General features: G+C 49.6%; 2 protein-coding genes across 2 annotated transcripts in view; both read left to right on the plus strand.

Annotated features, from left to right (window-relative positions):
- Positions 1-31,422, plus strand: part of washc2c (WASH complex subunit 2C) — a 135,114-nt gene extending 103,692 nt beyond the window's left edge. Inside the window, exons 21-33 of the mRNA XM_072491838.1 lie at positions 1,333-1,523; positions 3,653-3,743; positions 6,792-6,968; positions 10,146-10,316; positions 10,397-10,516; positions 19,806-19,922; positions 20,326-20,430; positions 20,766-20,876; positions 21,446-21,508; positions 23,275-23,484; positions 27,487-28,029; positions 28,848-29,019; positions 30,527-31,422. Coding sequence (XP_072347939.1) covers positions 1,333-1,523; positions 3,653-3,743; positions 6,792-6,968; positions 10,146-10,316; positions 10,397-10,516; positions 19,806-19,922; positions 20,326-20,430; positions 20,766-20,876; positions 21,446-21,508; positions 23,275-23,484; positions 27,487-28,029; positions 28,848-29,019; positions 30,527-30,678 — 2,223 coding nt within the window. The 3' untranslated portion in view covers positions 30,679-31,422. The remainder of the gene's footprint in view (positions 1-1,332; positions 1,524-3,652; positions 3,744-6,791; positions 6,969-10,145; positions 10,317-10,396; positions 10,517-19,805; positions 19,923-20,325; positions 20,431-20,765; positions 20,877-21,445; positions 21,509-23,274; positions 23,485-27,486; positions 28,030-28,847; positions 29,020-30,526) is intronic.
- Positions 31,423-37,634: 6,212 nt separating this feature from the next.
- zfand4 (zinc finger, AN1-type domain 4) lies at positions 37,635-99,537 on the plus strand. Its single transcript, XM_072491839.1, has 10 exons — positions 37,635-37,753; positions 47,407-47,731; positions 60,183-60,258; positions 60,722-60,789; positions 78,597-78,783; positions 80,262-80,409; positions 82,589-83,776; positions 93,222-93,276; positions 96,221-96,338; positions 98,412-99,537. The coding sequence occupies exons 2-10, from the start codon at positions 47,548-47,550 to the stop codon at positions 98,545-98,547; spliced, it is 2,160 nt and encodes a 719-aa protein (XP_072347940.1). The 5' UTR covers positions 37,635-37,753; positions 47,407-47,547; the 3' UTR covers positions 98,548-99,537.
- Positions 99,538-144,179: the final 44,642 nt, after the last annotated feature.

The raw sequence follows: 144,179 nt of genomic DNA on the forward strand, positions 1-144,179 counted from the left end.
CGTTTTTTGATGTTATTGTAAAGTAACTCTTATTTTCTTTGATTGTAAAAAGGAACTTTGATCTAAAACAGTCTAATCCAACGAAGTATTCATTTTGACATGACTTCATCTCATAGATCTGAATACATTGTGTCCTTTGTGGTGTTTAAAATGCTTTGGTTTCAAGAGGTGTTACTTTTAATTCCTGTCATTTCTATAGTTTTATTTTCCAATTGTGTCCTCAGCTCAAGTTTGACTTTGATTTTGGCTTTGAATTATGTTTCTCGTAGACTGATAAACCTGGTATTAGCAAATTTTCACACCTAAAATCTCATCCTTTCTTTTCCAGATCCTTACGAAGTTAGTTACTTTCAGTGAAGGTGTGAGCCATTGTCTTTGGCTTCATTCAAAATCCTGTTTGTCTTGTTTGCTAAGCCTGCTTGACCACGGATATCTGCATTTTACAATCCTTCCCTGGCAGCTGCTGTTAACCCTTTGTGGGATCTTTCCCTGTATTCTCTCATGTTTCTCTCAGACCAGATATTGCCAGATTTCCATGTTTCAAATTACACATCTTTCCATATTATCAATTACAGGGCGCTCGCTCTCTCTCGGGCGCTCGCTCTTTCTCTCTCTCGGGCGCTCGCTCTTTCTCTCTCTCGGGCGCTCGCTCTTTCACTCTCTCTTGGGCGCTCGCTCTTTCTCTCTCTCTTGGGCGCTCGCTCTTTCTCTCTCTCTCGGGCACTCGCACTTTCCCTCTCTCTTGGGCGCTCGCTCTTTCTCTCTCTCTCGGGCGCTCGCTCTTTCTCTCTCTCTCGGGCGCTCGCACTTTCCCTCTCTCTCGGGCGCTCGCTCTTTCTCTCTCTCTCTCGGGCGCTCGCTCTTTCTCTCTCTCGGGCGGTGCGCGTGCTCTTTCCCGTAAGGGGTGGGGTGGCGGCGGCGAGGCAGCGACTCTTTGTAATCTGTGAATCTTCTACGATTCTATTTAGTCAATTAAAACTGCTCAATAATTTCAAATGCATCCATCAAATCTCCCGTCAACCCTCTCTACTTTTTGGAGACCAACCTCTAGTCGCTCCACATAACTGAAATCCCTCACTCTTGCCACTGGTATTCCAATAAATCTTTGCACCTCCCCAGTTGGCTTTTCTGGATCAAAGGCACGGAGGATGATAATTGTTCCCCCCCCCCCCCCCCCCCCCCCCCCCAGGTTATCTTTTGGGCCAAATCACTTCCACGACCCCGTCTAGGCATAATCACTCGCTCTAATTCACGCTGACATTTTACAGCACTTCAGGACCTCTCGCTGTCCTGTCGAAAACTGCTGCTTCACTGCTGTTCCCTTTTTTTTAGGAAGTTTGGCAAAGTTTGGGACTGCAGACAGCTGTGGCGGAAGCAGCCGCGGATAGTGAGGGCTCGCCGCCCTCCCGGGCAAAACAAGCGACACCCAAGGGTGCTGCAGCCTCAACAACGCTGAGAAAGACCAGTCTGTTCGACGACTATAGCGAGGAGGATGACCTATTTGGTGTGACGCCGAAGGGGAGGTGAGACCAGAGGGGATGCGGAGCTCTGAAAGCACACTGCCGGCAGCGGAGCTGAACGAGACATGTTGCACGTGGCGGAGATGCGGGGCGCTTTCCCAAGTGCTGAGGAGCCGAGAATTGATACAGGGGCCAAAACCACAAAGGATCCCTGTCCAGGCCGAGAATTCGCCTGTGGTCATCTAATCTGGCTCGGGTGCAATAATGTTCGCCTTCCTTCCAAACTCAAGGTCACGAAACTGCAGAGAGAGCGGACATTGCTGCAAGCACAGACTGGTGGGATCTGGCGCACGGGATTGGGTTGGAGAACATACCTTTTGGAGGACTCCAGAAATGACCAATCCACCTAACCTGCACATCTTTGGGTTGTGGGGGGAAGACCCGCGCAGACACGGGCAGAATGTGCAAACTCCACACGGACAGTGGCCCAGGGCCAGGATCGAACCCTTGTCCGCAGTGCCAGGATGCAGCAGTGCTAGCCACTGCACCACCATGGGCAGCACGGTAGCATTGTGGTTGGCACAATTGCTTCACAGCTCCAGGGTCCCAGGTTCGATTCCGGCTTGGGTCACTGTCTGTGCGGAGTCTGCACATCCTCCCCGTGTGTGCGTGGGTTTCCTCCGGGTGCTCCGGTTTCCTCCCACAGTCCAAAGATGTGCAGGTTAGATGGATTGGCTGTGATAAATTGCCCCTTAGTGTCCAAAATTGCCCTTAGTGTTGGGTGGGGTTACTGGGTTATGGGGATCGGGTGGAGGTGTTGACCTTGGGTAGGGTGCTCTTCCCAAGAGCCGGTGCAGTCTCGATGGGCCGAATGGCCTCCTTCTGCACTGTAAATTCTATGTTTTAAAAAACAACCATGCCACCCCAAAGAGAGAGGTTTTAAGGGCCTTCTTTAAAGGAAGCGGCACAGTGGTTAGCACTGCTGCCTCACAGCGCCAGGGACCCGGGTTCGATTCCGGCCTCGGGTGACTGTGTGGAGTTTGCCCACTCCCCCTGTACCTGCGTGGGTTTCCTCCCACAGTCCAAAGATGTGTGGGTTGGCCATGCTAAATTGCCCCTTGGTGTCCAAAGATGTGGTCAGGTGGGGGTTACGGGAATAGGGTGGGGGAGCGGTCCTAGGTGGGGTGCTCTTTCGGTGCGGACTTTGCACTGCGGCTGCGGCGATTCTCGGAGTCTCTGAAGAGAGAGAGCGGGGGACTTTCTTAACGCCCAAGAGATGCCTTGGGTAAACAGCATGTATGCTTCCACCAGACTGGCTCAATGCTAACTTGTCCGCTTGGTGGATATCTGCAGTGATGAATTGATTGATTTGTTGTCACGTGTAACAAAGTACAGTGAAAAGTATTTTTCTGCAGCCGAGGGAACGTACACTGTACGTACACGGTAGACAAAAAGAATCATCGACAGAGTACATTGACAAATAGTGATTGGTTACAGTGCTTTCCAACAGGGCCCTGAGGTTCAGTTCAGACAAGGCGGTTGTCCGTTCTCCTTTACAACAAGTTGTCTCGGAGTGTAACCTAAAACAAGCCACACGCATGGCTTTCTTGTGCAAACTTAACCTGCAACGTTGAGGTGCACGGAAACATTGACCTGTGAGCATGACGAGTTAACCCTTCGTGTGCTGAACTTCGCTCCATCTCAGAAACTAGATTCTCTCATGAAATAAATGCCACCACGGTCCCAGATGACGATAGGTTGATTTCCCCTTCGAGGGGGGAGAGCTGATTGGTGGTGATTTAACCTGAGGGTCACCACACCTCGGGCCTTCACGAATAACCTCAGCCGGTACGGGAATCGAACCCACGTTGTTGGCCTCGCTCTGCATCACGGACCAGCTGTCCAGCCCACTGAGCTAAAACAACTTCGCTGATATCGGCAGCCTGGGTGTGACATGTTGAGAATGGGCAGAGCATACATTTTAACCGTTAAAGGTGCGTTACGTCCCTTTCACAACCCTTCCTCTCCCACAGTTTCTTCACCTCTCCTTAGTCTGTGCGCCGCGATTAATTGTGGTTGAGAAAGTGGGTGGAAGGTGAGATTTCAGAATCCGCTAAAGGGGCTGGAACAGGTATCCGACACACGTGTCAGTCTTGAAGTTTTTATTGTAACCTCTTCCCCTCTCTGTCCAGCCAGAAGAAATCCCAGAAAGTGTCCCTTTTGTTTGAAGATGATGAAGATCTCTTTGCATCGAAGCCAACAACCAACAAAGTTGCTCCTCAGGTATTAAGATCAAAGCGCTTTGCGGGACAATTGGCAAGTGTGCCATCAAGGGGAGCAGTGGTTAGCACAGCTGCCTCATGGCGCCGAGGTCCCAGGTCCGATCCCGGCTCTGGGTCACTGTCCGTGTGGAGTTTGCACATTCTCCCCGTGTCTGCGTGGGTTTCGTCCCCGCAACCCAAAGATGCGCAGGGTCGATGGATTGGCCACGCTAAATTGCCCCTTAATGGGAAAAAAATAATTGGGTACTCTTTTTAAAAAAAAAAAAAAAAAAAAAAAAAAAATTTTTTTAAGTAAAGTGCCGTCAATTGTGTTTACATTCGTTATGAATTACAAAAATTGACACTCGTTGCCTGCTGCGAAGCAGAATTGAACAGGCCGCCAAGGTCTGAGTGGGCCCTTAACCTTGCATTGATTTGACTGATCTCCGCTGGAGTTCCTTTAAACCCGCTAACGCTGGCTCCCAAATAAGGAGAGAACCTGGTGCCTGAGGAGCATTATCCCAGAGCTCTTGAGTGGACTCAAGGAATGGAATCTGTGCTGCCAGCACCTAGACAACCATTTTCCTACACTGTAAACAGTGACAACTCCTCCTCCATGTATCAGTCTCTAAGAGGGTGTTGGTGATCATGAACCGCCATTGGATTAGTTTGTGATTTGTGCCTGGCAAAATATTTCAGTGGCTGGCCGTTGCCTGCTGCAGGAAACTCTCCCAGAGCGACTTGGTGCATTGCACCACCTGCAACACGTGGGAATTCATAGACACTCCTTGCCGTCTAGGTGCCCACGTGTGCGGGAAATGCCAGCCGGTTTGACCAACTTGACCTCCCGGGTCTCGGAGCTTAGGCATCGGGTGGAGGCACTGAGATGCATCTGCGAGGCCGAGGTGTTTGTGCGTAACACGTTTTTAAACGTCATCCTGCAGCTTAAGGAAGTGCAGCCAGAGAGGGAATGGCCGAGGCAAGAATTAATCAATGATGGTCAGCGCGGCTTTGTCAAAAGGGAGATCCGGTCTTACAAACTTGATTGAATTTTTTGAGGAGGTGACCAGCTGTGTAGGATGAGGGTAGCGCAGTTAATGTAATCAACATGGAATTCAGGAAGGCTTTTGACAAGCTCTCACATGGGAGACTGGTCAAGAGCCCATGGGGTCCGTGGCAAATTGGATCCAAAATCGCCTGAGCTGGAGACAGTGGGTGATGGTCGAAGGTGATTGAAAGCCAGAGTCCAGTGGCGTACCGCAGGGATCGGGGCTGGGTCCCTTGCTGTTTGCCGTGTACATTAAAGATCCAGACGTGAATGTAGGGGGTGTGATCAGTAAGTTTGCAGATGACGCAAAAATTGGTGGTGTGGTAAATAGTGAGGAGGAAAGACTTTGATGACAGGACAGTTTAGACAGGCTAGTCAAATGGGCAGAACGATGGCAAATAGAATTTAATCTTGACAAGTGTGAGGCGATGCATTTTTAGAGGACTAACAAGGCAAGGGGATACACAATGAACGGTAGGACCAGAGGGTGCTTGGGGGGGCAAGTCCTTAGATCCCTGAAGGCAGCAGGACAGGTAGATAAGATGGTTAAGAAGGCCTCTGGGATACTTGCCTTTATGGACCGAGGCAGAGACTATAAGAGAAGGGAGGTTATGCTGGAGCTGCAGAAAACGCTCGTCAGGCCACAGCTAGAGTACTGAGTGCAGTGCCGTTCGCCACACTATAGGGAGGATGTGATTGCACTGGAGAGGGTGCAGAGGAGATTCACCAGGATGTTGCCTGGGATGGAGCGTTTCGGCTGTGAAAAGAGGCTGGTTAGGCTGGGGCTGAGAAGGCTGAAGGCCAACCTGATTGAGGTGTAGAAAATGGAGGTGTAAAGATAGGGTGGTTCGGGAAGGACCTGTTCCCTTTAACGGAGGGGTCGATAACCAGGGGGCACCCGGAGGGCGGTAGGAACCTGGAACTCGCTGCCTGAAAAGGGTGGTAGAGACGGGGCGGGATTCTCCGACCCCCCCCCCCCTGCCGGGTAGGGGACAATCCCGGCCACGATCCCTCGCAACATTTAAGCATTTGCATTTGCAACGCCGGAACCATTCAAAGCAATGGAGCAAGTGCTGGAAAATGGGATGAGAAAAGATAGGTGCTCGATGGCTGGTGCAGACAGGATGGGCCGAAGGGCCTCTTTCTGTGCTGCAAGACTCTCTGACCATCTGCCCGAAGGCATCTCAGAAGGACGCACCTTCCTCGGCCAATGAGTCCTGAAGTGGGACTTGAACCCAGAGCTTCTGGCCCAGAGTTCGGGGCACTACCCACTGCGACACAAGACCACCCCTCATAAGTGACTACACTTCAAAAACTACCTAACTGGCTGGGAAGCACTTTGGGATCTCCAGTGGCTGTGAATGACACAATGTCTGCTGTGGGGAGCAGGTGTTCTCTGGTGCTAATGGATGTGCGGACAGTGAACCGGGCATACATAATGAGGCTGGCTGGAGGTCAGTGACCTTGGTGACAGGCCGAGCAAAAAAAACGCAAGTTTGTTCATCGTACCGAGCCGTCCGTAGAATTTCCTGTCTCGGTTTATACAGAAGGAGTGGACGATTGGACAGTCCCCATCCAGAATGGCTGCAATTCTTCTGTTTCAAGGTGCTTCATAGGGCAAAGATGATCTTGCCACATGAGCTGAGGTGGCCCAAAGCTTGGGTGTTGAGGAGGGTTTGAGGTGGGGCTTAAAGGTTCCGGGTGGGAATTCCCGAGCTGGGTGTTCAACAGCCAGTGGTTGAGCCAAAGGGTGAGAGCTGGAGGAACACTGGGCCCTCTGGTGGTGGGAGGAATGGGGCCATGGAGGGACATGAAGAAAACAGTAAGATTTTTAAACGGCAGGTATTGGGGGCTGGGTGGGTCAGTGAGCAGAGCGGATGACGGGCAAATGGGACCGGCTGAGAGTTATTGTAGCTGGCGAAGAGATTCTTTCAGCGCACACGTTGCTCTGTGCAATGTTTTCTTCCTGGAACTGAAGCTGCTGTGTCCTCACCTTTTTTTTTTTAACTCCTGCTTTGACAGAAGCCGGCTGCTCCTCCCCATGGGTCGTCACTCTTTGGCAAAATGGACACAGTTGACGGGTTTGATAGCAAGAGGCAAGTGGGAGAAGGGATTGGTGCAAAACCTGTGCCAGTGAGGGCGACAGCTCACCTCTTCACTGGGATCGACGTTCCAGAGCAACAGAACGACTCAAAATTGGTGCGTTGAAGTCAGCAGAGAATTTAATACTCTCCTGTCAATTACTTTGTTGATGCGGGTGTCACCGGGACGGCTGGTGTTTTATCAGTCATGAGTCATTGAGATTTACAGCATGGAAACAGACCCTTCGGCCCAACTTGTCCATGTCGTCCAGTTTTTACCGCTAAGCTGGTCCCAAATGCCTGCATTTGCTCCATATCCCTCCCTATCAGCTTCCCCATATAACTGTCTAAATCCTTTTTAAGAAGTCTTACAACACCAGGTTAAAGTCCAACAGGTTTGTTTCAAATCACCAGCTTTCGGAGCACTGCTCCTTCCTCAGGTGGATGTCAGTCACATGGTGGTTAGCACAATTGCTTCACAGCTCCAGGGTCCCAGGTTCGATTCCCGGCTTGGGTCACTGTCTGAGCAGAGTCTGAAATGAAATGAAAATCGCTTATTGTCACAAGTAGGCTTCAAATGAAGTTACTGTGAAAAGCCCCTCGTCGCCACATTCCGGCGCCTGTTCGGGGAGGCTGGGACGGGAATTGAGCCGTGCTGCTGGCCTGCCATGGTCTGCTTTCAAAGCCAGCTATTTAGCCCTGTGCTAAACCAGTCATAGAACATAGAAAATACAGCACAGAACAGGCCCTTCGGCCCACGATGTTGTGCCGAACCTTTGTCCTAGATTAATCATAGATTATCATTGAATTTACAGTGCAGAAGGAGGCCATTCGGCCCTTTGAGTCTGCACCGGCTCTTGGAAAGAGCACCCTACCCAAACTCAACACCTTCACCCAACACCAAGGGCAATTTGGACATTAAGGGCAATTTATCATTGGCCAATTCACCTAACCCGCACATCTTTGGATTGTGGGAGGAAACCGGAGCACCCGGAGGAAACCCACGCAGACACTGGGAGGACGTGCAGACTCCGCACAGTCAGTGACCCAAGCCGGAATCGAACCTGGGACCCTGGAGCTGTGAAGCAATTGTGCTATCCACAATGCGACCGTGCTGCCCTTGAGAACAAATAAATCTACACTATATCATTTAACCGTAATCCATGTACCTATTCAATAGCTGCTTGAAGGTCCCTAATGTTTCCGACTCAACTACTTCCACAGGCAGTGCATTCCATGCCCCCACTACTCTCTGGGTAAAGAACCTACCTCTGATATCCCTCCTATATCTTCCACCTTTCACCTTAAATTTATGTCCCTACATGTTCTCCCCGTGTGTGCGTGGGTTTCCTCCGGGTGCTCCGGTTTCCTCCCACAGTCCAAAGATGTGCAGGTTAGGTGGATTGGCCATGATAAATTGTCCTTAGTGTTGGGTGGGGTTACTGGGTTATGGGGATAGGGTGGAGGTGTGGGCTTGGGTAGGGTGCTCTTTCCAAGAGCCGGTACAGACTCGGTGGGCCGAATGGCCTCCTTCTGCACTGTAAATTCTATGATACTGTGCTCATCCCAGTCCATCGCTGGCATCTCCACATAAATGCTTTTTAAAAGACAAAATTGCTCCCGCCTCTACTACTGCCTCTGGCAACTCGTTCCGGACACTCACCACCCTCTGTGAACAAAATTGCCACTCTGGACCCTTTTGTATCTCTCCCCTCTCTCACCTTAAACCTTTGCCCTCTACTTTTAGACTCCCCTACCTTTGGGAAAAGATGTTGATTATCTACCTTATCTATGCCCCTCGTTATTTTATAGACCTCTATTGCGTCGGCGGTGGAACAATTGCTCGAGCATCAGCTATTGCTCAGTTCATACCGCAGCGCTCGTCTCTGAGTCTCACAGTTGTGTGTTCAAGTCCCACCTCAGGACTTGAGCACAAGGAGAAGGTTTACACTCGAGTGCTGTACTGAGGTGCACTGTCGGAGTACCATCTTACAGAGACCTTGTCTTCTCCCGCAAGAGCTGGTGATTCTCTCTCTCTCCTTTCTCTCTCTCCTCTCTCTCTCCTCTCTCTCTCCTCCCTCCCGCCCTCCCGCGCCCGCCCTCGCGCGGAGTCCATCGCGCCCGCCCTCGCGCGGAGTCCATCGTGCTGGAGTGGGGGCCAGAATTACAGTCAGAGAAGGATGGCAGATTTCCTGCCCTGTAGGGTGCTTCTAGTTTAATGGTCCCCTGGGCAGGCGACATTCCAGATGGCTGAAATGGCCTGATCAAACTGAGAGTGCGTGGTAACTTGGATCTGCTTTCAATCAGAAATTCAATGGAAAAAAAACCCACGGGGGGCTGAGCACATCGGTGACCCCATCACCCGACGCTGCTTGACTCTGTTTGATCATGTTGTTTGCTTTCGGTTGCGATCGACTTGCCTGCATTCCTTACCGGGAATGGTTGAATTTAGACCGCGGAGGGTAAAGATAGCCAGGTACCCAGAGTAAGGGGTCACCAATTTACTCGTGTGTTACCGGATTGACGCAGGGGCGGAAAGGGTTAAATTAAGACCCGTTGTGTCGCCAATCCTAATGAACCCCGGAATATGGAAGGTTAAGGGGTAGTGTAATCGAGATTCATGCAATTAAGAAGTTGACATTTCTCAAACTGTGATTGATCTATTTTTGTTCGACCCCGTTGTGTTGAGAGTTACGGGCCCCAAGGTGGCTTTCCTCCGGGTGCTCCGGTTTCCTCCCACAGTCCAAAGATGTGCAGGTTAGGTGGATTGGCCGTGATCAATTGCCCCTAATTGTCCAAAAGGTTAGGTGGTGTTACAGGGAAAGGGCAGGAGATTGGGTTTCGGTAGGATGTTCTTTCGCAGAGTCGGTGCAGATTAGATGGGCCGAATGGCCTTTTTCTGCACAGTAGGGATTCTATGGGCTGTGTGTTTCTGGAACATACCTCTTCATTCACCTGAGGAAGGAGCTGCGCTCCGAAAGCGAGCGATTCGAAACAAACCTGTTGGACTTTAACCTGGTGTTGTAAGACTTCTTACTGTGCTCATCCCAGTCCAACGCCGGCATCTCCACATCAGGGATTCTATGAAGTTAAGATATGGGTCAACTTTGATCTACCTGAATGGCAGGATGGATTGAGGGGCTCTTTCTACCTACCGGGAGCTGGTAAATTTAAATTTTGTTAACTTAATCCAATTGAGTTTAGCACTGCAATGTATATTTAATATTGGTGGATTTCAGAACCTTGCTATTAACAAATTGCATGTGCCATTTGATTTTGTGTCCTAATATTTCAGCTGGCCTCTGACGGTGCCACCACCCAGGAAGGTGAAGGCCTGTGCAGACCGAGTGTCACTGGTTTGCAGAAAGAATTACCCAGTAATCTGAACTCTGCCGTGAGCCTGTTCGAGGACGATGAGAATCTGGAGGATGAGCTTGATCAGAGCAGCCTGGTTAACGATGATAAGGTAACGTGCAGTGCAGGAGATCTCTTGAGAATTTTGTGCCTAAAAACCGGCCACCTCAACGTCATTTTCTTCTTTTGCAGCTTCCCGAGGGTGGTGTAAGTACCAGAGTGTTCCAGGACGAGGAGTTGCTATTCAGTCAACACCAGCAGAAGGACAATGACCCTGATGTTGACCTCTTCGCTGATGCTCTGAAACCAGAGGTTAGACCTGGACTCTTGTTGTTAACTGGACAACCCTCGTGATAGATCATCTGCAGGTCTGCCAGCCTCGGGTTAATTACTTGTGGGCAGCTTTGGGCCCTGTATCTAAGGAAGGATGTGCTGGCCTTGGTGGGGGTCCAGAGGAGGTTCACAAGAATGACCCCCAAAAATGAACACAGTAAGAAGTCTTGGCAGGGGGATGGGAACCGATGCAGGAAGTTGGAAGGTAGTAAAACAGGGACAGAAATAAAAGGCAGTAAGGGGGAAAGTGTAAGGCAGAGAAGCCATAGTCAAAAATCAAAAAGGGCGACAGTACAAGGTACAGTGACTGAGGGGAGCTCAGTGAATAGGACCAGGAATACTAAAAGAAATAAAATGGGAAGTGAAAACATTAATGGTAAGCGATGCGGCAGGTTGTTACATGAAGATATGGGTTCGACGACAAGGAAAATTAGGAGAAAGGTTAAGAGGAAATATAACTTAGGAGAGGTTACTGATCGAGGTGTTAAGATTCAGAACAGGTAAAAAAGCCAACATAAGTGTACTTTACCTGAATGCTCGTAGTATTCGGAATAAGGTAAATGAGTTGATGGCGCAAATCATTGTGAATGACTATGATTTAGTGGCCATTACTGAAACATGGTTAAAGGATGGTCACGACTGGGAGTTAAATATCCGAGGATATCAAACTTTTCGGAAGGACAGAGTGGATGGTAAGGGAGGTGGTGTAGCTCTGTTATTTAAGGATGACATCCGGGCAACAGTAAGGGATAACATCGGTGCTATGGAGGATAAGGTTGAATCCATTTGGGTGGAAATCGGGAATAGTAAGGCGAAAAAGTCACTGATAGGAATAATCTATAGGCCACCAGATAGTAACATTATGGTGGGGCAGGCAATAAAAAAGAAATAACAGATGCATGTAGAAATGGTACAGCAGTTATCATGGGGGATTTTAATCTACATGTTGATTGGTTTAACCAGGTCGGTCAAGGCAGCCTTGAGGAGGAGTTCATAGAATGTATCCGCGATAGTTTCCTAGAACACTATGTAATGGAACCTACGAGGGAACAAGCGGTCCTAGATCTGGTCCTGTGTAATGAGACAGGATTGATTCAGGATCTCATAGTTAGGGATCCTCTCGGAAGGAGCGATCACAATATGGTGGAATTTAAAATACAGATGGAGGGTGAGAAGGTAAAATCAAGCACTAGTGTTTTGTGCTTAAACAAAGGAGATTACAATGGGATGAGAGAAGAACTAGCTAAGGTAGACTGGGAGCAAAGACTTTATGGTGAAACAGTTGAGGAACAGTGGAGAACCTTCCAAGTGATTTTTCACAGTGCTCAGCAAAGGTTTATACGAACAAAAAGGAAGGACGGTAAAAAGAGGGAAAATCGACCGTGGATATCTAAGGAAATAAGGGAGAGTATCAAATTGAAGGAAAAAACATACAAAGTAGCAAAGATTAGTGGGAGGCTAGAGGACTGGGAAATCTATAGGGGGCAACAGAAAGCTACTAAAAAAGCTATAAAGAAGAGTAAGATAGATTATGAGAGTAAACTTGCTCAGAATATATAAACAGATAGTAAAAGTTTCTACAAATACATAAAACAAAAAAGAGTGGCTAAGGTAAATATTGGTCCTTTAGAGGATGAGAAGGGAGATTTAATAATGGGAGATGAGGAAATGGCTGAGGAACTGAACAGGCTTTTTGGGTCGGTCTTCACAGTGGAAGACACAAATAACATGCCAGTGACTGATGGAAATGAGGCTATGACAGGTGAGGACCTTGAGAGGATTGTTATCACCAAGGAGGTAGTGATGGGCAAGCTAATGGGGCTAAAGGTAGACAAGTCTCCTGGACCTGATGGAATGCATCCCAGAGTGCTAAAAGAGATGGCTAGGGAAATTGCAAATGCACTAGTGATAATTTACCAAAATTCACTAGACTCTGGGGTGGTCCCGGCGGATTGGAAATTAGCAAACGTGACACCACTGTTTAAAAAAGGAGGTAGGCAGAAAGTGGGTAATTATAGGCCAGTGAGCTTAACTTCGGTAGCAGGGAAGATGCTGGAATCTATCATCAAGGAAGAAATAGCGAGGCATCTGGATGGAAATTGTCCCATTGGACAGACGCAGCATGGGTTCATAAAGGGCAGGTTGTGCCTAACTAATTTAGTGGAATTTTTTGAGGACATTAACAGTGCGGTAGATAACGGGGAGCCAATGGATGTGGTATATCTGGATTTCCAGAAAGCCTTTGACAAGGTGCCACACAAAAGGTTGTTGCATAAGATAAAGATGCATGGCATTAAGTGGAAAGTAGTAGCATGGATAGAGGATTGGTTAATTAATAGAGTGGGGATTAATGGGTGTTTCTCTGGTTGGCAATCAGTAGCTAGTGGTGTCCCTCAGGGATCAGTGTTGGGCCCACAACTGTTCACAATTTACATAGATGATTTGGAGTTGTGGACCAAGGGCAATGTGTCCAAGTTTGCAGACGACACTAAGATAAGTGGTAAAGCAAAAAGTGCAGAGGATACTGGAAGTCTGCAGAGGGATTTGGATAGGCTAAGTGAATGGGCTAGGGTCTGGCAGATGGAATACAATGTTGACAAATGTGAGGTTATCCATTTTGGTAGGAATAACAGCAAAAGGGATTATTATTTAAATGATAAAATATTAAAACATGCTGCTGTGCAGAGAGACCTGGGTGTGCTAGCGCATGAGTCGCAAAAAGTTGGTTTTCAGGTGCAACAGGTGATTAAGAAGGCAAATGGAATTTTGTCCTTCATTGCTAGAGGGATGGAGTTTAAGACAAGGGAGGTTCTGCTGCAATTGTATAAGGTGTTAGTGAGGCCACACCTGGAGTATTGTGTTCAGTTTTGGTCTCCTTACTTGAGAAAGGACGTACTGGCACTGGAGGGTGTGCAGAGGAGATTCACTAGGTTAATCCCAGAGCTGAAGGGGTTGGATTACGAGGAGAGGTTGAGTAGACTGGGACTGTACTCGTTGGAATTTAGAAGGATGAGGAGGGATCTTATAGAAACATAAGATTATGAAGGGAATAGATAGGATAGATGTGGGCAGGTTGTTTCCACTGGTGGGTGAAAGCAGAACTAGGGGTCATAGCCTCAAAATAAGGGGAAGTAGATTTAGGACTGAGTTTAGGAAACTTCTTCACCCAAAGGGTTGTGAATCTATGGACTCCTTGCCCAGTGTAGCAGTAGAGGCTCCTTCATTAAATGTTTTTAAGATAAAGATAGATAGTTTTTTGAAGAATAAAGGGATTAAGGGTTATGGTGTTCGGGCCGGAAAGTGGGAGCTGAGTCCACAAAAGATCAGCCATGATCTCATTGAATGGTGGAGCAGGCTCGAGGGGCCAGATGGCCTACTCCTGCTCCTAGTTCTTATGTTCTTATGTTCTTACAACACCAGGTTAAAGTCCAACAGATTTGTTTCGAATCACTGGCTTTCGGAGCACCGCTCCTTCCTCAGGTGAATGATGAGGTATGTTCCCGAAACATTTACATAGACAAATTCAAAAATGCCAGACAATGCTTGGAATGCGAGCATTAGCAGGTGATTAAATCTTTACAGGTCTAGAGATGGGGTAACCCCAGGTTAAAGAGGTGTGAATTGTATCAAGCCAGGACAGTTGGTAGGATTTCGCAGGCCAGATGGTGGGGGATGAATGTAATGCGACATGAATCCCAGGTCCCGGTTGAGGCCACACTCGTGTGCGGAACTTGGCTATGAGCTTCTGCTCGGCGATTCTGCGTTGTCGCGCGTCCTGAAGGCCACCTTGGAGAACGCTTACCCGGAGATCGGAGGCTGAATACCCTTGACTGCTGAAGTGTTCCCCGACTGGAAGGGAATATTCCTGCCTGGTGATTGTCACGCGATGTCCGTTCATTCGTTGTCGCAGCGTCTGCATGGTCTCGCCAATGTACCACGCTTCGGGACATCCTTTCCTGCAGCGTATGAGGTAGACAATGTTGGCCGAGTCGCACTAGTATGTACCACGTACCTGGTGGGTGGTGTTCTCACGTGTAATGGTGGTATCCATGTCGATGATCTGGCATGTCTTGCAGAGATTGCCATGGCAGGGTTGAGTGGTGTCGTGGTCGCTGTTCTGAAGGCAGGGTAGTTTGCTGCAAACAATGGTTTGTTTGAAGTTGCGCGGTTGTTTGAAGGCAAGTAGTGGGGGTGTGGGGATGACCTTGGCAAGATGTTCATCTTCATCGATGACGTGTTGAAGGCTGCGAAGAAGATGTCGTAATTTCTCCACTCCGGGGAAGTACTGGACGACTGAGGGTATTCCGTCGGTTGTGTCCCATGTTTTTCTTCTGAGGAGGTCGGTGCGGATTTTTGCTGTGGCGCGTTGGAACTGTCGATCGATGAGTCGAGCGCCATATCCCGTTCGTACGAGGGCATTTTTCAACGTCTGTCGATGTCTGTTATGCTCCTCCTCGTCTGAGCAGATCCTGTGTATACGGAGAGCTTGTCCATAGGGGATGGCTTCTTTAATGTGTTTAGTGTGGAAACTGGAGAAGTGGAGCATCGTGAGGTTATCCGTGGGCTTGCGGTAAAGCGAAGTGCTGAGGTAACCGTCCTTGATGGAGACCCATGGCTGTTCCGTGCGTCTGGATGAAGAACTTGTTGTCGAAGGTGAAGATGTTGTGATCCAGAATGAAGCGGATGAGTTGCAGAATTGCGTCTGGAGATTGGCAGTTGGCGGTGTTGAGTACTGAGGCTGTTGCAGCAATGCCGTCGTCATGGGGGATGCTGGTGTAGAGTGCCGAGACGTCCATTGTGACAAGGAATGTTCCTGGTTCAACTGGTCCATGGGTGCTGAGTTTCTGTAGGAAGTCCGTCATGTCGCGACAGAAGCTTGACGTACCTTGTACGATGGGTTTCAAGATGCCCTCGATGTAGCCAGAGAGGTTCTCACACAGGGTCCCATTGCCTGAAACGATAGGACAGCCTGGTGTGTTGGCCTTGTGTATTTTCGGGAGGCAGTAGAGATCTCCAATGCGGGGAGTATGTGGGATGAGAGCACGTAGGGTGCTCTGAAGATCTGGATCCAAGGTCTTGATCAGTCCGTTAAGTTGGCGGATGTGTTCCGTGGTCGGATCTGCGGGTAACTGTCTGTAGTGTTCCTGGTTGTTGAGTTGGCGGTACACTTCTTTGCAGTAGTCCGTTCTGTTCAGTATGACAGTGGCCCCTCCTTTGTCTGCTGGTTTGATGACGATGCTGCGGTTGGTCTCCGAAAGCTAGTGATATCGAAACAAACCTGTTGGACTTTAACCTGGTGTTGTAAGACTTCTTACTGTGCTCACCCCAGTCCAACGCCGGCATCTCCACATCATGGCTACCATCGACACCGCAAACTGCCGGCTCAAAGTGGAGAGGATCTCCAGCAAGATCGCGCATATAGACACTGACATTAAGTTTCTACAAAGATGCAAGAAAGCAGACAAGATCCCGAAAGTGCTACAGATCACAAATCCACTCAAGTCGACCTACAACACAGACTACGCTGAGAGACTCTGCCGTCACACCTCTCTCACACTCCTCAACCACCTTGTACGCCAGCTCTACAGCAGACGACGCAACCTGGAAACCAAGATAGAGGCCATATTCTCAAGTTGCGCTCAGGACGCAGCAGACCAGCTGCGGAACACCGCCAAACAGATGAGACAACAATACTATGCCACCTATATGCACACCAAGAACAGGAAGCTTGGGAAACTTGGAATCACCACCAGCAGCAACCAAGCTTCCCCCGGTACCACAGTAGAAAACAATACAGGGAAATCTATTGTCAACTTGTCAGACTACACCCTCAACCAGACGAAATCGAAGTCCTCAGCAGAGGGCTCAATTTCTGCACCACAACCAAAATGGACCCCATCAGTCTCGCGGCAGACACGGAGGAATTCATCAGGCGAATGAGGCTCCAGGAATTCTTCCACAGACCGCAAGAGGCCGACAGCGAACCCAAGGAGACTACCAATGAACCGGAACAGCATACCGAGAAATCTGCGGTGCGGCAGCCGAAGAGGAAAGAGTCGAATTGGACCCCTCTGGAAGGCCGCTGCCCTAGACTCAACATGTATGCTCAAGCCGTCAAGTGTCGCGCCAATGCCAGATTCATCAGTCGTATTCACTAGACAGCCCCGAACGTCACCCAAGCACAACGCAACACCATCCGCGCTCTCAAGACCAACCGCAGCATCGTCATCAAACCCGCAGACAAAGGAGGGGCCACCGACATACTGAACAGAACGGACTACTGCAAAGAAGTGTACCGCCAACTCAACAACCAAGACAGTTAGCCGCAGATCTGACCAAGGAACACATCCGCCAACTCAACAGACTGATCAAGACCTTGGATCCAGACATTCAAAGCACCCTACGTGCTCTCATCCCACGTACTCCCCGCATTGGAGATCTCTACTGCCTCCCGAAAATACACAAGGCCAACACATCAGGCTGTCGTATCGTTTCAGGCAATGGGACCCTGTGTGAGAACCTCTCTGGCTATATCGAGGGCATCTTGAAACCCATCGTACAAGGTACGCCCAGCTTCTGTCGCAACATGACGGACTTCCTACAGAAGCTCAGTACCCATGGACCAGTTGAACCAGGAACATTCCTCGTCACAATGGGCGTCTCAGCATTCTACACCAGCATCCCCCATGACGACGGCATTTCTGCAACAGCCTCAGTACTCAACACCGCCAACTGCCAATCTCCAGACGCAATTCTGCAACTCATCCGCTTCATTCTGGATCACAACGTCTTCACCTTCGACAACAAGTTCTTCATACAGATGCACGGAACACCCATGGAGACCGAATTCGCACCCCAATACGCCAACATCTTCATGCACAAGTTTGAACAGGACCTACTCACCGCACAGGACCTTCAACCGACGTTATACACCAGATACATCAATGACATTTTTTTCCTTTGGACCCACGGCGAAGAATCACTGAAAAGACTACACGATGACATCAATAAGTTGCATCCAACCATCAGACTCACCATGGACTGCTCTCCAAAATCAGTTGCATTCTTGGACACACTCTTCTCCATCAAGGACGGTCACCTCAGCACTTCGCTTTACCGCAAACCTACGGATAACCTCATGATGCTCCACTTCTCCAGCTTCCACCCTAAACACATTAAAGAAGCCATCCCCTATGGACAAGCTCTCCGTATACACACGATCTGCTCAGACGAGGAGGAGCGTAACAGACATCTACAGACGTTGAAAGATGCCCTCATACGAATGGGAAACGGCGCTCGACTCATCGATCGACAGTTCCAACGCACCACAGCAAAAAACCGCACCGACCTCCTCAGAAGACAAACATGGGACACAACCGACAGAATACCCTTCGTCATCCAGTACTTTCCCAGAGCGGAGAAACTACGACATCTTCTTCACAGCCTCCAACACGTCATTGATGACGCTGAACATCTTGCCAAGGTCATCCCCACACCCCCACTACTTGCCTTCAAACAACCGCGCAACCTCAAACAAATCATTGTTTGCAGCAAACTACCCAGCCTTCAGAACAGTGACCAAGACACCACACAGCCCTGCCATGGCAATCTCTGCAAGACGTGCCAGCTCATCGCCATGGATACCACCATTACACGTGGGAACACCACCCACCAGGTACGCGGTACATACTCGTGCGACTTGGCCAACGTTGTCTACCTCATACGCTGCAGGAAAGGATGTCCCGAAGCGTGGTACATTGGCGAGACCATGCAGACGCTGCGACAACGAATGAACGGACATCGCGCGACAATCACCAGGCAGGAATGTTCCCTTCCAGTCGGGGAACACTTCAGCAGTCAAGGGCATTCAGCCTCTGATCTCCGGGTAAGCGTTCTCCAAGGCGGCCTTCAGGACGCGCGACAACGCAGAATCGCCGAGCAGAAACTTATAGCCAAGTTCCGCGCACACGAGTGTGGCCTCAACTGGGACCTGGGATTCATGTCGCATTACATTCATCCCCCACCATCTGGCCTGCGAAATCCTACCAACTGTCCTGGCTTGACACAATTCACACCTCTTTAACCTGGAGTTACCCCATCTCTGGATCTGTAAAGATTTAATCACCTGCTAATGCTCGCATTGCAAGCATTGTCTTGCATCTTTGAATTTGTCTATATATGTGTTTCTGGAACAGACCTCTTCATTCACCTGAGGAAGGAGCAGCGCTCCGAAAGCTAGTGACATCGAAACAAACCTGTTGGACTTTAACCTGGTGTTGTAAGACTTCGTACTGTGCTCACCCCAGTCCAACACCGGCATCTCCACATCATGGCTACCCCCAAAGTGAAGGGCTTGTCGTATGAGGAACGGTGGAGCACTCTGTGTCTGTACTTGATGGAGTTTAGGAGGATCAGGGGGGATCTTACTGAAACGTACAAGATACTGCGAGGCCTGGATAGAGTGAATGTGGAGAGGATATTTCCACTTATAGGAAAAACTAGAACCCAAGGCCACAGCCTCAGACTGAAGGGACAATCCTTTAAAACAGAGATGAGGAGGAATTTCTTCAGCCAGAGGGTGGTGAATCTGTGGAACTCTTTGCCGCAGAAGGCTGTGGAGGCCAAATCACTGAGTGTCTTTAAGACAGAGATAGATAGGTTCTTGATTATAATATTTATCTCTATTATTATTGTCACAAGTAGGCATACATTAACACTGCAATGAAGTTACTGTGAAAAGCCCCTAGTCGCCACATTCCGGCGCCTGTTCGGGTACGCAGAGGGAGAATTCCAATTCACCTAACAAGCACGTCTTTCAGGAAATAAGGGGATCAGAGGCTACGGGCCGAAGGCAGGAGAATGGGGATGAGAAACCCATCAGCCAGGATCGAATGGCGGAGCAGGCTCGATGGGCCGAATGGCTTAATTCTGCTCCTATATTATATGGTCTTAAGTCCATTCTGCCTGCGGTTTAATGTGCCATATGTGGGAATCTAATATGATTGCACGCTGCAGCATAAGCCATGGCGATTGTAGAGCTGGGCGCCTCTTCCCTTGGCGCATCGCACCATGGGTGCGTTCGGGCCAAGGTGAGGTGGGTGGGCGTTGTTGGACTGATTCCTTTCTGCCCTGGAGCCCTTTAGGTTCTGGTTCACCTGCCTACCTCTTATTAGGAGGCAGCTTTGAAAGTATTCCGGTGTTAACGTGCAATGAAGTCAAACTTGGGATGAAGGAAAGCTCTGTTCCTGACCCTGGGATTATGTGGCAGGTTAATAAAACCGGGATGAAGCCTCCGGTTAACTCGACACCTGCATCTCAGACGAGACCCGTGGAGCTGCCGAGCGGCGACCTCTTCGAAGTCGACCATCTGTTCAGCGCCTCAAAGGTAATAAAAATGGAACTCCTGCAACGGGATGCTGGGAAGGCGTTGAATGATTCCCGGGATGAGGAACTTCCGTTGTGAGGAGAAGTTGGGATTGTTTACCCGGGGTTGCGGGGAGAATGGCACCAAGTTAATTTGCTCGCTCAGGGAGCTGGTGCAGACATGGGGGGGCAGAATGGCCCCCACCTGTACTGGAACATTTCTGAGATATTGGAATCTGTAGCCTTGAGCGATATTGGACCACTTACAGAAATGGGTGGCTGAGCTTTAACCTGCTGTTTAGTGTGGATTACACCCACACGAACCAGCTGAGAGTTAATTGGCATAACTTGGGTGTGTTGAATTAATTTTCTTTAATTCCCACGTTTCATTGTTAACACACATCTTTTAAATGTTGCATGTGAAGGCAGGATCTGCCAAGGGGCAATCATCTGCAGCGAGTATTTTTGAAGACCGTGTTGATGAAGATCTCTTCATGGTTGCTTCTAAGAAGCATCCAGTGCTGCAAAAGGTAATTCTACAAGCCTAAGGGGAGAGAGGGTTTGGTGACAGGCCATTGAACCTGCCCAGATAACAGGACTATCACATCCACTGATGATTCATCCCTTAACCGCACCTTCTCCCTGGAGACGATGAGCTGTAGCGGGCAGCTATTCCCGGGGGAAGGGGGGGTGCTGGGGGACATTCCTCCGTCTAAGACAATCATGCAAGGCTCTGGAGACCCATTAGTCTGGGGAGGGGGGGGTTGCTCGGTTGAACTGACCCTGCCACGTAGAAACTTAATGATCGCAAAGGGCAACCGTAATGACCCCCCTCCTCTCCCTCTCTTTTTCTCCCACTTGGAAGAAGCCAGTGCTCAAGGGACCGGGGATCACGCGGGCAGCTGCCTCAAAAACCAGTGAGCATCCCAAGGGAGCGGGCAGCAAAGTACTGAACCAACCGAGGCCGGAGAAGGAAGTAAGAAAGCTTCCTGTTTTGTTGAACGCTGGTGGACGCCACTTTGTGTGACTCGAGATAAACCTTTGTGTTCGCTGTCTCCCCTGGTGTTGTGCATTTACACTCTGGGTGATGTTCAGAGAACAAGCGCGCGACCGAACAGGCATAAGAGGCCACTCGGCCCACCCGGGTGCGCACCGACCCTCCGAAAGAGGACCTCGCCCCGGCCCAGGGTGATTTATCATGGCCAATCCACCAAACCTGCACATCTTTGGACTGTGGGAGGAAACCGGAGCACCCGGAGGAAACCCACGCAGACACGGGGAGAACGTGCAAACCCCACACACAGTCACACAAGGCCAGAATCAAAACCGGGCCCCTGGCGCTGAGAGGCAGCAGTGCTAACCACCCTGCGTTGAAATTGTGTATTCACAAAGTTACTCTTACGGCATTTAAAAATGCGCGCCATCGTGATACAGAACATTTTTGGTGTTTCAATGCTTGGTACTGAAACTGACTGATCTTCACCGCCCTGATATTGTTCTTTTTCTCCATTCCCCCACTCCCCCTCTCCGACCCTGGCCGTCCAGAAACCCACCAGCACCGGTCCCGTTAAAACGAAAGGACCTTCCTCTCGGATTGGAAAACTCCAAGTAACTGTTTTGTAACTTTTTTTTTCCTTAAATCTCAAGATTAATGAAACTCTTCCTTCCCACTGCTTGCTTTTTGATGTCGCGTCGACTCCAGCGACCTATCCTCCTCCTGCTGTCTCGTGTCGGCATTCCCGAGCAAACGGGAGGCGTTCCCGAGCAAACGTCTGCTCTCGCTATACTATCAGCTTCTTACAACTCTTGAGCCCGAGGCAAAGTCGGGGGAAAGCGGGTGCTCGGGGAGGTTTTGAAAGGGTTGATTTTTTTTTAAGGAATAAACCATATCCGACTCCCCAGCTTTTGGCAAGAGATGTTCACATTTGTATCGCGATTCACGTGACCACTGGGGGTTCTCCAGGCGCTTACAGAGAATGACGTCATTGCGAATTGCAGTCACTGAAACATCAGAAACAAGTGCACAGAGCAAAGTGATAATCGCTTATTGTCACAAGTAGGCTTCAATGAAGTTACTGTGAAAAGCCCCTCGTCACCACATTCCGGCGCCTGTTCAGGGAGGCTGGTACGGGAATTGAACCCGCGTCTGTTTGTTTATTTTTTTTAATGACTGATTTAAACGTTAACCTCTACACTAGCGGGCACTCGGTGCCGTGAGATCTTTTGCATCCACCCCCTGTTTAATGTCCCGTCTAAAGAATGACACCGCCAGCACTGGGGCTCACTGTCAGTGTAGCACCGAGTGTCGCACTAGATTTCTGTGCCCGAGCGCTGAAACCTGGCATCTTTCTGACTCTGCTGGCTAAGAGAGCCACGGCTGACTCGCTCTCTTGGGGGGGGTCGGGGGGGGGGGGTGATTGTTGGGGTGATCGTTGGGAATTCTGGCATCATTTGAGGGTTAGTCTTTTTTATTTATTTTTTATTTCAGCCTTTCCAAATCTGTTTGGGGTGCAGCTTAATGGCTGCTCCGATGCCCCACCCAAGGTGGGGTCCGGTTGTTTGGCGGCTGTTACAGCCGAGGCGGGTCCCATTCTTACCCAGCCAACCTGCGCCCACTTTCCGGTGGGGGGCACCAATTGCTCCCCGTTTCCCATTAGTCCCGGGGGGGCACCGAGGCTGATTGCAGCGCCCGAACGCTCGCCACGACTGAACCCAACTGTCCCGCCGCAAGTTGGGATTCGGGTCAGTACCCTCCCTGCTCTGTGCGGTTTAGTCTTGTCCTGCGTTGGGCCGTGTCTCTGCTGGGCGGGGGGTAGGGACTGGAATACCCTTTCCACACCGATAATTGATAGCTCCTCGCGTTGGCTTTCTTGAGCCTCGACCGGCCATTGTTTAGTTGGTGGTGGTCGCGAGGAGGAAGCGAGCTTAAGACGGGTGACCAGTGAGCCCGTGAATACCTGAGATTTGTCCATAGGCAGCAGATTCGTGACTTGGCCGTTTGGGTTTTACTTTACTTTACTTCTCTTCTGCAGCCTTTGCAGTATTACTGCTCCGTGTGTCACGCTCCTTCTTCTAGTTCAGTGAAGCAGCAAACGCTGAACTCTAACATCCTTTACAGTTGAGTATACTTGCATGCTTCAGAGTTGGGGCAGAATGGGATTTGTAAACAGTTGTAGATCTGTTATTAAATATTATTCAATGCTTAAAAACTAACCGGTCTTCAAGCAGCTTTTGACTATTCCAACAGTGGCAATGCGCACCTGCTTGTCTTGTTTCCTCCCATTCACTTCTCTACTTCGATTTGGGATTTGTCATTGTATATCTGGCCATGACCAACATTCCCTCGTTTTTTTTTTTCCCCCCCCCTCTTCTAGGCAAACTTGGCGATTAACCCAGCGAGCCTCCTCCCCGGAGCCTCGCCCAAGGTTGCTGTGGTTCGACCTGGGCCGGCGTCGCCTTTACCCCCACCGCCTGCGCGCGAGGTCACACCTCCAGCTTCAGGACCACTAGTGGCGGCGGGCGAGGGCGGCGGTGTGAGTTTTGAACAGCCGTTGCAGCCGGGCATTTTGCCCAGTGTTAATAAGGTAGGTTGTGGCAAAGGCTGAGCGTTCTGTTTTTAATTGTGCTGCCATGCATCCAAACGTGAACTTCGTTGACAGAAATTGTAGCTTGATCAAATAATGAGGGAGGCGTCAAGTCACTCTAGTCAAAGACAGTCAGGATGCTTAATTTGTTCAGTTGTTTCCTTGGCAGCTTTCTGAAGTAAATCTAGTTCACATAACATGATTCACAGTTCAAAGATGGGCAGGTTAAGTGGATTGGCCATACTAAATTGCCCCTTAGTCCAGGGATGTGCAGGTTATGGCGATAGGGGGGTGGTGAAGTAAAAAAACTCACCACTATTCTCAGAATTCCCCCTATACCAGAAAAGGGCCAAGATATTCTTAAGGTGAACAGGGATTCTCACTCCCTGACTCCTATGCAGACTTAGGTGGGCGCTATTCGGGTCAAACTAGTGTTTCAAGTTATCCCCTGGTATATCCCATATTTTCATAGAAGATTCTGTTTACTTACCACTCAGTAGCTTCACTCACGGGTCCGGCCTTTCTAAGTAGAGTAAAGTAAACTTTCTGCTAACCACTCTTTCTGGTTATCAATTCAAGTTAGGTTTATTTTCAAACTGAAAGATAAAATCACTGTTTTTACAGAAAAGTAAAAAGATCTTTTCTTTGGATCCTCCAGGGCAGCACAAGAGGGCAGCACGGTAGCACAAGTGGATAGCACTGTGGCTTCACAGCTCCAGGGTCCCAGGTTCGATTCCCCGCTGGGTCACTGTCTGTGCGGAGTCTGCACGTTCTCCCTGTGATCTGCGTGGGTTTCCTCCCACAGTCCAAAGACGTGCAGGTTAGGTGGATTGGCCACGATAAATTGCCCTTCGTGACCAAAACGATTAGGAGGGGTTATTGGGTTACGGGGATAGGGTGGAAGTGAGGGCTTAAGTGGGTCGGTGCAGACTCGATGGGCCGAATGGCCTCCTTCTGCACTATGTTCTGGTCAGTTGTTAGACCTTCAGGTCTGCCTTGACCATCTTTCTTAACTTTTGGTCTTCCTCAGATAGATTCGCTGTGATGCTCAGTTCATGAATGTGCTTCCCATGTAGCTAGGAGAGCTGGTTGCTGAATTATTAGGTTTTATATATCCCTTTGCGCAGCCTTCGTTTCTATATGACCTTTATTGAAATGTAACTGTCCCTTGCCGACTGTTGCTAATGCGAGCTCCCAGTCCTTGAACTATCTTATTCTGCTTGACAGGTAATACATTTGTTTGGCAGGTAATAAATTTATTGCTCCGTCAGCGACTTTTCTGATATCTGTCTCTAGTGATGTTCTTTAGTCTCAATACTGGTTATGAACTCGTCTTCATCGAAGCAGTTCGCCTCTGCTCTTTTAAGGATCAGCTGGTGTCAACGGCAGGTTGCCCCCTGGAACTCTAAACTTATCTGGCTTGGTTACTTACTAAAAAGGTTTTAACGTCAAAAATGTGTAAATTATGGTATAAACGTACCACCTTGTGTGTTTCTTTATCTGGAAAGCAGTTGTCTCATTTTAACTGATGTTATTCACGCCTAACATTTATGCCCCCAATTTAAACCTAAGATCCTGGCTGTTCCTTTTTTTAACTGTTCAGTAAAATAATGCACTTCTAAGGAAGTGTGAAATACTTAAGAATTTAAATTGATTGAATGTCTTTTTAACTTGAAAAACAGGATGAGTTGTCCCGAGCTGTGTTCTTTAATGCCTGTGAAGCTATCTGTATTTCAAACAAGCTGCTGCTGTTGACCCTTTGTGGGACTTATCCCTTACTTTTTAAAATCTCAAGTTTTTCTGGACTTCCATGGTTCAAATGACCCATTTCCCCATTTTAATTTACAGTGGACATGGGTCGGGTGCTCATTCGATGGGTCGGTGCAGACTCGATGGGCCTGCGTTGTAGGGATTCTATAATCCTGTGGAATCGATGTAGCCCCGTTTACCTTGCTGGAAATTTATCGCCCTGTTTTTCAAAGAATTGAATTTGATCTGGAGGCTTTGAAGAGCAACTGGAAAAAATATAGGATAAACCAGAAGACCGTAAGACACAGGAGCAGAATTAGGCCACTCGGCCCATCGAGTCTGCTCCGCCATTCAATCATTTAAAAAAAAATCTATTTTATTACAAACATGTATCAAAACAGGTTACAGCAAATAAACGCTCCGGGAAACATACTTCCCAGCAATCAACTATACAGTCTGTACAAATGTTTTCCCATTTGAAAATGAAAATCGCTTATTGTCACAAGTAGGCTGTCAAAAATGCAACGGCCGGTTGGCAGACAGCGAGCGATCTCCGAGAAACCGCAATCACATAGATTCATAGAACATAGTGCAGAAGGAGGCCATTCGGCCCATCGAGTCTGCACCGACCCACTTAATCCCTCACTTCCACCCTATCGCCCAACCCAATAACCTCTCCTAACCTTTTGTTTGGTCACTAAGGACAATTTATCACGGCCAATCCACCTAGCCTGCACGTCTTTGGACTGTGGGAGGAAACTGGAGCACCCGGAGGAAACCCACGCACACACTGGGAGAACGTGCAGACTCCGCACAGGCAGTGACCCAGCGGGGAATCGAATCTGGGACCCTGACGCTGTGAAGCCACAGTGCTGTCCACATTGACAACCGGGTGGTGTTTAAGGGATAAATGTTAGCCAGCTCACCGGGAACGACTTCCCTGCTCTTCTGAATAGCGGGTGGGATCTTTACATTGACCTGAGGGGGCCTGGTTTAATATCTCGCCCAAAAGACAGTTCCTCTGACAGTGCAGCATGCCCTCTATCTTGCACTGGAATGCCAACCTGGAAGATTGAGGGGTGAATCCAGTTGAGGTGTTTTAAAGGAATTGATAGAACTCGATGGGCCGAATGTTCTACAGGTATTAAGAGTTACTGACTCAAAGCAGGAGATAGAGTTGAGATGTAGAGCAACCAGTATCTAATTACATTCCAGAACAAGCTTGAAGGCTGAATGGCCTTCTGCTCCTCTGTTTAACAAGTAGAGTCAGTGCTTGCAAAAGGAGTGTTTTCAGTCCAGGCGTTCCATCAATTTCATTGCCATATCGGGGGTTATGTGGAGACTGAACGGTACTGGGGACGTGTACGCAAGCAGAACTTAAAAATAAAAAAACACTAAAATTGAGAACATGGCGCGAAATGTATCGTTGACTATGAAGTAAGGGGGCACAGTGCTTAGCACTGCTGCCTCTCATCGCCAGGGATCCAGGCTCAATTCTGGCTGAAAGCAAATTACTGCGGCTGCTGGAATCTGAAACGAAAGAGAAAATGCTGGAAAATCTCAGCAGGTCGGGCAGCATCTGTAGGGAGAGAAAAGAGCGAACGTTTCGAGTCCAGGTGACTCTTTGTCAAAGCTGGCCTCGGGTCACTGTCTGTGCGGAGCCTGCACGTTCTCCCCGTGTGTGCGTGGGTTTCCTCCGGGTGCTCCGGTTTCCTCCCACGGTCCAAAGACGTGCGCGTTAGGTGGATTGGCCGTGCTAAATTGCCCCTTCGTGTCCAAAAGGTTAGGTGGGGGGTGGGGGGAGCCGAGATAGAGGGCTCTTTCAGCGACTCGATGGGCCGAATGGCCCGTTCTCCACTGTAGTGATTCTAAGTTGGAAATTAAACGGTTCCCATTCGTAACGTATAGAGTGAGTATTGCGTTAGTGCTGTTATGTCTAATGCAGCACACGTGTTGAGTATATTTTTGCCAACCGCATGGCAATCGCGAAGGTTTAGCGAGGCCTTGCTTTGCCGTTGGCTTGCTTCCTTGCTCGGTGCCCTTTGGCCAGTTTGAAGGTGGCAAATGATTAAGCGTGCTGGGTTATTTTGTGAAGCACATGACATCTTGAGGGGTTGGGTGGGAGATTATGGACCAGGGAATACGAGGAGTTATGGCACTTAGATTGATGGGAGAGGGAGCCCGGGTGTTATTGGGATCCGGCGAGGCCTTTACTACTTCAAGATTACTCAAATTTACCCTGTTATCTTGCAGAGCCGTGCAAGGGTTGGGCAGAAGCGGCGACCTCCGACCAGGGTGGCGCGCAGGCTGGCAGCCCAGCAGTCCGACGAGACTGAAGACTTGGACCAGAGTTCGGCGGTCGATAGCGTCAGCGGCATTGCGGACCTCTCGCCGACGGCCCTGGTCCAAAAAACGAATCCGGACACGCCACCCCTGGCGAAGTGGGCACTGTCACCTGGGCCTTCGCCCGGTGACGCGGCTGGCTCGCCCTCTGCCACCGCCGCGAAACGGCCGGCACGTTCCGATCTCTTCGGCTCGGACGATCTGTTCAAGGCGAGCTCGGCGGAGGAGCCGCCTCGTGCGGTTGGGCAACGGGGGGACGCCTTGCCCAAGGAGGACCCAAGCCAATCCATATTTTCGCCCAGCGAGGATGACCTGTTCAGGTCGAGTAAACGGACCGCGAAGAAACCCAAACCCACAGCTTTCCTCGAAGAAGAAGGTGGCGATGATCTCTTTGGAATTGCAAAATCGGGGAAAACCAAACCAACCGCACAAAAGACACTAGATATCTTTGAGGTAATCATTTTGTCAATCAAATGTTAGATGCTTGGTGAAACCTTCCATGTTTAACGTCGAATAACACCTGGAGGTGACGGGCGATGTTCCTTTTTAGTTGGCTTGTAATTGTCCAGTGTCTTCCTCGCTGCCTCTCCTTTCCTGGAGAGGAGCAGGAACGGGTTGCCCACGGTTCCTGAACAACTGGTAGCTTCTCGGCCTCTGCCAAGTGTCCATTTGTCCTCTCGGTGGTACGTGGCCTGCTCCTGCTGCTACCACGAGAGCCTAAGCCAATCCTTGGCCTTTCCCATGGGCTGAAAGCAATGAAGATTAGCCAGGCCTCATGCACTGGTCATGCCTTTGGAGCTGGGGGGGTCGCAGTTGAGATAATTATGGTGCCAGAGCATTCTGAGAGAACCCTTCATCATTATAACACCTTTTGGGGCTGAGGTAGTTTGAATTTTCTGGGTTTAACCAGAAGGTTTAGTGGTGCTGAAAAAGGACACCCAACTTCCCGTCCTACACTCATCAGGGCAATTCGCAAGAATACCGAGCGTTGGGGCAACAACAATTTATGCCGCACGAGAAGAGAATGCTGATTGGTTGCCGAGTGTCCTCTGGTGGATCCGTTGCCACGGCAAACGCACCACTTAATGAACGTTAGTGAAGTTAGTCGGTGAACGCTGTTAAGCTTTCATAGAGGGCTGCCCCAACCCCCCTAGTGGGAAACTTGCAACATTTCACACATTGTGGGGGGGAATCGGGTCTCGGCAAATGTTGCCTTATCTTCCAGGAAAGCGTCTTTCAAATAATTACCTGCTGAAATGATCCTTTTCCAGGACGATTTGTTTTCCACGGAATCTGTTACCTTGACCAAGAAAAGCAATGAGGGAAGCATTGATGTCGACCTCTTCGATGATCATGTGGACATATTTGCTGATTTAAAAGCTGCACCGAAGGAGAGGAACAAAAAGAAAATCGAAACCAAGTCTATATTTGACGATGACATGGGTACGTGATTATTGGATTGAATGTTGTGGAATTCCCTCTCTAAACTCCGCCTCTTTCTCTCTCCTCCCTTAAGATACTCTTTGAAAACCTACCTCCTGACACCAGGCCTTTGGTCATCCGTCCTCAAGTGGCTCGGTCCTTTACTTTGTTAATGTTCCTGAAGCCCCTTGCGATGTTTTATTACATTAACGCTGCTATATTAGGGGAGATAGTGGTTCGCCGTGGGACTGGTAATCCAGTGGCCCCTGGCTAATGCTCTGGGGAGGCGGTGGGGTAGTGGTCATGTCACAGGACTAGTAAACTGGGGACCCGGGTTCAAATCCCACCACTGCAGATGAAATTTGAATTCAATATAAAAAATCTGGAACTAAAAGTCTAATGATGGCCATTGTCGTAAAAACCCATCTGCTTGACGAATGTCCTTCAGGGAGGGAAATCAGCAGACCGTACCTAGGTCTGTGCCCATCAAGCCAGACCCAGAGGAATTCTCCCGCCCATCCCAATACACCTCCCCGTGGTGAGCAGAAATAAAAGGGCAGGAGGCGTCCTGCTAATCGCCACCAGAGGGGCGGCAGAGTAACCAAACCTGCCTTTGGTCAGGATTAGGAAAAGTGCATTGGGGCCCAGTAACGTACCTGGTTTCAATTGTGAAATTCCTGCTTCAGTGTGCACTCTCTCTCGTGGCCTTTTGAAACCACCGGTTGTGTCGGACTCCTTCGCGTTCACCGTTATAGTTAGTAGTTCACCTGGACCGCCTGATAACCAGGTGAGAATACGCGGCCTCTGTCTCGGGTGCCGTTTCCGTGTATTGTGGGCAACAAATCAAATTGAGAATCTTTGAACCTGAGCTGGTTATTGGAAATACGTCGTGTATCGTTCCCTTGGAAGGTCAGCCTGCTCCAGACTGTCCACTTTATTAATAATAATCGCTTATTGTCACAAGTAGGCTTCAATGAAGTTACTGTGAAAAGCCCCTAGTCGCCACATTCCGGCGCCTGTTCGGGGAGGCTAATACGGGAATTGAACCCGCGCTGCTGGCGTTGTTGTGCATTGCAAGCCAGCTGTTTAGCGCACTGTGCTAAACCAGCCCCTATTAATAGAGCCAGTAGGACAATGCAAAGGAATTTATACAGCTGGAGCGATCTCCTTCACCCATCGCTTTATCTCTAGATGGTGGGGGTTTGAGTTGCTTTTGGTTAATCTTTATTAGTGTCACAAGTAGGCTTACATTAACACTGCGATGAAGTTACTGCGAAAAGCCCCTAGTCGCCTGTTCGGGTACACGGGGAGAATTCAGAATGTCCCATTCTCCTAACCAGCACGTCTTTTGGGACTTGTGGGAGGAAACCGGAGCGCCCGGAGGAAACCCACGCAGACACGGGGAGAGCGTGCAGACTCCGCACAGACTGTGACCCAAGCCGGGAATCGAACCGGGGACCCTGGCGCTGTGAAGCAGCTGTGCTACCGGGCCACCCCATCTAACGTGCCTTGATCTTTTTCTTTTCAGATGATATTTTTGCTCCTGCCAAGCCCGCAGCCAGCAGCAAGAAGCAATCGAAACCCAAGATCAAGTCAAAGCAGACTGCCCTTCCTGCCAGCACACCAGATAGCAAAGCTGCGGACATTTTTGATGACCCTTTGAATGCTTTTGGACCATGAGAATTGATGAAGTGCACTGTCATAGAATTATAGGAAGTGTGGGGTGGGTGAGATAGAGAACACCCTTTTTTAAAACTGTTTCAAACAGGAAGTATTGCATTGCCCCAGATAAGGAAATACTTGTCTGAGTAACATTGCAGCTAAACCATAAACAAGTGCGTTTCTTTAATCGGAAACACTACTCACTGCTAATGTGAACTTCACTACTTGCTTCCATGGAAGGGACGATGTGGGAATAACTGTCTTTTGCTTTTTAAGATAGGACGATACGTTCACACTAGTTCTGAACATTTCACACTAATTTGCTATGTTCCCTGGACTTGTGAAATGCTCTCTTTTTTTCTCTGTCTCCCCCTCTCTGTACCATTGTTGGCTCCTTAATCATTAAATTATGGTATCGTTCGCCCCAAGTTCTAATCATCCTCAAATCTTATAAAGGTGTGAATTCTTTCTCAACTCTGTTTACTTAACGTTGGGGCGGTTTTAACACTCGGCTTTGAGCACTTCTTGTAAACGCAGTCACTGGGGGTGTCATTCATCTGGCTGTGTTTGCTCATTGAATTTTATTAAGTTCACCTGTAAGTTTTTTGTTTTGTTGCAATATCAGGTTTGAGATCTCTCTCGTGAAGTATGCTCCAAGTTTCCGGATGGGGAGCATTAGTAAGATCCGTGCAATACAATGTAAATGCTTCTTCTGGAATTAAAAACTAGCGTCGCAAATAAATTCACTGCTGGTTTACTAAGGCAACGGAATGATAGACATTGATTGGGATCATTGTGTTGAGGTCATCAAACTGCTGTTGTATCTGTCCCCTTCGCACTGATGCCTTTTGGGGTTCTGTTGGATCCTGTTGAGTTTCGTTAAACGTCGAGAGCGACCAAGCTTTGTAATAAATGTAATTCGTGTCCAGCATCTTCTAGGAAGTGTTCGCTTGATCTTAGGGATTTATCATCATGCTGCGAGCGGAGTAATAACCAGCTGCCTCAGCGATCGCAAAACTGGCCATTTTGTAATGGGCCTTTGAGTACTTCTGGACCAGAAGATGCGGATAAGAGAACTATGGTAGAATAATGAAGGGGGTGAGTGCGAGATAGATGGTGTTTTTTTACTGTTTAACACCGGAAGCATTGCTTTGCACCAGATGATGAAATACTTTTTGTCTGAGTAACATTGTGGCTAAGCCGTAAACGAGCGTGTTTCTTTAATCGTAAGCACTGCCTGCTAATGTGGACGTTAGTAAGTCAATCGTGTGGACTGTGATTTGGTCTCTCTGGTGCAGAATTGTCGAGCTCAGTCCCCTGTCTGTGCTGCACTTCTTGATCGCAATCAGGCCACCTTTGTCTGATTGCTGCTTGTTAACCCTCTGCTGGAGGCCTACCTGTGAACGTTGGTTGAGGGCAGCTTGGTCAAGAAATGGAACTCCCCGACCCGAGAACGGGGGAAGTTGGTGACGGAGAAAGTGAGGAAAAGGGTACGGTGATGGGATCAGATCAAGTGGGCGTGCGTATAGATAGGCCAGCTGGGTCAAATGGTCTGCTTCTGAACTATTAGTTCCATGTCGATCGGGATTAGCTGTGGTTCTCCCATCTACCGGTTAGGAATGTATCAAAATGACTGCCTTCGAAATAAAAGCTGGGGAGTTTCAGAAATGGAGTTGGAATTAAGTTGCAGAGGTTTATTGGTTGACATAACAGCGTTTTCACATGGCGATTGAATGGAACAAGCTGGCCAACAACAATTCATTTATCTCCTGGTATTGGAACCAATAAACATTAGTCGTCCTCGTTCCCTGATTCATTGCCCAGCGCCATGGCTTCCCCCTTTCCCCCCCCCCCCCCCCCAGTGATGTCTATTAGTAGAGGGGAGAACTGGGTATTAACGTGGTCATGGACGAATAGACTGGTTGCATGTCGAGCAACAAGCTTCAGACCGAGGTAAAGGTGGAAAATGTTGGTGGGGATGGGGGAGACTCGAAAGGACTAATTGCCGGCAGTAGCCTTGTCACCAGCAAACGAACGGGTCGACAAGGGCAAGGCATACGAGCAGGATAGTCAGATTTAGGATGTTGAGTAAGTTTTGGGGGAGGTAGATTGTGGGGACGAAAGTTTGGGGGGGTGGAAACAATGAAATTTGGATATTAGAAATGAGAGCGTGATGGGGCTTGTTGAGAATTAAAATCTTGGATAGCAAGTGTTTTTTTTTCAAATGTTCCCTTTCTCCTTCCCCTCCCACTTCAATTCGCAACATTAGTTTTGTTTGAGATTCTGGATTGTGGTTCTTTTTTGGGGGGGGGGGGGGGAGATTTGTTGGACCAGGTGGGAGACCATTCAGCCCATCGAGCCTGTTCCTTCATTCAATTGGATGTTTGTTGATCTCAATCTTGAATCCATTTACCTGCCTTCGATCCAAGCTCCTTTTATATCCAAAATGTATCTACCTCATTGACAATTTCAATGGATCTCTTATCTAGTCTTGGGGAGGGAATTCCCCATTCCCACTGGAAAAGTCCGTCCCAATTTCATTCCAAAATAAATGGCCTAGTTCTAATGTTTGTTCTGGATTTCCCCAGTAGAGACAATAGCTTCTCTCTACTTAAAGATTACAGCTGGAATTCCTCGTTCATTCCGCCATGGGCCCTACACTGTTCTCTTCCCCCCCCCCCGAAATTGATAAAGAGAGTCAGACTAGAGTTCAAACCTCGGAACTGAAAGTTCCAGCTCTAGTCGGTTTGACTGACTTCATTGATCTGTAACCGTGGTAGCAGAGCAACACTATGAAATATTCATTGGCTTATCGTGGTCGATCATTCTCAAGAGTTTCTCAGCCACTGTGAAGACTTTCAACACCGCTCTCAATCGATGAAAGGGCCTCCCCTGGGGCAGTCTCCTGATCTTCTAAAGTGGCTTCACTTTCTTTGGCAAAGGTGCCTAATGGATACATTCAGGGATTATGTAACATTTGATTCTTGACACTCAGTTTTCCCCTTTAAAGTTGTTTACTTTTTAAGCAAAAAGTAGGATTGGCATTTATATAGCGTCTTCCGAGCTATGGGCTATCTTTATTGCAGAAAATACAAGCTCATGGCGGAGGAGGTAACAGGTTGGTATGGATAACCGACCTGCTTGGCTAACGGAAATCACGGTGGTGCAGTAGGTTTGCATTGCTGCCTTACAGCGCCAGGGACCCGAGTTTGATTTCAGCCTTGGCTTACTGTCTGTGCGGAGTCTGCACATTCTCCCCGTGTCTGCGTGGGTTTCCTCCAGTTGCTTCCTGCAGTCCGAAGTTGTGCAGGTTAGGTGGGTTGGCCATGATCAATGCGTGGGGTTACAGGGATAGGTTGGGGGAGTGGGCTGAGGTGGGGTTTAGAGGGTTGGTGCAGACTCGATGGGCCGCATGACCTGCACTGTAGGGATTCTGTGGACTGATCATGCAGAGAGTAGGCATAAATGGGTATTTTCCAGGTTGGCAAGATGTAACGGGTGTTGTGTCACAAACTTTTCAATTTATGTAAATGACTTGGATGGATGGTTGCCAAATTTGCTGACCTTTCAATGATAGGTAGGAAGGTAAGTTATGAAGACAATATAAGGAGGCGACAAAAAGACAGACAGGTTAAGTGAGTAGGCAAAGATCTGGCAAATGCAGTATAATGTGGGAAAATGAGAAGTTGTCCACTTTGGTAGAAAGGATAAAAATGAAGCAAAGTATGTGAATAGTCCGAGGTTGGAGAGGGATCTGGGTGTCCTAGTGCATGAATCACAAAAGGCTAATGCGCAGATACGGAAAGTTAATAGAAAGTTACTGATTACTGTGAGGGGATTTGAATATAAATGTAGGGAGGTTATGCTTCAGTTGTACTTGGCAATGGTGAGACATTTGCAGTACTGTATACAATATTGGTCACCTTGTACTCTATGGAGTATGTGGCCCGGATACTGGACAAACTGGTTGGAGGGGAAAGCTTCCCCAAACCCCCAGATGTGGATAGAGCCCCCAGGTCCTTCCGGCCCAGCCCCAAGGCTGGGGAACAGCCATGGGCCATCATCGCAAAACTGCACCGGTACCAAGAGTGGGGAAAGATCCTGAATTGGGCGAGGCATGCATGATTCTGTAAGTGGGAGGGACACTCGATCTGTACCAAGACATGAGGGCTGCACCCCGCCAAACTCTGGGCGACTTTCCAGGACACGGAATACTATTTCACCGCACCAACGGACGCAGCATAGGCTGGGAAGGCAATGAAAGCAGCAGTGAACCAGACACCTCAGTGTCAACAATAAAGGGTGGAGACTATTTTCATGGGACTGAACCGCCTTGTCTCCAAATCTGGGGGGCAGTATAGCTCGACGTGGGGGGGGGGGGGGGGCAACCACACTAGTGGGTGAGCTAGCACAAGAAAATACAATCAAAGGGGGGCTGGGGCATAGTTCCTGAAGGGGAGAGGGTGCATGGCGATTGAAGGGGGGGGGGCTCTGGAGGAACTTGTAAGGACGGGGAGGGGTAGGAGACAGACGCAGGGGGAAAGCTGAGGGTGGGGTTGGGGGGGGGGGGGGCATGTAACTGACTATGCCATTGCACGTGGCGGCAAGGAGAACAAAGGCACCACAAGCAGCCACTTTGGAAGGCCCTCAAACAAAGGGAAACCCCGGACTGCAGGGGCGCATCCACAGGCTGTACAGATAGATGGTGGCCATCTTGGGTGGCTCCTGGACCAAGAGAAACCCCAAAGCACAACCACAAGGTAAGTATGGTTGATCGAGGAGGAGGAGGGGGGAAACACAAACCCCATTCGTCAGAATAGTTACCTGGAGGGGGCACGGGGGCGCAGTTGTTAGCACTGCTGCCTCACAGCACCGAGGAGCCGGATTCGATCCCAGCCCTGGGTCACTGTCTGGAGTTTACACATCCCCCCCCCCCCCCCCCCCCCCCTGCCATGTCTGCGTGGGTCTCGCCCCTCCAACCCAAAGATTTGCAGGATAGGTGGATTGGCCTCGACTAATTGCCCCTTATAAGGGGCAAAGGAGTCATCACCTGGAACATGGAGATTTAATGGCCCAGAGAAAAGAAAAAAAGATAAAGAATCTTTATTGTCACAAGTAGGCTTACATTAACACTGAAGTTACTGTGAAAATCCCCGAGTTGCCACGTTCCGGCACCTGTTCGGGTACACGGAGGGAGAATTCAGAATTCTCAGCTGGTACAGGAATTGAACCCGCGCTGCTGGCCTTGCTCTGCATCACAAACCAGCTGTCTAGCCCACTGAGCTAAACCAGCCTCTCCGGAGGTTTCGCCCACCTGAAAAGAATGAAAGCAATCTTCCTCCAAGAGACGCACTCGAGGGAGAAGGACCGACTACGGGTGAATGAGCTGGGTGGGACACGCACACCATGCGTGATCTGGGACGAGGGCTAGGAGGGTGGCCATACTGCTCAATAAGAGGACAGAATTTACAGTGACGAGGGCGGTTATGGACCAAAGGGGATGGTACGTCATGGTTAGTGGTGTCCTGGGAGGAGCGGCAGTGGTCATTGTAAACAGGAACGCTCCCAACTTGGATGGCATGGAATTCATGAAGACCATGGCGGTAATCCCCGACATAGACACACTCCGATTCATCCTGGGTGGGAACTTTAACCGCGTACAGGACCCATGGGCAGACAGATCAAAGCTAAAATCGGGGGGGGGTAAAGTCAAACATGGTGAAGGAACTGGGCGTGTTCATGGAAGAGATGGGGGCAGTGGACCCAGGGACGTTCACACACCCAGGGGAAGGGGTTCTCTCAGGTACACAGGGTATATACCAGGATCGACTTCTTTGTGTTTGGAAAAGCCAGGGGCGGAAGGAGCGGAGCACTGCACAATTGTAATCTCCGACTACCCTCCACACTACCTGGATGTGAGGCTGGAGACGGGCCGGGCTCAAACCGCACCCCATGGAGGTTGGACATGGCCCTCTTTGCCGATAAGGCATTCTACGAACAGATGGGCAGCACGGTAGCATTGTGGTAGCACAATTGCTTCACGGCTCCAGGGTCCCAGGTTCAATTCCGGCTTGGGTCACTGCCTGTGCGGAGTCTGCACATCCTCCCCGTGTGTGCGTGGGTTTCCTCCGGGTGCTCCGGTTTCCTCCCACAGTCCAAAGATGTGCAGGTTAGGTGGATTGGCCGTGATAAATTGCCCTTCGTGTTGGGTGGGGTTACTGGGTTATGGGGATAGGGTGGAGGTGTTGACCTTGGGTAGGGTGCTCTTTCCAAGAGCCGGTGCAGACTCGATGGGCCGAATGGCCTCCTTCTGCACTGTAAATTCTATGATATCACAGGCCGCGGACGGCCACGTTACCAACAAGCAGAGAGGGAGGTCTCACCCTCCACGTTCGGGGACGCGTGATAAAAGGAGAAATTATTGCATACAAGGTGCGTAAAGGTAAGGAGAGCGGCTAAGCAACAACTGCTCGACTGTGTACAGGGAGTGGATGGCGGTTCGATCGGCCCCCACCATAGAGCTGCTGGCGGGGAGGGACAGCAGCTCCACCAGGCACGGCGACCTTCTAGGAACACGGAGACAAAGCCAGCGGCCTGCAGGCAGGTGGCCCAGGTTGGGCCGAGGCGGGTCAACAAGGCCTCCGCGACCTACGACCGGGGGCTGTACACCTGCGAAAGGTGCTGGGGAGTCACTGGGCTTCATGTTGCTGTGTGTGGGGGAAGGGGGAGGCGGGGCTGAGGAGGGGGCGGGGCTGAGGGGAGGAGGGGGCGGGGCCGGCCCCATGGTCACGTGCTGATTGTTGTTGGAGATGAGCGGCAACATCCGGGCCGCCTGCGCGCGGCGCCGGCCCCGCCCCCTCCCCCAGAGCCCCGCTCCCCGCCCCCTCCCCCAGAGCCCCGCTCCCCATTGGTCGGCGTCGACGCTGACGTTCCAGACGGAACGCACCCCGCTCCCTGATTGGCCGCGGCGGCCGTCAGTCACGCTGTCGTCACAAAGTCCCCCTCCCACCCCCACGGAGCAGGCTGAGATCCAGCGGCGCTGGAGAGAGGTCGGCCCGAGGATGTGAGAGGGAACGGCGGGCGGCGGAGCCCGGTGAGTGCGGGCCACAACAGGGGAGGGGAATTACACTGACCCCCTGGGGGAGGGTGTGTTACACTGATTCTGTCCCCTGGGGGAGTGTGTGTTACACTGATACTGATCCCCCTGGGGAGGGTGTGTTACACTGATTCTGTCCCCTGGGGGAGGGTGTGTTACACTGATACTTTCCCCCGGGGGAGGGTGTGTTACACTGATACTGTCCCCCCGGGGGAAGGGGAGGGTGTGTTACACTGATAATGTCCCCCTGGGGGAAGGGGAGGGTGTGTTACACTGACACTGATCCCCCTGGGGGAAGGGGAGGGTGTGTTACACTGACACTGATCCCCCTGGGGAGGGTGTGTTACACTGATTCTGTCCCCTGGGGGAGGGTGTGTTACACTGATACTGTCCCCCTGGGGGAAGGGGAGGGTGTGTTACACTGATACTGTCCCCTGGGGGAGGGTGTGTTACACTGATACTGTCCCCTGGGGGAGGGTGTGTTACACTGATACTGTCCCCCTGGGGGAAGGGGAGGGTGTGTTACACTGATACTGTCCCCTGGGGAGGGTGTGTTACACTGATACTGTCCCCTGGGGGAGGGTGTGTTACACTGATACTGTCCCCCCGGGGGAAGGGGAGGGTGTGTTACACTGATCTCCCTGGGGAGGGTGTGTTACACTGATACTTTCCCCCGGGGGAGGGTGTGTTACACTGATACTGTCCCCCCGGGGGAAGGGGAGGGTGTGTTACACTGATCTCCCTGGGGAGGGTGTGTTACACTGATACTTTCCCCCGGGGGAGGGTGTGTTACACTGATACTGTCCCCCCGGGGGAAGGGGAGGGTGTGTTACACTGATAATGTCCCCCTGGGGGAAGGGGAGGGTGTGTTACACTGACACTGATCCCCCTGGGGGAAGGGGAGGGTGTGTTACACTGACACTGATCCCCCTGGGGAGGGTGTGTTACACTGATTCTGTCCCCTGGGGGAGGGTGTGTTACACTGATACTGTCCCCCTGGGGGAAGGGGAGGGTGTGTTACACTGATACTGTCCCCTGGGGGAGTGTGTGTTACACTGATACTGTCCCCTGGGGGAGGGTGTGTTACACTGATAGTCCCCCTGGGGGAAGGGGAGGGTGTGTTACACTGATACTGATCCCCCTGGGGAGGGTGTGTTACACTGATACTGTCCCCTGGGGGAGTGTGTGTTACACTGATACTGTCCCCTGGGGGAGGGTGTGTTACACTGATACTGTCCCCTGGGGGAGGGTGTGTTACACTGATACTGTCCCCCTGGGGGAAGGGGAGGGTGTGTTACACTGATCCCCCTGGGGAGGGTGTGTTACACTGATACTTTCCCCCGGGGGAGGGTGTGTTACACTGATACTGTCCCCCTGGGGGAAGGGGAGGGTGTGTTACACTGATACTGTCCCCTGGGGGAGGGTGTGTTACACTGATACTGATCCGCCTGGGGGAGGTGAAGGTGTGTGTTACACTGATACTGATTCACGTTCTCCCCGTGTCTGCGTGGGTTTCCTCCGGGTGGTCCGGTTTCCTCCCACAGTCCAAAGACGTGCAGGTTAGGTGGATTGGCCGTGATAAATTGCCCTTAGTGACCAAAAAAGGTTAGGAGGGGTTATTGGGTTACGGGGATAGGGTGGAAGTGAGGGCTTAAGTGTGTCGGTGCAGACTTGATGGGCCGAATGGCCTCCTTCTGCACTGTATGTTCTATGTCTATGATTCATCTTGGGGGAGGGTGTGTGTTACACTGATATTGATCCCCCTGGGGGAGGGTGTCTGCTACACTGATACTGATCCGCCTGGGGGAGGTGAGGGTGTGTTAAAATGATACTGATTCATCTTGGGGGAGGGTGTGTGTTACACTGATACTGATCCCCCTGGGGGGGATGGTGTGTTACACTGATACTGTCCCCCTGGGGGAGGGGAGGGTGTATGTTACTTCGATACTGACCCCTGGGGGAGGGGAGCGTGTGTGTTACACTGATACTGACCCACCCCTGTGGGAGGGGAGGGTGTGTGTTATACTGATCTCCCTGGGGGAGGGTGTCTGCGACACTGATACTGACCCCCGGGGGAGGGTGTGTGTTACACTGATACTGACCCCTGGGGGAGGGTGTGTGTTACACTGATACTGATCCCCCTGGGGGAGGGTGTGTGTTTACACTGATACTGATCCCCTGGGAAGGTGATGGTATGTGTTACACTGATACTGATCCCCCTCGGGGAGGGTGGGTTGTGTGTTACACTCATACTGTCCCCCTTGGGGCGGCGGGGGGTGGTGGTGGGGAGGAGGGGGTGTGTGTTACACTGATACTGATCCCCCTGGGGGAGGAGAGGGTGTGTGTGTGGTATTATCAGGTATTGCTGTACCTAAGAGGCTGATGACCATTGGTTAAACCTAGGAGTTTACCATTGGCTGTTGATACGTAGCTCCGCCCTGACAGGCGCAGTATAAGAACCGGTGCCGTCCCAGCAGCCTTCACTTTCTGTACCGAAGCTGCTGGGGAACAAGTTCTAGTCCATTAAAACCCTCAGTTATGAAATCACTTCGTCTTGAGTGTGATTGATCGTGCATCCATTTAATCGACTAGACTTAAGCTGGAAGGATGGATCTCCGAATCAAATCGGAGTGCCTACAACTCAGCCCCCACGCGGAGAACTCGGCTGCGATATTTAAACACTGGCTGGCGTGTTTTAAAGGCTACCCTGAGACGGCCGGAGGCACCCCCTCAGAAGAACAGAAAATGCATCTCCTGTGCTCAAGGGTCAGCCCTGGGATCTACACCCTTATCGAGGAGGCGGAGGACTATGATGCCGCGATCAAACTGTTAAAAGGATATATCCGCCCTGTAAATCAGATCTACGCATGTCATCTGCTTGCAACTAGACGGCAAAGCCCCAGGGAATCGTTGGAGGATTTTGGAGGATTTCTACCGGGCGCTACTGGTGCTGGGCCGAAACTGTGGCTGCCCGCAAGTTTCGGGGAACGAGCACACGGAACTTTTAATCAGGGATGCCTTCGTAGCAGGTATGAGCTCAGAGATCCTCCAAAGACTCCTAGAAAAGGACACCCTGGGACTTAGAGAGGCACTGGCAGGGTCCATAGACGTAGCCTCCTAAAACGCGCAGTCCTATGCGCCCGACCGCGCGACGGCCCCCTGGGCTGCGTGGCACCCCGCAGCGGCAACCCCGCAGCGGCAGCCCCACTGACCTTCCCCCTGACCCCGCAGGGCTGCGCTGCGAGACGGCACGCTAATGCCGCCGGGCCCCGCTGTGTCTTCTGCGGGCAGGCGAATCATCCCCGCCCGCGCTGCCCGGCCCGCACCGCCACCTGCAAAGGGTGCGGCAAGAAGGGCCACGTTGTGGGGGTCTGCCGTGACCGCGCCGGTCTCCAGCAACTCCGGACCGCCGCGGCAACCCCCCCTTCAGGCCCCGACCGGCCAGTGCTCACCGCCACCCCCCCTATCCTAGGGCCACGGGCGTTGCCATCTTGCCCCCCGGACACTACGCTGGACGGGTGAGCACCGCCATTTTGTCCATCCCCGCCTCCATCTTGTCCATCCCCGGCCACCATGTGCGACCCATGGGAGACGCCATCTTGGATGCGGCCCCAGGCCCCCAGCACGGCCGACTACACGTTGCCCAATCAGAACTCGCATCTGCTTCATCTGGCCTCGGTGACACTGGACCAAAGTCGACCTCGGACACTCGCAACAGCAACAACGACGGTCTTCATCAACGGGCACGAGACGTCTTGCCTGATTGACTCTGGGAGCACGGAAAGCTTTGTTCACCCCGACACCATAAGGCACTGTTCACTTGTTACCCACCCTGTAAACCAAAGGATCTCCCTGGCCTCCGGGTCACACTCGGTGGAGATAAAGGGGTTCTGCCTAGCAAACCTCACTGTCCAAGGCAGAAGATTTAACAATTTCCACCTTTATGTCCTGCCTCACCTCTGCGCGACAACACTCCTGGGGTTGGACTTCCAGTGTAACTTGCAAAACCTGACCTTTAAATTCGGCGGCCCTATACCCCCCCTTACTGTCTGCGGCCTCGCGACTCTTAAGGTCGACCCGCCTTCCCTGTTTGCGAACCTCACCCCGGATTGCAAACCCGTCGCCACCAGGAGCAGACGGTACAGTGCCCAGGACCGGACCTTCATCAGGTCAGAGGTCCAAAGGCTGCTGAGGGAAGGGGTCATCGAAGCGAGCAACAGTCCCTGGAGAGCTCAAGCAGTGGTGGTAAAGACCGGGGAGAAACATAGGCTGGTCATTGACTAGTCAGACCATCAACAGATTTACGCAGCTGGACACGTACCCTCTCCCCTGTATAGCCGACTTGGTAAACAGGATCGCGCAATACAAGGTCTTCTCAACGGTGGATCTCAAGTCCGCCTACCACCTCCGTAATAGTGACCGCAAGTACACTGTCTTTGAAGCAGATGGACGGCTCTATCAATTTTTAAGAGTTCCCTTTGGTGTCACTAATGGGGTCTCGGTCTTCGAGAGATGGACCGAATGGTTGACCGGTACGGCTTACGCGCAACGTTCCCGTATCTGGATAACGTCACCATCTGCGGCCATGACCAGCAGGACCACGACACCAACCTCCGCAAATTTCTCCATACCGCGAAAATCCTTAACGTACAATAAGGATAAATGCGTATTTAGCACCGACCGTCTATCCATTCTAGGCGATGTAGTGCGAAATGCAGTATAGGCCCCGACCCTGAGCGCATGCACCCCCTTATGGAGTTCCCCCTCCCTCACCTGCCCCAAGGCCCTGAAGCGCTGTCTAGGGTTTTTCAGTTACTACGCCCAGTGGGTCCCTAACTACGCAGACAAAGCCCGACCCCTAATCCAGTCCACAACCTTCCCCCTGTGGATGGAGGCCCGCCAGGCCTTCTGCCGCATCAATGCAGACATTGCAAAGGCCACGATGCGCGCCATCGACGAGTCCCTCCCCTTCCAGGTCGAGAGCGATGCGTCCGACGTAGCTCTGGCGGCCACCCTCAACCAAGCGGGCAGTCCTGTGGCTTTCTTCTCCCGTACCCTCCATGCTTCCGAAATTCGCCATTCCTCGGTCGAAAAAGAGGCACAAGCCATAGTTGAAGCTGTGAGACATTGGAGGCATTACCTGGCCGGCAGGAGATTCACTCTCCTCACGGACCAACGGTTGGTTGCTTTCATGTTCGATAATGCACAGCAGGGCAAGATTAAAAACGACAAGATCTTGCGGTGGAGGATAGAACTCTCCACCTTCAACTACGAGATCTTGTACCGTCCGGGGAAGCGAAACGAGCCTCCTGATGCACTGTCCCGCGGCACTTGTGCCACTGCACAAGTGGACCGCCTCCGAGCCCTCCATGAGGACCTCTGCCACCCGGGGGGTCACTCGTTTCTTCCACTTCATCAAGACCCGCAACCTGCCCTACTCCACCGAGGAGGTCAGGACAGTCACCAGTGACTGCCGAATCTGCGCGGAGTGCAAACCGCACTTCTACCGGCCAGAGAGGGCGCACCTGATAAAGGCTTCCCGTCCCTTTGAGCGCCTCAGCATGGATTTCAAAGGCCCCCTCCCCTCCACCGACTGCAACACGTATTTCCTGAACGTGATCGACGAGTACTCCCGGTTCCCATTCGCCATCCCCTGCCCAGACATGACCGCAACCACCGTCATCAAGGCCCTCCAGGGTATCTTTACACTGTTCGGTTTCCCCGCGTACATACACAGTGATAGGGGGTCCTCCTTTATGAGCGACGAACTGTGTCAATTCCTGCTCAGCAGGGGCATTGCCTCAAGCCCCCCCCCCCCCCCCCCCCCGCGTCAATCGTTTGCCCCAACAGCGCCGCCTAGGGGTGAAGAAGCTGCCAGGGAGGCCAAAACCACGCTCCCGGAGTCGCAACCACCTGGATCACCACCGAAGCCCAGACGATCCAGAAGGTCGCCCAGGCCACCCGATCGACTGATTGCTTCGCTGTGACTTTACCGTGAACGAACACTTTGTAAATATTCTTGACAGCCCTGTAAGGAGGTATCACGGTACCTCCATATCTGATCATACCATGTTAAAGGCGACTGTTACCACAGGCCACCACCCCCGCCGGACTCTTTTTTTTTAACAGGGGGTGAATGTGGTATTATCAGGTATTGCTGTACCTAAGAGGCTGATGACCCTTGGTTAAACCTAGGAGTTTACCATTGGCTGTTGATACGTAGCTCCGCCCTGACAGGCGGAGTATAAGAACCGGTGCCGTCCCAGCAGCCTTCACTTTCTGTACCGAAGCTGCTGGGGAACAAGTTCTAGTCGATTAAAGCCTTCAGTTATGAAATCACTTCGTCTTGAGTGTAATTGATCGTGCATCAGTGTTACAATGATACTGATTCCATTGGGGGAGGGTGTGTTGCACTGATACTGTCCCCCTTTGGGGGGGGGGGGGAGGGAGAAGGGTGTGTGTTACACTGATACTGATCCCCTGGGGGAGTGGGGGTGTGTTACACTGATACAGATCCCCCGGGTGAGGATGTGTGTTACACTGATATTGATCCTGCTGGGGGAGGGGATGTTGTATGTGTTACACTGATACTGTCTGCCCTGGGGGAAGAGTAGGATGTGTGTTACATTGATACTGAACCTCCTGGGGAAGGGAGCGTGTGTGTTACTGTCCCCCCTGGGCGAGGGAATGTGGGGGGTTACACTGATGCTGTCCCCCCCTGGGGGAGGGTGTTGGTTACACTGATGCTGTTCCCCTGGGGGGAGGGTGTGTGTGTGTCACATTGATACTGTCCCCCTGGGGGAGGGTGTGTGTTACACTGATACTGACCCCTGGGGGAGGGTGTGTGTTACACTGATACTGATCCCCTGGGGGAGGGTGTGTGTTACACTGATACTGATCCCCTGGGGAGGTGAGGGTGTGTTACACATACTGATCCCCTGGGGGAGGGGAGGGTGTGTGTTACACTGATACTGATCCATCTGGGGGCGGGGAGGGGGTGTGTTCCACTGATACTGACCCCCTGGGGAGGGTGTGTGTTACACTGATACTGTCCCCCTGGGGGAGGGTGTATGTTGCATTGTAGCTGATCCCCCTGGGGGGAGGGGGGGGTGGGGGTTGTGTGTCACATACTGATCCCCCTGGGGGGGGGGGGGGGTTGTGTGTCACATACTGATCCCCCTGGGGGAAGGTGTGTGTTGCACTGATACCGATCCCCCTGGGGAGGGGGTGTGTTACACTGATACAGATCCCCCGGGTGAGGATGTGTGTTACACTGATATTGATCCTGCTGGGGGAGGAGGGGATGTTGTATGTGTTACACTGATACTGTCTGCCCTGGGGGAAGAGTAGGATGTGTGTTACATGGATACTGAACCTCCTGGGGAAGGGAGCGTGTGTGTTACTGTCCCCCCTGGGCGAGGGAATGTGGGGGGTTACACTGATGCTGTCCCCCCCGGGGGAGGGTGTTGGTTACACTGATGCTGTTCCCCTGGGGGGAGGGTGTGTATGTGTCACATTGATACTGTCCCCCTGGGGGAGGGTGTGTGTTACACTGATACTGACCCTGGGGGAGGGTGTGTGTTACACTGATACTGATCCCCTGGGGGAGGGTGTGTGTTACACTGATACTGATCCCCTGGGGGAGGGTGTGTGTTACACTGATACTGATCCCCTGGGGAGGTGAGGGTATGTTACACATACTGATCCCCTGGGGGAGGGGAGGGTGTGTGTTACACTGATACTGATCCATCTGGGGAAGGGGAGGGGGTGTGTTCCACTGATACTGACCCCCTGGGGAGGGTGTGTGTTACACTGATACTGTCCCCCTGGGGGAGGGTGTATGTTGCATTGTAGCTGATCCCCCTGGGGGGGGGGGGTTGTGTCACATACTGATCCCCCTGGGGGGGGGGGGTTGTGTGTCACATACTGATCCCCCTGGGGGGGGGGGTTGTGTGTCACATACTGATCCCCCTGGGGGGGGGGGGGGGGTGTGTGTCACATACTGATCCCCCTGGGGGAAGGTGTGTGTTGCACTGATACCGATCCCCCTGGGGAGGGGAGGGGGTGTGTTCCACTGATACTGACCCCCCTGGGGGAGGGTGTGTGTTACACTGATACTGACCCCCCTGGGGAGGGTGTGTGTTGCAGTGATACTGACCCCCGGGGGAGGGTGTGTGTTACACTGATACTGTCCGCCCTGATGGAGGATGTGTATTATACTGATACTGACCCCCGGGGGAGGGTGTGTGTTACAGTGACACTGATCCCCCTGGGTGAGGATACTGATATTGATCTTACTGGGGGAGGGGAGGTTGTATGTGTTACACTGATACTGTCTGCCCTGGGAGAGGGTGTGTATTATACTGATACTGACCCCCCTGGGGAAGGGAGCGTGTGTGTTACACTGATACTGATCCCCCTGGAGAAGGGGAAGGTCTGGCTGATGACCCCTTGCGGGTGCAATTTCAATTAAAAATTTGAGAACGGATGTACCGTCGAACCAGGAGCCAATATCAGCCAGTTAGAGCCTAGGAAGATGGCAAACGGGACTTTGTGTGTGGCCAGCACAGATTTGGATGAGTGGTTTTAAAGGGAGGTGGAACAATGGAGGCCACACAAAAGAGTTACAGTTGAGTGATGTTACGGAGGTGGAATAGATGGTCTTAGTGAGGACACGGGTGTGGTCAGAAGCTCTTCTGGAAGCCAGACATGATGCACAAGTGGAAAACGGTCTTATTTTAACAACAGGCAGCAGCCAGATAGAGGGATATAAGTGTCTGGCCAGGGATTTTGGTTAGTATCGTGGTCAGAAGGCAATAGTTTCACTTTTTTTGAATAGTTAGTTGGAAATTTCTGCTCCTCCTCCTTGGGCAGTCCCCTGGATTCGAGGATGACTTCTTTTCACAGTAAACTCAGGTGTCAGACCAGTCCAATGCGCGACCTGTATTCTCCGTCACATGTGGGTGGTTGGAGTAGCCGGGGGGGGCGGGGGGGGGTGGGAGACAAATGTTCCTTCCGCTGTCGACACTTTGCTTAAGCGTGCACTCAGCGAGGGAACCCGAGGTGTTCAGCTCCTTCCCAGATGCATTTCCCCCATTCCGGGTGGTCTTGGGTCCAATTTATGGATAATCTATTTGACTAATGAAAGTGAGTGTGTATGTTTCTGTCTGTGTGTGTGTGTCTCTCACGCTGACTGTGCCCATGCCTCCGTGTGTGCATCTTGCAGTGATGGCAGCTCTGGGTTAAGTCTGGGGAGTGCGCCTGTCAAATTATCTTACCCGTTATGTGTGTCCCTGTTGGTTATGGACATGGTGGAATTGTGCTACTGTTTACTGCTGCTTGTAAAATGCTCCATCCAGTCTTTAATACATTGCTCAGTAACTGTATATTCCATTGCAACCGTGTTCAGAGAAGTGTCTTTGTATCTATTAATTAGCTTTTGTGATAACGTTGCTGTTACACTTTGAGTTCAATAGTGTAGAACGGATCTAATGGCCAAGTTACAAATTTTTCTCCAGCATAGGATTTGGGAATTTGATTGTTGTCATATTAGATTATTGATTCTAGCTGAATGAGAAATGTGCGCTGTAACTCAGCAATGAAGATTAATGTTCTCCGTAAGTAATTGGGTTCTTGTTTTTTGCCACCAGACCGAGAGCTTGGTTATGATCATCATCCACCAGCCTCGGCTGCTGCTCGAATGCGATTCCCGTCGGCAGCTGTCGAGAGAGCAACTTTCATCATAAGCCCCCCCCTTTCCCTCCTCGTTTGAAGCTTCTGGATGTGTTAAAATGGAAAACAAAAAGGAACCTCCCTTCTTTAATGACGACAATTCTGGGCCGATAAGTTATAAACTCCCCTTTTATGAAACAATGGAACTTTTCATTGAAACACTCACGGGAACCTGTTTTGAACTCCGAGTGTCACCTTTCGAGACGGTCATTTCTGTGAAGGCGAAAATTCAAAGACTAGAAGGTGCAGATGATTTTTCTTTTCAATCCTCCGTTAATTTGATCAAATGCTCTCAGTTTCAATTGATGTATTTCACATGTTTGACTTTTCCAGCCTTTCCTGTGAGAGAGCGCGTTTTCTCCAGCTTATTTTCTGATTCCGAACCGGGTAACGCCTTAGATTGCCGTTTTGCATCCCTTTGGTTGTTTGGTAAAGGCTGGGTGGGTGATAAATTGCTACGTGCGCAGGTTCTGTTGCAAGGGAGACAAAAAGAGACATGTCCCAGTGTCGATAAGTGAAAAGTACTCTGGGGAAATTACTCCCTGGCCCCTTTTGACAATCATTCAGGACATCACGTTGACCAAATCTTTAAAAACCCTCGCCTCCCCAGCACCTGATGGCCTACATCGTAGTGTTTTAAAAGTGATGCCTGCAGAGATGTTGGATGCTCTGACTGTTTTTCCAAAATTCTCTAGATTTTGGAACAGTCCCAGCATGTTTGAGGTCAGCAAATGTAACACCGAGATTTAAAAAAAACAGAGCGAACATGGGGACCTAAAGGCCGGTCATCAGTCATTGGGAACATGCTGGAATTTATTTTTAAGGAAATCTGAACAATGCACTGAGAAAGACGTGAAATGAAATGAAATGAAAATCGCTTATTGTCACAAGTAGGCTTCAAATGAAGTTACTGTGAAAAGCCCCTAGTCGCCACATTCCAGCCCCTGCTCGGGGAGGCTGTTACGGGAATTGAACCGTGCTGCTGGCCTGCGTTGGTCTGCTTTCAAAGCCAGCGATTTAACCCTGTGCTAAACAGCCCCTATTGAACATATGATTAGAACAAGTCAAAATGGTTTTTGGAAAGGGAAATACTGTTTGACGAAAGTATTAGTTTTTTGAAGATGTAACTAGTAGGATGGATAAAGGGGCACCAGTAGATGTGGTATACCTGGATTTCCAAAATTTGGTAAGTGCCACACAGAAGGAGTTGGGGACAGGGTTCAAAATACAAGAGGGTGGCAGACAAATTCACCCTCAAGAGCCTGGCAAGAATCGATGGTCAGGGTGGCAAATAAGAGAGAGGTCGCTGTCCAACGTTTGAGGATCCGCTCGTCTAATCACAGATTATGTCTGTCCCATGCACACTACTGCTACTCCTCCAATCGCTGGGTTCCTCCGTGCTGCTCATGCCGTTCCTTGAGAGACTGAACCTGCGATTGGAGGAGCAGTGAGGAAGACCCTTTGGAGAAGCTGGAGCAGTTATCCTGGCCGGCCCCATAGTCATCAACTGGCTTCTTCGCGACTTGAGCTGCTGAGTAGCCCCCAAAACCCAGATTCGGACTTTGATCAGAGAATGATACAGGAGGCCATTCAGCCCATCGGGCCTGTGCCAGATCATGTGGAGAGGAAGTCCCGTTTTCGCACTCAGGATGTTCCCCCATCATGTTGAGTGGCACAACTGCTTCGTGAAACATTCCGGGCAGCTCGAAACTGGGCACCTAGGAGGCACTGTGGGCCATCAAAAACCAGTAGAGTTGTATTTCGCCACAACTTGTAACCCCATGTCCGGCATATTCCTCGCTCTCGTTGCCATCAGAGGACATCTCAACCCTGTGTGTAAGAGAGCCTGCCAGGAGCCGCACAGAGTGTACCTAAAAGAGGTGTCAATCCAATGAAGCTACAGCACAGCTCTGCATGCTAGAGAGACAGGGCGAAGCAACCCCATAACCAATAGATCAGATCAAAGCTCTGCAATGCTGCCATATCCAGATGTAAATGGTGGTGAAGAATTAAGCAACTGAAGGGAGAAGGATGTTCCATGAAAATCGTCAGCATATAAATGTGAAAGACAAAGCTTCAACACCTGCAACCAGCTCCAACCAGAAGTGCTGAGTGGATGTGTGTCCTGAGGCTCTTGTCATTCAAGCACCAGTCTTCAGCCAGTTCAATTCCACATGATGCGAAGTGCAGCGAGTACAGGAAAGGGTCCCAACCACCAGCCCAGCTCTGCTGCTGAAGACTTGTGCTACAGAACCAACCACATCTCTCGCCAAGCTGTTCCAGTACAGCTACAAGACTGATATCCCCCTGACCTGGGTACACGGAGGGAGAAGTCAGAATGTCCAAATTTCCTGACAGCACGTCTTTCGGGACTTGTGGGAGGAAACCGGAGCGCCCGGAGGAAACCCACGCAGACACTGGGAGAACGTGCAGACTCCGCACAGACAGTGACCCAAGCCGGGAATCGAACCTGGGACCCTGGAGCTGTGAAGCAACAGTGCTGCCCACTGTGCTACCGTGCTGCGCCACATACAGGAGTGTAGTATTAATCAGATCAGTCCATAAGAGGGCCGTTTAGGAGTCTATTAACAGCGGGGAAGAAGCTGTTTTTGAATCTGCTCGTGCGTGTTCTCAGACTTTTGTATCTCCTGCCCGAGGGAAAAAATGAAAATCGCTTATTGTCAAGAGTAGGCTTCAATGAGGTTACTGTGAAAAGCCCCTAGTCGCCACATTCCGGCGCCTGTTCGGGGAGGCTGGTACGGGAAGTTGGAAGAGTGAGTAAGCCGGGTGGGAGGGGTCTTTGATTATGCTGTCCGCTTTCCCAAGGCAGCAGGAGTTGTAGACAGTCGATGGATGGGAGGCGGGTCCGTGCGATGGTCTGGGTGGTGTTCACGACTCTCTGGAGTTTCTTGTGGTCTTGGGCCGAGCAGTTACCATACCAGGCTGTGATGCAGCCAGATAGGGTGAGCTCCCTTACTCTTCTACAAATCTACTGTGAGGTCTTTGGCATCTACCTGAGAGCTCATGGGATCTCTGGTTAAGGAGGCTGAAACCTGGAAGATGGGACTCCCTCCACATTGTCTTGCTCTCTCAGCCTGTGCTCAAGTCTCTGAAGCTGAACCTGAACCCCACAGCCTTCTAACTCAGGAGAGAGTGTTGCATACTGAACCATGGTGAATGGGATTACATTTCACCCCATTTTAGAATTTGCCTCTCAAATGATGAAACCTTACAAATCTTGCATTCAATGTTCCTACTTTGCCAAATACCTCCGAATCACTGTCGGAACCATAGTTGTAGATTCCCAGACAGATCATCTATTTCTGTTATATGGGTACTCGTGCCTTTTGCAGAATAAGAAGTGGGAAAGGCTAACTTTCATTGCTGTAGAAAAATAAATACATGGCTTTTAGATATTTTTGACAAAATTGCAAGGTTACCAAAAAAAAATTGCGTGGTTTTGTAATCGGAGCAAAATTAATAGTCACTTCAGCAAATGCAGGTTAACTTAGGAAAGCCAGGGAAAATGATGTTCGACTAACTTGCTTGAGTTTTTTTGAAGAGGTGGCTCACTGACACAGTGGTTAGCACTGCTGCCTCTCAGCGCCAGGGACCCGGGTTCGATTCCGACCTCGGGTGACTGTGTGGAGTTTGCACCTTCTCCCCGTGTCTCCGGTTTCCTCCCACAGTCCAAAAATGTGCAGGTTAGGGTGGATCGGCCGCGTTAATTGCTCCTTAGGGTAGGGTCGTTTGAATAGGTGGGGGGATTGGGCCGAGGGTAGGGTAGTCTTTCGAAGGATCGGTGCAGATTTTTTTTTTTTTTTTTTTTAAATACTTTTATTCAAACTTTCAATATTTTAGGGGGGGTGCAGATTTGATGGGCTGGATGGCCTTCTGCACTGTAAGGATTCTATTATTTTTTAAAAAGAGGATTGCTGAGGGTAATGCTGTTGATGTGGTGTACCTGCATTTGATAAAGTGTCACACGAGAGATTTGCGAGCAAAGTTACAGCAGGTAGAATAAAAAGTAGCAACATGGAAACTGGCGGAGTGACAGCAAATAGCATAGTAAATTTGGGGCAGCACGGTAGCTGTGGATAGCACTGTGTTTCACAGTGCCAGGGTCCCAGGTTCGATTCCCCGCTGGGTGACTGTCTCTGCGGAGTCTGCACGTTCTCCCCATGACTGCGTGGGTTTCATCCGGGCGCTCCGGTTTCCCACAGTCCAAAGATGTGCAGGTTAAGTGGATTGACCATGATAAATTGCCCTTAGTGACCAAAAAGGTTAGGAGGGGTTATTGGGTTACGGGGGTAGTGTAGCAGTGAGGGCTTAAGTGGGTCGGTGCAGACTCGATGGGTCGCAGGGTTCCTTCTGCACTGTATGTTCTATGTTCTAAATAACGGTTGTTTTTTGGACTGGAGGGAGGTTTATTGTGAGGTTCCTCAAGTGTTGGGTCCCCTTGCTTTCTGATATGAATGACCTAGATCATGGTGCACAAAACACAGTTTCAAAATTTGTGGACAATGCAAAACTTGGGAAGCGTAGTGAACTGTGAGGAGGATAGTGTAAAACTTCAAAATAACATAGGGAGTGGGATGGGCAGACAAGTGGCAGATCAAATTTTTAATGAAAAGTCTGAAGTGAATTTGTTTGCATAGAGACAATATAATATAAAGGATGCAATTCTAAAGAGGTTGCTGGAGATGGTATGCAAGTGCCGAACTCACTGAAGGTGCCACGGCAGCTTGAGAGCGCAGTTAATAAATCATCTAGGATCCATAAATAGGGGTATGGAGTACCAAAGCAAGGGAGTTATGTTAAATCTGCATAAAACACTGCTATGGTCCCATTGCGTCCAGTTCTGGGCACTATGTCTAGTGGGAGGATGTAAATACATTTGAAGGGTGCAGAATAGATGGACGAGGGTTGAGGGACTTCAGTTATCTGAAAGATTGGAGAAACTGGGACTGTTCTCCTTGGTGAAGAGAAGGTTGAGTGTGTTAATAGTACGCTAATTGTATGAAGGCTAGGACTCCAGATGAAGGGCACAAAGAAAGAGAGACCTCTGGGTGTTGGTTAGAGAGGAGGCAGACGTCTGTAATATTGCGTGCGGTAAATAAATCGAGCAGTAACTAAAAGATTGGCATCCGATTTCCGACTTCACCCTCTGACTTCAGAATGAATTAGCAGAGAGGAGATTTGGGTCGTGAGGAGTCTGGGTAGAGTAGATAGGGAGAAACTGAAGGATCAAGAACCAGGGGACACAGACTTGAGGTATTTGGCAAAAGAAGCCATGGCAACACGAGGAAAAACTTTTGTATGCAGCGAGTGGTTAGGATCTGGAATGCACTGGCACGGAGGCAGGGTCAATCGAGGGATTGAAAAGAGAATTGCAGGCTTCGCAACATGTGAAGACTTCACGCAACACTTCAGGAAGCAAAGTACTGTACACACCCCTGTCAGCATCAACGGGGCCGAGGTGGAGATGGTTAGCAGTTTCAAATTCCTAGGGGTGCACATCTCCAAAAATCTGTCCTGGTCCACCCACGTCGACGCTAACACCAAGAAAGCACAACAGCGCCGATACTTCCTCAGGAAACTAAGGAAATTCAGCATGTCCACATTAACTCTTACCAACCCAACCTTTACAGATGCACCATAGAAAGCATCCTATCAGGCTGCATCACAGCCTGGTATGGCAACTGCTCGGCCCAAGACCGCAGGAAACTTCAGAGAGTCGTGAACACCGCCCAGTCCATCACACGAACCTGCCTCCCATCCATTGACTCCATCTACACCTCCCGCTGCCTGGGGAAAGTGGGCAGCATAATCAAAGTACCCTCCCACCAGGCTTACCCACTCTTCCAACTTCTTCCATCGGGCAGGAGATACAAAAGTCTGAGAACACGCACCAACAGACTCAAAAACAGCTTCTTCCCCGCTGTTGCTAGACTCCTAAAGGACCCTCTTATGAACTGACCTCATTAACACTAAACCCCTGTATGTTTCACCCGATGCTGGTGTTATGCAGTTATATTGTGGACCTTGTGTTGCCCTGTTATGTATTTTCTTTTATTTCCTTTTCTTCTCATGTACTTAATGATCTGTTGAGCTGCTCGCAGAAAAATACTTTCCACTGTACCTCGGTACACGTGACAAAAAACAAATCCAATCCAACGCGGAGATAGTGGGAACATTTCCCCTTAAAATCAAAGACATGTACATAAAAATGTCCTTGAATTTCCAGTGTGTTGGATCCTCTCCAGAAATCTCTGCACTCTCACAACCAGGTGGCACTGCTTCTCTATCTATATGCATTGCCCTCCATCTCCCTAAGTCCTGGCTGCCTGTTGTCGCTCATGTTCTCCTACTGGCTTGTTGCTGGGGCTTTATTAATTTCATCTTCTGCAACTTACATCAGTCATCAACAAAAGCGCCAGCCCCCCCACTCTGCCTGACCATGGCATTGCAAGCGGCGATGGAGCGCGCCTCAGCAATTTTAAACATGTTTGCCTGTGGGGTGATCGCAGGCTTCTGTTTGCTGTCAGGGGATGGGACAATTGTTTTTTTATTTTGAAAGCTACGTCAAAGGCAGATGGGAAAGAGAGACCAAAGAGCACAGGTGTGACTAAAATAATTGACTTCAGATGATGTTGGTGAACTTTTAATTGTGTGATGAGTCATAATTACTGCCAAACACCCCCTCTGGCACTGAAAAGTATGCAATCTCACTCCTTCAGGTTTTAATTGTTGGTGGAGATTTTTTTGAAAAAAATAATTTCAACTTTCCATCTGTCTTTTACATTGAATTAAATGTTCCAGTTTACAGTTTCTGGATTTGACTGTATGTCTTAGTGGGGATTCGTCACTCTGGTTTAGGCACAGGCCGCAGATCCCCTGGAGTGGGCAGTACGCTAGATTCTGGCCTGCCCAATCTCTTGCAAAGTCAGTGTGTACCTGGAAGCAGAACAAAAATGGTGTGTGTCGTTTGATGACCACCAACCGCAAAGTCCGGGCCATAGCCTTTGGAACCTTGTCCTGCTTTTATTATTTATAGTTCACTCAGTATTCGCAAACACAATTTACATTCACTACAACCATGCTAAGATGCAGCGTGATCTCGGTGTTCTCATGCATGCATCCCAAAATGTTAGCATGTAGGTGTAGCATGTTGTAATCAGGGAAGTTAATGGAATGCTATCGTTTATTATGAGAGAAATTGAACATAAAATTAGAATGTTCTGCTTAAAGGACATGGTGAGACCACATCTTGGATACGGTGTGCAATTTTGGCCTCTTTAGTTGAGGAAAGATGTGAATGCATTGGAGGCGGTTCAGAGATTTACTAGATTGATACTTGGAATGAGTGGGTTGTCTTATGAGGAAAGGTTGACAAGACTGGGCCTGTCTCCACTGGAGTTTCGAAGAGGAGTGAAGGGTGACTTGATTGAAGTATGCAAGATCCTGAACAATCTCAACAAGGTAGACGCGGAACGGATGTTTCCTCTTGTTGGTGAGTCCAGAACTAGGGGACATTTTATAATTGAGGGTCGTCCGTTTTTGGACAGAGATGCGAAAGAATTTATCTGAGTGTTGTGTGACTTTGGAACTTCAGGAGGTGGTGGAAGTGGGGTCACTGAATATTTTTAAGGCAGAGTTTAATAGATTCTTGTTGGACAAGGGAGTCAAAGATTATCAGGGGTAAATGGGAATGTGGAAATCACCGCAAACAAAGCGGCCATGATCTTATTGAATTGTGGAGCAGGCACGAGGGGCCGAATGGCCTACTCCTATTTTGCACTTTCGGGTTGGATGTCAAGGTTGATTAATGGTTGGATTCTCATTAGAGATGATCATTGCTTGGCACTTGTGTGGTGCAACGGTTACATGCCCATCAGCCCACGCCTTGATGTTGTCCAACTCTTGTTGCATGTGGGGATGCACTGTTTCATTCTCTGAAGGGTAGCACAAGGCACTGAATCACAAGGCAAGCCCACTTCTGACCTTATAATGGAAGGAAGGTAATTGATGAAGCAAGTAAATATTATTGAACCTAGGACTCTGTCCCGAGGAACTCCTGCAGTTTGAGGTGATTAGCCTTCAAAAAATTGAAGAGCTTTCCCCAGTCCCCATGACTTCAGTTTTACTAAGGCACTTCGATTCTACTTTGATGCCAATGACAATCACTCTGGGCTCACTTCTGGAATTCATATCTTCTGTCCTTGTTCACACCATGGCTTTAATGATGTCTGGAGCTGAGTACCCTTCGTAGAAGCCAGCTTGAGTGTCTGAGCAGGCTATTGATAAGTAAGCATCCGTTAATAGAACTGTTGATGATTCCTTCCTCAATTTGCTGATAGAACCATGACTGGCCAGGTTAGGTGATCCCCTCCCTGCATTTTGTGGATAGGCTGTACTGCATTGTCAAAATATGGTTCAGGTTTCCCAGTGTTGTAGCTGTACTGGAACAACTTGGATAGAAATGTGGCTAGTTCTGGCGCACAGGTCTTCAGTACTCCAGCCATGGTGTTTTCAGGACCTGTAGCCTTTGTTATGTCCGATGCAATCAGCCGTTTCTTCAATCATGGCTTGAATCGAATTGACTCAAGATTGGCATCTGTGATGGTGGGCAAAGGATCAGTTATTCGGCACTTCTGGCTGAAGATGGTTGCGAACACTTCAGCTGCCTTGTCGTTTGCACGCAAATGATCAATTTGCACTCATCACTGGGGATGAGGAACACAAGAAATGGGAGCAGGATTAGACCACACGGTTCATCGAGCCTGGTCTGCCATTCGATATGATCATGGCTGATATTGGACTTCAACTCCATTTTCCCACCTGCCTCCAACGGATGACCTTAAATGTTCATCACAGTCTATGAAGGGATGTGGCAGGACTGCAGAGATGATCTGTTGGTTGTGGGGTCGCATGGTCCCATATTGTCCTGAATTGTAGCTTCATTGAATTGGCATCTTATTTTCAAGTAAAGCTGGCGTTGCTCCTGCTGCACTCTTCTACAGCGATGGAGGAATGAGGTATTCCTGTTGTTGGTGGCTCACAATACCTCCATGGCACTCGGTTTTGAACTGCTGTGTCTACTTTGAGTCCATCCAATTTTGCATGGGGTTGGTACAGCAGACACAATGAAAGATGCTCTCATTGTGAAGACTTGGGCTGCACGAGGATTGCGTCGTGGTCACTCTTGCCAATATCATCATGGATTGATGCTACTGGTGGACTGGCAAGGATGAGATGAAGCAAGTATTTCTCCCCTGGTGGTTGACTTACCATTTGCTGTCGACCCTGCAAGGGTGCTTTTCCCTTCATGATTTGACCACATCAGTCAGTCATGGAGCTACCGTGACACAGTCCCGGCGATGGACGCCGATGTCCCCGCTACTCAGAGCCCATTCCATTCACTTGGTGCTTCTTCCACGTTCAGCATAGAGGAGTACTGATTCATCAACTGCAGGAGGGTGGAAGGTGTTACTTAGCAGGATGTTTTCGTCTGCCCTATATTTTTTTTTTCCTGCATGGAATGATCTGCCTGGACTATACGCAGAACAGTACTTTTCACTGTAGCTCGGTACACGTGACAATAAATCTCAATCTAGTTGCCATGTCCGCAAGATATGAAAGAAATCATAAACCGTTTAAATTAAACCTTCCTTTCTGCTTGTTTAAAAATGGACTTTGTTGGACCGAAAACGTGGCTACGGTTCTGGAAACCTCCAACAGTAATTTCAAGATAAAGCTTAACCCGCATCCTTGTGGAATTTCACACTTATCATGGCGTGAACCCACAGTGAAACAAGGGAGCAACAGTTCTATCTCCCCACGGGCAAGCCACCAAAACTCATTATGCCTGCGCGGTTGCTAATAGCCGACATCTATCTCCTACGATGAGCAAGGGATTTTTTTTTTTAAATTTAGAGTTCCCAATTAACTTTTTCCAATTAAGGGGCAATTTAGCGTGGCCAATCCACCTAGCCTGTACATCTTTGGGTTGTGGGGGTGACCCACACAAACACTGGGAGAATGTGCAAACTCCACACGGACAGTGACCCAGAGCCGGGATCGAACCTGGCTACCGTGAGGTAGCAGGGCTAATCCACTGCGCCACCGTGCTGCCCGAGCAATGGATTTTGACCAGAGGCGCTCAAACTGATTGTTAACCTGAAACGGACTCATCATTGGGCAGCACGGTTGCACAAGTGGTTAGCACTGTGGCTTCACAGCGCCAGGGTCCCAGGTTCGATTCCCGGCTTGGGTCACTGTCTGTGCGGAGTCTGCATGTTCTCCCCGTGTATGCGTGGGTTTCCTCCGGGTGTTCCGGTTTCCTCCCACAGTCCAAAGACGTGCAGGTTAGGTGGATTGGCCATGATAAATTGCCCTTCATGTCCAAAAAGGTTAGATGGGGTTATGGGGCTAGGGTGGAAGTGAGGGCTTAAGTGGGTTGGTGCAGACTCGATGGGCTGAATGGCCTCCTTCTGCACTGTATGTTCTATGTATTTCTAACACCACATGACCTAAGCTCATTTGGAAAGTGTAATGCTGCGTTCCTGGACTCGCAGGGCAGCCTGTCAACGCAAAGCTGGAATCCAGGCTGACCAGTCTAAACCTCCTCAAAGCCTGGTTCTCTGGGAGATTCCAGCCATCACCTGTAGAGCGGACCAAGACTCCATATACCAACCTCTTGCTGTATCGTCACCAACTTTTTTTTTTAATAAACATTTTATTGATGTGTTTTTGGTTTTACAACAGCAAAATAAGCAATGTACATGAATCTATAAACATAGTGCAAAAGCCGTCTTCCTCCCTTACAGGTCCCACCTTTATTAACCCCCTACTCTAAGCTAAACTAACCCCCTCCACCTTCTGCTGATGATTAATGTTCCGCAAAGAAGTCGACGAACAGTTGCCACCTCCGGGCGAACCATCATCACCAACTTTAAAGGAATTTGGCAACTCCCACATTCAGCTAGCTTGGACTCTAACTCCTACGTGAAGGAACCTTCACTGGATTCCGGCATTGATGCGAATTAATATTCCTAGATTTGGTTATTTTTTGATCTAAGTTGTTCCTGTCTCCTCCTCATGTGCTGCTGTGTGTATGTAGTTACGACAACCATCCTTTAGGTTTGAATGTTCGAATAAACAATATTTCTGATTTAACCTGAATGAAAGTTTGCTGCAAGTCACTTTAAAATCGGCCTCATATACAGCGGGTTTGGGAAAACACGTCACGGTCTATTTCAAAAATTAAAACCGATGGACAGACGGCGAGGAAAAAGGAAGGAGTTCAGTTTGCCTGTCACCTGTCCTTAACATGGCTCTCCCTTGACCTGACCCGCAGATGATACAAATATCTGGCGAGGGACAGGTAGTATTAAGGAAGCAAGGGGGCTGCAGAAGGATTTGGACAGGCTAGGAGAGTGGGCAGTGAAGTGGCAAATGAAATACAGTGTGGAAAAGTGCGAGGTTATGCACTTAGAAGGAGGAATTTAGGCATAGACTATTTTCTAAATAGTCTATGGGGAAATGCTTAGGAAATCAGAAGCACAAAGGGACTTGGGAGTCCTTGTTCATGATTCTCTTAAGGTTAGATCATAGATCATAGAATTTACAGTGCAGAAGGAGGTCATTCGGCCCATCAAGTCTGCACCGGCTCTTGGAAAGAGCACCCTACCCAAGGTCAACACCTATCCCCATAACCCAGTAACCCCACCCAACACTCAGGGCAATTTTGGACACTAAGGGCAATTTAGCATGGCCAATCCACCTAACCTGCACATCTTTGGACTGTGGGAGGAAACCGGAGCACCCGCAGGAAACCCACGCACACACGGGGAAGATGTGCAGACTCCGCACAGACAGTGACCCAAGCCGGAATCGAACCTGGGACCCTGGAGCTGTGAAGCAATTGTGCTATCCACAATGCTACCGTGCTACCCCGTGTTAACGTGCAGGTTCAGTCGGCAGTTAAGAAGGCAAATGCAATGTTAGCATTCATGTCAAGAGGGCTAGAATACAAGAGCAGGGATGTACTTCTGAGGCTGTATAAGGCTCTGGTCAGACCCCATTTGGAGTATTGTGAGCAGTTTTGGGGCCCGTATCTAAGGAAGGATGTGCTGGCTTTGGAAAGGGTCCAGAGGAGGTTCACAAGAATGATACCTGGAATGAAGAACTTGGCGTATAAGGAACGGTTGAGGACCCTGGGTCTGTACTCGTTGGAGTTTAGAAGGATGAGGGGGATCTTATTGAAACTTACATGATACCGTGAGGCCTGGATAGAGTGGACGTGGAGAGAAAAACTAGAAGCAGAGGACACCATCTCCGACTAAAGGGACGATCCTTTAAAACCGAGATGAGGAGGAATTTCTTCAGCCAGAGGGTGGTGAATCTGTGGAACTCTTTGCCGCAGAAGGCTGTGGAGGCCAAATCACTGAGTGTCTTTAAGACAGAGATAGATAGGTTCTTCATTAATAAGGGGATCAGGGGTTACGGGGAGAAGGCAGGAGAATGGGGATGAGAAAATATCAGCCATGATTGAATGGCGGAGCAGACTCAACGGGCCGAGTGGCCTAATTCTGCTCCCATGTCGTGTAGTTTTGATGAATTAAATGAATTGTGAATGTTTTATGTTGACTTCTAATATACTTTGTGTTAATGGAACCTGTCTGTTCCCTAGGTATTCCCATAGTACAGCAACACCTGATCTGGAACAATCTGGAACTGGAGGATGAGTACTGTTTACACGACTACAAGTAAGTTGAGGTCATTTTAAAAACCTCTTCGCCACCTCATCCTGCCCCAATCCCGTTCCAGGTTTCTCTCCAACTTAACTCCCGACACAAGCAGAAGATTTTGAATTATTACTGAAGCTTTGCGAATGCTTTGTATTGTTGCAGCAGAAACCAAGATCAGCACAGCGGTTTTGTCGTTCCCCGGACCTTTTGAGCTGGTTGCATGGCTCTGATTTGCACAATGTTGTCGGAAGACCTGAGCTCTGGCGTAACAGCACAAACTATGCAAAATGCGGCAAAAGCGTAGCAATGTAAATGCAGCTGCAGATTGGGGGCAGGGCAGTGGGTTTTGAATATCTTCTTTTTTTTTTTTACAGATGCTACGTAAAACTTTAAGTCTTTAATTTGTAGTGTTACCTTCAAACAAACTACTGCGCCAGAAGTTCTAGTCAGTTTATCACAGTTTGCTGTCTTTTATTTGCAGTATATCTGAAGGTTGTACGCTTAAATTGGTGCTTGCCATGCGAGGGGGACCTATAAATACCAGAAGGGGTAAGTAAAGAAGATTCAATAGTTCTTCCTTTCCCTCTTTTTGTTTCTTTGCTCTGTCGCTTTTCCATCAACCAGCACAATGCCGACATATATGGTGAACTTTTCATAGTTTCATAGAATTTACAGTGCCGAAGGAGGCCATTCGACCCATTGAGTCGACACTGGCCCTTGGAAAGAGCACCCTACCCAAGCCCAGACCTCCACCCTATCCCGGTAACCCAGTAACCCCACCTAACCTTTTTTGGACATTAAGGGCAATTGATCATGGCCAATCCACCTAACCTACACATCTTTGGACTGTGGGAGGAAACCGGAGCACCCGGAGGAAACCCACGCAGACACTGGGAGAACGTGCAGACTCCGCACAGGCAGTGACCCAAGCCGGGAATCGAATCTGGGACCTTGGAGCTAGGACCCTGGAGCTGTGAAGCAACTGTACTATCCACTATGCTACGGTGCAGCCCTAGTTTTCTGTTTGTGGAATCCCGACAGTGCAGAAGGAGGCCATTCAACACATCGAGGCTGCACCGACCCTCCGAACGGACTCTCCACCCAGGCCTACTCTCCTGCCCTATCCCCGTAACCCCTCGCGCATTGATCATGGCCAGTCCCACGTTACCCGTGTAGCGCACAATGACTTACGAGAGAGACGAGTAGAGATGAAGTCGATGAGGCTTTATTAAGCGTGACTTGTTCCCAGCAGTTCAGCAACAGAATGGAGCTGCGAGGAGAAGCACGGGTTCTTATACTCCGCCTTCAGGGTGGAGCCAGGGGTCAACAGCCAACCAGGACCCGGGACCTGTCAGCCAATAGCATCACGGCTTCACAGTCCCACATGACCCCTAATACATACCACCACATTCACCCCTTGTTAAAAATGAACCCTCATTTTTACCTCACTGAAAACCGTTCCTTATACGCCAAGTTCTTCATTCCAGGTATCATTCTTGTGAACGTCCTCTGGACCCTTTCCAAAGCCAGCCTTCCTTAGATACGGGCCCCAAAACTGCTCACAATACTCCAAATGGGGTCTATTAGAGCCTAAAACAGCCTCAGAAGTACATCCCTGCTCTTGTATTCTAGCCTCACTGCCTCAGTGGGCAGCACGGTAGCATTGTGGATAGCACAATTGCTTCACAGCTCCAGGGTCCCAGGTTCGATTCCGGCTTGGGTCACTGTCTGTGCAGAGTCTGCACATCCTCCCAGTGTGTGCGTGGGTTTCCTCCGGGTGCTCCGGTTTCCTCCCACAGTCCAAAGATGTGCAGGTTAGGTGGATTGGCCATGATAAATTGCCCTTAGTGTCCAAAAATTGTCCTTAGTGTTGGGTGGGGTTGCTGGGTTATGGGGATAGGGTGGAGGTGTTGACCTTGGGTAGGTGCTCTTTCCAAGAGCCGGTGCAGACTCGATGGGCCGAATGGCCTCCTTCTGCACTGTAAATTCTATGATCTATGAAACCCGGCGGGGTGGTGGTTCGCATGGTGGTAGGGGTTTACAAGGCTGGTCCTGGGAGGAAAATTTTGGGCATGTTGTTACAATTTTAGCCCTACACTGGGCTATGTACAAGGTTTGTGAACTATTTACAATATTCGTAAGAGAAAAGAACATTTTCGTTACAGTCCCAACAACATTCTTGATGTCACACCGATGCCACGAGTCGAGCTTGCGGTCTGGTCTCCCTTGTCGATCGCCTCAGCCCCGGTGGTGGTGCAGGTGCTTGTTCCCGCGTTGTCGTCTCCGGGAGCGTTTCGTTGTTTGTTCCTGTTTCACTCCTGGTCGGACACGGGAGGAGGACCGATCCTCCCGGGAAGGGGGCGGTCGCGGGGTGCGCTGGTGGCAGGGAGGGGATGATCGGTGTCGGGGGGGGGGGGGGGGGCTGTGTGTGTTGCCGGCGGGCGCCAGGTCTCGCAGGGAGACCGTGTCCTGTCAGCCGTCGGGGTACGCCACGTAGGCGTACTGCGGGTTCGCGTGGAGGAGGTGAACTTTCTCGACCAACGGGTCTGACTTGTGCGCCCGCACATGTTTCCGGAGCAAGTTGGGTCCTGGGGCTGCCAGCCAGGTCGGCAGCGACGTTCCAGAGGAGGATTTCCTGGGGAAGACAAGGAGGCGCTCATGAGGCGTTTGGTTAGTGGTGGTACACAGCAGCGACCGGATGGAGTGGAGAGCGTCCGGGAGTACCTCCTGCCACCGGGAAACTTGGCGATCCCTGGACCGTAGGGCCAGTAGGACGGTTTTCCAGACCGTGCCGTTCTCCCTCTCTACTTGCCCGTTGCCCCGGGGGTTGTAGCTGGTCGTCCTGCTCGAGGCTATACCCTTGCTGAGCAGGAACTGACGCAGCTCGTCACTCATGAAGGAGGACCCCCTGTCGCTATGGATATATGCGGGGCAACCGAACAGTGTGAATATGGTGCTAAGGGCTTTGATGACTGTGGCCGCTGTCATATCGGGGCAGGGGATGGCGAAGGGGAAACGGGAGTACTTGTCCACCACGTTCAGGAAGTATGTGTTGCGGTCGGTGGAGGGGAGGGGCCCTTTGAAATCCAAACTGAGGCGTTCAAAGGAAGCCTTGATCAGGTGCGCTCTATCCGGCCTGAAAAAGTGCGGTTTGCACTCTGCGCAGATGTGGCAGTTCCTGGTGACTGTACGGACCTCTTCCACAGAGTAGGGGAGGTTGCGGGACTTTATAAAATGGCAGACCCGAGTGACCCCCGGGTGGCAGAGGTCCTCGTGGAGGGCTTGGAGACGGTCTATTTGTGCGTTGGCACATGTGCCGCGGGATAGGGCATCGGACGGCTCGTTCAGCTTTCCGGGACGGTACAAGATCTCGTAGTTGAAGGTGGAGAGCTCGATCCTCCACCTTAAGATCTTGTCATTTTAAATTTTGCCCCGCTGTGCATTATCGAACATGAAGGCTACCGACCGTTGGTCAGTGAGGAGAGTGAATCTCCTGCCGGCCAGGTAATGCCTCCAGTGTCGCACGGCTTCCACTATGGCTTGGGCTTCCTTTTCCACTGAGGAGTGGCGGATTTCTGAGACGTGGAGGGTTCGGGAGAAAAGGGCCACGGGTCTGCCCGCTTGGTTAAGGGTGGCCGCCAGAGCTACGTCGGATGCGTCGCTCTCGACCTGGAAGGGGAGGGACTCGTCGATAGCGCGCATCGTGGCCTTTGCGATATCCGCTTTGATGCGGCTGAAGGCCTGGCGAGCCTCTGTTGACAGGGGGAAGGTAGTGGTCTGTATTAGCGGGCGGGCCTTGTCCGCATACTGGGGGACCCACTGGGCGTAATATGAAAAGAACCCCAGGCAACGTTTCAGGGCTTTGGAGCAGTGGGGGAGGGGAAATTCCATAAGGGGGCGCATGCGTTCGGGGTTGGGGCCTATTATCCCATTGCGCACTACGTATCCCAGGATGGCCAGCCGGTTTGTGCTAAAAACGCACTTTTCCTCGTTGTATGTGAGGTTCAAGGCGTTTGCAGTCTGGAGGAATTTTTGGAGGTTGGCGTCGTGGTCCTGCTGATCATGGCCGCAGATGGTTACGTTGTCGAGATACGGGAACGTGGCCTGCAACCCGTGATGGTCAACATTCGGTCCATCTCCCGTTGGAAGACCGAGACCCCGTTCGTGACACCAATGGGACCCTTAGGAAGTGGTATAGACGCCTGTCTGCCTCGAAGGCTGTGTACTTGCGGTCACCTGGGCGGATGGGGAGCTGGTGGTAGGCGGACTTGAGGTCCACGGTGGAGAAGACCTTATACTGGGCAATCCGATTTACCATGTCGGATATGCGGGGGAGAGGGTACGCATCCAGCTGTGTGTACCTGTTGATGGTCTGGCTATGGTCTATGACCATCCTTTGCTTCTCCCCTGTCTTTACTACTACCACCTGTGCTCTCCAGGGACTATTGCTGGCCTGGGTTATGCCTTCCTTCAGCAACCGCTGGACTTCAGACCGAATAAATATCCGGTCCTGGGCGCTGTACCGTCTGCTCCTAGTGGCGATGGGTTTGCAATCCGGGGTGAGGTTTGCAAACAAGGACGGCGGTTCAACTTTGAGAGTTGCGAGGCCGCAGATAGTGAGTGGGGGTATTGGGCCGCCGAATTGAAACGTTAGGCTCTGCAGGTTGCACTGGAAATCTAATCCCAGTAATGTGGGCGCGCAGAGTTGGGGAAGGACGTAGAACCTGTAGTTTTTAAACTCCCTCCCTTGCACCGTTAGGTTCGCGATGCAGAACCCTTTGATCTCTACGGAGTGGGATCCTGCAGCTAGGGAAATCTTTTGCGTACTTGGATGGATGGTCAAAAAACAGCGTCTTACCGTGTCGGGGTGGATGAAACTTTCGGTGCTCCCGGAGTCGATCAGGCATGGTGTCTCGTGTCCGTTGATCAGCACCGTTGTTGTCGTCGTCTGGAGCATCCGGGGACGTGATTGATCTAGTGTCACCGAAGCCAGTCGTGGTCGTAGTGTCTCAGCGTCTTCTTCGGACCCCGTGGAGCCGTCGATGCTGGGGTCCTTTGTTGTCATCCAAGATGGCGGCGTCCATGAATCGCACGCGGCCGGGGGTGGACAAAATGGCCGCCCCCATGGATCGCACGTGGTCGGGGGTGGACAAAATGGCCGCCCTCATGCATCGCACGTGACTGGGGAGTCACAAGATGGCGGCGCCCATCCTCCCCTCGTGGTGGCCGGGACCCAAAACCAGGACCCACACCGCGGGTCGCACATGGGGCGCTGGGGGGGTTGGGGTGCGTTTGGGATGCGCTGGGCTCGTTCCTCTCCGGGGATCGCGGCGACCCCCCGGGACTGGCACATAGCCGCGAAATGGCCCTTTTTGCCGCAGCTCTTCCAAATAGCTGCCCGGGCCGGGCAGCGCTGCCGGGGGTGTTTCGCTTTCCCGCAGAAATAGCAGCGAGCCCCCCCGGGATGATCCGGCGCTTTAACCGCGCAAGCCTGTGAGGGAGGGGGGGGGGTTTGACGCGACGGGGGTCCAGGGAGCCCAAGGGGCTGCCGCGCGGTCGGGGCCGTAGGCGCGGGCGTTTTGCGAGGCCACATCTAGGGAGGTTGCAATGGCCCGTGCCTCTGAGAGTCCTAGCGACTCTTTTTCTAAAAGTCTTTGGCGGATTTGGGGAGAGTTCATACCTGCCACAAACGCGTCGCGAATTAACATGTCCGTGTGTTCAGTCGCGTTTACCGGCGGGCAGCTGCAGCCCCGTCCCAAAATTAGCAGCGCGGCGTAGAACTCCTCTAACGATTCTCCGGGACTTTGCCATCTCGTTGCGAGTTGGTTGCGTGCGTAGACCTGGTTCACGGGGCGAACGTAGATGCTCTTCAGTGCTGCGAGCGCCGTCGGGAAATCCTCTGCGTCTTCTATGAGAGGGCAAATTTCCGGGCTTACCCTTGAGTGCAGGACCTGCAGTTTCTGGTCTTCTGTGATCCGGCCGGGGGACGTTCGGAGGTAGCCTTCAAAACAAGCTTGCCAGTGTTTAAAGACTGCTGCCGAGTTCACTGCGTGGGGGCTGATCCGCAGGCATTCCGGGGCGATCCGGAGCTCCATAGTCCTTTAAGCACGCTTAATAAATTGTAGCGCACAATGACTTACGAGAGAGACGAGTAGAGATGAAGTCGATGAGGCTTTATTAAGCGTGACTTGTTCCCAGCAGTTCAGCAACAGAATGGAGCTGCGGGAAGAAGCACGGGTTCTTATACTCCGCCTTCAGGGCGGAGCCAGGGGTCAACAGCCAACCAGGACCTGGGATCTGTCAGCCAATAGCATCACGGCTTCACAGTCCCACATGACCCCTAATACATACCACCACAACCCGCACATCTTTGGACTGTGGGGGGAAACCGGAGCACCCGGAGGAAACCCACGCAGACACGGGGAGAACGTGCACACTTCCCATAGACAGTCGCCCGAGGCCGGAATTGAACCTGGTCTCTGATGCTGAGGCATCAGTCCTAACCACTGTACCACCCTGCCACTGAACCGTTGGTGCGAACAGGCATGAAATGTGTGTTGTTCGGTATTTGTCTTCCCGAGACCCAGTCTCTCATTTTTACAAAGAGTCAGGTGAGAGCTGTTGGAACCTATTCACTTGAGGGAGTTGAAGCAACCAGGGTGTGCTACGTTGGCATTCTACTTTTAGGCCTCCCTTTTAAACTGGAATTTGCTTCCAAAAGCTATTGACTGCCCCGGAAGTATCAACTCTTCATGCTTTTGTGGAAGTTCAGAAGATTGGCTGTGGACTAACTTGTTTTTTTTGCGTTTGGGCCCCAGAGAATCAATATTAAATAATTAATTAGCCCCATAAAATAATGAAGTGAATTAATAGAATGAATGTTAAAAGTTGAACTTGTCTCCCCATCTTTATCCTGCGGTCCTTCTTTAAGAGGCTGAATAAAATTATTCTGGGATTTGTATGGGCAGGGAAGTCCCCGCGGGTGAAGAGGGTGATGCTTGAAAGGAACAGAGGAGAAGGGGGGCTGGCGTTGCCGAACTTCAGCAAGTATTATTGGGTGGCCAACATAACGATGATAAGGAAAGGGATGGCGCGTGTGGGGTCCGTTTGGGAGCGGATGGAGGCTGCTTCGTGCAGGGGCACTAACTTAGCAGCCCTGGTCACGGCGCCTCTGCCACTTCCGCCGGCACGGTACTCCACCAGCCCGATAGTGGTAGAACATAGAACATTACAGCGCAGTACACTCGATGGTGCGCCGACCTGTGAAACCACTCTAAAGCCCATCTACACTATTCCCTTATCGTCCATATGTCTATCCAATGACCATTTGAATGCCATTCGTGTTGGCGAGTCCACTACTGTTGCAGGCAGGGCATTCCACGCCCTTACTACTCTGAGTAAAGAACCTACCTCTGACATCTGCCCTATATCTATCTCCCCACAATTTAAAGCTATGTCCCCTCGTGCTAGACATCACCATCCGAGGAAAAAGACTCTCACTGTCCACCCTATCCAATCCTCTGATCATCTTGTATGCCTCAATTAAGTCACCTCTTAACCTTCTCTCTAACGAAAACAGCCTCAAATCCCTCAGCCTTTCCTCATAAGATCTTCCCTCCAGGCAACATTCTGGTAAATCTCTTCTGCACCCTTCCCAATGCTTCCACATCCTTCCTATAATGCGGCGACCAGAATTGCACGCAATACTCCAAATGCGGCCGCACCAGAGTTTTGTACAGCTGCAACATGACCTCATGGCTCCGAAACTCAATCCCTCCACCAATAAAAGCTAACATACCGTACGCCTTCTTAACAACCCTCTCAACCTGCGTGGCAGCTTTCAGGGATCTATGTACATGGACACCGAGATCTCTCTGCTCATCCACACTGCCAAGAATCTTACCATTAGCCCAGTACTTGGTCTTCCTGTTATTCCTTCCAAAATGAATCCCTTCACACTTTTCTGCATTAAACTCCATTTGCCACCTCTCAGCCCAGCACTGCAGCTTATCTATGTCCCTCTGTAACTTGTAACATCCTTCCGCACTGTCCACAACTCCATCGACTTTAGTGTCATCTGCAAATTTACTCACCCATCCCTCTACGCCCTCCTCCAGGTCATTTATAAAAATGACAAACAGCAGTGGCCCCAAAACAGATTCTTGTGGTACACCACTAGTAACTGGACTCCAGTCTGAACATTTCACATCAACCACCACCCTTTGTCTTCTTCCAGCTAGCCAATTTCTGATCCAAACTGCTAAATCACCCTGAATCCCATGCCTCCGTATTTTCTGTAGTAGCCTACCATGGGGAACCTTATCAAACGCTTTACTGAAATCCATATACACCACATCAACTGCTTTACCCTCATCCACCTGTTTGGTCACCTTCTCAAAGAACTCAATAAGGTTTGTGAGGAACGACCTACCCTTCACAAAACCGTGTTGACTATCTCTAATCAAATTATTCCTTTCCAGATGATTATACATCCTATCTCTTATAAACCTTTCCAAGATTTTACCCACAACAGAAGTAAGGCTCACTGGTCTATAGTTACCGGGGTTGTCTATACTCCCCTTCTTGAACAAGGGGACAACATTTGCTATCCTCCAGTCCTCTGGCACTATTCCTGTAGACAAAGATGACTTAAAGATCAAAGCCAAAGGCTCAGCAATCTCCTCCCTAGCTTCCCAGAGAATCCTATGATAAATCCCATCCGGCCCAGGGGACTTATCTATTTTCACACTTTCCAGAATTGCTAACACCTCCTCCTTATGAACCTCAAGCCCTTCTAGTCTAGTAGCCTGAATCTCAGTATTCTCCTCGACAACATTGTCTTTTTCCTGTGTGAATACTGACGAAAAATATTCATTTAGCACCTCTCCTATCTCCTCGGACTCCAAGCACAACTTCCCACTACTGTCCTTGACTGGCCCTACTCTTACCCTAGTCATTCGTTTATTCCTGACATATCTATAGAAAACTTTCGGGTCATCCTTGATCCTACCTGCCAAAGATTTCTCATGTCCCCTCCTGGCTCTTCTTAGCTCTCTCTTTAGGTCCTTCCGAGCTGACTTGTAACTCTCGAGCGCCCTAACTGAACCTTCATGTCTCATCTTTACATAAGCCTCCTTCTTCCTCTTGACAAGTGTTTCGACTGCTTTAGTAAACCACGGTTCCCTTGCTCGACCACGTCCTCCCTGACTGACAGGTACATACTTATCAAGGACACGCAGTAGCTGTTCCTTGAACAAGCTCCACATTTCCATTGTGCCCATCCCCTGCAGTTTTCCTCTCCATCCGATGCATCCTCAGTCTTGCCTCATCGCATCATAATTGCCTTTCCCCCAGATATAACTCTTGCCCTGCGGTATATACCTATCTGGTGGCGACTCTTCGGATCTGGGGCCAGTGGAGGAGGCATGTCGGGGAGGTAAGAGCATCAGTGTGGACCCCAATCTGCGGCAACCACCGATTTGCCCCAGGGAATATGGACAGGGCATATCGACTGTGAAGGAGGGTGGGGTTTGTGAGGATGGCGGATCTGTTCGTGGAAGGGAGCTTTCCGAGCATGAGGGCGCTGGAGGAGCAGTTTGGGCTGGTGAGGGGGAACAACTTTAGAGACTTACAGGTGCGGGATTTTGTATGCAGACTGGTGCCGTCCTTCCCACGTCTCCCGCTGAAGGGGAGGCAGGACAGGGTAGTTTCTAGGGAAGGTGGGAGAGGGTAGTCTCAGACGTCTACAAGGAACTAATGGGAGCTGAGGATAAGCAGACCGAGGACCTGAGCTTAAGTGGGAAGAGGTGCTCGGGTGGGAGATGGAGGACGGTATCTGGGCAGATGCCCTGAGCAGAGTAAACACGACCGCAACATGCGCCAGGCTGATCCTGATCCAGTTTAAGGTTGTGCACCGGGCCCACATGATGGTGGCCCGGATGAGCAAAAGGGGTTGGGGGGGTGGGGGCTAGGGTAGAGGAGGGGGATATTGAGGCAGGTCCTTGCGTGAACAGAGCCGTGGTTTGCACTATGTTTAATTTCTGTCATGACTTTTTTTGTACTGTACAATGTCACGTTTTCTATATGCCTAAAATACCTCAAAATTGTTTGTTTTTAAAAAAAGTTGAACTTGTATGCCATGCTAGAAACGCACTTGGATGCACATTGCTTGAAAGTACTTTGTTTTTGGTATGAAGTTAATTGCAGTGCTGTTGGAGATGCCTGTCTTAAACAGAGTCATGTAGAATGCTGTGAAGTATGCCTTAGCCCTGCACTAATTCTTGTATCCCTCTCACTCCACTGCTTTGCCATTTCCCAAAGAACTGGCTGTCGAGGTTCTTGTCTTCAACGTCATGTCCCTTCATTGGTCTGGGCCCGAGCTGCGGGATCTGCTCCAGTCTTATGACCCTGTGCATCCGCTGTGGTCTTTCCAACATTGCCCGACCTCTGTCTTTGCTCTTCATGCTCTGCCACAGGCCATGGGTCTTTGGAAGCTTTTCAAAAGCAGTGAAGTCCTCCCGAGCCATCTATGTGGGAATCAACTTGCCTCTGGCGTGAGCATGGGCCTGAGAGAGCATGATTGCTTTTGAAAAGCTTTGGAAGACCAATTTCTCTTGCCTGTGTTTGTGCCTTGCTCACCCCCCCCCCCCCCCCCCCCCCCCCACCCCCCCGGCCATTCATAACTTTGTAAAACACTCTTGAGATGCCACTTTGTACACCACGAGTGCAGCGGAAATGTAAACTGCTAAACGTCTAGATGCATTTCATGTCGAAACACGTAATTACCTTGCAAAATTGTCAATTGCACTGATGTGATATGGCATAACTGACATTCAGCTGTTCTAACCATCAAAGACATGGAGCCATACCAACCTGTGGGATTTGCTGCAGCAAGTAACGGCTGCAATTATATTGGTCTGCAATGAGTACTTATAAACTGCACTAAGTGGTCATTACGTTGCCCAACCATTGTTTTATCACTGATAAAGAATGCTGTTATTGTTAGGCGTATCTCGTCCATTTTACCATGGATTGTGAGGGTTGCAAATGTTTATCTTTGCTGTATACCTTTCATTAAGAGTAATATTGTCTTGTGACTGAACCGCCTCTGAGCGCAAGAATGCTTTTTCATTGATGCGTAAAACCTAGCATGTTTGGCGGGTAAGTAACATTAAACTTCATTGACCAACTAGTGTTGGGAGACCTCTGGTCTCCTTATGAAGTTTCTTTTAAACTGGACTTTGCTGCTAAAAGCTATTGACTGCCCCTGTATCAAATCTTCATGTTTTTGTACAATGTCAGGTAATCGGTTGTGGACCAACAGTTGGTTTTGATGGGTCTGGGCCCCATAGAATCAATACCAAATAATTGATTAACCGCATAAAATAATGGAGAAGTGAATTAATAGAACGAGAGGATCCAGTGCTAAAAGTTAAATTTGTATGCCATGCCAGATATTAATACTGTGAAACGCACTTGCATGCACATCGCATTAGAGTATTTTGAGGTTTTGGTATGAGGTTAATTGAAGTGCTGTTGGAGATGACACTTTTAGGTTCAATGTGTAGCTGAGGCCCTTTCTGCTTCCTCGAACATTATGGGTGACACGGTAGCACAGCGGTTAGCACTGTGGCTTCACGGCACCGGGGACCCGGATTCGATTCCCGGCTTGAGTCACTGTCTGTGCAGAGTCAGCACTTTCTCCCCGTGTGCGCGTGGGTTTCCTCCGGGTGCTCCGGTTTCCTCCCCACAGTCCGAAGATGTGCGGGTTAGGTGGATTGGACGTTCTGAATTCTCCCTCTGTGTACCCGAACAGGCGCCGGAATGTGGCGACTAGGGGCTTTTCACAGTAACTTCATTGCAGTGTGAATGTAAGCCTACTTGTGGCAATAACAAAGATTATTATTCAATAAAGATTAAAAGTTCCCATTTTCCAGTTTTGAGGAAGAGCAGCAGAGTTGTTTCTGATGTGCTGGCCCATATTGATCCCTCAGCCAACATCACTAAAAACGATTCCATAGGACCGGCAACACTGTGGTGAGTTCAGAAGCCTTCTTGACAGTATGAGTTTTCAGGTTGGATAGCCTACTTTAACAGGAGGACAATGTGAGGGTTTCAGCCTCCCTCCCTTGAAACCAGCAAGGCTCGAGTCCTGAAGTCCGCAGGGAATACATCCTCAAACGCATGCTGACAACTGACGGAAGTACATCCACTGGCACAACCTTAGAAAACCCCCACATACTTGTCAGAAATCCTGTAGTCGCTACTCAAACGCACCGGCACCTGGCGCACCTCTCGATGGCACATCTCTTTGACTGCGTACATCACGACCTGGCATCTGACCCGAGTGCCCAAGGCCCAGGTTTCAGCCTTCCATCGAAAGTCTGGGCAACCCTCAACTGCTTGAGGACGGACCAGGGTCGGATGTGGGCAGGAGAAACAGCTCAAGCTATGGACGGGAATTACCCACCAACCCTGCCGCGAGTCTTTCGGTGGCCCGGCGGCGGATTTACCAGTCCCGCCGTTGTCAACGGGATTTCCCGTCGACTGCGCTGTCGTGGGATCAGACTATCCCGCCTGTGGCCTTCCAACTCAGACCTTCGCTCATACATCAAAACCTCTGCCTGAGAGATTAATTCCCTGCGGCTACGCAGCCATTCACACTGCGTCAACTAAAGCTGTTGAATGGGTTTTTGAACTTTGGTGTCAAACTGCATCCCCAGCCATACAAATTAATTAACTCAAATCAGATTATCTGATCATTTATCTCATTTCTGTTCCTGGAACCTGGTTATGTGCAAATTGGCTGCTGCGATTTGTTTTTTGCATTATAGCAGTGTCTGTACTTCAAAAAGTATTTAATTGGCTGAAAGCACTTTGGGACATCTTGAGGTCATGAAAGTCATTTTTTCTTAAAACACAGCATGCTAGAAATCTCAATAAAAACGATTAGATACTTAACAGGTCAGGAAGCATTTTTGAGGGAACGAGAGAATTCTGATGAGGGGTCATCGACCTAAAACATTGGCTCACTTTCCACAGGTCCTGCCTTGTCTTCCTCGCTACTTCCTTTCTTTTAAGTAATCGGGTTGGTTGAATACTGGTTTAAAACTCATCCTTTCCAATATACAACTTCTGATGGAGGAAAGCACTTTGATTTTTTTTTACTTCAAAAAAAATGTTTGCTTCATTAGCCCATTGCTCAGTAAAATGGTTGCTACTTTAATACTTAGTTGCCTTAATTGGTTGCTAAGATTTCTTCAAAGCGGACCTTGACTCCTATCGTAATCCAGCAGCCCATAACTCACCCATACCCACCATCACAGCTTCCGAAGTCCGATCGGCCTTCCTGAAAGTAAGCCCTCGGAAGGCGACGGGCCCAGACGGGATCCCTGGTCGTGCACTCAGAGCCTGCGCGGACCAGCTGGCAGAGGTGTTCGCGGACATCGTTAACCTGTCCCTACTCCACTCCGAGGTCCCCATCTGCTTCAAGAAGACCACCATCATACCGGTGCCAAAGAAGAACCAGGCAATGTGCCTCAATGACTACCGTACGGTGGCCCTGATTTCTGTCATAGTGAAGTGCTTTGAGAGGATGATCATGAAGCGCACCACCTCCATACTCCCAGAATGCCTTGATCCACTTCAAATTGTTTTCCATCGCAACTGGTCCACAGCAGACGCCATTTCCCTGGCCCTACACTCATCCTTGGAGCATCTCGACAACAAGGGCTTCTACATCAGACTCCTATTTATTGACTACAGCTCCGCCTTCAACACCATAATCCCAGCCAAGCTCATATCAAAGCTCCAAAACCTAGGACTTGGCTCCCCACTCTGCAACTGGATCCTCGATTTTCTGACCAACAGACCACAATCAGTAAGAATGAACAACAACACCTCCTCCGCAATAATCCTCAACACCGGCGCCCCGCAAGGCTGCGTATTTAGCCCCCTGCTCTACTCCCTGTACACACTTGACCGCGCAGCAAATTTTGGTTCCAACTCCATCTACAAGTTTGCTGACGATACGACCATAGTGTGCCGGATCGCGAATAACGACAAGTCAGAATACAGGAGGGAGATAGAGAACCTAGTGGAGTAGTGCAGCGACAACAATATCTCCCACAATGCCAGCAAAACTAAAGAGCTGGTAATTGACTTCAGGAAGCAAAGTACTGTACACACACCTGTCAGCATCAACGGGGCCGAGGTGGAGATGGTTAGCAGTTTCAAATTCCTAGGGGTGCACATCTCCAAAAATCTGTCCTGGTCCACCCACGTTGATGCTACCACCAAGAAAGCACAACAGCGCCTATACTTCCTCAGGAAACTAAGGAAATTTGGCATGTCCACATTAACCCTTACCAACTTTTACAGATGCACCATAGAAAGCATCCTATCGGGCTGCATCACAGCCTGGTATGGCAACTGCTCGGCCAGGACTGCAAGAAACATCAGAGAGTCGTGAACACGCCCAGTCCATCACACAAACCTGCCTCCCATCCATTGACTCCATCTACACCTCCCGCTGCCTGGGGAAAGTGGGCAGTATAATCAAAGATCACTCCCACCCGGCTTACTCACTCTTCCAACTTCCTCCATCAGGCAGGAGATACAGAGGTCTGAGAACACGCACGAACAGACTCAAAAACAGCTTCTTCCCCGCTGTTACCAGACTCCTAAATGACCCTCTTATGGACTGACCTTGTTAACACTACACCCTGTATGCTTATGTAGTTACATTGTATACCTTGTGTTGCCCTATTATGTATTTTCTTTTATTCCCTTTTCTCTCATGTACTTAATGATCTGTTGAGCTGCTCGCAGAAAAATACTTTTCACTGTACCTCGGTACACGTGACAATAAACAAATCCAATCCAATCATATTCGTGGTTTATATGGCTACACATCTATGAGGTTGGCACGGTAGCACCGTGGTTAGCAGTGTTGCTTCACAGCGCAAGGATCCCAGTTTCGATTCCCGCTTAGGTGACTGTCTGTGTGGAGTCTGCACGTTCTCCCCGTGTCTGCGCGAGTTTCCTCCATGTTCTCCGGTTTCCTCCCACAGGTCCCGAAAGATATGCTTGTTAGATGAGTTGGACATTCTAAATTCTCCCTCTGTGTAGCCGAACAGGCGCCGGAGTGTGGCGACTAGGGGATTTTCACAGTAACGTCATTGCAGTGTTAATGGAAGCCTACTTGCGACAATAAAGATTATTATTATGTTATCGTTCCAGCCTCTTGATGTCTTTCAAACTGGTATTTGAAGCAGATACAAATTCTCACTTACTGCTGCAACCTTGAGGTGGAAATAGTTGTTTGATTCAAGGGTTAATTGTACAAACTTCCAAGTGCAAGAGTCTGTCGGAATTGCTGTACCACTAGATTCTGAAAGGCAGCGTTGGTCTTGAATGTTCCCTAATAGTCGACGCGTTCACATGTGTAGTATTTGACCTAATGTGAGGCAACTTGGAGGCTGCGTTTTGCAAGTTGCCGCTGGACTAAAGTAAACTTGCCGAGCTGGATTTGACTCCCCTCCTGTCTATTGGAATTCGGAATTTCTACCTGATAGCTGAGTTTGCCTGGAATGCTGATATTGGGCACATTAAGTGTGGATGAGTGCTGCACACTCTGCCTAAGTGGCACTTCACTGGAATTTGACTAAACACCACACAGACTGATACCTTAAAAGTGCATGTTTCCTCATTACTGCGCACGGTCTGTTGGTGTAGGGTTCTGGGAGTCGCACTTTACTCTTCAGCATTTGAAAGAAATCTCATTTTAATTGACATGATAAAGACTCTTGTTTAAAGTGCTGATGGACGCAGTCGCAGTCTAATGCGCAGTTGCCCCTCCATTTGTAGTTGGGAATTTCACCCCTAAAAGGAAGACAGGCAGCCAAAATTAAACACTCTTCTTACTGAGGAAGTCCCATTTAAGCTTTTTAGGAAATTAATCTTTTTGGGTTTTGGGAGCACTTCGAAGCATTTCCAGTTACACCTTTGAAGGGTTGCACAGCGGTTAGGGCTGCTGCTTCACAGCACCAGGGACCGGGTTGAATTCTGGTCTTGGGTGACTGTGCGGAGTTTGCACTTTCTCCCCGTGTCTGCATGGGTTTCCTCCGGGTGCTCCGGTTTCCTCCCACAGGTTGGGGTTATGGAGATAGGGTGGAGGTGTGGAGGGTGCTCTTTCCAAAGGGCCGGTGCAGACTCGATGGGCTGAGTGGCCTTGTGCACTGTAACTTGTATGAATTCTACGAAATGTAAAGTACCCAATTCTTTCTTTTCCAGTTAACGGGCAATTTAGCCTGGCCAATCCACCTCCCATGTACATCTTTAGGTTGTGGGGGTGAGACCCACGCAGGCTTGGGTGATAATATGCAAACTCCACACGGCCGTGATTGAACGTCCTCAGCGCCGTGAGGCAGCGGTGCTAACCACTGCGGCACCGTATCGCCTGGGATTCTATGAAAATTCTAATTCTCCAGTTACAGCGTCTCCAATTTAAGTGCACCCACAGAAGCAGAGCACAGTTAGATCAATATGCTTTCTGGCTAAGCACACTTATTTAGGTGTTTAGAGGTTTCTATTGCATAAACCTTAGTACTGCTTTGTTTTGGTTTGTGTAAAACATTCGGTGCTGTGTCACTGCGCCGCTGTAGATTCTGCACTGTAAATTCTATAAAATAACTTGGTCTCACACAATAATTATGTTCTGAGTGGACATGGACATGATGCTGTTGATGACGAGGAGAATGAATGTGAGAGATTGAGAAATTCTGAAGGACAAGCGTTTTAAAGTATTATGCGTGGTATTGGGCTCATGTTTTAGGGAAGGGTGCTGATGCTTTAGATCAGACGCGATGCACAATCAACAGCAACAAGCACTTGCCTTTATCTCTCACATTCAACACGGTAAAATGTCCCAGGGTGCTCGACGAGCACTATCAATAAAACAGTTTTTTTAACACCAGGCCGCACAGGAGAATTCCGAACACTTGACTAAAAGCTTGATTTAAAGAAGTCCTTTTTTGGGAACATCTTAAAAGCGGAAGGAGAGAGGTGGTGAGTTTTAGGGAAGGAATTCCAGAGCTTGGGTCAAGGCATTTGAAGTGGTGTGGTGATTAAAAATTAGGAATGGTCAAGCTGGTAGAATGGATTCACTGTTACGATGCCCGAGACAAGAAAATACAAATTAAAAAGAAAGACTTGAGGGGGCTGGGAGAATTTTGTTTTGTACCATCACTGCCCGGATTGTGGGGCGATGCGATAAGTGCTTAAAATTATGCAAGATTGGGACCTGAGGGAGTAGCGGATTGCTGAGGTGTCGTAAATCGTAAATCAAATTCAGAGCAAGGACCGAGCGAAACCTCTTCACGCAGAGTTGTGAGGCCGTGAGATTCACTTCCAGGGTTGGTGCTTGAAACAGAAATAGTGTTAACATTCAAGATTAGACAGGTGGGTGAAAGAAAATGGCATAAAACATGTGTTCACAGGGCAGGTAAATATAATGTTTGTGTGGATAGTAGTGGAATGGTTTCATCTTCTCTATATTTCTCTGTTACGCCTTGACGTAATAAAATTGGGTTGGTTGAGTTATTATTGTGATGAATGTGCGCACGTGTTCTGTTACTTCCAACACCAAGTTAAAGTCCAACAGGTTTGCAGGAATCACTAGCTTTCGGTCTCTTCTTCACTCACCTGATGAAGGAGCTGCGCTTCGAAAGCTCGTGATTCCAAACTAACCTATTGGACTTTAACCGGGTGTTGTAAGATTTCTTACTGCGCCCACCCAGGCCGACACCGGCATCTCCACATCGTGATATCACTTGGGGCTCCTTGCGCATTTTAAACCTGTTCGCGAGCAGAGTAAAGACTACAAATTATGCACATCTCTTTGGGGTGAATCCAAATGAATCCATGGATTCATAGAGTTTTAGAGCACAGAAAGAGGCCCTTCGGCCCACCGTGTCTGTGTCAGCCATCGAGCACCTGCCTATTCTAACCCCATTTTCCACACTTTGCTCGCTACGGCGTTTCAAGTGCTCATCTAAATGCTTCTTAAATGTTGTGAGGGTTCCCGCCTCTACCACCCTTTCAGGCAGTGAGTTCCAGACTCCCATCACCCGCTGGGTGAAAAATGTTTTTCCTCAAATTCCCCTAAATCTCCTAAACCTTAAATATCTGCCCCCTGGTTATTGACCCCCACCTTGGGAGTTGATAAAGTAAACTATTAACCTGCAAGCAAGTTGACTTTAACTCCGTTCCAACCCACAACAGATTTTGAATGTTGTAATTATGTAGCACAGTGCTGCGTTAAGCTACTTTCATTTATGCGAATCCATGTTTTGCAGTTCCAATGGAGGATCCCACCAGGGATATGGCTGAATACATGGAATCCAGTCGGGATGACATCTGGGATAAGATTCCTTCCAACAAGCAAGTCACCTTTCTGGTGTATCGTGAAGGGGACCAGTTGAATTTTTTCCGAGTTGTAGATCGGGGGGACGGCACTTTAACACCACTCTCCGAGTCCTTGAGGTATGAAAAATCCACTGGATTGTAAAGTCAGACCACTGAATTCACCAATTGAATGTCGTGTGTCATATTTAGTGAGTATTTCTTGAATTGTTTGCATTAAATTTGAAGAGATTTGATTGCGGGCAGGCAAGGAAATGCTTTCCTTGGAGCTGGTCCAATGAAAATCGAATGGCTTGTATGGGAGGGGCAAGATTATAACCACATCGTGCTTTTTAAAATGTATCTTTGGTGCGTGGGTGACACCGGTAAGACGGTACTTATTAATGCAGCACGGTGGCACATGGCCAGCACTGCTGCCTCACAGCGCCAGGGACCCGTGTTCAATTCCGACCTCGGGTCACTGTCTGTGCGGCGTCTGCACGTTCTCCCCGTGTCTGCGTGGGTTTCCTCCGGGTGCTCCGGTTTCCTCCCGCAGTCCAAAGATGTGCTGGTTAGGTGGAATTAGGTGCTAAATTGCCCCTTAGTGTCCAAAAGGTTAGGTGGGGCTACTGAGTATGGGGATAGGGTGGGAGCCTGATCCCAGGTAGGGTGCTCTTTCAGAGGGTGGGTGCAAACTTGATGGGCCGAATGGCCTCCTTCTGCACTATAGGCATTGTGTGTTTATTGACTATCCCTAGTAGCCCAAATGTGGCACTGGATTCATGTGTAGAGGGTTGCCCTTGTATGAATAATGAAATGTTCATTTCGAGGCCGCCCACAACCATATTGACTTTGTTCCGTTTTCAAATGTGCAATTTGAACATGATGACCTTACGGGTGCACACCCAGCACTGTATTGGATTTAAAAGCCCTTTGCTGTGTTATGGGCTAGGGTTTAGAGAACTCCAAAGTGTACCATGGGGTTCACCTGACCCGTGGCTTTTACTAGATTGTGGTTTGGGGAGCACACGGCCCACTCTACAGGTGTGGTGCAGCAGAACTCTCAAAGTAATTTTTAAAGCAAAACAATGTTTAATCTATGAACTCAGTTAACCTTTTTAAAACATACAGTGAACATCTTAGCAACCATCAATTCAAATGCACCTCCCAAAGAATACAACACTCTAAGTAATCCTTAAACTGTCCTTTTAACATCCATAAGACAAAAATCCTTTTTACAGAAGCACATCAGGTTTAAATTCTCTACTGAGAGCAGTTATCACTCTAAATTCACCAAATGATCTTGAGATAGTCTTTTGATGGCAGAGAGATCAAAATTACACCTTCTTTGGCTGGTTTCAGCTGCAAAACTAAAACAAAAGCAAAAAACACAGACACACCCAAGCTTTTCCTCAAAGCGAAACTAAAAAGCAGAGCCAGAGCTCAGCTTCACCCACACTCTGACATCACTGCCGCCACTTGAGCAGACAAACATTTCTTAAAGTGACATTCGCATGATACCTATATGACCTAAATGGGTGTGAAATATTTTAGTTTTCTGTGTCTGGTGCTGCAGGTTAATTTTTCTTTTTAAATCTTTTATTTTCCTGATTTTAAAGTGGAGGTTCAGTGTTCAACCTCTATGCAGATGACGAAGATGAATCTGAGGAGTCTCCGTCTGGGCAGCAGATTCTGGAGAATTCAATCACGATGAACAAAATGAAGTTGCTGAAAGCAAAGATGGAAAATATGAATCTTAGTAAAAAGGTATTGTTGAAAGTTTGCTGTGCCAAGTCCTCTACGCGCGTTCCCCTAATTCAGGAAAACCAATTCGTTTTCCGAGCTTTTGGGCCTTTTTAAAGCTATAATAGTTATTGATCATTGCGTCTTCCTTTTGGGGGGGATTTGAATAGCTACGTTAATGCTGGAGGCTCAGGGCGCTTAGTTGTCTTATAGTTAGCCATGGGCCATTTCTTGTCTCCTGCAATCAGCGTACTTGAACTGAATGCTCATAGTTTTATTTAGGGTTAAATGCATGATAATTCATTCCCATTTTGCAGCGCTTAATAAGAGAACTTAAGGCAAGAGTGTGGCTGACAAATGCAAAATAGTCGCTTAATTCATACAGGTCTGTGCTCTATTGCCTCCTGACTTTCTTCCGTAACACAAAAACTATTCGAGGTTTTGGGCATTCCGTGAGATTGAGATAGCACATGTTCTGATGTTATCAAATGATGCTGAGCATTCAGCAACTGGCGCACAGCGCCCCGTTGCTAATACGAAGTGTCTTCCAAACTTTTCTTCAGTCTAATTTTTCATTAGGTCCCTCAAATCCGTTGAATGCCAACAGCTTCAAAACAAAAATAGCTCTTGGCCTCTTTATTTTAAAATGCAAAGTTTACCTCAAGGAGCGAGAGATTCCAAAATCGCCGCTGTTACTGTAATCATGCTGTTGGCAAGTTGGAAATGACTTGAGTATAACCGAGCTGTACTATTTAAAGTGCTGGAATCTAAATCAAAAACAGAAAATGCTGGACAATCTCAGCAGGTCTGACAGACTCTGTGGAGAGAGAAGGGAGCTAGCGTTTCGGGTTTTGGGGCGGCATGGTGGCAAAGTGGTTAGCTTTCAGAGCTTTGCCCAATATTGCCATTGTAGCAACAAATGAACATTTTTGGATGGTTTTCACCGAACTGACGGCAGCATGGTAGCACAGTGGTTAGCACAGTTGCTTCACAGCTCCAGGGTCCCAGGTTCAATTCCTGGCTTCCCTGTCTGTGCGAAGTCTCCATGTTCTCCCTGCGTCTGCGTGGGTTTCCTCCGGGTGCTCTGGTTTCCTCCCACAGTCCAAAGATGTGCAGGTTAGGTGGATTGACCATGATAAATTGCCCTTTGTCCAAAGAGGTTGGGTGGGGTTGCGGGGATGGGGTGGCGGTGTAGTCGTGGGTAGGGTGCTCTTTCCAAGGGCTGGTGCAGACTCAATGGGATGAATGGCCTCCTTCTGCACGGTAGATACTATGATGAGGGTGGGAGGTTGCTGTAGGTGAATTGAAAGCATGGGCATGATCCAATAGTCACGCTGCGCCCCGAAAGCAGCTCACCACGGTGCAGTGTGGTCAGTAAAAGCCGGGGGACCCCGCTCCCGTGATTTATCCGGCTCGCAGCGCCTCGCAAGATCCAACGCAACCTCGCGAGATGTTGCGATGTAAATCCCGCCCATTGCGGGCGAGATCACTTTTTGGCAAATCCTGCATATTAGAGCGAGGCAGTAAGCCTTAATCTAATGTGCAGATTCCCAAGATACCTGAGGCTTTGGGATTTGACCCCTTTCGCCTCGGAGACCTCGGGTGAGTGCTAGTCCCCACAATTGGGGCCAGGCAGAACAGCACTCGTGGGGGCCTCCCAGGGAATTGGTAGCCCCCAACTGAATACCCTTTGGACAGGGTGGTGCCCTGGCATAGCTGGTGCCCCCACCCTGGCAGTGTCTAGGTGGTATTGCCAGCTGGCATGGGCATTGCTGAGTTGGCACTGCCGGGGACGCTCCCATAGTGCGTTTGGGCTTTGGGGGCGGGGGGAGGTCAGGGATCACTTCGGGGGCATCCCAATCTCTCGCTACACTGGGGTGTTCCGGCGAGTGGAGCTCCCAACTGTTTGAAACTGGGCCTATGTGCGGCCTCAGCCGCGCGTTCCCCGTTGAGGCCCCTTATGCAGCGCAAGCCGCTTTCAATAACCATGAATTTCTCGACACTACAAACTACGGGTAACACGTGGCTAAACGCGCTCACTGTGGGACTTTGGTCCCATTTGGTTGAATCGAGCACCATGTTTTTTTTAAACAAAGAATCTGGTTACTTTTTTAAAAATCTCTTCTTGAAATAGTTTCTAATTTAATACTCTTGGGTATTTCAGTGATTGTGTTTAACTTTTTTTTGTCATCTTTCCACAAAGCCCAAGAAGATTGCCAAGGTGAAGCCAAGGCCTCCAGCGGCACCCAGACCAACCAGCAGTTCAATCACCACAGCTCGTCACCGCCTCTTCCGTGTTCTCCCTCACAGCGGGCAGGCTCTCAATCATTCACTGTGTCTACCTCCTGTTGGTGATCCAACGCTTTCGTACCACAATGTACTGAGCTCCAATTTTGCTTCTGGCGTCAGCTTAGCTCCGCCGTCTTCTAACAGCTTCCTGCTGAAGGATGACGAGAACGCCGACTTGACCCCTCTGCTCCAGAGTGCAATCCCCACACCGGGCATGGTTCTGCAGGGAGAAATGAGAAGCTCACGGCAACAGAACATGCTTCCGCCACTTATTTCTCAGGACTTTAGGGAAGCTCCGACGATTTGCACAGATTTTGTAACCGATTGCGTGGCAGGTGGATCGCGGCTAAAGTCCCCCATCAGGGAAGCGAGCCTCTCGGAAGAGAAAAGGGTATCTGACGCTGCTGCGAGTGTCCTTGCCTTGTCTGTAGATGCTGATCGGGCGGAAGAGGCCAGCCTACTGAGCGAAATTGGACTTAACACGTCACTGTATGAACAGACTAAGATAGAGCCTAAGCCCCCAGAGAAGGATGCTGAGGAATCAAGTGTTATCAGACCAGTGTTTCCAAACATGCTGGGGTATGCTCCAATGGAATCTGAAAAATCTAGTCTGTTTCCGAAGAAGGAAAAGGTTATTTCGCCGACTCGATATGCCGAACCGGTCTCTCATAGTTCTTTAATTGCTCTCCCAACTCCCAAACCCCCAAAGACGTTTGACATAAATAGCCTGAGACCTCCTGTTTCGCAGCAACTACTGCACTCCGCTCCGGACACTGGCTCTTTCCCCGGTGTTTCGCTGTCAAAGGCGGGCAGGTTTCGGGGACTCAAAGTCGATACCCCCGGGAAGAAAGCGGACATCATTTTGAAAGCGGAGGTGGCTGAGGTGGCCAACAAGGCGGCCAGGGAGCCCGTGGGCTCTCCGAAAGACATTGGAATGCTTGCTTCGCTGGCTCGAAGCACATCCAAGGAGAGCGTGCAAAGTAACTGTGGTGCAGGCAGGCAGCGGACATCTGGCATTGCACTACCTGCTCGTGTTCAAAATTTCCATGAAGAGATTTTCAGAGGCATTCCTTCACCGGATCGAGTTTCGAATACATATGTTGTAAGTGAATTCCTCTACGTTTTTGGCAACCAATTCGAGGAAACCGTAAAATCTAGCTGAAGTTGCACTCCCAAATTTGCATGTTTCAGTGCAAAGATGAGCTGTGGTCATAGAATACAAATAAGCAACAGTACAGCAAAGGAACAGCCCCTTCGACTCTCCAAGCCTGTGCCGATCATGATGCCTGTCTAAACACATGGGGCAGCACGATGGCACAGTGGTTAGCACTGCTACGTCATAACTCCAGGGTCCTGTGTTCAATTCTGGCCTTGGGTGACTGTCTGTGTGGAGTTTGCACTTTCTCGCCTTTGGCTACTTCCGGGCGCTCCGGTTTCCTCCCACAGTCCAAAGATGTGCAGGTTAGGCAGATTGGCCATGCTAAATTGCCCCTTAGTGTCTAAAAGTTTAGATGGGGTTACTCAGTTACAGGGGTCCATATCCCTCTATTCCCAACCTATTCATGTATTTGTCAAGACGCCCCTTAAACGTCACTATCGTACCTGCTCCCACCACCTCCCCCGGCAGCGCGTTCCAGGCACTCGCCACCCTCTGTGTAAAAAAACTTCCCTCGCACATCTCCTCTAAACTTTGCCCCTCGTACCTCAAACCTACGTCCCCTAGTAATTGACGTTTCAACCCTGGGAAAAAGCAGCTGACTATCCACTCTGTCCATGCCACTCATAATTTTGGAAACCTCTATCATTCCAGTGAAAACAATCCGAGTTTATCCACCCTCATAGCTAATACCCTCCAGACCAGGCAACGTCCTGGTAAACCTCTTCTGTACCCTCTCCCGAGCCTCCACATTCGACTGGTAATGTGGTGACCAGAATTGAACACTATACTCCAAGTGTGGCCTAACTAAGGTTCCACGCAGCTGCAGCATGACTTGCCAATTTTTATACTCAATAGCCTGACTGATGAAGGTAAGCATGCCGTATGCCTTCTTGACTACCTTCTCCACCTGCGTTGCCACCTGTGCGTCCAGATCTCTCTGCCTGGCAATACTTCGAAGGGTTCTGCCATTTACTGTCTAATTTCCACTTGTATTAAACCTTCCAAAATGCATGACCTCACATTTGTCCGGATGAAACTCCATCTGCCATCTCTCCGCCCAAGACTCCAACCAGTTTATCTTGCAGTATCCTCTGACAGTCCTCATCACTATCCACAACTGCACTAACCTTTGTGTCGTCCGCAGACTTATTAATCAGACCATATATACTACAAACAGCAAAAGGTCCCAGCACTGATCCCTGCTGAACACCACTAATCACAGCCTTACATTCAGAAAAGCACCCTTCCACTGCTACCCTCTGTCTTCTGTGACCGAGCCAGTTCTGTATCCATCTTGCCAGCTCACCTCTGAACCTGTGTGACTTCACCTTTTGTATCAGTCTGCCAAGAGGGACCTTGTCAAAGGCTTTACTGAAGTCCATGTAGACAACATCCACTGCACTTCATTCATCAATCATCTTTGTGACCTCCTCGAAAAACCCGATCAAGTTAGTGAAACACGACCTCCCCTTCACCAAACCTTGCTGCCTCTCGCTAATAAGTCCATTTGTTTCCAAATGTGAGTAAATCCTGTCCCTAAGAATCCTCTCCAATAATTTCCCTACCACGTAAAGCTCACTGGCCTGTATTATCCTTAAACAAAGGAACAACGTTGGCTATTCTCCAGTCCACTGGGACCTCACCTGTAGCCAGTGAGGAAACCAAGATTTCAGTCAAAGCCCCAGCAATTGCCTCCCTCATTATTCTGGGGTAGATCCCATCAGGCACTGGGGGCTTGTCGACCTTATTGCTTTTTAAGACCCCCCCCCCCCCCCCAACACCACCACCTTTCTGATCTCAATGTGACCCAGACTATCTACACCCCCTTCCCCAGACTCATGATTTGGATGTGTTTATTGTCACCACCAAGTCCCTCTCTGGTGAATACTGATGCAAAGTACTCATTTAGTACCTCACCCACTTCCTCTGGCTCCAAGCATGGATTCCCTCCCCTGTCCTTGAGTGGGCCAACCTGTTCCCTGGGAGTTGCACTCCCAAGTTTGAATGTGAAAAATCCAGTGCAAAGCTGGGATGAAACGATTGCGATACAAGTTTATTGGTTACCTCATGCGCATTATACAGTGCACATACTGTGTCCATACTCATTAGTCAAATGACAAATTGTACTCTGGCCTCTGGTGAATTTAACTCCGACAGTTTCACTTTGCCTTTGATTTGTGGTTTCCTGAAAAGCTTGGGGTTGACGCTCTGTATGTGAAGTTCATGATAGCTCTGTGTCCAGTAAGCTTCTTCCTCTACTTCGGTCTGTATGACCTCCGATGCTTGTCACTTTATAAAATCAGTACAGTTTTGCTGTGATTAACTGATTTACTCCAGTTTTTAAATTGCTAATGGATTTTGTGGCGCTCTGCAATAGAATTAGCAATTTTCTGCACGAACCAGCTTCCCGGATAAAATGACCCACAACCTGTGTCCACTCTTGATCCCACGTTGGGGATAGGAATTCTCAAAGCAGCAACTGAGCTTTGATCGTCTGTGCAAAAACACTGCCGTGTTGCAAGATGGTGACCATTTCAGTTGCTGCGAGGCCACATTGGGTACCGAGTCACGAACAGTGTGTCAAAGTTAGGAGGGCTTATCTCTGTTGCCCTTTTGAGGGACTGAGGAGCTGCTTTTAAACCTAGGTCATTCCTGAAGGCAATCTTGCCTCTCGCCTGAGGTGTGGTGATCCTCAGATTAAATCACCGCCGGTCAGCTCTCCCCCTCAAAGGGGAAAGCAGCCTCTAGTCACCTGGGACTATGGAGACCTTATCTTCAATGAACAGGACTTTATATTCCTCTCCCTGTAAATGCAGTTCAATTTTTAGAAAATGCCGACCTTGTTGAAATGTTTTTCTTCACCCATTAGATTGTTTTCTGGGGCCCAGGAGCTCTTTTTAAAAACAATTGTTCGTGGAGTGTGGGCGTTGCTAGCTAGGCCTGCATTTATTGCCCATTCCTAATTGCCCCTGTTCAGAGGCCATTTAAGAGTCAGCCATGTTGCTGTGGGTCTGGAGTCATAAGTAGGCCAGACCATCGAATAGAATCATCGAATTCCCACAGCGCCGAAGGAGGCCATTCGGGCCATCAAGCCTGCACCCACCCTGTGAAAGAACAGTCTACCCAGGCTCGCTCCTCCACCCACTCAACCCTATCCCCAGTATCCCCATAACCTAACCTGCACATCCCTGGACACTAAGGGGAAATTTAACATGACCTTTTCACCTAACCTGCACATCTTTGGACTGTGGGAGGAAACCGGAGCGCCCGGAGGAAACCCACGCAGACACTGGGAGAACGTGCAAACTCCGCACAGTCACCCAAGGCAGGTATCGAACCCGGTTCCCATCTGCTTTGAACATTAGTGAACCACATGGGTCTTTATGACAATCTACAATGGTTTCATGGTTCGACTTTTAATTCCAGATTTAAAAAAAAATTAAATTCAAATTTTACAATCTGCCGTAGTGGGATTTGAACCCAGAGCATTACCATGGGTCTCTAGGTTACTGGTCCAGTGATATTACCATTATGCCATCACTTCCCTTTTGAATCCACTTCGCTAAAAGAAAATTCAAACCCAGGCTTGAAACCAAAGTTGGCGCACCATTTAATGCCAAGGCTAGCAATAGATCAAAGCCACTGGTCTGGAAAACACAAACCGAACGACCCACTGTACCCTCCTTCTGAAAACTTTATATAGTTGTAATTTCAGGAACGGACACTGAGGCAGGGCTTCTAATCCAGATGTCTATATTACTCCATTGCTTTGAGAAATTGAGGTGAAGACCCCTGGGTGCCGGATGCCCCATAGCTGGTGGGAGGGATAGGGGGCGGGAAAAAGTTAGGGGCAGGAAAAAGTAAGAGTTGTCAGGTTGGCTGACGAGCTTGTACTGAAGGTTATGGGTAAAAACAAAACTGTTTGGCCAGGGGTTCCACAGTTGTGAGTTCCTGAGGAAGGTAATTGGCGATGCACTGAGACTTGACTTCAACATAGTGAGTAATTGAGCATGAGGAAGAGGATCTGCACAATAGATTTGTAACAAAGTCTTGAGACTTTGTAACAAAGTCAAAGACATCGCTGGCCCGACTAGTATTTCTCGTCAATTGCCCCGGAGAAGGTGGTGGTGAGCTGCTGCCTTGGATCACTGCTGTCCATGTGGTGTGGGTACATCTCCAGTTCTGTTAGGAAGGGAGTCTCAGGAATTTGACTCCGCGACGGTGTTGGAACGGCTCCGGGTCAGGATGAGGTACGACTTGGGAGTTGGTGGTGGTGTTCTCGTGTGTGCTGCCTTTGCTATCTCTAGGATAGCAGGCTTGGGAAATGCTGTGCGAGGATTATGAAGACCAAGACCGACTCGGTCCAGAAATGGTCACCATCTTGCAACACGGCAGTGTTTCTGCACAGACGATCAAAGCTCAGTTGCTACTTCAATGAGGCAGCCACTAAAGGTTGCTGTAGGGAAGGATGGAAGGGTGCGGAAGGGAGCCTTGGAGGCGAGAGAAAGATCAGAGATCTGCCGAAAGCCTCTTAGCCAGGGGAGAGTGAGAGAGATGTTTGAAGAGCCTCTCCAGATGTTAAGTGATTAAGTCTTGACAGAGACCTGAGTGTTCTTGAGTTTAAAACTAGGGAAACAAGATTCTCAGAGCAGTTTCAGCATTGCAATTATCGTCTTTTGAGTATATAATAATAATCTTTATTAGTGTCACAAGTAGGCTTACATTAACACTGCAATGAAGTTACTGTGAAAAGCCCCTAGTCGCCACACTCCGGTGCCTGTTCGGGTACACTGAGGGAGAATTCAGAATGTCCTATTCACCTAACAAGCACGTCTTTCGGTACTTGTAGGGGGAAACCGGAGCACCCGGAGGAAACCCATGCAGACGCTGGGAGAACGTGCAGACTCCGCACAGACAATGACCCCCAAGCCGTGATTCGAACCCGGGGCCCTGACGCTATGAAGCAACAGTGCTAACCACTGTGCTGCCTAGATAGCTATTGCTTGGATTTACAAAATGGGTTCTTCAGCCCATCAAAGAGCATGCACATCAGTGACGAATGGGTGCAGACAATGTGCAACAGATTTTCTTGAATCGAAGATGGGACCCACTGTGCGCTTTTGTTTAAAAATGATGTTGGCTTTGTAGGACTCGAATTCTGATTTGAGATTCTGTTAGGGGTGGGGAAGTGGAGAGCGTTTGTTTTGCAAGTGAAGCAGTAACATCAGCAAAAGGAGTTGCAGATAGGGTTAGGTAATAATTTGGATAGGTAAAGCAGCAGTGTGGCAGAGGAGATTGGCCTGTGACGACTCTTGAGAACAGTACATTGACAAGACTGTCAGAATTAATCAGGACCCAAATGGCAATGTAAAAATTCAAAAGTATTCCAAAAGATACAAGCTACCCCCTCATATTGTGAAATAGAACCTCCTTTTGTGTCGCAAGCTTCGCATACACCTTAAATTATTTTAGAACAGCGTGCAAACATGAGAGTGAGCATCATAGACTCCAAAGCAACACTGTTTCCCAGTCTGGCACTCACTTGTGTAACTATTTTGTAGATTACACTTTGTTCGTCCTGCACAAATATTGAAGTACGTTGTGAACAGAGAGAAACTGATTTTTCAGAACACACTTGAATATCTAGTCTAATTTTTGTTGAAAAATGATATAGACTTTGTAGGATTTGAGTCCTGATTTGAGATTCTGTAGGGTGGGGAAGAGGAAAACGATAGTTTTGCAAAATGGAATCTTTTTAACCTGTGAACGGTGCACAAACTGGGCCAGCTCTGACTATAACCCATATTGGCTATCAGCTCCGAGAACTCTTGAGCGTGTGGCTGATTAACCATTGCTGATTAGAATAACTTGAGCCCATTGTCCTGGGCCCATTGAACAGGGGGAAATGTTGTGAAAATTGGCCAAATTCTTCAGTCGTTCCAATGTTTGGGTTTCTGTTGTGCCGTGTTCCTATAACTTTACTGTACGCAGCGTGAACAATAAGAACATAAGAATTAGGAACAGGAGTAGGCCATCTGGCTCCTCGAGCCTGCTCCGCCATTTAATGAGATCATGGCTGATCTTTGTGGACTCAGCTCCACTCTCCGGCCCGTACACCATATCCCCGAATCCCTTTATTCTTTAGAAAGGCATCTATCTTTTTCTTAAAAACGTTTAAAGAAGGAGCCTCGACTGCTTCACTGGGCAAGGAATTCCAGAGATTCACAACCCTTTGGGTGAAGAAGTTCCTCCTACACTCCGTCCTAAATCTACCTACCTTTATTTTGAGGCTATGCCCCCTAGTTCTGCTTTCCCCGACCAGTGGAAACAACCTGCCCGCATCTATCCTATCTATTCCCTTCATAATTTTATATGTCTCAATAAGATCCCCCCGCATCCTTCTAAACTCCAATGAGTACAGTCCCAGTCTACTCAACCTCTCGTCATAATCTAATCCCCTCAACTCTGGGATCAACCTAGTGAATCTCCTCTGCACTCCCTCCAGTGCCAATATGTCCTTCCTCAGGTAAGGAGACCAAAACTGAACACAATACTCCAGATGCGGCCTCACCAACACCCTACACAATTGCAGCATAACCTCACTAGTCTTGAACTCCATCCCTCTAGCAATGAAAGACAAAACTCGATTAGCCTTCTTAATCACCTGTTGCACCTGCACACCAACTTTTTGCGACTCGTGCACCAGCACACCCAGGTCCCTCTGCACAGCAGCATGTTTTAACATCTTACTGTTTAAATAATAATCCATTCTGCTGTTATTCCACCCAAAATGGATAGCCTCACACTTGGCAACATTGAATTCCATCTGCCAGACCCTAGCCCATTCACCTAACCTATCCAAATCCTTCTGCAGACTTCCGGTATCCTCTGCACTTTTTGCTTTACCGCTCATCTTAGTGTCGTCTGCAAACTTTGACACATTGCACTTGGTCCCCAACTCCAAATCGTCTATGTAAATTGTGAACAACTGTGGGCCCAAGGGATCCTTGAGGGACCCCACTAGTTACAGATTGCCAACCAGAGAAACACCCATTTATCCCCACTCTCTGCTTTCTGTTAGTTAACCAATCCTCTACCCATGCTACCACTTTACCCTCAATGCCACGTATCTTTAGTTTATGCAGCAACCTTTTGTGTGGCACTTTGTCAAAAGCTTTCTGGAAATCCAGATGTACCACATCCATTGGCTCCCCGTTATCTACTGCACTGGTAACGGCCTCAAAGAATTCTACCAAATTAGTCAGACACGACCTACCCTTTGTGAACCCATGCTGCGTCTGCCCAATGGGACAATTTCTCTCCAGGTGCCCCGCTATTTCCTCCTTAATGATAGATTCCAGCATTTTCCCTACAACCGAAGTTAAGCTTTCCGGCCTATAATTACCCGCTTTCTGCCGACCTCCTTTTTTAAACAGTGGTGTCACGTTTGCTACTTTCCAATCCTCTGGGTCCACCCCAGAGTCTAGTGAATTTTGATAAATTATCACTAGTGCGTTTACAATTTCCCTAGCCATCTCTTTTAAAACTCTGGGATGCATCCCATCAGGGCCAGGAGACTTGTCTACCTTTAGCCCCATTAGCTTGCCCAATACTGCCTCCTTAGTGATTACAATCATCTCAAGGTCCTCACCTATCATATCCTTATTTCCATCAGTCACTGGCATGTTATTTGTGTCCTCCACTGTGAAGACTGACCCAAAAAACCTGTTCAGCTCCTCAGCCATTTTCCCGTCTCCTATTATTAAATCTCCCTTTTCATCTTCCAAAGGTCCAATATTTACCTTAGCCACTCTTTTTTGTCTTATATATATTTGTAGAAGCTTTTACTATCTGCTTTTATGTTCTGAGCCAGTTTACTTTCATAGTCTACCTTATTCTTCTTTATGGCTTTTTTAGTTTTCTGTTGTCCCCTAAAGATTTCCCAGTCCTCTAGTCTCCCACTAATTTTTGCCACTTTGTATGTTTTTTCCTTCAATTTGATACTCTCCCTCACCTCCTTAGATATCCACGGTCGATTTTTTCCCTTTCTACCGTCTTTCTTTTTTGTCGGTCTGAACCTTTACTGAACACTGTGAAAGATCGCTCGGAAGGTTCTCCACTGTTCCTCAACTGCTTCACCATGAAGTCTTTGCTCCCAGTCTACCTTAGCTAGTTCTTCTCTCATCCCATTGTAATCGCCTTTGTTTAAGCACAAAACACTAGTGTTTGATTTTACCTTGTCATTCTCCAACTGTATTTTAAATTCCACCATATTGTGGTCGCTCCTTCCAAGAGGATCCCGAACTATGAGATCATTAATCAATCCTGCCTCATTACACAGGACCAGATCTAGGACCGCTTGTTCCCTTGTAGGTTCCATTACATACTGTTCCAGGAAATTATCCCGGGCACATTCTATAAACTCCTCCTCAAGGCTGCCTTTACCAACCTGGTTAAACCAATCGATATGCAGATTAAATCCAGCAGTTTGCGGCACGGCAGGAGATGTGCTACAAGTTGTGAGCCGCCACAAACGGTTGCACAATCTGCACTACTCTGCTCACAACTCGGGGCACTCACCCTCAACCTCCTCGAAAGAATCTTCTGCAGATGGCATGTTGAAGCAGATTATACTCTCCACGGGAAGTTAGGGCTGGTATTCAGTGGCTTAAGGGTCCTTTTTGTGAGCAGGTTTACATTTCTACAATACCTATGCACTCGAAAGGGAACACATCAAGTGCGGAGTCTCAGTCCTGCAAGTGATAAGTCGTTCTTAGAAGTAAGGAGGAGGTATATGGGTTTTTAATTAGTAGTAGGGTGAAGGGTTATGGGGAATAGGCAGGAAGGTGGAGATGAGGCCGTGATGAAATCAGCCACGATCGTATTTAAAGGCAGAGCAAGCTCGGGGCTGAATGGCCGATTCTGCTCCTAGTTCTTCTGTTATCTTCTTTCTTTCCCTCTCTTTATATCTCTTTCCCAATGTGACTTTAATTCACTCTGTTTCCTGCTCCGTTGCTCTTCAGTTTCTTTATTGTTAAATTTCATTGGTGAAGGGGATAAACTCTTGGTCCATTTGCCTGCCAAGGTCCCAGAGCTGGCTTTCGCTCTGCCGCTAGCTGCTTGCGCCTGGAGCAACTTGCAGCACAAAAGGCTTTCAGGACTGGGGAAGCGTGAGAGAGGTAAGGTAACAAAGGAGCCACACAGTGAGATGCCCCACTCCAGCAATACCTGAGCCAGGGTAGTGCGTGACTTGTCAGAGCTGTAATCACCCGTCGAGGTGAGTTATTTCACCCGGTGCTGAAATAACTGGACCTCAGACATCATGGTTTTCTGCACCTTTAATTTCTGTTATATGTTTAATGTACCAAATGTTCTCTTTCACTTTCAGTCTCCCCTTGGACTTTGTACGACCTGCAGACCCACTACATTAGGAAGACGAATAGGTAAGCTTGCTAAAGTGACATGTCTTTAATTTCTTGCTAGATTGCTTTTACCTTGTGCTCTTTCTCCCCTTTTTAGACGAGTGGACGTTCCCCTATTCACACAGAGTCTCGCTCTCTGCTCATCATGACATAGTCCAGCTCAGGAACAGGCCATTCCGCCCATCTGGTCCATGCCAGTCTTTAGGCTCCATTAAGTCAGCTCCACCCCTCTGCAATGCGCCAGAACGGGACAATTTAAGTGTGGAGTGTCAGTCCAGCATAACCAGCTATTGCTTCCCCTCTCCGCAACTTATCTATTTTCCTCTTAACTGAATCTGTGCTCCTCCCCTCAACCACTTTGAGACAAACGTTCCACATTCTAATCATTCTGTGGGTAAAGACGTTTCTCCAGAAATTCCCATTGGATTCATTTAGTGACACTCCTATTCTTAGGGCTCCTAGTTTTGGCTTCCCTGGCAAGTGGAAAGGTCATCAATGTGATTCTCCACTGGCGGGATTCTCCGTTGCGCCTGCAGCGCACTCACGCCCGCAGGTTTCCCGGCGGCGTCGGGTGGCCACAATGGGAAATCCCATGGGCAGCTGACGGAAATGGAGAATCCCGCTGCCGGCAAGGGCGCACCGTTCAGGAGAACGCGGTTGGCGGACCAGAGAACCCGCCCCTTGTCTACCCTGCTTTTATAATCTCAAAGTCCCCTAGTTCACCTGCATTGCAATCCTCAACATCAAGCCGCAGCTAGAACATCTCAAAACCAACAACCTCAGGGCCAATTCCGTGCCAGATTTCAGGAAAAGGTCCTGAAATATTTCACAGCACCGGTAGTGTCCTGCGGTGACACAGTGGTTAGCACTGCTGCCTCACAGCACCAGGGATTCGTGTTCGATTCCAGCCTCGGGTGACTGTGCGGAGTCTGCACTTTCTCCTCGTGTCTGTGTGGGTTTCTTCCGGGTGCTCCGGTTTCCTCCCGCAGTCCAAACGTGCAGGTTAGGTGGATTGGCCGTGTTGAATTGTCCCTTTGTGACTAAAAGGCTGGTGTTTTGGTACGGTCACAACATAAAAAATGTGTTTGGTTCAGGCCGCTGGGAGAACCAGAGCAACATTTCAAGATGGGAGTTGTGCAAAGACGTGGAACTCCCCCAAACTTCTGAGCTGGGTTTGGGTGGGGTCGGGGTCGCTCTGACCATCAGCGCAGGAATTGACAGGCGCGCAAAGCGTCACAGCTACACGCCACGGCCTCATACCGATTCAGCAACTTCCTGAACAGCCCAGCAAGTTTTTATTTTTTCCCACTCATCCAATAACGCTTAAAATTGTTGCATTACCCCTTTTTAATTTAAAAAATAATGTCTGGTTTTCTGACACACCTAGTCTTCAGTTAGCTGGACTTGAAGTTCTGTACCTTTAAAACTGCTTCCTCATTCATATGAGTTGTATAGTTCACCTCTCTGCCTTCGCTCTGCTGGAAGATAAAGCCCCAACCTGTTCAATCCTCCCTGATAGATGTAACCGCTCAGTTATCCTTGAGGAATATTTTACACATCTTCTCCGTGCCTTGATATGGAGTCTAGAACTGAAAAATGCTCCAAGTGTGGGTCTAATCAGGATTCTGTCTGACCCCGGCCAACTCCTGGTCACTTGACTTGTCAGCATTCTGGTTTTGTCACCACAGGAGCTATCTGAACTGCTGAGTATTCCCAGCATTTTCTATTTTTACGTTGAGTGATCCCGTATCGCCCGTTCGTGCTTCCAACTCTGCTGTCGCCTGCCTTTCTCTGTTTAAAAAAAACCAAGAACGTCACTGTGGAGTTTAGCTGGTTCAATGTGAAAGGCCGGGCAGAGTGAATGTTAGCCAGGCTCAAACTGCAGCCGATATTCCGCAACGAGCCCTCATTGAAAATGTGGGAGCACGCGCGGCTGGAGGGAGAGGAATAAGGAAGAGCTTTCATTATCAAGCTTTGTCTTCCCCACCCAAAAAAAAGATATTTGAAAGCCGTTCCTGAAACGAAAGATTTGAGCTGGTTTCAGTCAGAAAGCAGTCAGGTAGCTGTTGAGGCTTCTGATCAGGAAACCCCTGCCCAATCTGTGCATTTGGGTCTAATTCCAGCTGACTGTTGTGAGCAAGTATGAATTGACCCTATTTTAAATAAGTTTGTTGAAGTATCCAATTCATTTTTTTCCAATTAAGGGGCAATTTAGGGTGGCCAATCCACCTAACCTGCACATCTTTGGGTTGTGGGGGCGAGATCCACGCAGACACGGGGAGAATGTGCAAACTCCACACGGACAGTGACCCGGGACCAGGATCGAACCCGGGTCCTCGGCGCCGTGAGGCAGCGGTGCTAGCCACTGTGCCACCGTGCCGCCCTGCTGAAGACTTTATATTGAGCGACGTTTCACCAATAACAGTTCAAAGCAAATGGGAACTTTGACGACGAACCTTCCTAACTATGATTTGCTTTTCACCTTTCTCATTTTTCACAGAAGGACGCCATTCGGCCCATTGAGTCTGCTCTGGCCCTTGGAAAGAGGACCCACCCTATCCCCGTATCCCCACGTAACCTTTTTTGGACACTTAAGGGCAATTTAGCCTGGCCAAACCACCTAACCTGCACATCTTTGGAGTGTGGGAGGAAACCGGAGCACCCGGAGGAAACCCACACAGACACTGGGAGAAGGTGCAAACTCCACACAGACAGTAACTCGAGACTGGAATCGAAGCCGGGCCCCTGGAGCTGTCAGGCAGCAGTGCCACTTTGCCGCCACTTTTTATTATGCAGCATCCGTTTCGAGATTGAAACAGGGCTGGGATTCATTTGTTTCTCAAATGTTTATCGCACTCCAAGCAGATGTTTTCCTAGTTTTCGTTCACGAAGTTACAAGAGAAAAGAAGGTGTGTAATATTTGTTCTTTAAATGTCGTTTCATGTCCGGCCATTCTTTGTCGCAGGCACCCCAACACGTCATTTCCCACCGGTAAAGGCTGTAACCCAACCAAAAAAGAAAAATGCCAAGCACTGCTTTCTTTGCGGGAAGAAAACTGGATTGGCCACCAGCTACGAGTGCAGGCAAGTAACACGTTCACCAATCTTTGGAGTGCTTTGCCCCACGTGGGCGGTCTCCCTGGTGCGCATTATGCTTTTGGTGTGCTGCCCCAGGTCGGAAGCCTGGCGCTCATTCTGTGACAGGCTACGAAAGTGCTGTGGCGAAGAATGTTGGGATGCGGTTAAAGTTGCCATTGTTACAAGGTTGACGCTGAAGAGTGGAACATGCTGGAAATGCACAGCATGCCAGTCAGCATGCATAGAGGGGAAAGGTGACCGACGATGGCATTTCAGATGTGTGCCCTGCAGTGTATGTCCAGCATGGTTGCTTTTATTTCAGGTTTGCAGCTTTGGTAATGTTCCTTTTACACATTAAACAGTGAACAATGTGTGTTAGGAGCAAGTAACCGTGGCTGTTGGTATGTTACTGAAGGGGCGACACGGTGGCACAGTGGTTAGCACTGCTGCTGCCTCGCCACCAGATACCTGGGTTCGAGCCCGACCTTGGGTGACTGTCTGTGGAGTTTGCGGGCGGCGCGGTGGGGCAGTGGTTAGCACTGCTGCCTTACGGAGCCGAGGACCCGGGTTCGAACCCGGCCCCGGGGGTCACTGACCGGGTGGAGTTTGCACATTCTCCCCGTGTCTGTGTGGGTCTCTTCCCCCACAACCCAAAGATGTGCAGGCTAGGTGGATTGGCCACGCTAAATTGCCCCTTCGGGGGGAAAAAAAATGAATTGGGTACTCTAAATTTATTTTTTAAAATGCTCCTGATAACATTGATTTGATGTGCTAATTGCATCTGGAAAATCTTGAAATTTTACTTGCTTCCGGACTTATTACAAATGTATTAATTGCAGAAATTACTTAATTACTAAACATTTGAGATACTGGGGAGAGGTGAGAGATACACGTGGGAACCTTTCCCTGTAGATTATGTTTTCTCTGATTTATTATTTGAAATGTGGAAGGATTTAGATTCTCCGGATGTGTTGACAGTCCAAGGTGCTTTCCTCATCTGCTCTCGAGTGAATATCGGTCTTCTGCAGCGTAATATTTTTCAGAATGTAAAGAATGGCTGTCACAGGTCATATGGCCCTGTGCGTCTGCTGTGACATTTAATAGAATCAGTGATCTCACATCTTCATCTCACTTAGCTGCCCACCACCTTCTCCCTTTCCACCCCCCTCCCTTTCCTCTATATCCTTTGATATCCCGGATATCTGTCTTAAATGTACTCGATGTATCCATACCTCTCCGGTATAGAGAATTCCAAAGATCCTTAATCCTCTTGAGTGACGACATTTAAAAATCTTGAAATGATGCGCCCCTTATCCCGAGACTGTGTCCAAACTCTTCAGCCAGTGGAAACAGTCTCTCGCTTCTATCCTGTCAAGTCCCCGCAGAACCTGTCATATTTCAATGAGACCGCCTCTCATTCTTTTAAATTCCGGAGATTACAGACCCAATTTACTCAGCCCCTCATCATCGGTACAACCCTCTCACCCCAGGAGCCAGTCTCGTGAACCATCGCCATACTGCTTCCAGGCGCGTTTGTCCTTCCTTAGAAAAGGCCACAGCCTGCATGCATTCCCTCCATTCTGTTTTCTCTCCTTTAGCCAATCGTTCATCCCTGCTAATACATTCACCTCAATTCCACGAGCCCTGATCTGTTTTTCTGTTCACGTTTAAGATAGCCAAAGATTGTGGGCTTTCAATTTTAAAGTTGCCGGTTGAAATGCTCTCTTTACTTTGACCAGAAAACAGCTGCGCTTCCTCACTTGCTTGCACCTGGTTAGGGTGCACTGGATGCAAGAATAACCATGAGTAAGCAGATATCACCACAGAAAGGGGAGGCTTTCACACAGTCCGTCCAGGCTGGATTGATGCCTACCTCCCCACTGCTAAAGGACACGGGCTTGCCCAGCACACCACACCTTTGTTTGTTAAAGTTGTCCCCGATGTGAGTTTTTTGTTTGTTTGTTTGTGATGCCGCTGCACCCCGATAGCGGCCCGAAATCATCAGCTGGTAGCTGAGTGGACTGTAACGCGGCCTATCGTTGGGGAATAAAACACTAAACCACGTTCCTCAAACTACAGGTGCGGAAACAACTTCTGTGCGACACATCGCTATGCCGAGACTCATGAATGCACATATGACTACAAGACAGCAGGAAGGAGATATTTGCAGGAGACCAACCCTGTTGTTAGTGCGCCCAAGCTTCCGAAAATCTGACCCCCGTTAGTGCTGCGTGCAACTCCTCTGGTCAAACTGTGCTAAAATGAACAAGAAGAAGTATTTAACTGTTTTGCTTAATTTTGACATTGGTCTGGAAAGACAAAATTGCCAATCAGAAGCACAAAATGGATGCTCGGTATTTATGTATTATGTAAACACTATTGTGGGTTTTTAGTTTGCATCTTAATTCTTTTTAGTAAATTGTCAGTGTAAAAACAGAATGAATTTCCTGAAGATTTATGCTGTGATGAACTTGGTTTCTAATGAATGCCGATGTTTTGTTAACTTTATATTCGGTGCAGTCAATGCTCCATTAGCAAATCTTTCAACGATGCACTTTATTAAAACCTTGTCACTACTGTTTGACTAAAACCCTAAGGAAGGGAGGACCTTTTTTTTTGAAGAAGGCATGTGCATTACGTCTTTGTAAAATAACATTTTAAGTACTTGTCTATTTTAACATTGCAAGTCCTTGTTAGAAGTATATTTATTTCACGGTGAAGTTTTTTTCTGTCTTTCTGCTGCTTTTACAAGATGTTGAGACCATTGATGACAGGACTCAGTGACAACTGCACTTGGCTCCCATGCTGGGTTGGTCGTGCAATATCTCTAGTTTTTAAAAATTATTTCCAGTTTTATGCACTGTATCAAGTTAATCCGACACCTCCCTGGAAACATTTTGTGAGGCGATTTTAAAAAAACTCGTTTGTCTATCTCTTTGACCGAATCTCAGAAATTATCCGCTTCTTAATTCCTTGCTTCCATTGCCATATCAAACACACCTTGGCAGAGTGAATCTTTTTTGTATTCTCACAATTTTTTAACGTAAGACTCTATACAGTACTGTTGATTTGTTTTTGGGAAATAAAAAAAATTAGAGTGCTGTTAACAAGATTTGAATAAAAATTGAATTTATTTGCACGTATAATTTTTCTAAAGTTTGCAGGCAACACCTAGCCGATATTAAACTAATTTATATCAAAAGCACCAATGGCATTTTGGAGTTTGTACTTTGCTTTGATAACGAGTTCATCCTATTCATGACAGGACCCGACTGTTTAAGGAAATAATAAAATCCAAAAGTGCAGATTTGGAACTGAGACAATATCAGCTGGAAATCCGTAACTGGGTCCGCTGTCAGCCGCAAAGGGGCAGGCCGATTGGCCTCCTGAGATGGGCTTTAACAAATACAGTCCAAAAGAAGAAGAGAAAGGGCCCACAAAGATGATCCGCAGGATTGAAAGGTGCCAATGAAAAATGGAACTACTCGAAGTCTGACATGACGGCAGAGAATCAGATGGCTGGGATAAATGAAAGGATATTTCTGTCTGCGGTGGTTCATGCAAGTTGATTTGGCTCGATAAGCTAAGAAAAGACCTGTTGCCCCACAATTTGGTAGCAAGGAGAAGCAGCCAGGTGGTGATGGTGGAATTGCTACTTTTCAGACTGGGTGCTATGACAGTGAATCTTGGCTCCTGCAGATATAGTTGCACTCTTATTGTATTGGGAAATACTTTATTTTCAGTGAGGTATGCTCTTGAATTGCAAGTGGTAGTAGAATGAGACACACAGGAGGTGTATTAAACGTTTCAGTTTAATTGCATCATTTAACGTCCTTTAATAGCAAAGCGCAACTTATTCACTATGTCTGTTAACAGGGGGCTTGAGTTTAAGAGCCACGGGGTTATGCTGCAACTATACATGACCCTGGTGAGACCACATTTGGAGTATTGTGTGCGGTTCTGGTCACCTCATTATAGGAAGGATGTGGAAGCATTGGAAAGGGTGCAAAGGAGATTTACCAGGATACTGCCTGGTTTACAGGATAGGTCTTATGAGGAAAGGTTGAGGGAGCTAGGGCTCTTCTCTTTGGAGCGGAGGAGGATGAGAGGCGACTTAATAGAGGTTTATAAGATGATGAGGATAGATAGAGTGGACGTTCAGAGAATATTTCCTCGGGTGGATGTAGCTGTTACAGGGGCTGGTTTAGCTCACTGGGCTAAATCGCTGGCTTTTAAAGCAGACCAAGGCAGGCCAGCAGCACGGTTCAATTCCCGTACCAGCCTCCCCGAACAGGCGCCGGAATGTGGCGACTAGGGGCTTTTCACAGTAACTTCAGCGAAGCCTACTCGTGACAAGCAATTTTCATTTCATTTCAAGGGGGCATAACTATAAGGTTCAGGGTGGGAGATATAGGAGGGATGTCCGAGGTAGGTTCTTTACTCAGAGAGAGTTTAGGGTGTGGAATGGACTGCCTGCTGTGATAGTGGAGTTGGACACTTTAGGAACTTTCAAGCGGTTATTGGATAGCCACATGGAGCACACCGGAATGACGGGGAGTGGGATAGCTTGATCTTGGTTTCGGACAATGCTCGGCACAACATCGAGGGCCGAAGGGCCTGTTCTGTGCTGTACTGTTCTATGTTCTGTTAATTTAGTAGGGCAGCGGTGGGCAACCTGTGGCCCATTTGGGTTCTGATTGCGACCCACAAGATATTTTGTTGACCGTTGTCCACGCACAGGGCTGCCACATTCCTCTGGTTTGATTCCGGGTTTTTTCCTACCGTTATGACTGAAGTGATTTTTCTTTTCCTATTGGAATGACTGAAGTAGAACATAGAACATTACAGCGCAGTACAGGCCCTTCGGCCCTCGATGTTGCGCTGACCTGTGAAACCGCTCTCAAGCCCATCTACCCTATTCCCTTATCATCCATATGTCTATCCAATGACCATTTAAATACCCTTAGTGTTGGCGAGTCCACTACTGTTGCAGGCAGGGCATTCCACACCCTTACTACTCTCTGAGTAAAGAACTTACCTCTGACATCTGTCCTATATCTATCGCCTCTCAATTTAAAGCTATGTCCCCTCGTGCTAGACATCACCATCTGAGGAAAAAGGCTCTCACTGTCCACCCTATCCAATCCTCTGATCATCTTGTATGCCTCAATTAAGTCATCTCTTAACCTTCTCTCTAACGAAAACAGCCTCAAGTCCCTCAGCCTTTCATCTTAAGATCTTCCCTCCATACCAGGCAACATTCTGGTAAATCTCCTCTGCACCCGTTCCAATGCTTCCACATCCTTCCTATAATGCGGCGACCAGAATTGCACGCAATACTCCAGTGATTTTTTTTTTTTTCCTACCGGTATGACAAGTGATTTTTTTTTTCTTACCGGTATGACTGAAGTGATTTTTTTTTTTCTTACCGGTATGGCTGAAGTGATTTTTTTTCCCACCAGTATGACTGAAGTGATTTTTTTTTTCCTACCGGTATGACTGAAGTGATTTGTATGTAAAACAAGGGCAAGTGAGGTGTGTACTGATGGCTCACAGCATTGACGGTGAGAGCCGTGCGCTCCCTTTGCGTCCATTTTGTTCTTGCCCTTTGACAGTGATGATTGTTCTATTAACATATAAAAGATTGAGCATTTTCTGTAACTGCGTGTACAGCATTTGCTGTACTTCCAATTGCTGGTGTGATTCTCATTGGACTGTGCTGCTTTTAAGTTTATTTTCCTTCTGCTCCTCTAACCTTTGGCATTGGATATGGCAGCATCTGTGGAGAGAGAAATGATTGACATTTCAGGTGAATGACCTTTTTCACCAGAAGTACTTATTTTGTGTGACTTCTTTAAAAAAAAAAAAAATAACATGAACAAGACTCCTGGAACTCCATAGTATTTGTAAGGATGCCTGGTTAGAGGGAGTTCTGATGGAAGATCAATGATCTGGAATGTTAATTTAGATTTATTGTCACGTGTACCGAGGTACAGTGAAAAGTATTGTTCTGCGTACAGTCCAGGCAGATCGCTCCATAATGAAAAAACATAGGACATACGATAAATACACAATGTAAATACATGGACATCGGGTGAAGCATACAGAGTGTAGTACTACACAGTACAGAAGATGCGTGGAGAGATCAGTTTGGTCCATAAGAGGGTCATTCAGGAGTCTGGTAACAGCGAGGAAGAAACTTTTTTTGAATTTGTTACTGTGTTGTCGTCAGACTTCTGTATCTCTTGCCCGGAAGAGGTTGGAAGAGAGAATAATCCGAGTGGGAGGGGTCTTTGATGATGCTGCCCGCTTTCCCCAGGCAGCGGGAGGTGTAGACAGAGTCAATGGATGGGAGGCAGGTTCGTGTGATGGACTGGGCGGTGTTCACGACTCTCTGAAGTTTCTTGCGGTCCTGGGCCGAGCAGTTGCCATACCAGGCTGTGATGCAGCCAGATAGGATGCTTTCTATGGTGCATCTGTAAAAATTGGTAAGAGGCAATGTGGACATGTCGAGTTTCCTGAGGAGGTATAGGCGCTGTTGTGCTTTCTTGGTTGGAGCGTCGACGTGGGTGGACGAGGAGAGATTGTTGGTGATGTACACACCTAGCAATTTAAACCTGTCAACCATCTCCACCACGGCACCATTGATGCAGACATGGTTGTCGATGACCAGCTCCCTAGTTTTGCTGACATTGAGGGAGAGATTGTTGTTACACCACTCCACTAGGTTCTCTACCTCCCTCCTGTACTCTTGACACATCAGTGTTTGAGATCTGACCCACTACGGTCACATCATCAGGAAACTTGTAGGTGGAGTTGGAGCCAAATTTTGCCCCACAGTCGTGTGTGTACAGGGAGTATAGTATGGGGCTGAGTATGCAGTCTTGCGGGGCACCGGTATTGAGGACTAGCAGCGGAACATTTCAAAAGCAGTGGCAGGATCAGAGTCAGCTTGGATTTATGAAGGGAACATCATGCTTGAAATATCTGTTGGAATTCTTTGAAGATGTAACCAGTACAGTCGATGTGGTATATTAGGACTTTCAGAAGACGTTTGACAAAGTCCCGCAGAAGCGATAATTGTGCAAAATTAAAGCGCATGGGATTGGGGAAGTGTATTAAGGTGGATAGAAAACTAGTTGGCAGAGAGGAAACAAAGAGTAGGAATTAATGGGTCCTTTTCAAATTGGCAGGCAGTAACTAGTGGGGTGCCACAGGGATCGGTGCTGGGACCCCAGCTATTCAAAATATATATATATTTTTTTTAACTTAGAATACCCAATTATTTTTTTTCCAATTAAGGGGCAATTTAGCATGGCCAATCCACCTAACCTGCACATCTTTGGGTTGTGGGGGTGAAACCCACGCAGACACGGGGAGAATGTGCAAACGCCACATGGACAGTGACCCAGGCCAGGATTCGAACACAGGTCCTCAGCGCTGCAATCCCAGTGCTAACCACTGTGCCACCATGCTGCCCTTCACAATATATATTAATGATTTGGATGAGGGAACAAAATGTATCATCTCAAAGTTTGCAGATGATACCAAGTTGGGTGGGAGGGTGAACTGTGACAAGGGATCCTGCAGCAAGACCTGGACAGGTTGGACGAGTGGGGAAATCAATGGCAGATGCAGTATAATTTGGATCAGTGTGAGGTTATTCACTTTGGAAGCAAAAACAGGAAGGCAGGTTACTACCTGAATAGTTGTAAATGGGAGAGGGAGTATGCAGCGGGACCTGGGTGTTCTTGTACACCATTCGCTGAAGGCACGCATGCAGATGCAGCAGGCGGTAGAGAAGGCTAATGGTATGTTGGCCTTCATTGCGAGAGGATTCGAGTACAGGAGCAGGGATGTGTTGCTGCAATTGTACAGGGCCTGGGTGAGGCCACACCTAGAATATTGTGTTCAATTTTGGTCTACTTTTATGAGGAAGGATGTTCTTGCTCTCGAGGGAGTGCAGCAAAAATTTACCAGACTAATTTCCGGGATGGCGGGACTGTCGTACGAGGAGAGATTGACTATGTTAGGATTGTTTTCGCTGGAGTTCAGAAGAATGAGGGGGGATCTCAGAGAGACTTATAAAATTCTAACGGGACTGGACAGGGTAGATGCAGGGGAGATGTTCCCAATGATGGGCGTGTCCAGAACCAGGGGTCACAGTCTGAGGATTCAGGGTAAACCATTTCAGAGAGAGATGAGACATTTCTTCACACAAAGAGTGGTGAGCCTGTGGAATTCATTACCACAGGAAGTAGTTGATACTAAAATATTGAATATATTCAAGAGGCGGCTGGATATCGCACTTGGGGAGAATGGGATCAAAGGCTATGGGGAGAAAGCAGGATTAGGTTATTGAGTTGGATGATCAGCCATGATCGTGATAAATGGCGGAGCAGGCTCGAAGGGCCAACAGGCCTCCTGGCTCCTATCTTCTATGTATCTATGGAGGAGGTTTTGTTGTTTATCCTTACTGATTGTGGTCTATGGGTCAGGAAGTCAAGGATCTAGTTACAGAGGGAGGAGCCAAGACCTAGGTTTTGGAACTTGGCTGGGAATATGGATGTTAAAGATGGAGCTGTAGTCAATGAATAGGAGTCTGACGTAGGAGTCCTTATTGTCGAGATGCTTCAGGGGTGAGTGTAGGGCCAGGAAGATGGCGTCCGCTGTGGACCAGTTGTGGTGGTATGCGAATTGCAGTGGATCAAGGCATTCTGGAAGTATGGAGTTGATGTGTCTCATACCAACCTATCGAAGGCACTTTTAGTAAAAGTTTTAATCAAGTTTTCATTTTATACAATACAAAATAAACAAATCTGTGCAGACCAGATACAGTTTGCAAAACCCAACATTGGAAATAAGCCCCCGCAAACGCCCCCCACCCCCACCCCGTCCCCCCTTTTAATTATTTTGAAATATTCTATATTGACATGTTTACATATTGTTCACTATGCGAGCAGTGAGGGAGACTGTGCCAATTACACCACAAATTAATTTCCTTTTTGTCTGTTCCCCGCCTCACCACCCCCTTCCCTCGTTGTTTCAGAGGGCCCTTCACTGTAAAGTGGGTAGTCATTAGTTACTTACAAGTGGGCAGTGCCCCCCCCATCCCCTTTTGTTGTTGCCCCTGCCCCTCTTTTCCCTCCCCCTCCCTGTTTTTGGACTTCTCTTGGGAGTTCCCATTCCTGTCCTCTTGATTCTAGGCTCTCTGGCCTCTATGTCGACTGTTCTCAGCACCCCCCCCCACCCCCACTCCTTTCCCCGGTGGCCCCTTTTCCTCCCCCCTCCATTTCCTGCATGCTCCCTGTGATCCCGTCGGCTCTTGGAACAAGTTGGTGAACGGCCTCCACGCTTTGTGGAAGCGCTCCTCTGACCTTCAGATGGTGAACTTGATCTTCTCCAGGGAGAGAGATTCTGATAGGTCAGCCAGCCAGTCTGCAGCTGTGGGCGGTGCTGCTGATCGCCAGCCGAGCAGGATTCTTCGGCGAAGAGAATCCAAGGCACGGGTGTCGGCCCTCTTCCTCATGAGTACTTCTGGCTGGGCACGGCACTACCATCATCCCCACAACCTTGGACATTGCCTCGAAGAGCATTGTCCAAAACCCGACAGGTCTGGGGCAGGCCCAGAACACGTGGGCGCGGTTGGCCGGGTCTCCCTGGCACCGTTCACATTTGTCCCTCGCCTCCGGAGGAAGCTGCTCATTCGAGTTCTCGTAAGGTGCGCTTTGTGCACCACTTCCAGCTGTGTATGGCCTCGCGCATGAGGAGGTGGAGTTGGCCCTGATCAGTGCTTCATTCCAGATTCCCCACCCTAGCTCCTCAACCCATTTTTCCCGGGTTTGGTCTAGTGGGCAGCACGGTCTTTCTAAAAGCCGTCCTTGCAGCTCCCCACAGTTTCCTCTCCCCAGAGTGTCCGTGTCCAGCATCTCTTCTAGCATTGCGCTTTTTGGGGTGGGGGGGGTATACCCTTGCGGGGAACGTTCCTGACCTGTAAATGTCAGAGTTTGTTCCCGTTCGGTAGGCCCAGTCCCTCTGTCACCTCCTCTGGGGTCGCTGTCTGTCACCCGTGTAAAAGTCCCGAACCGTCAGTGTCCGCCATCCTGTTTCCTCCTCTTGAAGGTGGCGCGAGCACGGCTGGCGCAAACCCACGGTTGCCGCAGATGAGGGCCATGAAGGCCGTAACAGCCTCCCCGAACAGGCGCCGGAATGTGGCGACTAGGGGCTTTTCACAGTAACTTCATTTGAAGCCTACTTGTGACAATAAGCGATTTTCATTTCATTTTCATTTCGGCCAGCCCAAAGTGTTGCCTCATCTGGGTCCAGGTTCTCAAGGTCTCTACCACCACTGGGCTGGCTGGCGGGGATGGGAGCGCTGTCGTGGCAAGGGCCCAGAGGGGCATCCCTATACATGAGGACTCCATCCTCACCCATTCATTGTCTACAGGAATAGTGCCAGAAGACTGGAGGATAGCAAATGTTGTCCCCTTGTTCAAGAAGGGGAGTAGAGACAACCCCGGTAACTACAGACCAGTGAGCCTTACTTCTGTTGTGGGCAAAATATTGGAAAGGTTTATAAGAGATAGGATTTATAATCATCTCGAAAGGAATAATTTGATTAGAGATAGTCAACACGGTTTTGTGAAGGGTAGGTTGTGCCTCACAAACTTATTGAGTTCTTTGAGAAGGTGACCAAACAGGTGGATGAGGGTAAAGCAGTTGATGTGGTGTATATGGATTTCAGTAAAGTATTTGATAAGGTTCCCCACGGTAGGCTACTACAGAAAATATGGAGGCATGGGATTCAGGGCGATTTAGCAGTTTGGATCAGAAATTGGCTAGCTGGAAGAAGACAAAGGGTGGTGGTTGATGGGAAATGTTCAGACTGGAGTCCAGTTACTAGTGGTGTGCCACAAGGATCTGTTTTGGGGCCACTGCTGTTCGTCATTTTCATAAATGACCTGGAGGAGGGGGTAGCAGGATGGGTGAGTAAATTTGCAGATGACACTAAAGTCGGTGGAGCTGTGGACAGTGCAGAAGGATGTTACAAGTTACAGAGGGACATAGATAAGCTGCAGTGCTGGGCTGAGAGGTGGCAAATGGAGTTTAATGCAGAAAAGTGTGAGGTGATTCATTTTGGAAGGAATAACAGGAAGACAGAGTACTGGGCTAATGGCAAGATTCTTGGCAGTGTGGATGAGCAGAGAGATCTCGGTGTCCCTGAAAGTTGCCACCCAGGTTGAGAGGGTTGTTAAGAAGGCGTACGGTGTGTTAGCTTTTATTGGTAGAGGGATTGAGTTTCGGAGCCATGAGGTCATGGTGCAGCTGTACAAAACTCTGGTGCGGCCGCATTTGGAGTATTGCGTGCAATTCTGGTCGCCGCATTATAGGAAGGATGTGGAAGCATTGGAAAGTGTGCAGAGGAGATTTACCAGAATGTTGCCTGGTATGGAGGGAAGATCTTATGAGGAAAGGCTGAGGGACTTGAGGCTGTTTTCGTCAGAGAGAAGAAGGTTAAGAGGTGACTTAATTGAGGCATACAAGATGATCAGAGGATTGGATAGGGTGGTCAGCGAGAGCCTTCTTCCTCGGATGGTGATGTCTAGCACGAGGGGACATAGCTTTAAATTGAGGGGAGATAGATATAGGACAGATGTCAGAGGTAGGTTCTTTACTCAGAGAGTAGTAAGGGCGTGGAATGCCCTGCCTGCAACAGTAGTGGACTCGCCAACATAAAGGACATTCAAAATGTCATTGGATAGACATATGGACGATAGGGATTAGTGTAGATGGGTTTTAGAGTGGTTTCACAGGTCGGCGCAACATCGAAGGCTGAAGGGCCTGTACTGCGCTGTTATGTTCTATGTTCTATAACTATGGAGGTTGAGGGGCGACCTGATAGAAGTCCACAAAATTATAAAGGGCATGGACAGAGTGGATAGTCAAAAGCTTTTTCCAATGGTGAAAGAGTCAATTACTAGGGGACATAGCTTTAAGACATGAGGGGCAAAGTTTAGAGGAGATGTACGAGGCAAGTTTTTTACACAGAGGGTAGTGGGTGCCTGGAATTCGCTGCCGGAGGGGGTGGTGGAAGCAGGGACGATAGTGACGTTTAAGGGGTATCTTGACAAATACATGAATAGGATGGGAATAGAGGGATACGGACCCCGGAAGTGTAGAAGGTTTTAGGTTAGACGGGCAGCATGGTCGGCGCAGGCTTGGAGGGCCGAAGGGTCTGTCCCTGTGCTGTATTTTGTTCTATGTTCTTATGCAATGTGGATTAATTTTGTAAAATAATTTTAGTTTTACGGGGAGAGGGGAGTGATGCCTGAGATTCGAGGATGGTTAACCACGCTAAAAAATAGGCTTCTTTAAACAATTCATTGTTCATTTAAGCAGCATTTAAGTGCCACCTGCACAAGACTCACCAGGTGGTTTAGTTCAGTAAAAAGGCAGACCTGTATCGGAGGAACACAACAGCAATGTGGCCCAATAAATATCTAAGCTTGCAAACAATCAATCTGTTGTTTGCCAAATAAGCAGCTAATGACCAACTTCTGCCAAGTTTTTTTTCTGCGGCTGTGGAGAATTCTTCAGCTTCTACCCGCTCATCACCCCAGGATTTTGACCCCCTTCGAATTGACGGCTAAGTTCCCCCTCGTGCGATGCCCCTTCATTTGCCTCCCCTCACCCCTTTTTTTCCCCTCATCGGGCTGACATTTTTTCCCCCCATCTGCTGTGCCCGCCTCCGATCATGTCCCTTTCCCTTGTGCAGAGTCTACCCTCTACCATGAGGGAATGGCCTGATTAAGCAGGAAAAGGGCCTCATTCTCCAGCAACAGTTCAACGGTCGGGGGGAGAGGGGGGGGGAATCCTGGAGAGATGACCCTGCAAGCCCTTGTCAGGATACATAACTCGCTATGGAAACGTATTCTTTCTATACTTGCCCCCTGGTTCTTTTGCCCAGCATCTTAAATCTGCACCCTTTAGTTTGTTAGGGGAATGAACAGATAGGTGGTACCGTGGCACAGTGGTTGGCACTGCTGCCTCACAGCGCCAGGGACCCAGGTTCGATTCCGGCCTTGGGTGCCTGAGCGGAGTCTGCACGTTCTCCACGTGTCTGCGTGGGTTTCCTCCGGGTGCTCCAGTTTCCCCCCACAGTCCTAAGATGTGCAGGTTAGGTGGATTGGCCACGCTAAATTGCCCCTTAGTTTCCCAAAGGCTAGGTGGGGTTGCTGGGTTACGGGGATAGGGTGGAGGCGTGGGCTTAAGTAGGATGCTCTTTCCAAGGGCCGGCGCAGACTCGATGGGCCGAATGCCCTCCTGCACTGTAAATTCGATGATTCTCCGCGTGTCTGCACAGGATCCCTTTGGATGCTCCCACAGTCCAAAGATGTGCTAGTTAGGTGCATTGGCCGTGCAAAATTGTCCCTTAGTGATCAATGGTTAGGTGGGGTTATGGGGACGGGGGGAGAGCGTGCCCAGGGAGGGCGCTCTTTCAGAGGATCGGTGCAGACTCGATGGGCCGAATGGCCTCCTTCTGCACTGTAGGGATTCTATGATTTCGTACTCGTCACCCCTGACTTAGTCAAATGCTTATACACCAGTGAACTTTACACACCCTGAGGACCTGAATCGGCAGAACTCTCCTGTGAGTCCTCGGTTAGGATCACTGTGTTAGGATCCCAGAGAGAACCCAACTATTTTCAATTGGTAAAAACTGTGAGGAAATGTTACGTCAAACAGGAGTAATAACACTGACCCACAGGCATCTTTTATGTTAAAACACACTTTAATTTAAAGACATGTTATGATGTGCAGGGTAAGTGGATTGGGCATGCTAAATTGCCCCTAAATTGGAAAAAAAAGACATGTTACGGTACCCTGGGCTCGCGTGTGGTCATTTCCAGCCCCACTTGACCCAGAGTCATAACATAATTGAAATTAATAAATAATTATTAAAAAACACCCAAAGTCTTTGACCCTTAGTAGCCCAATAATGACAGTCACTAGTGTAATGATATCTATAGTGGAGGGAGTATAAAGGTTAACAAGATGATATTGATGTATCTCAGCACTAGATGGCACCACAGCGTAGTCATATAAATATACTGTGACTCCTGGGATTCTGGGAGAAGGTGTTAGTGAAAGGTTGAGATAGGGTCTTCATTGTATTAGAGAGAGATTAGACAGCATAGTTAGATATTCTAAATTTCTGTAGCATAGATTTAATTAGCAAGTTGTGCAAATCATTTAAAATAGTGTAAATAAACTAGTTTTGTTTGAAATACATAGTTTGATGTTCTTTGTCAGCACTACGACTTTAAACCATCTTGAGGGACTCAACAGGGAACATCACAACCAAGTCTGATAAGTTGAACAAAATTTTATTAATAACAGTAACTATAATTAAATATGATGTGGAGATGCCGGCATTGGACTGGGGTGAGCACAGTAAGAAGTCTTACAACACCAGGTTAAAGTCCAACAGGTTTGTTTCGATGTCACTAGCTTTCGGAGCGCTGCTCCTTCCTCAGGTGAATGAAGAGGTATGTTCCAGAAACACATATATAGACAAATTCAAAGATGCCAAACGTTGTCTACCTCAATCGCTACAGAAAAGGATGTCCCGAAGCGTGGTACATTGGCGAGACCATGCAGACGCTGCGACAACGAATGAACGGACATCGCGCAACAATCACCAGGCAGGAATGTTCCCTTCCAGTCGGGGAACACTTCAGCAGTCAAGGGCATTCAGCCTCTGATCTCCGGGTAAGCGTTCGCCAAGGCGGCCTTCAGGATGCGCGACAACGCAGAATCGCCGAGCAGAAACTTAGAGCCAAGTTCCGCACACATGAGTGCGGCCTCAACCGGGACCTGGGATTCATGTCACATTACATTCATCCCCCACCATCTGGCCTGCAAAATCCTACCAACTGTCCTGGCTTGATACAATTCACACCTCTTTAACCTGGGGTTACCCCATCTCTGGATCTGTAAAGATTTAATCACCTGCTAATGGTCGCATTCCAAGCATTGTCTGGCATCTTTGAATTTGTCTATATATATGTTTCTGGAACATACCTCTTCATTCACCTGAGGAAGGAGCAGCGCTCCGAAAGCTAGTGACATCGAAACAAACCTGTTGGACTTTAACCTGGTGTTGTAAGACTTCGTACTATAATTAAATATGCAGCAAACACCAAGTTAACTATTATTTAATTCCTACCCCTCTCTTTAACTTGCCCCCACCCTCTTGAGGTCACGTACCAACCGACTCAAGAACAGCTTCTTCCCTACTGCTATCAGACTTTGAATGGACCAACCTCGTATTAAGTTGATCTGTTCTCTACACCTTACTATAACTGCAACATTATATTCTGCAGTCTCTCCTTCCCTATGTATGGTATGCATTGTTTGTACAGCATGCAAGAAACAATACTTTGCACTGTATACTAATACATGTGACAATAATAAATCAAATCAAATCAAATGAAAATCAAACATATATATATATATGCACACACACACACAAAAGACAGACAAACAAATACAGAGGGGAAAAGAGGGGTGTAAAAATAATAAGTAATAAAGATAAGAGTTGTTTCATATGGATGTCTTTGAGCACACCTTCCTTCAATCTAGGCTTTTAGTCCAAGGTTCCTGCTTTTTCTCTGAGTGTCCAGGACATTTAGCATAATTTATTCCTCAGTGCATTATGCCAAGTATTTTATGGATCAGGGCAGGAGGCAGTGGTTCGCCACCCAATTCTGAGCAAAGTCCAGCCTTTAAGGGGCAGCACGGTGGTGCAAGTGGACAGCGTGTGGCTTCACAGCGCCAGGGTCCTAGTTTCGATTTCCCGCTGGGTCACTGTCTGTGCGGAGTCTGCACGTTCTCCCCGTGTCTGTGTGGGTTTCCTCTGGGTGCTCCGGTTTCCTCCCACAGTCCAAAGACGTGAAGGTTAGGTGGATTGGCCATGCCAAATTGCCCTTAGTGTCCGAAAAGGTTAGGAGGGGTTATTGAGTTACGGGGATGGGGTGGAGGTGAGGGCTTAAATGGGTCGGTGCAGACCCGATGGGCCGAATGGCCTCCTTCTGCACTGTATGTTCTATGTTTAAACGTCGACCAGGAGACAATGATCAGCCGTCAGCCGATGTGATTGCTAACAGGCATGTGAGTCGAGTGTCTAACTGTATCATTCATGTATCAAAAGATTGCATCATTGAGATAGGCAGCAACGTTTCAAATTTGGCTATTTGTCCAGTACAAATAAATGGGGCTGGGGAGGGGGATGCAGGGATGTGGTGGGTGGATGGTGTTGGCGAGGGATAGTGAGGGAGGGCATGGCAGCTAGATGGCACGGTAGCACAGTGGTTAGCATTTTGCTTCACAGCTCCCAGGTTCGATTCCCGGCTTGGGTGACTGTCTGTGCGGAGTCTGCACCTTCTCCCCGTGTGTGCGCGGGTTTCCTCCGGGTGCTCCGGTTTCCTCCCACAGTCCAAACGTGCGCACTTTAGGTGGATTGGGCATGCTAAATTGCCCTTAGTGTCCAAAAAGGTTAGGTGGGGTAACTGGGTTACAGGGGTAGGGTGAAGGCGTGGACTTAAATAGGGTGCTCTTTCCAAGGGCCGGTACAGACTCAATGGGCCGAATGGCCTCCTTCTGCGCTGTAAATTCTATGATGGTGGGAGGGAAGGGTGGAGGGCTGGGCGGTGGGGAAATTCCTATGTTCATTTCCACCTCCTGACAGGTTACTGAGTTGCATTCCTGTTGCTGTTCCCGGTGCTTAAATATTTCGTAGCCTGGGTTCCTCCATCACGTTGCTCTCTGTGCTGCTCACCAGCATGGAAACACGCCCGTGGTAGACGCGGACAGAACAAAACAACGGTTTGTGGAACGGGCAACATCGCTTGCAAACCACCCTGCACGATACAAATTACCTCCTGTCCGCAATCCGTTTTGCCACAAGAATGCAAAGCTGTTTGCTGCGAAGAAGCAGAGGTGGCTATGGGCCGGGATTTGTGGGTGTTAGTGTCTGACTAGTAGTGAAAACCTTTGAATCTTAAAGGGTGTAATTCAATACCGCGGGGTGAACGCAACTTAAGACGGCTGAAGAAATCTTTGCGAAGCAACCATGTATTGTACTCGATTATTACTCCTTTGTTCAAGTTGAGATTTCTAGTGGCGAATGTTATCGAGGCGGGGTGAATGTGACTGTTTATTTACAGACCCCACATGAAGTGTAAACTAAGCCTTGTTATGCAGTTTTCCTTTACCGTGTACACTGCTGAAAGCAAAGGTGGATGAAGGCTCTCCCAAGCAGCCCAAACGCCTTAAAGAACAGGCCATTAAAACAGAAAGATTACCCCCAGTGTGTTCTTGCCAAACCCTTCCCCTTTTACCTTGCGGGGGCAGAGATGGAAAGCTCCTATCCAGTGATGCTACACATTCTGAAGTTCCCTGGAGGGCGACATCTTCAAAGAGAGAAACGAAGGTCAGGGATATGTAGTGTTGTAGAGCTATCTCTGATCCACACACGCGTATCAAGTAGACTTCTGTCGGCTGACGGGTTGCCAGCTGTGATTAAATGGAGACTCCAACCGACACATCCATCCTTCTGCTTTCCTACGCCAATTGGATGAGGAGAATACTCAATTGTTAACCAATTTTTGACTCAGTCAAACAACCTTATTCTCCCCATAGAGCCGTGGAATCCTTACAGTGCAGAAGGAGGCTTGTCCTGTGAGAGTACCTTTAAGAAATGGGTGTTTATAAATGGGTGTGTATATAAATATCTGTAGTGAGAGTACCTTTAAGAAATGGGTGTTTCTTACTGCAGTGACGTCAGAGATTGGGTGGAGCTGGGCTGTCTGTCAGCTTTTTACTTTCGCTTTAGGCTTTTTGCTGCAGGGTGGGTTTGGTTTCATTTTAGTTTTGGAGAAGCTGAAATCACAGCAGGATGTGTGTGAATCTCTGCAAGCTTATGAATGTTCATTTGGGGTTTTAAAAGGGATAACTGCTCTCAATAGCGAATTTAAACCTGGTCTTTGTGTTAAAGGGGTCTTTTGTCTTCTGAATGTTGTTTGGGAATTTATGAAGGATTACTTAGTGTTGTATTCTTTTGGGGGTTGTATTTGAATTGATGGTTGCTAAGATGTTCCCTGTGTGTTTTAAAAAGGTTAACTTGAGTTCACAGAATAAACATTGTTTTGCTTTAAAAAATACTTTTCCATTTCTGCTGTACCACACCTGTAGAGTGGGCCGTGTGCTCCCCATACCACAATCTATTAAAAGTTGTGGGGCTGGGGAACTCCATGATACACTCTGGGGTTCTCTAAACCCTGGCCCATACCAGGCTGTTCGGCCCATCAACTTTGCGCCGGCCCTCTGAAATGAAAGAACACCCTACGTAGGCCCAGTCCGCCACCCTATCCCCACAACCTCACCTAACCTGCACATCTTTGGACTGTGGGAGGAAACCCACGCAGACACGGGGAGAACGTGCAGACTCCGCACGGACAGTGACCCAGCGGGGAATCGAACCTGGGACTCTGGAGCTGTGAGGCAGCAGTGCTAACCACCGTGCCGCCCATTTCCAATATTTTTGAGCACTAAACATATGAAGAAAATGTAAATAAATAAAGTACAGCTTTGTTTTACTGGCCTCACGGTTATCTGCTGGGTTCGCTCGCGAAGTTGCATTGAGGAAATTAATCTATAATTCCTGGAGACCCCAGGGCAGTAGTGGGGGGTTGGCAGCCCTGAGTCTGGCCTCATTACAAGGTTTTAGAGTTTAAAACGCTGTGGATCACGCGTGTGTTTTAAGTATAAGAAGACAAGGAGTAGGAGCAGGTTAGTCAGCATGGCCCACCCAGCCTGCTCTGCCATTCATGGAATTTACAGTGCAGAAGGAGGCCATTCGGCCCATCGAGTCCATTCGGCCCATCGAGTCTGCACCGGCTCTTGGAAAGAGCACCCTACCCAAGCCCACATCTCCACCCTATCCCCATAACCCAGTAACCCCACCCAACACTAAGGGCAATTTTGGACACTAAGGGCAATTTATCAGGGCCAATCCACCGAACCTGCACATCTTTGGACTGTGGGAGGAAACCGGAGCACCCGGAGGAAACCCACGCACACACGGGGAGGATGTGCAGACTCCGCACAGACAGTGACCCAAGCCGGGAATCGAACCTGGGACCTTGGAGCTGTGAAGCAATTGTGCTAACCACAATGCTACCGTGCTGCCCACAAATTCAATACGCTCATGGCTGAAATTGGGGCTCCAACTGCATTTTCCCACTCGCTTCCCATATCCCTTGATTCTCCGAGACACCAAAGTCTATTCCAGCCTAAAATATATTCAACGAGGGAGCATTTACAACGGCCCTGGGGTAGAGATTGACAACCCTTTGAGCGAACAAATTCCTCCTCATCTCAGTCCTAAATGATCAACCCCCCCCCCCACCCCCTCAAGCCTGTGACTGTGCCTCCCCCCCCCACCCCCTCAAGCCTGTGACTGTGCCCCCCCCCCCTCAAGCCTGTGACTGTGCCCCCCCCCCACCCCCTCAAGCCTGTGACTGTGCCTCCCCCCCCACCCCCTCAAGCCTGTGACTGTGCCCCCCCCCCCTCAAGCCTGTGACTGTGCCCCCCCCCCACCCCCTCAAGCCTGTGACTGTGCCCCCCCCCCACCCCCTCAAGCCTGTGACTGTGCCCCCCCCCCTCAAGCCTGTGACTGTGCCCCCCCCCCACCCCCTCAAGCCTGTGACTGTGCCTCCCGTGTTTTAGATTCCCCAACCAGTGGAAACAATCTCTCAAGGTCCACCCTATCGGACCCCTGCCAAACTTTATGGGCACGATTCTCCGCTCCCGCGCCGGTTGGGAGAATCGCCTGGCGCGCCATTCTTCCCCGCGACGCCGGCCCGATGCCCTCCAAGCGGCGGGAACGGCCCCGTCGAGTTCTGCGCGGCGCGGGCCGGAGAATCGCCCGGGACACCCAAAGTGGTGAATCTCCGCTACCCCCGCTATTCTCCGGCCCGGATGGGCCGAGCGGCCTGCCCAAAACGACGGCTTCCCGCCGGCGCCATCCACACCTGGTCGCTGCCGGCGGGCACAGCGCGGGAACGCTGGGGGGGGGGGGGGGGCCTGTGGTGGGGCGAGGGGGGTTCTTTCACCAGGGTAGGACTCAAAAGGGGTCTGGCCCGCGATCGGTGCCCACCGATCGGCGGGCCGGCCTCTCTGAAGGAGGACCTCCTTTCCTCCGCCGCCCCGCAAGATCCATCCGACATCTTCTTGCGGGGCATCGGGCCGGCCTTTCGTCATTGGACAATCCCCTCAACCCAGGGACCAATCCAGCGAACCTTCGCCATTCCGCCTCCAATTCAAGTATATCCGGTCGCCCTTTTCGGACAGAGATGTGGTTGTAGAAAGTTGTGGGTTGGGTAAATCACCAACAACAAGGATTTACAACAAAGGTGGTTTATTCCTGAGCTGGGGAGCTATGTGCGATACGTGTGCTCTGCCCCCACAACTGGGGATCTCACTCCCCTGCACAGATAATCAGGGGGGTTAATACAGACATTTGAGGGTTGATGCAAATAATGGAGGGTTAACACAGACAGCCGAGGATTAATACAGACAACTGAGGGTTAATACAGACAACTGAGGGTTAATACAGACATTCTAGGGTTAATATAGATAATTGAGGGTTAATACAGACAACTGAGGGTTAATACAGACATTCTAGGGTTAATATAGATAATTGAGGGTTAATACAGACAACTGAGGTTTAATACAGACAACTGAGGGTTAATACAGATAATTGAGGGTTGATAATGATGTTCGGGGGTTAATACAGACATTTGAGGGTTAATACAGATATCTGAGGGTTAATAGACAATCAAGGGTTAATACAGACAATGAACGATTAATGCAGGCAATTGAGGGTTAATACAGACAACTGAGGGTTAATACAGATAATTGAGGGTTGATATTGATATTCGGGGGTTAATACAGACAATCGAGGGTCAATACAGACAACTGAGGGTTAATACAGACAACTGAGGGTTAATACAGATAATCAAGGGTTAATATAGATAATGGAGGGTTAATACAGACAATCGAGGGTTAATACAGACAATAGAGGGTTAATACAGACAATCGAGGGTTAATACAGACAATGGAGGGTTAATACAGACAATAGAGGGTTAATACAGACAATAGAGGGTTAATACAGACACTAGAGGGTTAATACAGACAATGGAGGGTTAATACAGGCAATCAAGGGTTAATACAGACAATGGAGGGTTAATACAGACAATAGAGGGTTAATACAGACAATAGAGGGTTAATACAGACAATAGAGGGTTAATACAGACAATGGAGGGGTAATACAGACAATAGAGGGTTAATACAGACAATAGAGGGTTAATACAGACAATAGAGGGTGAATACAGGCAATCGAGGGTTAATACAGGCAATAGAGGGTTAATACAGACAATGGAGGATTAATACAGACAATTGAGGGTTAATACAGGCAATCGAGGGTTAATACAGACAATGGTGGGTTAATACAGACAATCGAGGGTTAATACAGGCAATAGAGGGTTAATACAGACAATATAGTGTTAATACAGACAATGGCGGGTTAATACAGACAATAGAGGGTTAATACAGACAATCGAGGGTTAATACAGACAATAGAGGGTTAATACAGACAATAGAGGGTTAATACAGACAATATAGTGTTAATACAGACAATGGCGGGTTAATACAGACAATAGAGGGTTAATACAGACAATCGAGGGTTAATACAGACAATCGAGGGTTAATACAGACAATAGAGGGTTAATACAGACAATGGTGGATTAATACAGACAATCGAGGGTTAATACAGGCAATCGAGGGTTAATACAGACAATGGTGGGTTAATACAGACAATCGAGGGTTAATACAGACAATAGAGGGTTAATACAGACAATGGCGGGTTAATACAGACAATAGAGGGTTAATACAGACACTAGAGGGTTAATACGGACACTAGAGGGTTAATACAGACAATAGAGGGTTAATACAGACAATAGAGGGTTAATACAGACAATGGCGGGTTAATACAGACAATAGAGGGTTAATACAGACACTAGAGGGTTAATATGGACACTAGAGGGTTAATACAGACAATAGAGGGTTAATACAGACACTAGAGGGTTAATACAGACAATAGAGGGGTAATACAGACAATAGAGGGTTAATACAGACAATGGCGGGTTAATACAGACAATAGAGGGTTAATACAGACAATAGAGGGTTAATACAGACAATAGAGGGTTAATACAGACACTAGAGGGTTAATACAGACAATAGAGGGTTAATACAGACAATAGAGGGTTAATACAGACACTAGAGGGTTAATACAGACACTAGAGGGTTAATACAGACAATAGAGGGTTAATACAGACAATAGAGGGTTAATACAGACAATAGAGGGTTAATACAGACAATCGAGGGTTAATACAGACAATAGAGGGTTAATACAGACAATAGAGGGTTAATACAGACAATGGCGGGTTAATACAGACAATAGAGGGTTAATACAGACACTAGAGGGTTAATATGGACACTAGAGGGTTAATACAGACAATAGAGGGTTAATACAGACACTAGAGGGTTAATACAGACAATAGAGGGGTAATACAGACAATAGAGGGTTAATACAGACAATGGCGGGTTAATACAGACAATAGAGGGTTAATACAGACAATAGAGGGTTAATACAGACAATAGAGGGTTAATACAGACACTAGAGGGTTAATACAGACAATAGAGGGTTAATACAGACAATAGAGGGTTAATACAGACACTAGAGGGTTAATACAGACACTAGAGGGTTAATACAGACAATAGAGGGTTAATACAGACAATAGAGGGTTAATACAGACAATAGAGGGTTAATACAGACAATCGAGGGTTAATGCAGGCAACAGCTGATGGTGGGGGATTACTGGCGACAGTGGATGGTGAATGGAGAAGACTGAGAGCCATCTGTCAAACGATCACAGTACGGCCAGGAAGGGTTGTTTCAGACTGGAAGCAGGTTCATTATTTATGCGAGGAGCACTGTCGTGAGCGGGCTACACTGAGTCTAAATCCTCCACTTGGCAGCAGTGGTGACCATCAGGTGTTCTGAATGAAACATGTCGCTTGGGTATTGTAAGCAAATTAAAATGTGATCTGCGCTTTGCACCTGTGTCATCCTGAATGAGACAGTGTCACTTTATTAGAAATGCGTTTACTAAATGAATGTGCTGAGAGACCTGGGCCTCCACATTGGAATGTGCTCGTCTCCGCCGTGATCCTCGTGATCAGAGCTCCAACTCTGATTATTCACATCAACCGTGAAGCTGACTGAACTGCGGTGCCTGTTGTGAGCGCCCTTGTGTAGTGTGTGTGACACGTGGGGGTTTACCTGGCAATTGCCCAGAAGCCCTAACTCCCTCTGGATAATTGCGCTGGGCTGGGAACTATCCGACTGAAGCGATTTAAATCATTAACTTCAGATGGTTCTGCCAGTTTTCAAAGAATCAGTCAATCCCTGCAGTGCCATTCGGCCCATCGGGATTACCCTGAAAGAGTTAGAAGGAAATAAAAGTTCTAACTCCGAAGTAACAATTTAAAACAATCCAGAAGCAGCCTCGTACGGGACAACCCCCCCACCCACACACACAAATACATGACTCTCCAGTGGACCCCTCCCCAACACCACCCCACACCCCACCAACCCCCGCCCCGGACCAAAGGTGTCTCTACTTAGTTTCTACTACTCAAACTCTGCCATCATCAGCGTGCAGTTTGCCCTTACTCCGGGACAGACACTTCTAACGATGGCTCAATTATTCCAGTTTTGGGACTGACCCCAGTTTCGCAAAACTATCACCCGAATCAGGCTCACATTCTACATAGCCAAAGGCCGAAGATTTACGGGGGGGTGGGGGGTGGGGGGGGGGGGGGGGGGGGGAGGGAGGGGGTGGTAAACACCTCCCACAAGCTTCAAACCTGAAGACCCCACCAGAGCAGACATTAATGTGCTCAGTGACACACTGGTATCCCCGAGTACGGCATTTGGGGAAATTGAGGGGTGCGATCATGCTTCCCGCATTGACGTGACAGTGCCCCTCGGTTTTGCGAAACTTGAGATGGCTGCCATTTATAGAAATCCGAACAGGAGGAGCCCATTCGGCCCCTCGAGCCTGCTCCACCATTCACTACAATCATAGCTATCAAATATCACAAAAACTGAAATGACTTGACACAGAAAATGTTTCTGAACAAATTGACCCCTAGCAGTCTAGTCATTGCATGGCGCAAAATTGGTGAAATTAGACTAGGCGGTCATCAAAGCTATCATTTCAGGTAAGTATCCGCTCCCAATGATCCAAAACCATTGGCATCATTTCATGACTCCACTGTCTTCGCGAAGATTGATATGCGGTGGAGCTATCTTCAGATATCGATAGCACAGCAAAGCTGATACCTTACAGCAATGTTTTTAAAACTTTTCTTCCGGTGACCCAACTTTACCAACTGGCTAACCTACGGTACCCAACCTGGCCGATCTCCACCACCCATGCCAGCCGACCTTCGTGACCCATGCCAGCCGATCTCCGCGACCCATGCCAGCCGACCTTCGCGACCCATGCCAGCCGATCTCCGCGACCCATGCCAGCCGATCTCCGCGACCCATGCCAGCCGATCCCCGCGACCCATGCCAGCCGATCCCCGCGACCCATGCCACCGACCTCCGCGACCCATGTCAGCCGATCTCCGTGACCCATGCCAGCCGACCTTCGCGACCCATGCCAGCCGATCTCCGCGACCCATGCCAGCCGATCCCCGCGACCCATGCCGTCCGACCTTCGCGGCCCACGCCGGCTGACCTTCGCGACCCACCATTTTCTCTTATCTTGTTTGCGACACCGAGGCAGTGCGACACCGAGGCAGTGCGACACCGAGGCAGTGCGACACCGCGGCAGTGTGACACCGCGGCAGTGCGACACCGCGGCAGTGCGACACCGCGGCAGTGTGACACCGAGGCAGTGCGACACCGAGGCAGTGCGACACCGCGGCAGTGCGGCACCGCGGCAGTGCGACACCGCGGCAGTGCGACACCGCGGCAGTGCGGCACCACGGCAGTGCAACGCCGCGGCAGTGCGACACCGCGGCAGTGCGACACCTCGGCAGTGCAACACCGCGGCAGTGCGACACCGAGGCAGTGCAACGCCGCGGCAGTGCGACACCGCGGCAGTGTGACACCGCGGCAGTGCGACACCGCGGCAGTGCGACACCGCGGCAGTGTGACACCGAGGCAGTGCGACACCGAGGCAGTGCGACACCGAGGCAGTGCGACACCGAGGCAGTGTGACACCGCGACAGTGCGACACCGCGACAGTGCGACACCGCGGCAGTGCGACACCGCGACAGTGCGACACCGCGGCAGTGCGACACCGAGGCAGTGCGACACCGAGGCAGTGCGACACCGCGGCAGTGTGACACCGCGGCAGTGCGACACCGAGGCAGTGCGACACCGAGGCACTAAGGCAGTGCGACACTGCCAGAAGTACCGTCTTTCGACTGAGACAATCCCAAGAGGATGGAAGGAGGTGACATCAGCAGCTCACATTGATGCCCGAATGCTCTCACTATTGGAAAGTTCCACCAGTCCATCGGCCTAACAACCAAATGGAAAATTCAACCCAACAACCCCACATTTCAGACTCCCTTTCACAGCGTTGCGACTCCAATTCTCTCCCTGCGTCTAGTGCTGCACTCAGGCATTGTCCACTTCCATGGCGAGTAATTCACCGAACAGGCCGCTCGTCTGTCGCCAAGGGCTGAGAGCTTGAGGAGGGGCCACTACATCTCAAGCGTGGCTGACCAGGAGTATCTCCCGCTCTTACTCCCAGCCATTGGCCTGTTTGGAAGGATTTGCAGGGTGACACCCACAACCTGATTGGCTGCGTTCCGAACGCACCTTCCTTGGCCGTCATGTCCTGGGGTGGGACACGAACCCGGAGCTTCCGGCTCGGAGGCAGTGACGTTACCCACTCTAGCCACAAGACCTCCTCTCTTTAAATCTGTCGCCCATAGTTATCGATCCCTCCGCAAACATAATTAGGCCCTAGCAAATGGCAGCTTGGAAAATGATTTCAATATCAACGTCCAAGTTTCATGTTCGCCCCATGGCCTCTGGCGATGGATAGTGAATAAAAAGACTTGAATTTGTGGAACCTTTTATGACTTGGACACCCCCCAGTGCTTTGCCTCGAGTGGATTATTTTTGATTGCCGCAGTCATTATAATGGAGTCAACTTGTCAGCCATTTGTGCACAGCAAGATCCCACAAAGAACAACGCGATCCAATGGTCTGATTTATACTGATGTCTTTTTGAGGGATAATGGGCCTCCACACTGAGAAATCATTTACAGCCACCTAAGAGGGTGGAAGGAGCTTTGGTTTAATATTTAATTTGACAAACCGCGCCTCCAACAGTGCTGCACTCTGTGTAGGCCGGTGTCAGCCGAGCCCTCACTGGTAGATGCGTTCTTGGAGAATAATGGTTCATAGTCGCTCGTAAAGCTCTCTCATCCGCCTATGTAGCATCTGTTTGGAGCACACACGTGTAGCCACGGGATTTATTTGTGACACTGTGTCTTGTGAAAGCCAGCTGGTTTGTTCGTGGGTAAAGGATTTGGGGAGATGGAGGTACAATATGACCTTGTCCACATTTGGCAGAAAGACCGAGGGGCGATGTACTATTTCAATGACGGAAGATTGGAGAACTCCATGGTACAGAGGGATCTGGGTATCATGGTACATGAATCACAGACAGCTCACATACAGGCCCAGCATTAGGAAGGCAAATTGAATCTTGGTGCTTAATGCAAGGGGAATGGAATATGAAAGTAGAAAGTTGTACTGCAGCTGTACAGGGCAATGATAAGGCCACATCTGGAATATTGTGCACAGTTTTGGTCCTCTTATTTTAAAAAAAAGATAAAATTGCGTTGGAAGAAGTTCAGAGAATGTTCACTCAATTGATTTGTGGGTTTATAGATCATAGAACATACAGTGCAGAAGGAGGCCATTCGGCCCATCGAGTCTGCATCAACCCACTTAAGCCCTCACTTCCCCCCCCTATCTACGAAACCCAATAACCCCTCCTAACCTTTTTGGTCACTAAGGGCAATTTAAGGGGCTGTTTAGCACATGGGGCTAAATTGCTGGCTTTGAAAGCAGACCAAGGCAGGCCAGCAGCACGGTTCAATTCCCGTAACAGCCTCCCCGAACAGGCGCCTAGGGGCCGCACCACGCATGCGCGGTGGAGCAGCGAACGTACTGACGCTACAACATGTGGCGACTAGGGGCTTTTCACAGTAACTTCATTTGAAGCCTACTTGTGGCAATAAGCGATTTTCATTTCATTTTCGTCATGGCCAATCCACCTAACCTGCACGTCTTTGGACTGTGGGAGGAAACCGGAGCACCCGAAGGAAACCCACGCACACACGGGGAGGACGTGCAGACTCCGCACAGACAGTGACCCAGCGGGGAATCGAACCTGGGACCCTGGCGCTGTGAAGCCACAGTGCTGCCCACAAAGTTTGAAGGGCTTATCCTATGAAGAAAGGTTGAAGAGGTTGGGCTTGAGAATTGGAGTTACGAGAGGTGATCTTATTGAAACATATAAGAGCCTGTCAGGAGTTGACAGGGTGGGTACCGGGAGATGTTTCCATTTGGGAGAGAGACTAGAACTGTGGGACATATAAGAGGTCTCCGTTTAAGGCTTAGATGAGGAGAATTTGTTCCTCTCTCTCACAAGGTCATTAGAATTCTCTTCCCCAGAGTGTCGGGGAGGCTGGATTGTTGAATTTATTCAAGGAAAAGTTCGTAGATTTTTGATGGACCAGGAAGTCAAGGGTTATTCAGTGGCAGAGAGCAAAGTGGCATTGAGACCACTACAAGATCTGCCATGATCTAACTGAATGATGGAGTAGGCTCAAAGGGCTCCCATGTCCGATGTTCCTCTGCTCCGAAGCCCAGGCTAATGCTGAAGATATGGGTTCAAGCCCCCACCACGACAGGTGGTGGAATTTAAATTCAATTAATAAAATCTGGAATATGAAGCTAGTCTCAGTAATGGTGACCATGAGAACTATCATCGATTGTTGTAAAAACTCATCAGGTTCACTAATGTCCTTTAGGGAAGGAAATCCGCCGTCCTTACCCGCTCTGGCCTATATGTGACTCCAGACCCGTGGGTTTCCTCCGGGTGCTCCGGTTTCCTCCCACAGTCCAAAGGTGTGCAGGTTAGGTGGATTGGCCGTGATAAAGTGTCCCTTAGTGTCCAGAGATGTGCAGATTAGGTGACGGGGTTACGGTGATAGGACGGGGTGGACAGGGGAGGGCCCAGGTAGCGTGTTCTTTCAGATGGGTCAAATGGCCTCCTTCTGCACTGTAGGGCTTCTATGATTTTGTGACTGCAGAGCTGGAATCGCCAGGTTAAACTGTATCGCTTCACATTGAATTAGGAAATGCTCACACACTTGTCATAAGGAGCGCCGGATTGAACTGATTGGGGTGGTTCCGGCAGAGATGTGGAGTGTGCCTGATCATCAAGGGTTGGGGATTTACACTTGGCAGATGGAGCTTAACATCATTACTGACGTGAAGTAGCTGCTGGAGGGATGATCGTGTGGGCAGATGGAGAGGGGGAGGAGCCAATCAATGAGCATCCTGTAATCCGATGCAACACTGATTGCAAATGCTCCGATTCGCACACTGCTGACTGAATTCAACAACGGGCTCCTATCAGCCGGGGCTCCATGTTTAACAAACAGGCGCGCACCACGTACGACCGCACCACGTACGACCGCACCACGCATGCGCGGTGGAGCAGCGAACGTACTGACGCTACAACATGCGGCAACTGTGGGTCCGCCCACTTAAAGCGACAATGCCCTGCCAAATCCCGACGATGCCTGAGATGTGGCAAACTTGGCCACTATGCTGCTTTCTGCAGATCAGCTCAGCCTGCCAACTCTCATTGCTCCAGCCAGCCTCGCAGGAATGTCCGGGCCATTCAACCCACGGTCACCGAGCCCGATTCGGACCTGCTACCCGATATTGACACCGAGGACCCGAAGGCGCCTTTTCGAGTCGGTGTCATTACAAAAAACAGGGTGTCCCCGAAGCAAAGAATCCAGCCTCTATCGGATACAGCATCGATCCGGACGATGAGTGGTGTGCCACCCTTACGGTCAACCGGTCCCAAATACCAACCATCCTGCCATCAGCCTGCCAGCTATTAGATTATAATGGCAATGCCATTGCTGCCAGCGGCTCGTGCCAACTTGAAGTGACGCACAGGTCACGCAAAGCCATCCTTCCCTTTGAAATCGTGGGCTCCTCGAAAGCCTCCCTGCTTGGCGCGCAGGCATGCAAGCTGGTGAACCTAGTTCAGAGAGTTCACTCTCTCTCTCCTGCTGACGCGTCTGCCTTTCAGGACACCGACTTCAGGGCGCAGCTCGACGCCATCATCAACCAGTACCGCGACGTCTTCGAGGGCATGGGCACGCTACCGTACACCTACAAGATTTTATTAAAACCGAATGCCACGTCTGTGGTGCACGCACCTCGCAGGGTCCCAGCACCCCTTAAGGACCGCCTCAAGCAGCAGCTGCAGGACCTCCAGAACCAAGGAGTGATTTCCAAAGTCACGGAACCGACCGACTGGGTCAGTTCCATGGTATGTGTAAAAAAGCCTTCCGGCGAATTGAGAATTTGCATTGATCCCAAGGGTCTAAATCGCAATATTATGAGAGAGCACTATCCAATTCCCAAGCGCGAAGAGCTCACATGTGAGATGGCTCGCGCCAAGCTCTTCGCCAAACCCGACGCCACAAAAGGATTCTGGCAAATCCAGCTCGATAAATCCAGCAGGAAACTCTGCACATTTAACACCCGCTTTGGGAGATATTGTTACAACAGGATGCCGTTTGGGATCACCTCTGCATCAGAAGTGTTCCATAGGATATGGAACAAATGATGGAAGGTATTGATGGTGTTCGCGTCTATGTCGATGACATGATCATTTGGTCCACCACCCCGCAGGAGCACGTTAGTCGCCTCCAGTGCGTATTCAGACGTATACATGAGCATGGCCTCTGCCTCAACAGGGCCAAATGCTCTTTTGGTCAGATAGAACTTAAGTTCCCGGGGACCACATCTCCCAATTGGGTGTGCAGCCGGATGCGGACAAGGAAGCTGCCATCATAGCTATGAAAACACCAGAGGACAAGAAGGCGGTTCTCCGATTTCTGGGCATGGTCAACTTTTTAGGGAAATTCATCCCTAACCTCGCCTCTCATACCACGGCTCTCAGGAACTTGGTCAGGAAGACGACAGACTTCCAATGGCTCCCTGCCCACGAGCGCGAATGGAGGGAACTCAAAACAAAACTGACCACGGCCCCAGTCTTAGCTTTCTTTGATCCAGCAAAATTTCGCCCGATGCCAGTCAATCCGGCATTGGGGCAGTGCTCCTTCAACGTGCTGAGGCCTCACCATGGGCCCCCGTTGCATATGCATCAAGTGCGATGACCCCCATGGAGCAGCGCTATGCGCAGATAGAAAAGGAGTGCCTGGGCCTTCTGACTGGTGTGGTTAAGTTTCACGATTATGTGTACGGACTTCCTCAATTCACCGTTGAGACCGACCATCGCCCGCTGGTCAATATAATACAGAAAGACTTGAACGACTTGACGCCTCGCCTCCAGCGTATTCTTCTCAAGCTCTGGCGATACGACTTCCAGCTGGTATACACCCCAGGCAAAGACCTCATCATTGCTGACGCTCTCTCCAGGGCAGTCAACACTCCATGTGACCCTGCGGGATTTGTCTGCTAGGTTGACGCCCATGTGGCATTCGTGGCCTCCAATCTACCTGCCACGGATGAACGCCTCGTCCAAATTCGCCATGAGACGGCGGCAGACCCTTTGCTACAGCGTGTCATGCGCCACCTAACAGACGGGCGGCTCAAGGGCCAATGCCCGCAGTTCTATAATGTCAGAGATGATCTGACGGTAGTAGACGGGGTTCTTATAAAACTGGACCGCATTGTCATCCCAGCCAGCCCAACCACATGAGACTCTGCAGCCCCATGAGTTGGTCACGTCACCATGGCCCAAGGTGGGCATCGACCGGTTCCTCGCGCTGGGTAGAGACTATGTCCTAATCGTGGACTACTTTTCGAATTACCCGGAGGTGATACGGTTGCACGATATCACCTCGTCTGCAGTCATTCGTGCCTGTAAAGAAACCTTTGCTCGACACGGCATCCCGCTCACGGTTATGTCGGACAATGGCCCCTGCTTCACCAGCCAAGAATGGCCCAACTTTGCCAGGCGGTACAATTTTGCCCATGTGGCGTCCAGTCCCCTGTACCCCCAATCCAACGGCAAAGCAGAGAAGGGAGTACATATCGCCAAACGGCTCCTCTGCAAGGCTGCCGATGCTGGGTCTGATTTCTACCTTGCCTTGCTGACCTATCACTTCGCCCCGCTGTCCACTGGCCTGTCGCCAGCCCAGTTACTCATGAGTCGCACCCTGAGGACGATGGTGCCGTCCATTCATGTCCCAGACCTCGACCACGTTCCGGTCCTTCGCCGGATGCAACTGTCTCGTGCACAGCACAAGGCGGCTCATGACTCCCGTGCAGCTGATCCCCCTGCTCTGGCTCCAGATGACAACGTCCGCGTCCATCTTCCGGATGGTGGCTGGTCTGCAACCGCTGTTGTCCTTCGGCAGGTGGCCCCCCACTCGTTCCTGGTTCGTCTACCGGATGGCTGTATTCTGCGCCGCAATCGACGTGCCCTTCGTCTCGTTCCACGCTCGCCACGTGATCCTCCAGTGTCGCCTCGCCCTCCTGCTGACCCTGCCACGGACTATACAGAGCTCCCTGTCACTCTGCCTCCCCCTGACTTTGACGCAGTCCAGCCCGCTCCTGAACCGGCGGCTCTCGACCCACCCTTGAGGCGGTCAACCAGAATTCGTCGCCCACCTCAGAGACTAAATTTATGAACTTTTCGAATTTATGGACTCTCTGAATTGTTTTGTTGCTTTGTTTGATCGTTTCCCTGGTTTGTATACAGTGTTGATTTCGTTACTCTTATTGCATACTGCTTCTCTGCACCAGGCACCTTCCCATGTAACTAGCTTAGTTCTCATGTACGTAGTCCTGTAAATATGTCTTCGCACCCCACACGTAGTTAGGAACATTCTCACCACACATTATTTATTGCCACACACATACATTTCTTTATAAAAGGGGGGATGTCATAATATACACCAGTATATCATGGTGCAGACACACACACTGATGGACACACAGCAAGACCAATCAACACACACAACACCGCAGCCAATCACCAGTTAGACACTCACTATATAGACAGAGGGCATCAGTTTTCCCGCTCATTCGGGATGCAGCCTCTCAGAAGGACAGAGCTTACAGCTTACAGCACAGATCCTCACCATGCGCTGAGTGCATAGACTGGTTAGGACAAGGCATAGGTCTTTAGTTTAATCTAACATCGTGTTAACCCACAGTGAAAGTATGTTCAACAGTTTCTAGCTTAATAAAATAGTGTTGTTCTATTTTAAGTGTTGGTGGCCTGTATGTGTTCCACGGATCCAGAGCACCCAACACATCACCGGGGACATTCTGTCAATGCTGACACGCTCCCCCCGGGGACCCTCTGTAAATATGACACGCTCCCCCCGGGTACTCCCTGTAAATATGACACGCTCCCCCGGGGACCCTCTGAAAACGCTGACACACTCCCCGGGGACCCCCTGTAAATACTTACACACTCCCCGGGGACTCCCTGTAAATATGACACGCTCCCTCGGGGACCCTCTGTAAACGCTGACACACTCCCCGGGGACACCCTGTAAATACTGACACACTCTCCGGGGACTCCCTGTAAATACTGACACACTCCCCGGGGACTTCCTGTAGATACTGACACACTCCCCTGGGGACACCCTGTAAATACTGACACACTCCCCGGAGACGCCCTGTAAATACTGACACACTCCCCGGGGACTCCCTGTATATACTGACACACTCCCCGGGGACCCCCTATAAATACTGACACACTCCGTGGGGACCACCTGTAAATACTGACACACTCCCCGGGGACTCCCAGTAAATACTGACACACTCCCCGGGGACTCCCCTGTAAAGAGTGATACACTCCCCGGGGACACCCTGTAAATACTGACACACTCCCCGGGGACTCACTGTAAATACTGACACACTCCCCGGGGACCCCCTATAAATACTGACACACTCCCCGGGGACCCCCTATAAATACTGACACACTCCCCGGGGACTCCCTGTAAATACTGACACACTCCCCGGGGACTCACTGTAAATACTGACACAGTCCCCGGGGACACCCTGTAAATACTGGCACACTCCCGGTGGCCCCCCTGTAAATACTGACACACTCCGCGGGATTCCCCCTGTAAATACTGACACACTCCCGGTGGCCCCCCTGTAAATACTGACACACTCCGCGGGGACTCCCTGTAAATACTGACACACTCCGCGGGGACTCCCTGTAAATACTGACACACTCACCGGGGACACCCTATAAATACTGACACACTCCCCGGGGACACCCTGTAAATACTGACACACTCCCCGGGGACCCCCTGTAAATACTGACACACTCCCCGGGGACACCCTATAAATACTGACACACTCCCCGGGGACTCCCTGTAAATACTGACACACTCCCCGGGGACCCCCCCCCCCCCCCCGTAAATCCTGACACACTCCCCGGGGACTCCCTGTAAATACTGACACCTAATAAGCTGTTTATCAAGTATAACACTGGGACGCATAAGGAGATTTTAGATCTGGTTAACAAAGTTTATGGACAAAGAGTTAAACGTTAATGAACATCTTAAAGGAGAAGACAGGGGTGGAGAGAACGGTGATTTTCCAGGAGGGAAGGCCAGAGCTGCGGGCTGCTGAAGCCACGGATGGCAGTCAATCCCCCAGAGATTAAACATCAAGAACACTCATGAGGGCAGGGGTGGAGGAGCAGAGATATCTCACAGGACAGAATGTGGTGGTATGTATTAGGGGTAGTACGGTACCTGTGATGCCGAGAGGCTATTGGTAGACAGACACTGGGTCCTGGTTGGATCTGCCGCCTGCTGGCTCCACCCAGTAAGGCGGAGTATAAGAGCCCGGGTTCTCCCAGCAGCCGCATCAAAGGCCACGATGCGCCATCGACGAGTCCCCCCCCTTCCAAGTCGAGAGCGACGCATGCGATGTAGCTCTGGCGGCCACCCTCAACCAAGCGGGCAGACCCGTGGCCTTTTTCTCCCGGACCCTCCACGCCTCAGAAATCCGCCACTCCTCAGTGAAAAGGGAACCCAGAGGCGGCGCATGTTCAAATGCTCCTGGCCGCTGCCAATATGGAAAAGACACAGAATTCTATTGTTGAGGCCCAGTGATTTTTCCCTCAGGCAACCACTCCTGGAGCCCCTATGTGGAAGCGGTAAGCTGGCTGTATCTGCATTGGGGAGGCGGTATTGTCACTGGACTAATAAACCACAGACCCCGATTAATGCTCTGGGGACCCAGGTTCAATCCCTGTGGTATTATAGGTATGTGGTGATCCACTGTAATAGGGATGTAAGGTAGGATCTGCACTACAGGTAGCTCCTGCCGGCTGGCTCCGCCCAGGGAGAACTGTATAAATATGCATGACCTCTAGTGCCCTGCCATTTCGCCAGCTGCAGCAGGAGGTCACGCATCTGACTGTAATAAAGCCACAGTTGTACCCAACTTTAGTCTTTGTGCAATTGATCGTGCATCAAGGTATTACAGTACCTGAGAGGCTAAAGTACCATTGGGAGAACCTGTATGCTTGCTATTGGCTGGAGTGTATAATAGCTCCGCCCTGATAGGCGGGGTATAAGAGCCCGTGCCGCCCCAGCAGCCCTCTTTCTGTACCTGAGCTGCTGGGGGAAACATCTAGCTTATTAAAACCTTCAGTTGGACTACAACCTCGCTTTAGTGGCCACTGATCGGGCATCAATTTAATAAGCTAGAATTTAAAGAAGAAAGGATGGAGCTCCGAATCAAGCTGGAGTGTGTGCAACTCAGCCCCCACGCGGCGAACTCAGCGGCAATCTTTGAGCACTGGCTGGCGTGCTTTAAAGGGTATCTCGGGACGGCCGAAAACGCACCCACGGGAGAGCAGAAACTGCATGTCCTGCACTCAGGGGTGAGCCCGGAGATTTACACCCTCATCGAGGAAGCGGAAGACTTCGATGCAGCAATCGAGCCGCTAAAAGGACACTATGTTCGCCCAGTAAACCAGGTATACGCCCGGCACCTGCTTGCAACAAGACGGCACACCCCTGGGGAATCGTTGGAGGAATTCTACTGCGCACTCCTGGTGCTGGGAAGAAGCTGCGGCTGCCCGCAGGTTTCAGCGAGCGAACACACGGAACTCTTAGTCTGGGACGCTTTAGTGGCAGGTATGCTTTCATCACAAATCCGCCAGCGCCTGTTAGAGAAGGACACCCTGGGTCTCAGGGAGGCACAGGCCCTTGCAGGCTCCCTGGACGTGGCCTCCAGGAATGCCCGCGCCTACCTTCCCGACCGCGCGGCAGCCCCCTGGGCAACGCGGAACCCCGCAGCGGCCGACCCCGAGACTTCCCCTGTTCCCTCGCAGGCCTGGGCTGCAAGGCGGCCTGGCAACCCCGGGGAGCCCCGCTGCTACTTTTGCGGGCAGGCCAAGGTCCCCCGCCAGCACTGCCCGGCCCGCGCATCCATTTGCAAGGGGTGTGCCAAAAAGGGCCATTTTGTGGGGATTTGTCAGGCCCGAGCGGTGGCCGCGGTCTCCAGCGGCGAATCCGGACCGCCACCACAAACTTCTCCACGGGCCCCGTGTGGCCAGCAGTCGCCACCACCCCCATATCCCAGGGCCACGTGCAGACCCCGGGCGCTGCCATCTTGTTCCACGGACGCCACGCTTGAGGGATGGGCGCCGCCATTTTGTGCACTCCCACCCATGTGCGACCTATGGGAGACGCCAACTTGGATGAACCACCAGGACCCCAGCTCGGCCGACCACACACTGCCTGAACAGAATTCCCAACTACTGCGATTGGCCTCGGTGACTCTGGATCAGTCTCGACTTCGAACAGTCTCAACCGTTACGACGACCGTTTTCATCAACGGGCATGAGACATCCTGCTTAATTGACTCTGGGAGCATGGACAGCTTCATACACCCCGACACGGTAAGGCGCTGTTCCCTCCTCATCCACCCCATTAATCAAAAATTTCAAAGATTTCCGCCTCTATGTACTTCCCCACCACTGCGTGGCTACACTCCTGGGTTTAGACTTCCAGTGTAACCTTCAAAGTCTGACCTTCCAATTCGGCGGCCTATCTGTCTGCGGGTTCGCGACCCTGAAGGTCGACCCGCCTTCCCTGTTTGCGAACCTCATCTCGGATTGCAAACCCGTCGCCACCAGGAGCAGATGGTACACTGCCCAGGATCATATCTTTATTAGGTCAGAGGTCCAAAGGCTACTGAGGGAAGGGGTCATTGAAGCCAGTAACAGTCCCTGGAGAGCTCAAGTAGTGGAGGTAAAGACCGGGGAGAAGCATAGGATGGTCATCGATTACAGTCAGACCATCAATAGGTTTACGCAGCTGGACGCGTACCCTCTCCCCCGCATATCCGACCTGGTAAACAGGATCGCACATTATAAGGTCTTCTCCACGGTGGATCTCAAGTCCGCCAACCACCAGCTTCCCATCTGCACTAGTGACCGCAAATAGACTGCCTTCGAGGCAGATGGGCGGCTCTATCACTTCTTAAGGGTTCCCTTTGGTGTTACTAACGGGGTCTCGGTCATCCAGCGCGAGATGGACCAAATGGTTGACCAGTATGGTTTACGGACAACATTCCCGTATCTCGATAATGTCACCATCTGCGGCCACGACCAGCAGGACCACGACACGAACCTCCGAAAATTTCTCCAGACCGCTAAAATCCTTAATCTAACATGCAATAAAGATAAATGCGTGTTTAGCACTGACCGTCTAGCCATCCTTGGCTACGTAGTGCGAAATGGAGTTATAGGCCCCGACCCTGAACGCATGCGCCCCCTTTTGGAGTTCCCCCTCCCCCACTGCTCTAAGGTCCAAAAACACTGCATAGGGTTTTTTAGCTATTTGGGTGCCCAACTATGCGGACAAGGCCCGTCCTTGATCCAATTTCCCCTGTCGATAGAGGCCCGCCAGGCCTTCAGCCGCATCAAAGCAGACATTGCAAAGGCCACGATGCATGCCATCGATGAGTCCCTCCCCTTCCAGGTCGAGAGCGATGCGTCCGATGTAGCTCTGGCAGCAACACTCAACCAAGCGGGTAGACCCGTGGCTTTCTTCTCCCGTACCCTCCATGCTTCCGAAATCCGCCACTCCTCAGTCGAAAAGGAGGCCCAGGCCATAGTGGAAGCTGTGCGACATTGGAGGCATTACCTGGCCGACAGGAGATTCACTTTCCTCACGGACCAATGGTCGGTTGCTTTCATGTTCGATAATGCACAGCGGGGCAAGATAAAAAACGACAAGATCTTGCGGTGGAGGATCGAACTCTCCACCTACAACTATGAGATCTTGTATCGTCCCTGGAAGCTAAATGAGCCTCCTGACGCCCTGTCCCGCAGCAAATGTGCCACCGCACAAGTGGACCGCCTCCGAGCCCTCCACGAGGACCTCTGCCACCCGGGGGTCACTCGCTTTTTCCATTTTGTCAAGACCCGCAACCTGCCCTACTCCATCAAGGAGGTCAGGACAGCCACCAGGGACTGCCAAATCTGCACAGAGTGCAAACCGCACTTCTACAGGCCAGAGAAAGCGCACCTGATAAAGGCTTCCCGTCCCTTTGAACGCCTCAGCATGGACTTCAAAGGCCCCCTCCCCTCCACCGACCGCAACATGTATTTCCTGAACGTGATTGACGAGTACTCCCGGTTCCCATTCGCCAACCCCTGCCCCGACATGACCGCCTCCACCGTCATCAAGGCCCTCCATAGCATCTTTGCACTGTTCGGGTTCCCCGCTTACATACATAGTGATAGGGGGTCCTCCTTTATGAGCTGCGTCAATTCCTGCTCATCAAGGGCATCGCCTCGAGCAGGATGACCAGTTACAACCCCCGGGGTAACGGACAGGTAGAGAGGGAGAACGGAACGGTCTGGAAGACCGTCCTACTGGCCCTACGGTCCAGGAACCTCCCAGTCTCCCGCTGGCAAGAAGTCCTCCCGGATGCCCTTCACTCCATCCGGTCACTACTTTGTACAACCACCAATCAGACACCTCACGAATGTCTCCTTGGGCAAAATTCTCCGGTATCGGCGCGATGCCTGCCGACCGGCGCCACAAACGGCGCAAATCAGTCGGGCATCGCGCCGCCCCAAAGGTGCGGAATCCTCCGCATCTTGGGGGGCCGAGCCCCAACCTTGAGGGGCTAGGCCCGCGCCGGACTGATTTCCGCCCCGCCAGCTGGCGGAAGTGCCCCGCCAGCTGGTGCGGAAATGACATTGCCGGGCGGCGCATGCGTGGGAGCGTTAGCGGACGCTCACGGAATCCCTGCGCATGCGCTGTGGAGGGAGTCTCTTCCGCCTCCGCCATGGTGGAGACTGTGGCGAAGGCGGAAGGAAAAGAGTGCCCCCACGGCACAGGCCCGCCCGCGGATCGGACCTCACTCCCGACCTGGCTGTCAGCACCCGGACCCATCCTGCTCCGAAAACATGTGCGGGCGCACAAGTCGGACCCGTTGGCCGAGAGGGTCCATCTGCTCCCTGCTAACCCCCAGTATGCCTACGTGGCGGACCCCGACGGCCGACAAGATATGGTTCCCCTACGGGACCTGGCGCCCGCCGGAACTCCACGCACATTCCAGCCACCAGTCCCACCCTCCCCTCCACCACAGCGCCTTACAGGAGGATCGCTCCCTCCGCCGCCCCTGTCTAGGCCCCCCCACCCACCGACGCCCCCCCGCAGGCACTCCCTTCCCAGGTCAGCCGTTTTCCCCACCAGCGCCGCCTAGGGGTGACGAAGCTGCCATGGAGATCGAAGCCACGCTCCCGGAGTCACAGATGCCCGAGCCTCCACCGGGGTCACCACTGAGGCTCCGACGATCAGAGGACGACCAGGGCCCCCGATCGACTGATTGCTTCATTTTGACTGTAATTTGTAAATATAAATCACCAAAAGCACATAGCTACCAGACTTGTAAATAGTTACTAAACACTGTACGGAGGCATTACGGTACCTCCATGACTAATTATACCTTGTTATGTTTTGTTGTTTCTGGCCACCACCCCCAACGGACATTTTTTTAACAGGGGGTGAATGTGCTATTATAGGTATTATGGTACCTGAGAGGCTAAAGTACCATTGGGAGAACCTGTATGCTTGCTATTGGCTAGAGTGTATAATAGCTCCGCCCTGATAGGCGGGGTATAAGAGCCCGTGCCGCCCCAGCAGCCCTCATTCTGTACCTGAGCTGCTGGGGGAAACATCTAGCTTATTAAAGCCTTCAGTTGGACTCCAACCTCGCTTTAGTGGCCACTGATCGTGCATCAAACCCCACTCCAGCACCTGGTGAAATTTGAATTCAATAGAAATATGGAATTAAAATGGTGACCATAAAACGATTGTCGCTAAAAACCAATCTGGCTTACTGATGTCCTTTTGGGAAGGACATCTGGTGTCCTGGCCGGGCTTACATATTCTTTTTAATGTATTTCTTTTAAATACTTTTTTTATTAATTTACGGGATGTGGGCGTCGCTGGTTGGGCCCAGCGTTTATTGCCCATCCCCAGTTGCCCTTCAGAAGGTGGTGGTGAGCTGCCTTCTTGAACCCGCTGCAGTCCACGTGGTGGAGGTACACCCACCGTGCTGTTAGATTATCATCGAATTTACAGTGCAGAAGGAGGCCATTCGGCCCGACAAGTCTGCACCGGCTCTTGGAAAGAGCACCCTACCCAAGGTCAACACCTCCACACCCTATCCCCAGAACCCAGCAACCCCACCCAACACTAAGGGCAATTTTGGACACTAAGGGGCAATTTATCAAGGCCAATCCACCTAACCTGCACATCTTTGGACCGTGGGAGGAAACCGGAGCACCCGGAGGAAACCCACGCCCACACGGGGAGGATGTGCAGACTCCCCACAGACAGTGACCCAAGCCGGAATCGAACCTGGGACCCTGGAGCTGTGAAGCAATTGTGCTATCGACAATGCTACCGTGCTGCCCCACGGTAGCGTTAGGGAGGGATGTTGCCCCAGCGACAGTGAAGGAACGGCCGATATATTTCTCCAGACCCACAGCAATGTGGTTGACTCTTAACTGGCCCCCTCAAGGGAAATTAGGGATGGGGAATAAACACTGGCACAGCCTGCCACACCCACGTGCTGTAAACAGATAAAAAAGAAAATCACATTCCAGCCAGGCTCCCGCCTGTTATTTGGACCCAGATTAAACAGGAGGGAAGAGGGGAGTTTCCACAGCAACAGGGCGAGCCAGGAGGCGGGCTTCTGCATCTTGTGGGCAGCCTGTGGCTGTGTGTGTGTGTGGAAAGAGGAAATGTTTGGCCTGCAGTCGGAACTCGTTTGGTGCTTGGAGCCTGATGTGAACGATGTTCGTTCATTCCAACAAGTCAGGAGGGATACAGAACGCAAAAAAACTGGACCAAATCGGCCCGCGTGTGTTCAAAGAAAATTCACTCTCCCCCCCCCAACCGCGACCCCCTGCCCAATACGAGCTTCCTCCTCTTGCCGACTGCCATTGAACTTTCACCCCCCACCCCTCTCAACAACCCCCACAGGCCCTCCCCTCCACCAATTGGACCGATCGTCAGCTTCGCCGCTGTCTCGTTCCAGGCAGGCCCGGTTACCCAGGCAACACCAAGGTGAGGTGGACAGGGAAGACCTTCCCAAATGGGATCGGTTAGGGAATCAGGTCGGGAGGCTGTGGGATTGACTCGGATTTAAAAAAAAATTAATTTAGAGGACCCAAGTATTATTTTAACAATGAAAGGGCAATTTAGCGTGGCCAATCCACTTACCCTGCACATCTTTAGGTTGTAGGGGGTGAGACCCATGCGGACACGGGGAGAATGTGCAAACTCCACACGGACAGTGACCCGGGTCGGGATTGAACCCGGGACCTCGGCGCTGTGATGCAGCAGTGCTAACCACTGCGCCACCGTGCCGCCCTGGGATTGACTAGGGTGTGCCATGCGCTGCCCGAGGCCCTTTCCAAACCCAAACGCTTGCCTTTGAAGGAGGCAAACATCTTTGGAGAGAATGGAATCAAGGAGAAAGCAGGATTAGGCTATTGAGTTGGATGATCAGCCATGATGGTGATGAATGGCGGAGCAGGCTCGAAGGGCCAAAAGTCCTCCTCCTGCTCCTATCTTCTACGTGTGTATGTAAGTCTCGGCAGGAAGTGAGGGGAGGGTTTCTCGAGAATAGCTGCCGCCAGCCCCTCAGTTTGGTGAACAGTGGCCGGCACCAGTACTGCAGTGAGTCGGAGGGAGGGGTGGGATTCCTCACCAGTACCGAGACAGCAGCTCACAGATTCGGCAGTTTGTAGAAGTCCTCCAACAGCCCCAGTACTTGGAGCTGGTCCTCAACAATAAAAAACACACCACGTCCCTAGCTCTATTAATCTGTAATAATTATCTTTATTATTGCCACAAGTAGGCTTACATTAACACTGCAATGAAAATCCCCTAGTAGCCACACTCCGGCGCCTGTTCGGGTACACAGAGGGAGAATTCAGAATGTCCGATTCACCTAACAAGCACGTCTTTCGGGACTTGTGGGAGGAAACTGGAGCACCCGGAGGAAACCCACGCAGACACGGGGAGGACGGGCAGACTCCGCACAGACAGTGACCCAAGCCGGGAATCTGACCCGGGACCCTGGTGCCGTGAAGCAACAGTGCTAACCGCTGTGCTACCGTGCCACCCCTAAGGCTCCTGCAGGAATGATCTGAACATCGGTAGATGTTGGGCAAGGCACAACGTCAGTCTGGAATGTGGTGCCTTTCCCAATCGTGCAACAGTTAAACCACCCATCCGCACTCAAGGCCAGGGCCTCACGCGTAAAGAACTGGCACTTGGCCAAGTTACTGAAGAGTTTCAACATTCATAAAGGGAAAGAGAACAGTCCTTGCATTAATTAGGCACCTTTCACAACCTCAGGAAAGCCAATGAGGCAAAGTGTAGACACTGTCGTCATGTAAGAAACATGGCAGCCTATGTGGGCCCAGCACGCGCCCACAAACTGCAATGTGGAAATGAGCGGGGAAATCTGTGGTTAACTTATGTTGTTTGAGGAGTGAGTATTGGCCAGGACACTGGGGAGAACTCCCCAGCTCTTCTCGAAGATTCTGCCGTGAAATCTATTACCTGTGATATATCCCTCAACCAAAACCTCACCATTGCCTCAGAGTCGATTTGTGCTGAGCCTCCGGAGTGGGATTTGAACCTATGGCCTTCTGACTGAGAGACAACAGTGCCTCAACCAAGTCAAATGAATCTATTCTTGGGAGACAGATGAGAACAACTGAAATCTCAGGCGTTAAAATTAGTAAATCACGGTGGACGGAATTTTCCATTTTTGAGGCCTAGTACGGTGGTGGGTGCGTTTGGCAATGTCTTTACCCATTGGGTGGGGTGGTGAGGGCCCACACCCAACCTCACACTCAGAACCTCATTAATTACGCTTGGAAGAGAAGCTCCCAAATGACATGATGGGGCAGGGGTTGATTCATCCGTCCCGCCAGTGGGTGGTGAATCTGTGGAACTCTTTGTCGCAGAAGGCTGTGGAGGCCAAATCACTGAGTATCTTTACGACAGAGATAGATAGGTTCCTGATTAATAAGGGGATCAGGGGTTGTAGGGAGAAGGCAGGAGAATGGGGATGAGAAACACCTATTAGCCATGATTGAATGGTGGAGCAGACTCGATGGGCTGAATGGCCTAATTCTGCTCCTATGTCTTATGGTCTTAAGATGTCTCCCCCTAACCATGACCATCCCATCTGCAGTCCACTACTGAGACAGACAACCCCATAGCCAGCAACAGTAAGACCATCACCACACCTATCTGTGCTTTGTCCCAATTGAGCAGTAGGCCTTCTCTTTCCCTGGATTGGGAACATGATGGGCATTGCACTGTAGCATGTCCTGCAAAGCCCCAGAGCTCCCTGTAAGCTCTCACCCTGACTATGAGGTCCGCTAAATCCCTGGGCTGCCTTCAAACTCTCTCCCCCAACCTCTTAACCGGGGTCGATGATGACTGCCTTTGAATGAACTATCCCGTTCCCACCCGGAAAGAGATTTTATGCTGCCCATCCCGCTCCCTTCTCCCACGTCCACGAGTCTCAGCGCAAAGCCTTGTGCCACACCATCACAACGCTCCTTGTATTCCGAGATCTGTGTGCACCCCCCCCGCCCCCCCCCCCCCACTCCAACTTCCCAGTTCAATCTCCCTCCATCCCATTCTGTGTCTAGTTTTCCATATCGGGCTCCGGCTCCCTAGTCCTCCGAAATGGCCAAGGTGAGCCTCCCAAAGCTGGAATGCTAGTTTAGCCCATGTTTAGTACACAGTGACACCTTTATGGATGTTGATGCATGCTGGGAATGACCATCCCCAATTATTGCTGGGGGGGGTGGGGAGTTTTTATTGGTAACTTAAATCGCCTGCTCGTGCTCATTACCCAGGCTACAGAATGTTGTAGTCCTTCCGCTGAAGTTCTCTCCTATCAGTGACCAGCTGGAGAGTGAAGACAACATTCACAGAGGATTCCGATCGAGTTATCCCCTTTCAATGGTCTCCTACCGTTTAACGTTTGAAGAGGAATTATTACGACCCTGGACCAGACCCCAACAGTTGCTAGGATACCGGACAGAAACCCCAATATTTTTTAATTTGTAAGACTGTGAGGAAAGGATACATCGCTTCTGGAGTGAGTCCACGCACAAATCGGGATATGGTTTATGAAAACAAACTTTATTGTTAACACAAGGTTAAACTACATTTAACAGCACAGAAAATATAGCTTCCAATTACCAGTTAATAATGCTTAACAATAAGATGAAACTCCTAACTATTATCTTCTTTATTTCCAATTAAGCAAAACCCACCTCAGGTCAAAACCCATTTTTACATACAGTTAGCAAAAGCAGGAATACTAGCTATATAGATGTCTTTGAGAGCGAGAGATCCTTGAGGAAACAGCCTGGAGATTCTTGTCTGTGTTAAACTCCTGTTTATCATTTCAGCATTTGCAGAAGCTGCTGTTCTGTTCACAACCAAATATAAACTGACCGATTCCAAACCTGACTGCTTCAGCCCCTGGCTACTCCCACTAATTAAATCATTGTTATCCCACACAAATCTCACGACCTGATTACTTAAGTTTAAACACAATGTCTCTAATTATCTACTCCCCAGAAATCAGACGACAAACCCATTAGGCTTGTCGTTTTAAACATAAGCATGGTTTGTAGTAAAGATGATCTTATTTTTACGATGCCTTAATCACCCCTCCTGTAGCCATCGTCTCTGCCTGTATTTTAAGTGAGAATTTTTTAAAACCTTACTGCAGTAGATATATGCACACACTTAACCATCATTGCACCAGATGCTATAAGACAATATGTATCTGAAATTCCTACAATCATCGCAGCATCTTGAAAGGTGCATCGGGAAGCTTTTTGGGTCAGTTTGCCAACACTTCACCGACTCTCTAGGGACCTTTATTCTGCCAATTCTCTGAGGATTTTAAATGAAAAGAGGAAATGCTGCATTACTCCTCCTCATGGGCGTGATCGAGAGTGCATCGGTCATGGGAATGGTCGCCAGTAAGGGATGGGAGAGCTCATTGTACGACAATCGTAGCCCCTGGTCTGGAGCCAAGATTTCGGGGGGGGCGGGGGGGGGGGGGGCCGGAGGAGGGGCACGAGGGTGAGGTGGACCCGTTTTCCCTGTGTGGGTCCAGGACATCCCTCCTCCAGCGGACCTGCTCCATCAAGCTCTCCAGTGATGCACATGGGAAGGGGTTACGTTCTCCCCTCTGATTGCTGGCTGCACTCAAACACCTTTGGTATAAACGGCTGCCATGGTGCTGTACACAAATTAAAGCAAATCAGCGCCTAAAGTGCTGGATCTCTCCGCTTTCACTCCTCCAGGCCAGTTGAAATTATAGTAATCTGCAATTAGGTCTAAAATGGTGCTAAAATCAGATATTCAAACTGGCCTTATTAGCACAGCACCCACTTAACACCTTATTCACCTCTGCACCGCCTTTGCACAGTTCACAAAAAAACATGTTGCAATCACTTGACCGGATGATAAAAAGGCAATTAAAAAGCAGTAGGTTACTCTGGAGCACATATCTGAGATTTTGTACAATAAAGCTCGTGAAAACCTGTGAAAGGAAGTCACTGTACATTATTTAGTAATGAGAGACCCTTTGTCCTGATAGTCATTCATGAGCTGTGGGCGTCGCTGGCTCGGCCAGCATTTATTGCCCATCCCTAATTGTCCTTGAGAAGGTGGTGGTGAGCCGCTGCAGTCCCCGCGGTGTAGGTACACCCACAGTGCTGTTAGGGAGGGAGTTCTTGGCTTTTGGCCCAGCGACAGTGAAGGAATGGCCAATGTATTTTTCCAAGTCAAGATGGTGAATGGCTTGGAGGCAAACTTCTAGGTGGTGGGGTTCCCCATGTGTCTGCTGCCCTTGTCCTTCTAAATGGTGGCGGTTGAGCGTTTGGAAGGTGCTATCTAAGGAACCTCGGCAAGTTCCCGCAGTGCGCCCACTGTGGTGGAAAGAGTGAACGTTTGAGGTTAAAAGGATGAGGAGGGGGTCATCCCAATGAAGGTTAAACGCAGAAGTGCCAAATCTCACTAAGTCTAACGGACTGACTCGTTTGCCAGTATCATTGACGAGTGGCCGTTCTCAGAGTCAATGTGCAATGTGTGTGTTCAATGACCTGGCCTTGGGCAGTATGCAGGGGTGTTGGGGAGGGAGGGGTGCGGGCTTTGGGAGGGAGGTGCAAGTGGAGGTACGAGGAAGGGAAGGGAGCAGCAGGTCTAAGTGTCAGTTTTCCCCCATCACTATCCACCAATGACTGGCGAAAGGGAGTGCCCCTGGATTGGAACTGCCTTGCCTTCACGTATGAAATGAAAAATGAAAATCGCTTATTGTCACAAGTAGGCTTCAAATGAAGTTACTGTGAAAAGCCCCTAGTCGCCACATTCCGGCGCCTGTTCGGGGAGGCTGCTACGAGAATTGAACCGTGCTGCTGGCCTGCCTTGGTCTGCTTTCAAAGCCAGCGATTTAGCACTCCACAGCCCTGCCTTAGCGATTACAAATCAACGCTGACCAATGGGATGTTGAGGGTGACTACTGCCTGTTGAATGTTGTTACAAATTCATTCTTGGGATGTGGGTGTGGCTATCTCGGCCAATATTCGTTGCCCCTCCCTAATTGCCCTTGAACTGAGTGGCTCGCTGGGCCATTTCTGAGGGTTAGTTAAGAGTCAGCCACATTGCTGTGGGTCTGGAGTCACGTCTAGGCCAGGCCAGGGTAAGGACGGCAGGTTTCCTTCCCTGAAGGGCATCAGATAGGTTTTTGTTTTCAACAATCGGGTTGCATGGTCATCATTCGACTTTTAATTCCAGATTTTTACTGAAATTACCCCCTGTGCTGTATCTGGTTCTGAGTGGTCAACACTGCAATAAGGACGCGATGGCAAGTCTTAATTTCTTCGACTTCAAAGTTATTGTGTCCAACAATCACTTTGCCACCATGCCGCCCGCCCCAGTGCCACCTGTATACCTTTTATATACATCTATATATACGTAGCCTGTCAAACAATAAGTGTGATCTATTAAACAATTAAACGTCTAATTCTAACTTAAGTACTGGGGATCATTAACTCTTTCGTAACACGCTGCTGAGATTTGAATCCGTACCGCCGGCGTATTAGCCTGGGTTGCTAGCCCTACTACGCCACCACCTCCCCTAACCTCTAGGTCGACACAGGTCACCATCAACAGGAGGATAAGCAATCAGGAGGGACTGAGCTGTTTATGATCACTGTTGCTGCTGCTACAGCACATCTGGAGAGTGCAGCCCAGACTGTGATAAGTAACGCATGTGCTGTGCAAACTAAAATAGCGGGAACAAAACCGGCCGAGCACAACAGTAACATTTCAAAGGGAACGTGTTGATAATAGCTAAGGAAATTAAGCCTTGACGTATGAGTAAAGACCTGAAGGTAGCACTGAGTTAAGCTGCTCAGCAATAATCAACGCCTGTGATCCAGCTCTGTGGAATATAAGGGAAGGAGCTGCATTTCACAATCTCAGGGAGTCCCACTCCATTTCACAGCCTTGAGTGTAGTGCAGCGAACATGGTTGTCAATGTGGGCACAGCAAGATCCCGCAAGTGGAAATGTGGCTAATGGCGACCTGTTTTTCTGATGCTGGTCGATGGTTAAATATTGAGATCCCTTCTTCAAAATGATGCCAGTGGGCTCTTTTACATCCACCTGAAATGTTTAATGGCTCCCCCGATTCAACTGCAGTTCCTCAGTATTGGCACTGCTGGACGAGATCATGTGCCCGTGTCTCCGCAGGGGAAATCTCTGCATTAAGAAC

Source organism: Scyliorhinus torazame, chromosome 28 (genome assembly GCF_047496885.1).
Source record: "Scyliorhinus torazame isolate Kashiwa2021f chromosome 28, sScyTor2.1, whole genome shotgun sequence".
Lineage (NCBI taxonomy): Eukaryota > Metazoa > Chordata > Chondrichthyes > Carcharhiniformes > Scyliorhinidae > Scyliorhinus > Scyliorhinus torazame.

What these genes read in the sequence shown, in the direction of transcription:
- zfand4 (XM_072491839.1), top strand. Translation starts at nt 47,548, where the DNA reads ATGGAAAACAAAAAGGAACCTCCCTTCTTTAATGACGACAATTCTGGG. An exon ending in TACTGTTTACACGACTACAA is followed by an intron (nt 60,259 to 60,721) that starts GTAAGTTGAGGT and finishes TTTTATTTGCAG; the next exon opens with TATATCTGAAGGTTGTACGC. An exon ending in ATATGAATCTTAGTAAAAAG is followed by an intron (nt 80,410 to 82,588) that starts GTATTGTTGAAA and finishes CTTTCCACAAAG; the next exon opens with CCCAAGAAGATTGCCAAGGT.